The 127,108-nt window shown below is 39.9% G+C and overlaps 2 protein-coding genes across 3 annotated transcripts; one reads left to right on the forward strand and one right to left on the reverse strand.

Moving 5' to 3' along the window:
* The first annotated feature begins 18,773 nt into the window (after nucleotides 1-18,773).
* Nucleotides 18,774-90,751, forward strand: LOC127652718 (coronin-2B-like). 2 transcript variants are annotated; one of them, XM_052139048.1, is made up of 12 exons: nucleotides 18,774-18,898; nucleotides 70,647-70,847; nucleotides 78,548-78,664; nucleotides 80,548-80,697; nucleotides 80,980-81,144; nucleotides 83,393-83,509; nucleotides 83,709-83,813; nucleotides 84,100-84,196; nucleotides 84,396-84,508; nucleotides 85,922-86,012; nucleotides 86,298-86,437; nucleotides 86,567-90,751. In XM_052139048.1, exons 1-12 carry the CDS (start codon nucleotides 18,812-18,814, stop codon nucleotides 86,720-86,722), a joined length of 1,539 nt encoding a protein of 512 aa, XP_051995008.1. In that variant the 5' UTR covers nucleotides 18,774-18,811; the 3' UTR covers nucleotides 86,723-90,751. The 2 variants fall into 2 exon arrangements, with proteins under 2 accessions (XP_051995008.1, XP_051995017.1); XM_052139057.1 differs by lacking the exon at nucleotides 18,774-18,898 and adding an exon at nucleotides 60,345-60,547.
* Nucleotides 90,752-90,888: 137 nt separating this feature from the next.
* On the reverse strand, nucleotides 90,889-96,368 carry anp32a (acidic (leucine-rich) nuclear phosphoprotein 32 family, member A). Its single transcript, XM_052139094.1, has 7 exons — nucleotides 96,203-96,368; nucleotides 93,794-93,943; nucleotides 93,559-93,681; nucleotides 92,571-92,769; nucleotides 92,337-92,449; nucleotides 92,191-92,245; nucleotides 90,889-92,071 (listed from the first exon to the last, which is right to left on the reverse strand). The coding sequence occupies exons 1-7, from the start codon at nucleotides 96,254-96,256 to the stop codon at nucleotides 92,007-92,009; spliced, it is 759 nt and encodes a 252-aa protein (XP_051995054.1). The 5' UTR covers nucleotides 96,257-96,368; the 3' UTR covers nucleotides 90,889-92,006.
* Nucleotides 96,369-127,108: the final 30,740 nt, after the last annotated feature.

Genomic DNA, 127,108 nt, shown 5'->3' on the forward strand with positions numbered 1-127,108 from the left:
TAACTCTGTGGAAATGTGTAGAAAGGATTACAATGGATTTGGGGGTGAGGTCATACAGTTTCCTTCCACTTGTATTGTTTTAAAGGTTATATAATTGGCTATGAAAGTTTCCTGATTAAAATGAAGGTAAAGATCTCTTTATAACAGTCACTAATAACAGTATATATATGAGCTATTGTCAATTAACTAATGGCTTTTTACATCACATTTTAAAAAATGCTTAATCCATTTAATACTTAAAAGTCCAATGACCTATTTCCTCTGTTAGACACATTACTCTTTTAGTTCATCCATATAGCCTTTGCACATCAGCTCAGCTTCTCTCTCATTCCCGGAGGCCCTTACTTTTTCCCTTTTCCCCTGACTTCAGAGGAAGTGGTTTCTGTGCAGACAGCGTTTAGCTGGAACATTGTGTCATGTACATGGGAAGCTGTAACCAAAGAACTGCATATTAAAAGTTCCACTAGAGTAACACTTTCTGTGCAGAAAGATCTGGTGGACGGTCATGCAAGAATTGGGCGGTCTGCCTTGAATTTAGCTCTGTGTGTGTGTGTCTGTGTGTACATGCGTGCGTGCGTGTGTTCTGATTCTGGCAAAGTTGATAATACTGCCCCCAAGTGATAACTTTGTTGGATAGAGCATTGGTAATATCCCATCAAATGAAGAAATACACTTTCAAACCCTTACATGCACACACATGATAAAAACAAGGATGCTTTGAAATTCCAAAGTAAATGTTTTTATGTTAACATAAAACTACTATCATCACAGTCCATGAAACTCATCACCTCACATTGAGAAGTTCCAGTAGAACTGCCTAATGCCTGTTAAGAGGTATTTCAGGCATGGGCAGATAAAATACTCATTCCATGCAGTGTTCTTATCTCTGCTTCTGTAGGTATGTAAGTTACAGAAAATAGTTCCTTCTGAAGTTCAAATGCATGCCTTATCTTGCTCATTTCTCCTTATTACTTTCATGAGTCGAGGCAATACAAACTCAAAATGCTTTGCCAAATGTAAGCATAAGGGTCACAATGTAATATTTGAACACAGTTTCATTCTTAATGTCAGAAATAATGACTCATAACTGAGCTTTAAGAGATGGGATGGCCAAGTTCTGTAGTTATCATAAAACAAAGTAATGACAAAAAAATAAAAAATAAAAAAGCTTTAGCAGTAGCTATGAAGAACATTCAAAGTGTCTATCTATGAATGCAAAGGCTTTTTCAAGTCTACTTTGAAATTTAAAAATAAAAAAAGAATAACTTCTTGAATAAGCAAAATCATATTACGGTGTGGATTTATGTTTAAAGTTACAACAAATCCATTGTGCAACCATGATAATGTGGTAACATTAACAGTAAGTTTCCATTTGTTAACATTAGTTAACATGATCTAACAATGAACAATACTTTTACAGCATTAATTCATCTTTGTTAATGCCAAGTTCAATATGCAGATACTAATACACTAATGAACGATTAAATTTTAATTAACATTAACAATGATTAATAAATGCTATAAAAAATATATATATATTGTACACTGTTAGTTAATGGTACCTATGCATTAACTAATGATAACGAATGGAACCCTATTGTAAAGTGTTACCGATAATGTTATCGTTATCAGCCTTGTCACTTTGACACTTGCTCATTCATGATGTAATATCGCTGAAGCCCGCAAGAGGGCAGAAAAATATTAAAAACGCAACAGTTCATTCTGCGTCATGTTTTCAAAATAATCAGGCAGCTCTTACAGCGGCCAGACACTCTTAAAATGTTTGTTGTTGTTAGTGGAATCTCATTTATAAAATAATATTATATCTTTAATAATAACTTTAAAGCACTTGCATTTAAAGTAATTTTGTTGTTCCATTAGTACATCCCTTACAAAAATACCATAATACATTTACATTAATGCATTTGGCAAGCGCTTTAATACAAAGTGACTTGCAGTGCATTAAAGGTAGGCTATACATTGTATCGCGGTATTCATAGTTTCCACCAAAATGGGTTCTACTTCCAGAAAGTGTTTAAAGCCTTTCTTTCATTTTGTTTATTTTATATCATTTATAATTTTTTAAGGCGGTGGTGACCATAGCAATGAATTTTTTTGTAGTAGCATTAACTGGGGAGAAAGGGAGAGAGATAATGAGTTTGGTTATGTTTACAAATCATGAATACAGATAGATTAAGAGAAAGAGGATGACAGACTGAACAGAGTGACGCTGTTGTGAATCATGTAGACATCAATAATCTTCATTAGTGCATCCAGTAATCAGATTGACAGTGTGTGAGAGAAAGAGAGAGAGAGGCAGGTATGGAGTGAAAACAATCTCGAAATCTCCCAAAAATGCATGCAACAGATCCACATACTCACACAGCAATCTACAAATACACTTAACAGATCCACACACAGCAACCCATAAATGCACGCAACAGATCCACACACAGCGATCCATAAATGCACGCAACAGATCCACACATAGCGATCCACAAATGCACGCAACAGATCCACACACAGCAATCCACAAATGCATGCAACAGATCCACACACACAGCCATCCACTAATGCACATAACAGTTCCACACACACAGCGATCCACAAATGCATGCAACAGATCCACACACAACCAATGATCCACAAATGCACGTAACAGATCCACACACAACCAATGATCCACAAATGCACATAACAGATCCACACACAGCGATCCACAAATGCACATAACAGATCCACACACAGCGATCCACAGATGCACATAACAGATCCACACACAGCGATCCACAAATGCACATAACAGATCCACACACAGCGATCCACAAATGCACATAACAGATCCACACACAGCGATCCACAAATGCACATAACAGATCCACACACAGCGATCCACAAATGCACATAACAGATCCACACACAGCGATCCACAAATGCACATAACAGAAATATGATGTTCAAAGAACATCATGTGCAGAAGGGGCTCTTCGACGCTACCTAGAACAGGGGCATATAGATCTGATCAAGCCAGATAACTTTTGCGCTGATAGTTATGGATTGTTTGAAAAATGCATGCTGAGGAATTTGAAACACTTCTCCCAAGGATTGAATGGTACAGGTACCAAATGTAGACAACATCATGCCAAGACATTGACAATACTAAATTGAGAAAGGATATTTTATATATCGAACGGTTTTGCCATGGCGAAACAATAAAATAACGTCAAAAATGGAATAAGGACAATTCTCATATCTTCTGCATGCAGAAAATTAAAAACATAAAAATTGAGCCAAATGTTGGTCCTTGCAGGCTGATCACATTGATGTGACTATTGTGGGTCAAGGTCATAGCGCCACCAACTGGCGGAAGGAAGTGTGTCACTTTTAACAGATGTTGAAAAATCCCTATTATGTTAGCCTGAATTGCTTAAAAAAAAATACAGATTAATGTCAAGGTATTGCACATTTTAAATTCTGAAGGGTTTCTTGATATCTTAAATACTGTTGGCATGGCAACACATTAAATGTTGAGGTATTTGGCATAAATCCATTTTAAAGTTTAATGGTAAAAAAAACATATTTATTAAATTTTATATAAATAAAATATAGTAAAAATATCAACTGAAATGTAAAAATACAAGAAAACCCATGTCTAATCCACTGTATGTTAATTATCTGACTGGCAGTTACAAGAAATGTCCAATAGAGGGTATCCAAGTCCATTGTTGAATGATTCCCAACAGTTCTGAGTCTGACTCCAGAAGGGGCGGGGACTGAGTTCATGAGTTGGTTGAGGTCTTTTGCAGTCGAATCCCATAAAAACAATGCAATCAAATGTGTCCCCACTCAAAATATACATCAACTGAGGTGCGGATGCAATCTTTGTTAAGAAACTTTAACCCTTTCCAGCCGGAGCGTTCAAATTTGGGAACAATTATTCCCATGGTTCCTGTCTCAGTGACTTCGCCGTCCAATCACCGATTTTATTTCTGAAAACTGCCAAATACTCATGACAATATAAGCTAAAGGCACATATGATTGGTTAAGGGGTTACTGGGCGTGAACATTAAATGTATCGTCATCATCGTCATCCTTCATTTGCCTAGGAGGAGACAGAGGAGATATCCAGGGAGATTTACTCCAGTGTTAGACTTACTGCTTCAAATTGAAAACTGAGGCGATTTTTGCAAGGTAAGAACGTTATTTAACATGTGTTGTCAATATTGTCTATTGAAAGTCAAAACGTTTTAGTTACGAAGCATTTATTTGTAGGAGTAACGCTTGTTATTTCTGTAAAAAATGACATGACCGTCTGCCTTCATCGGACAGGCAGCTATCCTCTATTTTTAAATAAACATTAACTAGCAATACTATGTACAGTTTTAGACATTTTGGCCAATTGTGTTGCTTGTGAAACATAGTCAAACCTTTTTAGTTACGTGAGCGTGACTGCCATCAGCTGAGCCTCTGCTTATATTTATATATATATATATATATATATATATATATATATATATATATATATATATATACTTATATGTCTATTATTATTTTCATCATATAAATATCAGCTGTGAAAAATGCGCCTCAAGTAATATGAGGCAGAGAGCAGACGCTGTTTAGACCTTTTTTCTGCACTCTCGCGAATGCTCTCATTAAAACACAAAGCTATCCAATCTGCATAATAAATCAATTATTTGAACTGATTTACAACGGGGGAAACGCAGAAGAAAATATAGAAGATGCAGCAGTTCGGGAGATGTTGGTGATGTTTTCATTTCTTACTTGTTTTCTTTTCTGCATCTATTCTGCAAATACATCATTGCCTTTGTCTTTCAAAATGTTACAGACAAGCGCTTAGAAAGCAGAAGCACTAACACAACGTATAATCCAAATAATGGGTAACTAGGCTTGTAAACGTGTAATGCATCTGCGTATGTATTCTATGAAAGGGGATCTCTATTTTTTAATCGATTACCTGACAATTCACAGAGTTTTTGGCTTACGTTCATGTCCACAAATTCTGTTGGATGGTGCTTCATCTTTGAAGTGTTTCCCGACTGAGCCGACATTTTTCTCCGACACATTTTGAAAATAGGGTGTCCGTCAACAATGATGTTGCCCCGTCTTTTACGAAATATTCCCACACAGCACACTGTAACTGCTTAGGTGAGCTCTGTATAGTTTCATTCTATACAGCGCTCATGTGTTACTGCCGTTGGTCTGACTGAGTGACATGACGTTTTAAATGCGAATTTCTCATCTTTCATTTAAAAAAAATGGTTTTGTTTTTTTATTATTAGCCTATTAAATAAACCATTAATACATGGAAATATTATTTATTTACTTGGGATTTTTTAAATGTATATGTACAGTATAATTCTTTTTTTTTCACACAATACCGTTTATTAAGGAAAAGTCAATGGTATGGAAAACATCTGTTTTTAATTCCACGGTATACTATCCAGGTCTGTAGCCAGCCTATTGAAAGGGGGGTTCTTTTTTTCAAAAAGTGGACCTTTTTGCAGTTTTTCTCCTCCTTTTGTATTTAATTATGAGGTTCAAATACTTCATTTTGGTGACCTTTTATGCACTAATTTGTGCTGGATTAGCTTGTCTGCTGGTTAACGAGCACGCTTTTTGATGCACCTAAAGTATTTACTGCATTGTTGTCAAATGCTTCCTCATGTAACACCTTTGTCAGTCCATACACAGTTCATAAGTTTAAAGACCACACTAACAACAGAATAGATTTAATGAACTTTACTGAAATATTAATAATAATTCTTCTCATCATCAATCTGTCAATGCCTCTTTGCTTGATGCTGTATTTGTCTTGACACTTATGGATTTAGTACACTGGTCAGTTCCAATCTTCTTGGGTGCAATTTGGAGAATATGTTCACAGCTTCATCCAGGTTGACTGCCATGTCATAGTGTGTATGGATGAGGGCCAGGGATGACAAGCGGTCCTCTCCCATGCTGCTACGCATGAATGTGTTCAGTCTCCGGAGAGTGCTGGCCGACCGTTCACATTCACATGAGGTGACTGGCAGAGTACAAGCTATTTTGAGAAGCTTGAAGATGTTTGGGTAGATCAGCGCATCACATTGTTTGATTGCCTCAGCACATGAAGTTGGCCTTTGTTCTGATGGCTTGTTTTGCCACTTCAGTGTCCAGCGTTTCAGTTCCTGGTCAATCAGCTCTGGTGAAGGTAAGTCATCTTGGTAAAGTTGGACTACTTCAGAAATGTCCACTGTCACACCTGAGTTGCACTGTATAGATGGAATTAGACCCAGGAGCCTTGATGCGGTTACAGATAGAGGACTGAATCTGGATTCAAACTCCAAGATGACATGGTCTAGGAAAGGTATAGCCATGTTGCGATGATAGTGGTCCTTCACAGTTTCAGCAGGTACGTTTTCTCTGTGTGTCTGCCTTCCAGCAACACGTGGTTGACTGGTAGGCTGAACATCGACCTGAGCAGCCATCCTGATGGCTTGCTTGTAGATCTGGTTGAAGTCATCCTCAATTGTCTCACGTAGCTCCTTGTAGATATTCTTGACCTCATCTACCATGCTAAATGCCTCCACGATGTCAACTGAGGTTTTTTGCAGCTTTACTGTGATGCCTGTAAGGTGGGACAAGACTTGATAGACGGTGAGGAAGGTCAGGATGAAACTGAAGTTTTGGAGCCCAGACAAGAGACTATAGGCCTCTGCTTTGTACTTGCCCTGCCATCCAGTGGTGACATCTTGGCTGTAATCTTCTGTATGGAGACCAAGTGCGATGACTTCTAGAGCCTTAACAATAAAGACGAAGGCACTATAAAAGTGGCTGTATGCGTCATGTCTTTCTGCCCATCTTGTGCGACATATGTCAATCAGTGGTTTCCTCTGTCCCATAGAGTGTGCATCCTTATGTACAACCTCCATGAGTAGTTGTTCCCTCTTTGGGCTCTAGGTGAAGAATATGATGGTAGACTTCATCTTGTCAATCATGTTGCACACAACTGGAAGAGCACAGGAGCGTGCAATGACAAGGTTCAGGCAATGCCCATTACAGTGCATGTACACTGCTTTAGGTGCGTCCTTCTTGATCAGAGCCTGGACACCAACATTTTCACTGCTCATGTTGCTGGCACCATCATACCCCTGGCCTCTGCAATCACCAATCTCTATGTTGAGGTGACTCAGCACATCCTTAATTGCGGTTGCAATGTGGCTGCCTGTGATTCGTGGCAGAGAGCAAATCTCCAGTAATTCCTCCCTAATATTTAGGTCTTTGTCCACAAACCTTACACACAATGGCATCAGCTCTACATTATGGGATGTCACCTCATCAGCCATGACTGTATAGATCTGTGCATTTTTGATCTCGTCCACAATCTGGGCCTGAATTATTCGCTTTCCTATCACGTCAATCATCTGATTTTGAGTTTGGGGTGAGAGGTAGGTGGCATTTCTGAGCTTTGGCCGTTCCATGTGCTGCTTCAGCGTCTCATCATGGTTTGCAAGTAGTTTCATCAGGGCCAAAAAGTTTCCAGGATTGCCAGCAGAATTCTGCTTCTCAGATGTACCTCTAAGTGCAATGCACTGGCGACCACAGTATAGTACACTCTCTGCTACAGACTTGAGTATGTGCCTGTTTTCTTTGATATTGGCTTTCTTCTTACTGTCCATAAGGACAGAGATTTGGATCTGAGGTTTTTCAACTGACTCGAGAAACAACTGAGCATTTTCAACTGCAACCAAGTGATATGTTTTTGTTGAATGGCTGCCTATTACCATGCGTTTCTTGTGCCAATTTGTGAATGGGGCATTTACTAACACTCCCATTTGTTTTCTCTCTTTGGCATTGACAAACAGGGCACAGCACACACAGAAGAGACCATCAAGGTTGGAACTATACACCAACCACCAGCCATATTCCTCCAACCACCCGAGTTTGAATGCCCTATTGCAGCCAGCAAGGAATTGTGTTGGAAAAATGAAGTTTTTAGAAGGCTTGTTGTGGTTCCTGAGTAAATGGTATTTCTGGCCATCAGACATCTTACGCACACTCTCTAAGATTTCTTCAACCGATTTTGTGGCCTGAATGAAAAATCCTATATCATTAAATATCTCCTGACCTTCCATGACAGGGTGTGGGTCCTCTTGACCTTCTCTGAGCTGTTGCATTTCACTTTGACCTTCCCTGAGCTGTCGCATTTCACCTTGACCTTCCCTGAGCTGTCGCATTTCGCCTTGACCTTCTCTGAGCTGTCGCATTTCACCTTGACCTTCCCTGAGCTGTCGCATTTCAACTTGACCTTCCCTGAGCTGTCGCATTTCGTCTTGACCTTCTCTGAGCTGTCGCATTTCACCTTGACCTTCTCTGAGCTGTCGCATTTCAACTTGACCTTCCCTGAGCTGTCGCATTTCGTCTTGACCTTCCCTGAGCTGTCGCATTTCAACTTGACCTTCCCTGAGCTGTCGCATTTCGCCTTGACCTTCCCTGAGCTGTCGCATTTCGCCTTGACCTTCCCTGAGCTGTCGCATTTCACCTTGACCTTCTCTGAGCTGTTGTGAATCATCTGTAAATATACAGTATACGCATTGGTCACGTAGTGTAAAGTGAATCCATCTGTTTCATTATCTGAAATACACTTGTATATTATTTGGCATGGATAACCATAACTTCCCTACAAAAAAAATCACCACAAAGTTATATGTTCCTGTTATCCAGTAACAGTTGGCTTCATACTTTTTGGAAGACAAACAAGGTACATTTAAAAAAAAAAATTATATATTTTAATATATATAATAAATAATAGTTAATTATATTAATTATATAAATAATATTAGTTTCACATGATTTATATGTATGATTAGAAGCAGTTTAGCTTAGCCTATAACATAAATTAAAAATACTTTGGTGTTTTTATCATTTTGTGGTTTATAGATCTTATATAGAAAATTCACTGTATAACAGGAACAACCTCAGCTACCTTCTGCTCCAGTGGGGTTGACGACTGTTAGCTATCAAATGTTATAGGTTATGTACAGGGTTGGAGAGTAATGGAATACATGTAACGGCGTTATGTAATCAGGATACAAAAATTCAGTAACTGTAATTCGTTACAATTACGTCAAAAAAACGTAGTAATCTGATAATAGTTACTTTTTAAAAAAAGGGGGGATACTTTCAGGATTACAGTGGTTTCATTTAAAACTAAATAAATCTGTATTTTGGCATAATAACACTATATTAAGCATTGCTTGATTAATAACTTACGACACGAGTCACGTGTGCCACCCGCTGGTGCATGCGCAAAATAACAGCTCTCTACAACAATCTCCTAAGACACAGATTGAATCACTGCTGCTAAAGACGATGCTGCTCACGGGTAAAAATGCTTTCATTTCTTGGAAATTCCGCTGCTATTTTGTTTTTAAAGAAGAAAATTCCAACAACATGGTTGTACAGTGCAAACTGTGCCTTCCAGCAACGAAAACACTTTCTTTATCGAAGGACTCGACATCCAACCTAAATAAGCATTTGCATTCTCTATTTTCCTGTTGAAGAAACATTTCCATTGTCTAAAAAATTCTTAATTATATTTGCTTGAAAAATTTTTATTTGTACTCTCTATTTTCCTGTTGAAGAAACATTTCCATTTAATTTTTTCCTTGTACATGTCAAGTTAAAAATAAAACAAAATAATCTGTAATACCATACTGTAGCCACTAGATGTCTGTATAGTCCTTTACATAAATATTTATTCAGGGCTGTGAAATTCTTAATAAATAAAAGTTTTTGTTTTTTAAAATAATATCTGTCCTTGAAGTAATCCAAAAGTAATCAGTTACATTACTTTCATATTGTGGTACTTGGATTACGTTACTGAATACCTTTTTTATTAAGTAATTTGTAACTAACGGAATACATTTTTAAAGTAACCCTCCCAAGCTTATGTATAACAACCTTACCCTGTTTGCCAGTTTTTTTGAACATATGTTCAATATTCTGTGACAATGACGCTGCTGCCTGCTTTCTCTTCCGTCTCTCCTGCTCTTTTCGCCCCATACTCACTATTTGGTTGTACAGCCTGATATAAAAACAGTCAAAACACCTTTTTTGAAGCTTTGTCAATGACTAAACACTCATTCATTAGATGTATCCAACTTCACTCAACTAGTACATACTCGTGACCTCATACATCCCCACACTATCAGTGAATCGGTGCAAAATAAACTCATAACAGTTAATAAATAAAGGATAACATGACACGCATAAAAAACACTCAGACTAACTCACATTAAGACATAACACTCTCACATACTAGGCATCGTAAATCAATTAAATCATTCCAGATAATTTACCTCAAGCGGTCTGCTTTGAAGTTCTCAGAGGAATAAGATGCGCGCCGAAGGAGAAGCATTTCCATTGGCTCCAGTCTGCCGGTATTGGCCAATCACAAAAGTCGATATTGCACAGCCAATATCACTGAATATCCAACTATGTTTTATTATTAATTACGCTACGTTTATATGGCTATTATATTGTAGACTATTGAGTGTATAAAATATAGAAATCCTTTTAATAAATAAAAAAAAATATATATATATATAAAACCCCTCCCCCCCCATCATTCAGAGGCGATGCTTCTTCACGGTTGCTTTGAAAAGTGTATTGTGAGAACTCTCTCTGAACTGCATGTGCGGCGTGCGCGCGCGCACGCACACGCACACACACACACACACACACACACGTCCAGCTACAATATTAAATCATATTAATTTGAAACAGCAATCCAGAATATTTGTCACAAGCATTGATTAAAACAATGATGACAATAATCACATAAAAAAATAAAAAAAACGACTTAAATTCTGGACCTTTGGCAGTGAGGGGGGGGTTCGTTCGAACCACCCGAACCCCCCCTGCCTACGGGCTTGCTATCATACCGTCAAACCGTTACATCCCCAATGCTTTCAAGCAAAGTGTTTCACAAATTGCATGTCTGAAGCCATGCTAGTTAGCTGAAGCAGCGGGTGAGTTTGAGCTCCACCCCGTCAAACATTCAGAATTCCACAGAACAGTGCACATGAATAGGCATCTTAAGTCAGATTGTCAGATTCATCAGAGTAACTTGGTCAGTTTAAATCGGCTGTTAATAAGTTTGAATATTGAATATGTAATATTATTTACTGTACATCAACTAATAATTTAAGCAATAATTTAGCAATAATTTAATTTATTCCATACCATAGATATCCATTTAAAATATTTGTTATTTGTCTTACTATAACAAACATTATTACAATATAAAATACAATACAATATAATGCTTAAAAGAAACTGGAGCACAGCTCATATCCACCATTGAAATCTGCTACTCTGAAGAACCACACGGTTGCTTACTTTGTGACGTCACATTAATTTAATATTTTAATCAACATTGCGATTAATCGCGATTACAATATCAAAGGCAATAATCGACAATTATGATTTTTGATAAAATCGTGCAGCCTTAAACTGGGTATATATGAAGGTGTATGTATTTTTTTGTTTCTATTTCTCATATGACTGATACACACAGTAACACTGTTACTCTTATTATTTTGGGTATGGCTGGCCATTCTTGCACTGGTCCCAAGTCAGCTAGAAAGTGTAAACGCTTCCCTGACTCTGTTTCTTATCCCTTGCACTCTGACATTGATTCACATGCACCAAAACCTCTCCCATTTAAGCCTAGCCGTCCATTCGGTATTGACCAAGGTAGCTTGCGTCAGGCTGTGCCGTCAACCTCCAATATGATGTTGCTGTTTTTACTCAGGCTGTAGTTGCTGAGATATGCAGCTTTACAAACCATCAGGGGTGGGAGCTCGTCCTAAACTGTAGCGTCACCAACTGGTGGAAGAATGTGTGTCACTTTAATAGTGTTGTCATGACAGTGAATTAAATTACAAGTTGTAGTCAAACTGTAATGGTGGTATATATCTATTACACATTGTATGTTTAGGGTCCAAGTTTACATTAATTCTGAGTTGTCGCTGTGTCCAGCTTTGTTTTCCAAAAGCCACCGAGTGGAAATGGACCCATCATGCTTGGGCTCGTCATCGCTGCTTGCAGCTATATTTATATTTAAATTATTATTATTTCCCCTTTGTTAAGTCCAGCATAGAGTAAAATTGAGCCGCGCCCAACCGATCGAGTAACTCATTAATTCGCGGCATTGGATAAGCTTAAAATTTGGACACCGCCTTCACTTTCCGGTAGTCAACACAGAAACGGACCAAGCCGTTGCTCTTCGGTACCAAAACTACCGGGCTGGCCCAATCACTATGCGACTCTTGTATTACACCCATTCCGAGCACTGCCTCTAATTCTTCCTTAACAACCTTTTTCTTGTGCTCAGGAAGACAATAGGGTGGCTACGAACCACCACACCCGGGGTGGTCTCGATATGGTGTTCTATGAGGTTAGTGCAACCGGGCAGGGGAGAAAATACGTCTGCGAACTCCGCTTGCAGTCTCGCAACATCTGTCAGCTGCGACAGTGAGAGGTGGTCTCCGCAAGGGACCGGGGTGAATGAATTTGCTTTGGGAGATACCTCCAAAAGCTCCGCCCTCTCCGGGAACCACTGTTGCCAAGGCTACAGGTAGCGCCTCCCTCCGTGGTTTGAGGAGGTTGAGGTGGTAGGTTTGACGTGACCCTCTTCTATCCGTTCGCTTAACCTCATAATCGAGATCTCCAACTCGTCGTGTGACCTCAAAGGGTCCTTGCCACTTGGCGAGTAATTTGGAGCTCGAGGTGGGCAGCAACACAAGCACTTTATCTCCCTGTGAAAATTCCCGTAGTCGAGTGCCCCTGTTGTACAGTCGGCGTTCATTTTATGTCTCCCTCCGCATCACTTTAACAAGACACATGTGTTAGGGTTAATTATAAACCAGGTGACAAGCCTTACCGCTCTCTCTCTCTCCCACAGACCGACACACGACCGCGTCCCCACGCCACATCATTGTTTACATAGAACAGCGCTCCATGATCGCTCTTATTACTACTACATTACTAAAGCTAGGAAATAGCTTTAAATGGCTTTAAACGAACAACTTCAGCTTTACGGCTCATCACAGATGAGAGCCAAAACAGACTGATTGTTTACAGAACTCAAGGTGCTTACTTCTTACCAGAGTTTCCACATTGGAAACATACTGTTTAAAATGGCGGAGGACATCGCTGTTTCTATAGTGAATGTCTCTTGTGCACCGGCTACCGCAAAATAGAGAGGAATACCCCGCTTGGATGACTATTTTACCACTGAGAAAGCTGACCTTCAGAAAGCTGACAGGATCTCTGCTTGGGTGTGGCTCTGGTGATCGCACATGCTCCGTCTCTCTCTCTCTACACACAGGCACACACACACACACACTCACACATCCATCCATCATTGTTTTTCCAATAACTTGTTTGAAACGGCACAAGCCGTGATACTATTTCTGAATTGACATTTTTTAGTTACTAACGAAGGCTTGGATGCATCATTTGTTTTGAACCAGAAACGGCAGATTATGATCATTTGCGTAATAAAGTAGTTCCATGCACAAATGCGTTATTATGACCGTACTCAGTTTTTCTGAATTTATTTACATTTACTTGTTCATTGAACTGTTGTATGTAAGCAATTTCACACTTGCAGTCATGCTATATGGGCCTAAATCAGCAGTGATATTGCTTAAATATGTATATTTATATACATATTTATATACATTGTGTCAAACACAATGTAGTTTGACAAATATGTGGGGTTATCTTGTTTACTTGCTACTAAATTTCTAAATCAAACTTTTTTAATACCTTAGAAAGATACAATGCCAATATTGTTGGAAATTAACAGGGACTTGGGGCAAAAAATCCACCAATTTGACAAAAATATCTCCAAAATTCATTATATAGGGACAAAAAATGCCCATGCAATGGATTCCTATGTTTTATTAATAATATCAGATAAAGTTACAATTACATACATTGTGATCTTCTTTTGACTTTTCATTGAACATTATTTTTTCCCTGCCGCCCTGTTCCTCGCACCATCGTGCACACAGACTGGCTCTCCTCTTCTATCAATCCACATCAGTTCGGTATTGTACTCCCACATTAATTCCCGTATCTGTTCGCCCCTCTTGTTCAAAATAAACTCTCGCTCACTGTGCTGTACTGTTCTTCCCTGCCCTGTGCTGCTGTTTATCTGTCTGAAAAGCCTCAACCATTAGGCAAAAATTGTGCATGGGATGGATGTTACATAAAGGTATTAGAAATAAAAAAATAATGTACACAAATGCTACTATTTACTTAAAAATAATATCTCAATATGTTAATTAACTATAATGTTAATCAAGACATTATGGCCGTCCTGTTCCCTCTCTATCCTGGTTAGAGATTCTTTTTTCAAAACAGTCATGTGGAATAGTCTTCATCTCTCTAAAACAAAAGACTTTAGGAGAAAATAGAATTCCAGGAGAAATGTGTTTCTTTTTGCCTATTTTTAAAACCAAAATTTGACTTGCAACAAGGCCAAAAAAATAAGGCAGAGAGGGCACTTTAATTTTTAAAACAAGAAGGTGGTTTTATCATCATCTCTCATGTCATAGAGCCCCGGCAGTTTGTGCACTTAAAACACAGCAAGAATTATAAGATCTAATTAATATAATTGCAGTAGTTAGAAAATAATCCTCTAATTAGATGCATATTAGTATATTATTTGGCTGTACATCCTGTGGTTGTGTGATTGACAATAACCCCACATCACTATTTTCTGCGTTATTCTCCTAATAATTATTTATTACCATGAGCCAATTTCACTGGAACTTTCACAGGCGACCGCGAAATATGACCGCTTGTTGCAAAATGAGGTGGATAGACCTTTATCACAGGTCATCACTTTGCTTCAAATAAATGTAGAGGACGATCCTCCTACAGTATATTGGAGATCGGCTTGCTCAGTGTTGAATCCAGGCTTGCACATTTGTGAATCAATTCAATGAAACAACAGTCTCGAAAGGATCCATAAAGGCAAAAGCACATTCACGGACACACATTCACATTCTCGAGGCACAACACCAATAGAAAAAGGCTTGGCATTTACTGTATTTTGTGGATTGTGTTGTGACCATAGAAAACATTCTGTTACAAGTATTTGTTAGCACGTGTGGATTTTTGTGTGCAGTGGTGTAGAAAAAAATGTATTACAAAAAATTATAAAACATGCACCCAGTCTCTAAAATTCAGCTACATATGTAAAATGTGTAAGAAAAAAAAATGGTATTTAAAAAATTTATACATTACTGATATAATTATAGTCCCACATGAACTTACAAAATGTATAGCAGGGTAAGTTCAGTGTTGGGGAAGCTACTTTGAATCAGTAGTTTGACAAGCTACTCATAATTTAAAGTAGTTAAGCTACAGTCAAGCTACTCTTTTGGAAAAATGTTAGCTACAATACAAGGTATTAATTAAAAGTAGCTAGCTACATTGAGGCAATGTTTTTTTTTTTATGTTAATATCAAACTAATAATATTAATAACAAAATTTACACTAATGACATTTATTAATTAATATATTAATTAAAAATGTAATGTGTTTAATTAAATATATTAAATGTATTAAATACATTTTATGAATAGTAACATTAATACATTTAATAATGTTCATAAAATTAAATACAACAGTAAAATATAAAAACAAAAAACAAACATTTTTATAATATACTTCTCACTTTTCAGTCCTGCTGTGATCAGGTGTAGCCTACTTCCCTAAAGATAACATTTTTATGACAAACCTTGCGTTGGCATTTTTTGTTCTTGTCACATAATATTTAGTGTGGATAATATGTGAATAATGACTCAGGGCTTGTTTCTCCCCTCACCTGGGCTCATTGTATTTTCTGACTTTTTTGCCATTGACATGCAAGTGCCAGCTTTACAGGTCACATACAGAGGTTGCTCTACAAATATTTTTTCACTTTGTTCAGGTCCAAAATAAGACATATGGTCATCCTAAATTGTTGCATAATAATATATGCCATAAATTATTTCTTTTACCAATCATTTTATTTATTTTACATGATAGTTAATTAAATGCTAAGAAATGGAGAAATCAAATAGTTATGATAGTAATTATTATAATAATATATACTGTATATTTATAAATATTATAATAATAATTCACTCTCTGCTCCCAATAATGCACAGATGATGAGAAGAGAAATAAACATATTTACAACAGAAACAAAATCCCTCAAAGGGCAATAAAAACTTTTTTAATTATTGAATTTATAGTAAAGGTAAATATGCTGTTGTGTGATCTATTAAGAACAAAGTGTCTGAAACATTCTTTGTTTCAATGAAGAATAAAATGTTGTTCTTTTATTAACCATCAGACAATCTCTTCTGATCCAAGTCAGCTGTAATAAACTCTCAGTAGATGGTGGTAATTCACAATTTTTTTTGTGATCTGCCATTATAAAAGATGAAGACGACACTGCCTGATTCTGATCAGCAGACAGAAATATGCTGCCTGATCGTCGGACATTTTGCCGGTTAAATTTTGGCTTCTACACAATAAGGAAGGCTTTTAGTTGTAATCTGACCAACATGATGTAGCGTTTGGACATGCTACACCGTGACTTGCTGGAAAAAGTACTTTGCTACTGGAAAAGCTACTCTGTTTTAAAAGCAGCTGAGCTACTGTCAAGCTACTGAAAAATGTAGTTAAGTTAGTAGTGTCAAACATGTAGTTAGCTACGTCCCAACACAATGTAAGTTTCTTGCTGGCATGGTGTACAGTACGTGTACAATATGTATTTAAATTAATAGGTGTCATTAATGTTCCATTCATTAGGCTACTATGAAAATTGTTAATACTTTAAGAACTCTTAATTAATAAACTAATACATACATAATATGCAATAAACTGTTAAGCATTGTATATAAGTGTAGTAATGTTCACGTTAACTTAACACGTTGTCTTTTATTACCATATATAGCTGTTACGTATACCCTGTCTTGTTTCACTGTTGCCCTTTTGTTTGCCATTTGTCACTTTTGCATTCCTTAGTTTTCACTTTTGTCCCTTATGTAACTCCATAGTCTCTTTGTTAGCGTTCGTGTTTTCTGTCATTGTTTTCACCTGTCCTCATTAGTTTGCCTTTTGCTTCTGTTAATCACCTTGTTATCTTGTTTGAGTTCTGTTTGTTCATTGGCCCCTTTGTCCCATGTTTATGTATTTATACCCTGTTTCTTTGTTCAGTCCTTGTCTATCGTTGTTTGGTGTTATCCCGGTATGTGTTCCCTGCCAGAGTTCTCTGTTTGTTTTCATCGTGTTTTGGTTTTCAATTTTATGTTTTATTTCCCCATTGAGGGTTGTTCCTTTGTGTTTTCTTGTTTGTTTATTTAATAAAAGTCCTAACTGCAATTGGATCCGCATCTCCTCACTGCTCAAGCATAACAATAGCCTACATAAGAATTAATGGTTGTTTTATTTGTGTACTATAATGTGGTTTTCTGTGTATAGTGAAATTGTTTTCCTACTTAGAAATATAAGTTGAAATTTGATATCACAAGAAAAAGGCACCTCTGACCACCTTCAAATTTTTTTTAAATATTATTAATAATTATTAAATTTTAATATATACATGTTACTGTATAGGGACGAAGGTATCCAGCATCTGAAAAGAGCATCAAAAACTAGCACGGGTGCAAAAACATGCTGTGCAAGTTTAATTGCATAAGTAAAATTTAAATGCACATATATATATTTACATTTAACAGGGAAATACATTTACAGCGCAAATTATGGTTACTCCAGGGATGCTTGTGCATCAGCATTAGACACTGGAAATGTCACGTCCCTTACTGAAACTGGATATTTGCTTATATCACATAAGAAATTAACTTTCTGATTGGTGGATCAGCTTAGTTTGACTGTCTGTCTTGCCCATGCCTTCAGTTGCGCTCCTGCCTCTCGTTGCTCCGTGTGCATTTAGAGAGAATCTCTGTACACTTCGCTCGACAGTGCAGTGGCATCGTGTTAGTAGATTGCAAAAGTTCCGGGTTGAAAGCTTAGCCGTTTTCTGGCGGCCATATGTATCAGAACTTATTTTAGGTGGGCATATGCAAAATCCTAAGAAAGATAGGTGGGCATACGCCGCATGCCTGCACATGCCCTTGACTACACTACTGGTTGTGTGGATTTGTGGATTATTATGTGTGGATGTGTCGAGTGCATTTGTGGATCACTGTGTGTGTGTGTGTGTGTGTGTGTGTGTGTGTGTGTGTGGATCTTTTGTGTGCATTTGTGGATTACTGTATGTGGATCTGTTGCGTGAATTTGTGGATCACTGTGTGTGTGTGTGTGTGTATCTGTTACATGCATTTGTGGATCGGTGTGTGTGTGTGTGGATCAGTTGCAAGTATTTGTTGATTGTTGTGTGCATCTGCTGATCTGTTGCGTGCATTTGTGGATTGCTTTGTGCATCTATGGATCTGTTGCGTGCATTTGTGGGAGGTTTCAAGACTGTTTTCACTCCATAGGCAGGGAGGAGTGGTAGTAATATGCTGAGCTCACTGTACTGCAGTGTCTTGACTATGGGATAAGGGCAGCTGCTGCACTGATAGGCTTGGTTACTTAGCAAGAGACAGCGACCAGACCCTCCCCCCCCCCCTCTCTCTCTCTCTTTCGCTCTCTCTCAAACACCCATCTCTCTTTCTCTTTCACAATCTCCTGTATCTCTCACTCTAGTTTTGGGGAGGCTGCACATACACACATGCTCAGTGAGTCTCTCTGTGTCCTGCTGTCTTACTCAGCGTTTCAGGAACACAAGCTGACTCTTCTCTGCATGACTGTCACAAAGGTAAGCATGTGTAAGAGCGTGCGTTAGAGCGCCTGATGCTGGGAGGGGCTGCTGGGTTTGAGATTCACTGCAGTGGGATGTTCCTACACACTCTCACGGTGAAATTGTAAGTAGTCATATGACTTTTCTAAATTTGGATAATTCGTATGATATCGTACAACTGCACACTATAGCCACTACACCCAATTACGTGGCTGGACATCGTTTCCATCTAATACATGACAATTACTTGCTTCTATCACACACAACAGCATCCTAACATGTTTGCACACTCTACTGATCCGCTAGGTTTAGATAAGAGTTTTGGGTAAAGGCATAATATTAATAAGCATGTCCTTAATGCCTCGTGCGCGAAACTCGCGCTTCCGCATTAGACATTAGGCATTTGTGCGTGATAAAAACATACGAAATCATACGAAATAGCCAACTCGTAAAATATGTAGGACTTTTCATTACCAAAACTGTGACCCTAAAACCGTGATACAAATCGAACCGTGAGAAATTTTAACCATTTCACCGCTAGTTGCTATGCAGGTGTACTGCATCCTGTATATGTATGATGTGCTGTGCATTGCAAACTTGTGTGTATGTGTGTGGGTTTCTGGCAGTCTCTGTGAGTAACTGTCCAGGTAGGGCAGTGGGTCTTGGCTGAATGATGCATGTTTACACGTGTGCGTGCGTGCGCGCGTGTGTGTGTGTGTTAGGCTTTAGCAGACTGATTACTAACTGAAGCTCTTAATCCAATTCTGTCCTGCATACAGCCTGAGCCGTTCTCTTTTACTTTGGAAATACTTTTGTGCTGAGCAGCAATTTGTTCATTTATGTTGTGGAAGCATGTTATCAACAATGGAGAGAGAGAGATAGATATGAGAGAGGAGAGGCAAAAGGAATAAGCAGTATTAATGTGGAACCGGTGTTGGTAATTTTGCTTCCACATTGTTTTTCCTTGGTCAGAAATGGTCTTTGGTGGTGGCTGACGTACACAATCATCCATACGTCCGAAGTTTGTTTAATACATAATTGCAATTAATATTTTTCATAATTAGTTGCATTTCATGTTAACATAGGAGTTGTTTTTGATCATCTGAGCATTTAGAACATTTTGAATTCAACAGTTTTATGTTAACCATAGTTCTTCCATGGTGCTTCTGAATTTAGTGGGGGTGCTCCAGTAGTTAAAGTTAAGAATGAATAAAGCACCAACATTATTCAATTAAGGGTGCTTTAACATCCATTTTAGGGTGCTTAACATGTAGAACTGGGTCTGAAATCAACTTTTAAAATAAAATTTTCTTTATAATTATAAGGAGTATTGAAGGAAGGCTGGTGCTATTTAAACCTTGTGCAAATAGTCACTCCGTAATAAAAATAAAGTCTAATAGATTCCCCCTGAAAAATTATTTAATAAAAAAACAAAAGAGGTGTTGCCTCCTTTTCGTCGTCAGAGCTGTTTAAAATGCCGTTTGAAACGCTTTCATTCCTTCATAGTACTTTAAACTAGAATATTCTCTATAGATATTACATGGGTCGCATTACTTTTGTGGTCTGCGGCGTTAAGCCTGATGACTTGCGCAAGTGATCCACTCTGCCATATATCTCTAGAGCATGGATATTGAGAAAAGCCCAAGGATAGGATAGCGCAGAACGGATCCCATGTGCAAGTGGTTCTGCGATAGATCACGCGACACTCGCATAAAGCACAACTTCAATCATGCTTGTTTTGCACTTATGATGCACAAAACGTGACATGAAAATAATTTATTTTGCTGTGGCAATTACGTTTTTTTTGGCATCCACCAAAAAAATGTAAATGCCGAAAAACACCTGATTTGTTTAGCTTGTTTGTTTGTTTGTTTGTTTAAGTTTGACTTGTACATGTTGGCATATTGTTACAGCTGATAGCCTGGAGAGTGCTACTGGCTAAATTAATTTAATTGATTAAAATAGGGGAAACCAAGCTCTCTAACATTAGCAATTCTGTAATCCTCCTCAGTTTCACCCATTCTCACTCTCTCCATCAGAATAACAAACATTCACACACATTCACACACACACAAAACTATTTTTTTAGACTGAGGAACCTGTGAAACTCTTCCTCAGTCAGTAAATTTGGAAACATAGTTCTAGAGAGGGTTAAAGAGATGAACACAATGTGATTCTTTATATGACAACATGTCTGTACGTACTGTATGTGTTCAGGGTACCATGATTGATGCTCATAAATGATATATTCAGGGTCTTAGTGTATGTGTTTGCATAAATTAGAATTATATATTGAGATTTATTTTCATCTAATCATGTCAGTCACAATGCAATGGTATGTAAAAAAACAGCTTATAGTACTGCTCTGACAACCACCCTAACCTAACCTCTGGTTCTATTAAATTATATTATTAATGAAAAATTGAGACTTATGCTCCAGCCCTCCATCATGGACAGCAAGCCAAATATGTTTACCCTTATCTCATTCATTTTACTTGAAAATGTTAACTTGTGAAAGATTATAATTAAAAGTTGGAAGCTCTTTAATGATATCAGACATATGTATCATATTTGAATCTGACACTAACACAAAATACATTTAAAAATGAATTGCCATGATGCAGTCATTTGCCACATTTGCAGTTATTACCAGCTGAATTACTGGTGCTTACTGCAGAGATCTGATGTGGGTGTGCATGCGGGCACGCATGCGTGCGTCCGTGTGTGTGTGTTTTCCTCTTGTGGAGAGGGTTGAGGAAGAAAGACTGTGGTTGGGAACTCAAGTGATGGATACTGTACAGAGCAAAGTGACCTTGGAGTGTTTGTGTGCATGTGCTGACATGGCTAAACAGTGAGAGACAGAGCAATTCCAATCAACTGTGATGACTAGAGCATGTCTGTATCCAGTATGTGAGGGTGAGTGTTCATACATTCATGTCGGACCACACAGCTGTGTGGCAGCAGGAAATCCTCTCTGACCTCAGAGTCTAGACATTTATGAACAGGGCAGGATGCATCCTTCACTGCAGGACTATAAAACAGCTGTCCACATCACACTTCCTGTCACACATTAGCACATTACAATTGCTAATAAGACACTGTGTGTTTTAAATATTTCAATGTCATTCATAGATTTTCAAGCTTGAAAATACAATAAACCTGCTTAATACAAAAGGAAGCTGGCCTGTCTCATTTTATAAATTGAAAAGAAAACAAAAAACAAAACATGTATTTTAACCCAGTGGAGAAAAAAGGAATAGGAAAAAGTGTGAAAATATACAGAAATTAGACCTCTTTCAGACAATCTAGGAAAGCTCCCCATTTGGATACAAATATTTTTGTGGGATAATTGTATTTTCGAAACATTATTATTAACACTACACTGTAAAAACTGGTGACCTGCTATTTTTACAACTTACAAGTTTCTATTTTCACCTGATATAACTCTTAAAATTAGCTATAATTTTAATTCAGGTTGATTCGGTGATGTTAAATAATATTTGTGACTTTAAAACCAGCTAATTTGGATGTTCTTTTTCCTCATATTTAAGGTATTTTTTATCATTAAAAAACTCAAATGCATACATATAAGCTGCATACACTCACCTAAAGGATTATTAGGAACACCATACTAATACTGTGTTTGACCCCCTTTCACCTTCAGAACTGCCTTAATTCTACGTGGCATTGATTCAACAAGGTGCTGAAAGCATTCTTTAGAAATGTTGGCCCATATTGATAGGATAGCATCTTGCAGTTGATGGAGATTTGTGGGATGCACATCCAGGGCACGAAGCTCCCGTTCCACCACATCCCAAAGATGCTCTATTGGGTTGAGATCTGGTGACTGTGTGGGCCATTTTAGTACAGTGAACTCATTGTCATGTTCAAGAAACCAATTTGAAATGATTCAAGCTTTGTGACATGCTGCATTATCCTGCTGAAAGTAGCCATCAGAGGATGGGTACATGGTGGCCATAAAGGGATGGACATGGTCAGAAACAATGCTCAGGTAGGCCGTGGCATTTAAACGATGCCCAATTGGCACTAAGGGGCCTAAAGTGTGCCAAGAAAACATCCCCCACACCATTACACCACCACCACCAGCCTGCACAGTGGTAACAAGGCATGATGGATCCATGTTCTCATTCTGTTTACGCCAAATTCTGACTCTACCATCTGAATGTCTCAACAGAAATCGAGACTCATCAGACCAGGCAACATTTTTCCAGTCTTCAACTGTCCAATTTTGGTGAGCTCTTGCAAATTGTAGCCTCTTTTTCCTATTTGTAGTGGAGATGAGTGGTACCCGGTGGGGTCTTCTGCTGTTGTAGCCCATCCGCCTCAAGGTTGTGCGTGTTGTGGCTTCACAAATGCTTTGCTGCATACCTCGGTTGTAACGAGTGGTTATTTCAGGCAAAGTTGCTCTTCTATCAGCTTGAATCAGTCGGCCCATTCACCTCTGACCTCTAGCATCAACAAGGCATTTTCAGCCCACAGGACTGCCGCATACTGGATGTTTTTCCTTTTCACACCATTCTTTGTAAACCCTAGAAATGGTTGCGTGTGAAAATCCCAGTAACTGAGCAGATTGTGAAATACTCAGACCGGCCCGTCTGGCACCAACAACCATGCCATGCTCAAAATTGCTTAAATCACCTTTCTTTCCCATTCTGACATTCAGTTTGGAGTTCAGGAGATTGTCTTGACCAGGACCACACCCCTAAATGCATTGAAGCAACTGCCATGTGATTGGTTGATTAGATAATCGCATTAATGAGAAATTGAACAGGTGTTCCTAATAATCCTTTAGGTGAGTGTATATCTTTACAGAGAGGAGAAAAGTTAATGGAGGCATAAAAAAACAGCAGAAACAGTATGCACAGTAGTCTCTTTCATATGCATGGGAAAGAAAGAGGGACAAATGGATGGAAAACTGGAAGAAGGGTTTGGGATTATTGTGTCTCTTAGGGTTTAAGGTCAACACATGTGCCCTCATGCTTTTGTTTATAGTTTAGCATATATTTTGCCTTGGGACAGACTTTAGTCAGAAAAAATATGCCAGCAGGCATCATATTCAACAATAATTGTGGACTCGTGAGTTAAATTCCCTCCAAAAAATCAATATACAGGCTGGCAGATATCAGTGTGCTTTATGACCATTGGAGAGCTACTCTTGATTCTCTAGGGCAGTGCATGTTAAAAGAGGATGTGTGCTGCTATATGTTGGATAATTATTGTTACCAGTACAGCACATCATTAACTGAGCACCATTCTGGTACATCAATGTATGTGCAGTGAGTTTTTTTGGGGATATTGTGAGAAGGCTTTCTATGTAGTGTGTGTGTGTGTGTGTGTGCGTGCCTGCGTGCGTGCATGTTTGTGCATTATGAGTTTGCACATCACTGGTTATGTGCTTGTGCTTGTCAAAAGGGAGGTATAAAGCTTATTTGTAAGTGCACCCATTAAGCCCACTTTAAATCTTGTCACTTGAGTGTTATTTTTATTGCAAGCCAATCAGATGAGCCTAAATTTAGTTTAGGACTGCCTTTGTGCAAGCATTCCCTAGCAACCGCACAAGAAAAACTTTGCTGTGAATCAGTAGATCAGTAGATTGGCCTCATAATGTGGTTTTCTGCCAAAGCATCAGGTATGTTTCCATGGTCACTTTAAATTTTTTGGTGCATTTCTTTAGATATAACTCATAAATACACCATACTTTTTTTTTTTTTCATTTTAGAGTTGTTTTGAAAATGAGCATTTCTTTCAGGTGTGCTTAAATAGTACAAAAGCCAAGTGTTACGTTCCCGTGTTGTCTGCCCCGTGTTTTCTGTTTCACTCGTCACTGATCACATTCCGTTTCACGTTTTCCTTGTTGTCTGCCCCGTGTTTCACTTGTCTGTCTAAAAACTACACTTCCCACAATTCCCTGATCTCATCACTGCCATCATTGTTCTCACCTGTGTCTCGTTTAGTCTTCATTGTGTCTGTGTATTTAAACCCTGTTGTTTTCCTTTTCCTTTCTTGTCGTGCCTTTGCCCTTGTTTCCTGCCCTTCATGTTTGTTCTTCCAGCTGTGTGTTCTTTTGTGTTAAAGTTAGTTTTAAACCGCTTTTGGATCCAAACCACCCGTCTGCCTTCTCCTGTTTCCCACATCCATAACAGAACGAACGACCAAACAATGGATCCAGCGGTTCAGCGAGCTAACTACCACCTGCTCTGCCTAAGGCAAGAAGACCGCCCTATAGAAGACCACATCCGCGACTTCCTGAACCTGGCGAGTATCTCAGACTTCCCGGACTCAGCCTTGGTGGTCTTCTTCAGGGGCAATTTAAACGCTTCACTGAAGGAGCGGTTGCCACAGGCGACGCGCGGCTGGACTCTCCACGACTTCCTGGAGGCGAAGTTGCTGGTCTGTGGCTCACCGTTCACCGTGGGCATCGTTGAGGAGGACCCTACCTCTCCACCCACGGTGGTGACTCTACAGTCATTCCTAGTGCTTTCTGTCACGCCAGCCCCTCCGGTCAGTGAGCAAACCCCCACGCCTGTCGCTGTCAACGAGCCAGCACGGCCAACTTCGTCCGCTCGGAGGAGGAAGAGAAGGAGGGCTTCCGCCTCCCAGCCCACGCCTGCCCCGGTCAGCGAGCCTGAGTCCACGTCAGCCATGGTCAGCGAGCCTGACGCCACGCCAACCACGCACAGCGTTCCAGCGGCGCCAGTGTCATCCGTCCGGAGGAAGAGAAGGGGAAAGTCCTCTGCTCTCCAGCCTCCGCCTCCCGCAGCTCCGTCCCCAGAACCCCCCGTGGCTCTGCCCTCAGTGTCCAGCAGTCCCAAGCTCACGCATACCACGGTTAACCAGCCAGAGCCTGAAGCCTCAAACGTCAGTGAGCCAGCGCCTGTAGCCTCGACCGTCCCTGAGCCAGCGCCTGTAGCCTCGACCGTCCCTGAGCCAGCGCCTGTAGCCTCGACCGTCCCTGAGCCAGCGCCTGTAGCCTCGACCGTCCCTGAGCCAGCGCCAGTAGCCATGACCGTCCAAGAGCCAGCGCCCCTCGAGCCTTCCAGGGCTCCTCCTCCCGAGCCTCCCAGGGCTCCGCCTCTCGAGCCTCCCATGCATCCGCCTCTAAAGACTCCTACGGCGCCACCTCCCTCGGCTCCGCCTAGAGAGCCTTCCAGGGCTTCTCCTCTAGAGCCTCCTACGGCGCCACCTTCCTCGGCCTCCGCCTCCTGAGCCTTCCTCGGCTCCTCCCCCTGAGCCTCCATAGTTTTCCATGGTTCCGCCACCCTCTGCTCCGCCCCCTGAGTCTCCCTCGACTCCGCCCCCTGAGTCTCCCTCGGCTCCGCCTCCAGAGCCTTCCAGGCCTCCGCCTCCAGAGCCTCCTACGGCGCCACCTCCATCGGCTCCGCCTCCAGAGCCTTCCAGGGCTTCGCCTCTAGACCCTCCTACGGTGCCACCTTCCTCGGCTCCGCCTCCGGAGTCTCCTGAGCCTCTCCCGGCTCCGACTCCTGAACCTCTCTCGGATCTGCCTCCAATGGCTCCCTCAGCTCCACCTTCCGTGCCTTCACCGCCTACGCCTTCCACGGCGCCGCCACCCAAGTCTTCGACTGCTCCGCCTCAGAAGTCCTCCTTGGCTCCCCCAGTGGCCACTCCTCCTCCCAGGCCCCCTGAACTGGGCCTTGCCTTGAGGCCACCTCCCTGGCCTCCTAAACCTGTCCCTACCCAGTGGACACCCCCCAGGCCACCTGACCCTGGCCCCGTCTCACATCCCCATAGACTGCCTGCCTGCCCCCTCGGCCTCCCTGGTCTAACTGTCTGACCCTTGCGCCTCCGTGGACTGCCTGTCTGCCCTCTCGGCCTCCCTGGTCTGCCTGTCCACCCCTTGTGCCTCCGTGGACCGCCAAATTTTCCCTTGTGCCCCCTTGGACTGTCTCAGTGTCCCTTGTGCCTCCATGGACTGCCTGATTGCCCCTTGTGCCTCCTTGTTTTGTCTCTGTGTCCCTTGTGCCCCCTTTGGTCTGTCTGTTTTCCCCCTTTTCTAGCCCCTCTCTCCTTGAACATTTGCTTATTTTTGCTATTTTTTTTTGTTTGTTAGGACCGTCTGGAATACGGTCCTTTTGAGGGGGGATTATGTTACGTTCCCGTGTTGTCTGCCCCGTGTTTCACTTGTCTGTCTAAAAACTACACTTCCCACAATTCCCTGATCTCATCACTGCCATCATTGTTCTCACCTGTGTCTCGTTTAGTCTTTGTGTCTGTGTATTTAAACCCTGTTGTTTTCCTTTTCCCTTGTCGTTCGTTGTATGGTTTCTTGTCGTGCCTTTGCCCTTGTTTCCTGCCCTTCGTGTTTGTTCTTCCAGCTGTGTGTTCTCTTGTGTTAAAGTTAGTTTTAAACCGCTTTTGGATCCAAACCACCCGTCTGCCTTCTCCTGCTTCCCACATCCATAACACCAAGCTTCACATGAGTTTGAAAGAGAATAGCAAATAATTTTTGTAAATGAGCATATTTTTTTGTCATGTGATGTTTTACATCAGTGAATATATTTTATATTTAAATATATGTTTTTTCTAACTGTCTTGCATGTAGTAAGTAATATTACAGTATCTCGTTTTAGCCACAACTGACTGCTGTACCACTATGTTCCCTTTAAGCCAGTGGTTCTAAATTCTTTCAGGTCAGGCCCCCTTTGAATCAAGAAACACTTCCGGGCCTTCGATTTCAATTCTACTGAAGCCATATGATAGTGAGGAACATTTAAATGTTAATTCACCTTGTTACTCATTTGCAACTGGGATGCATGCAAGAATGACCTTGTTTACATGAGTGCACCTGATGTCAACGCTTTGGGCTATCAAGAGCTGCACATGCAGGATGCGTTGCGGTGTCAGGCAAAAGTTTAAACAAGTCTGGAGAAAAGGTAGAGGAATATAAATTGTGCACATTGGTTCTTATGAGTTTTTTCACTATTTTTGTTGAATGTAAGTGAATGAGATTTGAGGATGGGTCAGTCTTCCGCAACCCCCCTTGTGATACCGCCACGCCCCCACTACGGGGCGCCCCCCACATGTTGAGAACCACTGCTTTAAGCCCACATCAGTGTTTATGAATGGGGCATAATTCATCAACAATTATTTATTTTTTTTTTTTGCATTCTGTATTCTTTTTTTTCTCTAGTCTGCTGTTATATTGAGGTCTATTCAATATGCATTAATGTTTATAATTTTTTTTCAAAGCCATTGTAAAATGACTCTAAATGCACACCTGATATACGGAACCTTGTCTCATAGAATGAACGTTACTATAACGAAATTTTTGCAAACTAACTTATACGTGCCAAATGCTAAGTATCGTCCCAGTTTCCTGATAAAATTAACAATAGAGGTGCTAAACATCTGTGCATTTTTCTGCAATGGCTGATTATGACTTTGTTAATACTTGCTGTATTTTTCTCACTATTGCGCAGACATGTTGTATGTTATGAAATCGAAACTCTTTTAATATAACGCATCATTTACACACTTATGCCAGTGTGATTACTTCTGCTGTAGCTCACCTGACTGAGTGTTAGATTTTATACTTGGAAGAATACGGCTCAAGACCAGTCAAGCACTCAAGCGTGAGACACATGAGACAAGTGTCATAGAAGCGACACAAGTTTATGTGCTTGCTTCAGAAAATGTGCTTTTCAGTTTTTATTTTGTTTTTGGACACTGTCGGTTAGGTTTTGGCATTGTTTAAGGGTAAGGATGTCTGTTTTGTGTCTACATCTCATTTGATTTTAGATCACTATTGGTTAGTTTTAGGTTGATGTTTTAGATTCAAGAGTTATGTTTTACTCATTAAAACCTCAATCTAATATTCATCTTAAAAACGTTGTCTGATTATGAAACCATTTCACTCACTCTTGGTGCCCCCACTGGACAATTCACTGGGAAATTGCAGCCAAATATGTAAGAAGGCACATCATATTGTTTTGCAAAAACGGTCATGTAATGTTAATGAGATCAGGCTGGAATCAATTGTTGTGATGTCTGCTGGTTTGTTTTCCTGTTCTTGTTGTTCCTCCCCCTTTCCTTCAGTAGATGCTGTTGTTAATGCCAGGTGTCATTATTAACAACCAATCATAGCTTGGAGAGTGTACCTACTTTATTTAATTATCTGTTTGGTCAATTCAACATTCAGCACTACAAATTGTAGTTTCAACACTGCTTTTTAACAGCAGTGGGTGAGACCCAATGAACAACAGGAGTGTTAATTTAACACTGGGGATTTTGCTCTAACTAATTCTTGTGTTGCTGTAAATGTTGAATTATGTTTACCAGTCATGATGGATATGTTTTATGAATTGTTAACAAAAGAATATTGATATTTCTTTCTTTACGATCATCACTTGTATATGAGAACAAATTTTGCACTATGCAACTAAAAATGTCTATGATTAGCCACTGGCTGGTAAATGTTCAGATTTCACTCACCAGTGATTGAGTTGTATATTGGCAGACATTCAGCAGTTCAAAAGTTCATAGATCCTTTCACCGTGTGTTGAGAGCCTATAGGGTCTGAGGGTGTTTTGGGCCCTGGAGAAGTTTTGACATGACTTGACATTACTTTTTACAATTTAAAAGAACTGTTTTATATTTTAATATATTGTAAAATGTAATTTGTGATCAAAGCTGAATTTTCAGCATCATTACTCTAGTCTTCAGTGTCACACGATCCTTCAGAAATCATTATAATATGCTGATTTTCTAATATGGGCATATTTACATCACATTTTACACATTTACACCAGAACACATATTTGCAAGCACAAGCTTCGTTGATGATGAGGCAGCATAAACACTAGTTAAAATATAACCTAAAGATTAATATTATTTTTATATCATAATACATATCATATTTAGCTATTTCCTAACCTGTGTATCATGCAATATTCCAAATGCGCAGAAAAGTGAATGAATTAGATGTTTTAACCCTCTGGGGGTATTTTGGGCCCTGGGGAAGTTTTGACATGCCTTGACATTTGTGCTTTTTTCAGTTGCTTTTTAATATATTAATGGCTAATGTCTGATAACACTGTATTCAGCACAAACTGGGCTACAATAATATGAGAGCAACATGTGTGTACAGGTTTCTATTTTTTAGAAAATAATGTTTATGCATGGTTTTTGAAAAAAACTAAAATTTTAAGTCACTGAAATAAGGTCATATAACACATACTAAACATATGTCCACTATAATTTTGAGAATCTTGTATGGATCTTGTAGCCTAGAGTTTTTGTTACAAAATGATGTGAAAACCATCCTGATCACTCATTCATACAAAACAATGTAGTAATTTATCTTTTGTAAGACAATTTTAGTGTTGAAAGGTAATATGCGAGGAGGCGTGAATGATCATGAATATTCATTGTAATTCACACATGAGAGACAAAAGACCCTCCCCTGGGCCTATCAATGAGGGATAGAGAATGAATGTGAGGAGACTTAATGATCCAAATCAAGTTTTAAGTTAAAAGAAGTAATCTGACTATATATTTTCTGTACATAAAGACTTTACTTAATTTTAGACCTACACTACCGTTAAAAGAAGTCTCTTCTGCTCACCAAGACTGGATTTATTTGATCCAAAATACAGAAACAACATTGATATTCTGAACTCTTTTTACAATTTAAAAGATCAGTTTTCTATTTAAATTAGGGCTGTCGAGTTAACGCGTTAATAACGCACAATTAATTATACAAAAAATAACATGTTAAAAAAATGAACGCATTTAATCACATGCTTGTAGTACCACCTGTATACTCCAGAGGGCAGTAAGTGAAATTTCAGCTTTGTGAGCAACACACAGTTTATAGAGTGAAGAAACAACGCAGATATGCGTTACTAAGGGTTCAAATGTGAACTAAGGGATCTCAATATGTGTTTAAAGATTGAGTATTAAACTATATTTAACTTGACACTGTGACCTAAACATTTTATTTTTATGACACAACACACCCGAGACGCGACACAAGCATGTCTGATGCATTTTGCGGGACAGTCCCGAAATTGGAAGCTTTGTCCCGCGTCCCGCAAGTCATAAGCAGTGTCCCGCATTTCAATTTTGTCTGTATAATTTTTTATCTTTTTTCAGAAATCGTTATAATATGCTGAATTTCTAATATGGGCATATTTAAAGTGCATTTTACTCATTTAACCTGAACACATATTTGCAAGCACAAGCTTCGTTGATGATAATGAGGCATTATAAACACTAGATAAAATATAATCTAAACATTCATATTATTTTTGTATCATATTACATATCATATTTATATTATACAGCATACAATTGAAATACCTGCTTTAGCCTAAACAACATTTACAAATAAACTTGCTTATTAGGATATATTTCAAATTTTCTGGAAACAGTCACACTAGTAAAATATGTACATGTTTATATAAAATAGCATGTCAGCTAATGAAAACTAAATGACTTACTCGTCCGAAATGTTATCCTCGGCTGGATCAAGTTAAAAATACAAATGTTCATCAGAGTCCCGCTCTTCTTCTGAGGAAAATGTTAACTCTTCCTTACTATCCAGGAGATTCCTCGCCTGTGTTTCATCACAAATGCTCAGAAAAATGAATGAAATATGTTTTAATCAAACCTCACAGTGGGGGCGTGTACATTTGCGTTGATCATGACAGCACATTAGCGTATGAATGGCATGCTCTGCTGGTGGGTGTGATCACATTACAGATAATTAGATGGACCGGTTTCAAACAGATTGCATTGCAGGAGAATATTTGTTTTAAATTTTAATTGTTTTATTTAAAAAGGAGACATTTTATGCTTTCTTTAGACATATGTTTCATGTTTGTGTGATTAGTATTTGCGGAATTTCAGTTCATTTTAGTGATGTGTTTCTGAAATATGCTCGTGGAGACAGAGACTGCTTACAGCTCACCCTTTTTATTTTCTTTATTTTACAAAAGCACAAGATTTTGTTGTTATTGTGAGTGTACACAAATAAAAGTAGACCCTTTATAGTCTCTAATGATGCCTTACACTTATCTTTTACCCAAAAATGACGGAGTATTTTAATTGCTTCAGCTGTAATGACGAAAATATCCAGCAGGACGTGCCGGCGCGTCCGTCGACCCCAGAGGGTTAAGGCACAGTCGTAGGCGTTTACCATTTGCATTGATTACCTCAGCACATTACTGTATGAATAGCGCCCTCTGCCTGTGGGTGTGATCACATTAGGGATAATTAGCTGAGCCAGGAGAAACTCTACATCACTTTGTTTCATACAGATTTGTGAGTATTACACAAATATATTGTGAGTGTACACAAATAAAAGTAGACCCTTTATAGAATCTAATGATGTCTTAGACTTCTCTGTATGGCCAAAAATGACAGAGAATTTTATGTTGTTTCCACTGTAATGATGAAAAAAATCCAGCAGGACGCGCCGGCCATCTGTCGACCCCAGAGGGTTAAATATTGGTTTGAATCGTTCTGTGTAATGTGTGTCCAAAGATGGGATCAACACAGTCCATGTGTAATTTAATAATTTCTCTTTTATTATCCATTTTGTTCTTTACAGTCAGTTTTTGATCAAAAATAAAAGAAACATTCTAATCCCAAATGGCACAGATGAGGTAAAGAAGCCACTCGAGTCCTATAATATAATATACACTGAGTCAAAACATTATGACCACTCACAGGTGAAGCGAATAACGTTGATCATCTCCTAACAAGGCCACATGTCAAGGTCTGGGTAGATTAATTGGTAAGCGAACAATCAGTTCTTGTAGTAAACGTGATGAATGCTGGGGAGATGTGCAGAAGTAAAGACCTGAGCGACTTTGAAAAGGGCCAAATTGTTATGGCCAGATGACTGGGTCAGAGCATCTCTGAAACAGTAAGTCTTGTGGGGTGCTCCCGGTCAGCAGTGGTGAGTACCTACCAACATTGGTCCGAGGAGGGACAAACCACAAATGTGTTACAATTAGGGTTGCAGCGGTATACCGGTTTCACGGTATAGGCCTACCACGGTTTGAAAATTTATGGTTTTCATACCATATACATTTGCTTATCTACTGTATTGAGAAAAAAATGCAAACGGACGGAGAATTTCACATGCGCATCTCCTTTATTGCTTGTCTGCCTGTCAGACTCGTCAACTTACTAATTTTGTAGGTAAACCTTTTCAGTGATTAAATTAAATATAAAAGAAGATCTCGGCATCATTGACACGGAGGGGTAATCACTGACATGCAAGCAAAAGCAAGCCTGAGACAAATATGTAAATGTATTTTTTATTTGTGCAAAGTAACACAAATTAACATTAAAAGTTCTATAAATTTCTTTTTTTTATTATTATTATTATTATTAAAACTGAATAATAAATTAACAGGGAAGTAGAGATGGCAAAATAAATGTATAATCTCCGCCTTTATTCAGTTTTTAATGCCTAATAAAAAAGTATCTATCTTTGTAGAGCAATACAATACTTTAGGCAATTGCAGAATAGTCCCATTAGTCACAGATGCACTTTAGAAAATTGAGTACACAACTATTTCTGGGCTTAAAAGATACAAAAACCAAATCAATGCAGAACCCTGTGCACTACTTAAAGCCCAATGTGGGCTCCTTTACCAAAATAGTTAAAAATATTAATAATTACACACATCACCTTTACAAATTAGTTTCAGGATTTTACATGAGTAAAAGTAACTGTTATATTTTGACAAAATGTTAGTTTCATATGAAATAATCTAAAGGTAGAATCTATTAGACCTCATTTTATATCAACAGTGGCAGTTTTAGTTAAACTTCAAGATGTGTATTTATAAGCTAGTATTTATTTTTCATACATACATTAATTTATTATTATTATTACTATTATTTAAGACAAGCACACTGAGCTAACCATGGTAATGAGGAGCCTTTCCTTCTGTGTAATATGTGTATAAATATGTAATATTAGGTAACAAACGGGATAATAATGGGCTCATATATGTAAATATATTTTTCCATTTTTAAAAGGGGGAGAGACAACTTCATGTATATTTTGTTGTTGACATCAACAACAAAAATAATGTCACTTGATGCAAGTCCTTGTACTGGAAAACCATGAACAAAACTATGCAACATAAAAGGAAATGCGACCCAGGATACATTAAATACAGGTTATGTTTAATCTATGGCAGGTCGACACTTGATTTCCAATGTAAAATCTGTCCTGAAGCAAAACCAGTTGAGAACCACTGAGTTAAAGGTACAGACAGGAGCAGTCTGGCCTCACTGTCGTGCATCTACAGTATATGTTAACTGTTAATAATCATAAAACATTACTTTAAAAGCTCACACAGCTGATGTTATTTTTCATTTAGTAGTTCATTTAACATATTAACTACTATGCTTTAGTTATATAACATGTTATAGTTACATGCAATTTTTTTATCATGTTTATAATTCTGTTTGCTTATTTTTTCTATTTATTTTTCAAAAGGGAGACATATTTTTACATCTACTTCAATAAAATAAATGGTTTCAAGTTTCTATTTTAATAAAGTGTTTGCTCAAAAATAAATACATAAAATAACCCTTCTGTTTTCACTGTTAATAGAAATACTGTATACCGTGAAACCGTGATATTTTCTGAGACGGTTATCATACCGTGAAAATCTCATACCGTTTCAACCCTAGTTACAATACACAGTGCATCGCACCCTGCTGCGTATGGGGCTGCGTAGTCACAGACCGGTCAGAGTGCCTATGGTGACCCCTGTCCACTGTCAAAACCACCGACAATGGGCACGTGAGAATGGGAACTAGACCTTGGAGCAGTGGAAGAAGGTTGCCTAGTCCGATGAGTCCCGTTTTCTTTTCAAGTGGACAGCCGTGTATGTCTGTGCTGTTTACCTGGGGAAGTGATGGCACCAGGATGCACTGTGGGAAGACGACAAGCCGGTGGAGGGAGTGTGATGCTCTAAGCAATGTTCTGCTGGGAAACCCTGGGTCTGGCCATTCATATGCTCATACACTTCACAACTTACAGGACATGAAGTATCTGCTGCTAATGTCTTGGTGCCAAAATAAAGAGCTTGTGATTTGGAATCAAATCTAATCAAGAAATCTGTATCAGTACCCAGCCCTACAGGAAAGCAATATTGTTTCACATATAGAATCTGCATGAGCACACTTAGTGGTGATTTTTGAGTGAATGAGAGAACATTGCGTGGGTAGGATGACAGTTAGACTCACAGGTGTAAGACACATTAGCATAACTGTACTCCATATTCAGAGGTGACTTCATGCTCAGAGTGGGTGGGAGTTTTTCTCTTTCTTTTTTCTCAACAGAGATGTGAGTATATGGATGTGTTTACACCAAGCATTAAAATCAGTTTCAGACGATCAGGTGTAAACAGAATCCAAAATGGTTTGTAATTAGAAAGGAGGAGACCCTACCTTTTGAAATTTGAACACATTTGTGACAAATATTACTACCAGTTTTAAACAATGGGTTTTATGTTCATGGTAATTTTGTGTCATGGTATGATATTATATACTGTATAAATTGGGGTTATTCCATATCTAATCAACCAAATTTCAAAAACCTCAGCAGCTTTTTTATTTTGTTGATATATGAATCATGATAAAAGCCAAAATATTAAATGCTGTATATTTCTGCACTGACACCTGTATATTTTAATAGTAGGTTTTGAGTGTATGTGTATAGGTGGTGCAGCAGAGGTGATTATGGTCTGTATTGCTCCACCCATGTACATATTGTAGTGTTCCTAGGGGGGTCCTGTAAAATCTCATTATACATCTTAACAATGATTGACTTCTCTTATGAATTCCTAACAAAGGTTTGGCTGGAGCATGTTCCAAATGTTTGGTTTTATATGGTTTAATAAAGTAATATTTTATTATTGCTGAGAAATGCAATATCATTACAGAATATATAATAGAACAGAAATATTTAAAAGTCAAAGGTAGTCAAGATGTGTGGTTGATTTGGACACTTGTTTTTGTTCTGTTCTCTGCAGAAATCTTCACTGAAGTTGCTGGCTGTTATGGCCCATGCAGGTGGCGTGTACACATGCTGAGAAGAGTTACATTAGATCCTCTTGTGTTTTTCATCAATGTTTTCATGAAGACTTGGGTAAAATAAAGTGCAGGAGAGTGTTCGTTTGTGCATTTAAGGATGCAATTATGAGAAAGTCCCTGTTCGTATTATGTGGTGAGAACTCCTCTAACTCCACAGAGAGTATGAGTTCCAGTGGGACATTTTGTAGAAAAGGAAAAGAGATCATGTCATTTATTAATATCCTCCTCAGATGCAAAAAGAGGTAGAATATGTCTCTGTGCAAAGCTTTTAGTCATGCAGCAATAAAGAGTGAATGTGAGGTAGAGACATTGTATGGATGATGTGCTTCCATTTATTAAAATTTTTGCAGTATATTTTTCTCTCTCACTCCTACTCAGTGAAAAGACAGTGAAACCGAGAAATTATATTAAGATTATTGCCTTGAGATATCTGTCTCCATTGCCACCAAACTTTTCACCCACAGACATACACAAACACACAGACTGTCAAAAAGGATGAGTCTACTCACAGTGTTTTAAGTTTCATGTAAAATAAAATTATATTCTACATCCTTTAAGCTACAGATTAAATTTATAATTTGCAACTCTCTAAATGGTACACATTCATGTTCCAAGACCTGCAAATTTCTGAATCCAATTATATTTCTTGACTAGTTCCAGGAGTTCAGTCATATCTTATACAAAAAGTCCTTCATTGGATAAAAAGTGTCCATAAATGGGATGTAACAACTAAATGGCAACGTTATTGTTGTGTGCATTGTGGTAGAGGTTCACAGTATAGAGCATGGGAGCAGAGAAGGAAATGTTACAGCCTACACAAATCAAAAAGAGTGGGAGAAAGAACTACAGCCTGAGAGCATGAAAAAGAGGGGTCATATGCTTCATCTCTCTGGATATCAACACACTAGCATAGTCTCCTGAAAATGGAGCTCATTATCTGTGATGTAGTTAAGCACCACAATCCATGTATGTTTCGTTCATTATATATTTGTTTTGAAAAAAAAAAAAAACGGATAAAAAAACAGGTTTCCTTTTCAAGTAAAAAACATACACAAACTGATTCATTTAAAAAAAAAAAAAAAGGAGCGTTTTAGCCTTTTTCTATTTTTTGTTTCCCATTCTCCCTTCTCAAAACTAAATTTGAAGAGAAGAAAAATGAAAATCTAAAAAACTTTCATTTAAAACTTAATTTACAACACTTTTCTCATCAACACTTACAAAATTTACCAGCAGGGGAGAAAAGATAAGAGACCTAATATATATCTTACGTGGGATAAGAATATGTGACTATTAAGATGATAAATAATACTATAGCAAATATGGCATTTTGTGAAAAAAGACAATTGTTATCATGGTGATTTTACAGTAAAGAGTATTAAGGGGTAAGGAAAGCACTATTCGGACGGTATAATTTTACCGTACATATATTTGTATGTTATTACTGAAGATGTCTGTAAATTTACCGTCGACTTGCATGATGGGACTTAAGCGATGTCTGCAGAAATCATAGAGATAGGTGCATTCTTCTGAATTTACACACTGTCGCCACGCAACTGACCTATCAGATTAAATTGATTGGAAAATCTGGCAAAATATAACAGAACTGGTGATGTTAGTGAGCCTGAAATCCTATATTACACTCTTGATATCTTGATATGGACAATCCGTTCACATTATATTTGTCCCTCTGCAAAATATGTTTTGAAACCACTGATCTATATATATATAAAAAGATAAGTTGTTTTTTTATTTCAAAACTGCTATGGAATAAACGGAAGATTCACCGCATTCCATTCACTGATTCCACTGACCAATGACTCTTTTAAAATGTGCATGAATGGATGTGAAGTTATGAACAGCAATGCTCTGTGTAACATTGCAGGTAAATTGTCTAAATGTTTTTCTTTCGTTGAAGTTATATGATGCTATTTGCATTGGATAAATGGCCAGTATAGCTCTAATTAGTTATTATGTGTGATTGTTTTGTGAATTGATTTCGATTGGCTTCAATATGACAAATGGTGCAAAGTGTGTAATTTATTTATTTTAGTTGTTTTATAATTCCAAGTTTCTATTCAAGTACATATTTCTCTTCAGCTTTGTATAAGTTAAATATAAATACTTAAGGAGCTCAGGTCTCCTTTTAACACAAGGTATGTGACTTTTATAATTTCATCTCTTTACCTCTATGAAGACATCAAAGCATACATTATACTGATCAACACTATCTCACCATTATTGGCTAAATGGATGTTGCACATGTCCAAATCAATACCTAATCAAAACAGTAGCAACGTATTAAATGCAGTTAGTGGTACATATATTACAAAGTTGATTTCACGTGCTGCCATTTTAAGGGGTTTTCACATTTGGGTCCTCTTTAACAGAACCAAACTCAGACCCCTTTAAGTGGACCAAACAGTGAACCTAGTGAAGAAAGGCCCAGTTCTCTTTGCATTCACACTATTTGTGACCTTAAAAGTGGGCTCAGATCTCTTTTTGGTCCACTTGACCCATTACAGGGGCTCAGTCTATTTTGCATTCACAGAGTGTTGTTTTTGTGGAACCCAGGCCACTTTATAAAATACAAAATTTATAATAATTATTATAATTATGGCTATATTAAAAGTTACGAGTACAATTAGCTCATCATATTAATTTATGAGATTATTAAAAAAATGTAATACCCTTAAAATGAATATTCAGCATTAGTACTTGTGTCTTTTTCAATAAAACATTTTATTGATCTTCTGAATAAAAAACTGTAATACATGTTATATAATTTGTTGTTTTTTATAAATTAAGAGGAAAAAGCAATGCGTTAAACCGAATGTATTATATTTTTATATTGACTACTGTATTTAGAGGCAAAATTCAAGAAATTCAATCATGGATCATGATATATTATATTCATATTACCAACCAAAAATACGTTTGTTCATGGTTTTCTCTATTGACAGACTTGGGCAACATCCATTCATTGAAAACAATAGTAATATATTCCTATCGTAATCTCTTTACTATATCGCGCCATTCCAGTGTGGTCCAGTTAAACCCCCGAGTCTTCATTTGTACAGAAAACTGAAGAAAGATAAATAGTTTAAATAGTTTTCATCGGCAACTTACTCTGTCATCTCCATAGAAACAGAATAAGTGGCTTGTTGCGTCTCTGTGCTTCATCATTCACAGTAACCTGTCAGGGTGAAAAATGTTTGGCATTATGCGAAAGGGAAAATCAAGTGTTCACAATGCACGTTATGTCGTACATATATATATATATATATATATATATATATATATATATATATATATATATATATTGTGGCGCTGAGGCCAGTTGTTCCTCAATATAATGTGTGATATTTTCTCCTTCAGTCATTACTCAGTTACCTGTTGATTGGGGAGGTGTCAGGGCAGGAGTAATTAAGGATTATTATAGGACAGCATTTAGAAAGGGGCAGGGGACAGTTGGGTATGAGGAGACAAAAAGCAGGGTTCAGTTGTACACATTATAGGCAATAAATATTGCCCGTTGGGTGCTTTTGAGCTGGACCATTTCCTCCTGTCTTCTGGAGGGAGTCGCAACGTTACAATATATAAAAGAGTCGCTTACATGTTTGAGTCTATTTTAAAGATGTCGTTCCGTAAGTTTTCCTTGTATCAGAGGCACACCCCGCAGTCAGATCAGCTTGAGAGCTGCAGTCTCTGTCTGGGCAGCGCCCACGCAGAGTCAGCTCTCATGGAGTCAGACAATGCATAAGTCTCGAGATGCTTCGCTCGCGAATCTCCCTTGTTCTGAGGGACGATTCAGCCTCCCTCACCCTCCCACCCGCCACTTCTGTGATACCCAAGGGATCGTGAGGTCAAGCAGGATGAATTTTAGGTGGACCTCGTGCCAGCACATGCCCCATGAGCCCCTCGTTCTCCAATGTTTTTGATGCTGGGGATGATGAAGATATCATGTCTCTCTCTGTATCAGGCAAGTGGTCAGGGGATGACGCTACCGCCTCTTCCCCCAACTAGTGTGAGGACCGTGTACGCGCCACTGACAAGGAGATGCTTCGCATCCTTTCAAGGGCGGTTGAAGAGCTCAATATCGAGTGGTCTCCTCCAGAGGAACCTACACAATCTCGCCTTGATGAATGGTTCCTGCAGTTCCTGCATCTCATAGATTTGCCCCGTTCTTCCCTGAAATTCATAACGAACTGTCAAAATCCTAGCGTATGACCTATTCAGTTCGCCCGCCCAGCGATTACATCCTCTCTAATGTGGATCATGGGGAAGGTAATGGTAATACTCAACTACCCCCTGTAGAGGAGGCATTAGTGGCATACCTCCGCCCAGCGAGTAGCAGGGCGTGGAAGTCACCCCCCATTCATCCTTCCAAGCCCTGGACTCAAATCCGCACTGGCGGGATGAGCATACTCAGCAGGGAGCCAAGCTGGTTCAGCACCACACGATGGCAGTGCTCCAGGTCTGTAAAGCCAAGCTCCTCCAGCAAATGGATGAGCAAGGCTATGATCCAGAGATATTGAAAGAGTTCAGCACCGCTACAGACTTAACGCTGCTTTCCACAAAAGTCACTGCACAGGCCATTGGCAAGTCAATGGACAACCTGGTATTTCTGGATTGTCACATCTGGCTGACCCTCACGGAAATATGTGACAAGGAAAAAGCCACTCTGTTGGATGCTCCAGTGTCTCCAGCCGGCATCTTCGGTGGCTCTGTGGATAAGTTTGCTGAGCGTTACGTTGCGACTCAGCAACACTCTCAGGCTATGAAGCCCCTGCGCAGCAAAAGCTCTCCAGATGGGCACAGCCCTTTGAAGCAGAATGCAGTCAATCTTTTTGTTTTGTGACTTACTGTATACCCCTGTCTTGTTCTAATGCTCTTCAATGTGTAAAGGTACTCTTGTTTGTATACATTCTTGCATTCATCTAATAAAAAAACTTTGTGAAGTGTTCCTTGCTCACATACATCCTTTTTAAAATAACACAACACCATTTTTCTTTACTTCATCATCCCTGAATAATGATTGTATGTTGAGGTAGGTCTGTTTAGATTAAATAGTTAAGATGAATTTTACATAGAATAGTCCATAACAATTCCGCGCTGTGGGCACTGTCGTTGGAGCAGCCTGCAGCAGAAGTCATTTTACGCTACTAAGCGAAGGTTCCGCTCTGCGAAAGCGGAACTCCGATAAAGGCCTATTAGCGAACCGAACAGCAGGCTGCAAGCGAACTGTATTCAGACCACCTCCCGAGATGGTCTTGGTTTGGTTCACTTTAAAGGGGTCTGAGAAGTGGCGCCTGCAGGTGTACTGCTTTACGCACTGTGCGTACCGTGAGCACTCTGACTGGCTTGAGAAATATTTACTCTCAGAATATTTCACCAATCTTGAAATGTGTCCCGTATTCTGTGTGGCTGTTTAAAAGAACTAGCAATGCCCAATTTGCGAATGAATAATTATTTGTAGTCGGTTCTTTCCAGTGAATTGGTCAAACGGGCTTAAAAATGGTCTGAATTGATTCGTGATTCAGTACAGTTCGTTTGAGTGTTCTCTCGCTGAATTATATGGAGCAGTTTCTCACACAATAAAACAGTATTGGGATATTTACAAATATAGCGCTGGATGCAGTCTAAATTTACCTACAGTCAATTGAAACAAAAGGCTGTCTTTTTGAGAGGTAACTTCGAGAAACTTCAGCTAGTGCTGCGTCATGTGAACAAGGGGCTGTTGAACGTGTTTTTGCGTCCGCTCGCGCTGTTTTTCAACCATGTAAACATTCGCTAGATGGAGGTCTTTTGATAACTGCGTCACGTTTCACTCTGTTTTTAGCATCTCTTTCAGGAGAGCTGAAATTTTAGATGCTGTGTCAAGTTAAAAAGAACTTCTTCAACAGATAAAATCGAATCTCAAGACACCTGCGTTCTGCTCTATACGTTGTGGTGCATTTTGCTTTTTAGCATGAAAACACATCTGTATGAATGGTTACTGGAAGAAATTCTTTACCAATAGATTCATGAATGCTACTCATACTCGAGAAAATATATACATTAAAATCTCAAATTCAACAGAATTGAACGCTTTGGTGTTTTATTTTTTTTTTGGCAGCAAAAAAAAAAATCTCACGGGGGAGCCTGCCCCCAGAACCCCGTAGATATAAGGTGTATTAGGCACATTTAGAGGTCTGCAGCCCTCTAAAGTTCAGGTTTGTAATTAATGAAAAAATAAACAGGCATACCGATTTTGTTTCGCGCATGTGCTCTCACTCACAGTTTGGGGCCGTTCACGCCGAATGTGTTTTTGCGCATGTCTGTTCTGTTTTCCCATTGTTTAAACACATGCTGGATGAATGTCTTTGACAACCTGACGTTATCGTTGGGGCTGGATGTGGTTGGGCCACACGGTCTGGGTTTCGAGGTCGGGTTCAGGTTTCATATTAAGGCCCGTGCGGACCTCTAGGCAGATTTCTGAGCGCACCCTCAGATTAAATCCTGCAGGCGTCCATGGGTCTGAGATCATTTGGACCGCAAATCATGCTCAGACCCCTGAAAAGTACCAACGCCATATTTGATATGCACAAATTTTGGCTATAGAATTTCAATAAATGTACGTAGCTAACAAACAGAATACAATATATAAACATTTTATAAATATTTTTGGGAATGAAAACAGAAATGATAACTTTTTTGTTGTAAATTTTACAACCGTGATTTGCACATCTCTCGAAGCATAACAGCATGTTATTCATACACATCTTAATTTTGTTATGACCTAGGTGTCTTACACAAATCCTCAGAAATCCTCAGTACATCGCTGTGCACTGTCTTTCAAAGGGAATATAGATGATGTTTATTTAGCACTTTTCTCAAGGCTCTAATTAGGATTTTATTACATTCACCACATCTAAATAGTGTCCATGGTCTTAAGAGAGAGAATGCACAATGGAAACATTATGAATCTGTTTTTTGATACATCAGGCTGAAGTAAACAATACCTAAATGTTGTGTACATTTTTGGGTGAGGTTATTGCTGTGAAAAATTGAAAAAGACAGCAGTTTGCTTTGTGAGCAGAGAGAGAGAGAGGTCAGTTGAGTACTCTGAAGGTTCTCATATCTTCTCAGCATTCTCTGGCCCTCAGTAATATTTTTTGAAGTGATATGCCAAAAACTCAAGCCTTTTATTTTCTTAGAAAACGCATCAGTGAGAAAGTGCAAAGGAGCACAAAAAGAGAGAGATTTGTGTGTGTGTGTGTTTGTGTGTAGGTATTCCCTACTTTGTGGGGACCAAATGGTCCAAATTTACCCACAAAGAAAAACCTGACATTTTTGATGTTGTGGGGACAATCAGTCAGTCCCCATGAGGAAAAAAGCTTATAAAGTTTACGAAATTATGTTTTTTTGAAAAATGTAAAATAAAATCCGAAAGTTTTCTGTGAGGGTTAGGTTTAGGGGTAGGGTTAGGGTATAGAATATAAAGTATAAAAAACATTTATACTTGTACAGTATAAAAACCATTATGTCTATGGAGAGTCCTCATAAAACATGAAAACCCAACGTGTGTGTGTGTGTGTGTGTGTGTGTGTGTGCGTGCGCGCGTGTGTGTGTGTGTGTGTGTGTGAGAGAGAGAAACTATTATATTGAAGACTGCATTTTTTCAACAGCATGGGTTTGCGCCAGTGAAAGTGATCAGTATTACAATAAACACCAAACAGAACGTAATCCCATACAATCAATTAATCAATACTAATTCAATAAATCTATAAGCTCTCTGTGGCAATGACGACAACTAAAACTGTCTTAGATGGAGCTCAATAAATGTGAAAACTATAAAAGTTAAAAAGGACTGTATAGAAAGCAAACTTGGCATTACAAATGTACCTGTATTGTGGGCCTCAGGTAAAAAGCTGGTGTTGTGGAAAGAGATTTAAAGAGATCTAACCCCATCTGAGCCTGGATGTACAGCAGACTTCCTTGCGGCTACTTTCAGAGCACTCAAGAAAAGGGTTTTGTAGCTCTGCTTGACAGGTCCTGAGGCCTGAACAGACAGATCACAAGGTGGAGGCCACTGACACAGATATCAGTTCTTCCAATCCAACTGTGTCTTGCATCTATTATGCTGTTATAAAATATATCCAGAACACACATCCTATCATCAAAGTATACAATTATTTAAACACAAAATCACCAGCTTCCACACTAACTTACAGTCTGAAGAGCTTAAATCCTCATTTTAAAACAGATTGTTCTGACCTTCAAATTGTTTTGGACGAGCCAAGTTCAAACCGTTGTAATCACTATAAACACACACCTGTAACTAGAGGTAGACAGATATATCAGTTTTATCGATTAATTGCTGCCGATAGTTGCTTTTTGGATCTTCATTTTTCTGGTTATATTAGGATTTTGGTTGAAAAAAAAAAACTGCATCTGAGATTGTATTAATTTGGGACTCTTTGTCTTTGCCCACCATAGTTTAGATAGAATAAGACATGTTTTACTTTCTATAAATAGATTATAATAACTATCTGCAGATTAATCTATTATCTGCCTTTCCCACCACCTTAGTTTACGTATCTGCAAAAACCATCATCGGTCGATCTCTACCTGTGACCACACATTCCATAGCAATGTGTCAAGTTTCTATGCTTCTTGGTATCGCAGAGTCCTACAGTTAGGATAATGAACTCTATTACATAGCAGAATCTGATTAATAATATTGATTATTTATTCCTTTTTTTTTATTAATAAAACATTTACTTATTAATTTACAAGATGTGTTTTACATATTGCTGTTGCCACCGTTTTATAAAAGCAAAACAAAACAGTGATTTTGACATGGGTACAGGAGTTTTAGGCAATCCGCTTTACGTTTGTGCCTTAGAAGGTGCGGTGAAGGTGCCCACTACCCTTGGTAAAATGCATGGCCTCTCATGCAGTGGTGTAGCCAGAAAATAGAAAGTTACTTTTGGTGTGGGCCTCGTTTAAAATGGCTGGGCAAATGTTTCGCAGCTCATAAATAGCAGCATATGTTTGCTCGAAAGCACATAACTACTCAACATAAAACATGAAAAAAGGCAAGAATAATATCAATTAAAAAAACACAATGCATTATATGCATCTTAATTTTTACCAACAGTGAACTGGTTGAAAGATTACCATAAGAAAGAAACTTAGAGATTGGAGAGTCAACGCCATGCGAAGATCGGATGTGTGAACAGCGAGCTCTGTGCACTTTGCTAGTTTTAATACTTTTTATGACATAAACCAGTGAGATTCGATAACTGTTCTAGGAGGACATTATGTCAAAGAATTCAAACTCCTTGGGCTCTGGAGACATTAAAAGACACTTATGTGCTCAAGCTGACCACAAGCCTGGGACCCTCAACAGGCCCGGTCTGAACTCTCAACAACAGTCACTGACCAAAATGGCCTGAAGGTCCCTGACACGTCTGACTAATTCCAAAGGGAGAAGCAGCATAGTCTTCAAAGTGAGAATGTGTAAGCTTACTGCCTCTAGTGGCTCAAACAAGGAATCTGTAAGTGCATTTAACACTAGTGGTAAGTCCCAGACCAAGACAGTAGCGGGGCGAGAGGGTCATAGCTGTCTCTCACTACACAAAATGTTGCTGACCTGAGTGCGTCTGCCTACAGACAAGCCCTCAAAGAAATCATGAGTGGCCACTATGGCAGCAATGTAAACTTTGAGAATGCTTTCGGAGAAAGCAGAGTATAATCTGTACAAAGCAATGTGTTGGGTCCTCAGTCTGGTAGGAACACCAGTTAGAAAAAAGTGACAATTTTAAGGCATACAGCCGCCTCGTTTGAGGGGCCCTGGTCTGTAGTATGGTGTCTTGCACTGGTGGCGACAACCTTATGATGTCAGATGAGCCCCATTCATGGGCCAGACATGCAGTCTCCATAGCTCTGGCTGAGGATGCCAGATCATGCCTTGAGCTTGCAAAAGCAGCTCTGCCCCTTCTGGGAACCAGTGGCTGTTGGGCCATTTTGGACCATCACTTTATTTTTTACTTCCCGTATCTTGCACAATACTTGAGGTTGCAAGCGAATTGGGTACAATGCATTTTTTTGTTCGCTGGCCATCTGTGAGCAAAGGCATCCAAGCCTAGGGCAGCATGTGTTATTCAGAACCAGAGGCAATAATGCGTGGTCTCCAGATCCACCTCGGCTTCCCCGAATATCTCCCAAATAATTTTGGACTGACTGAGAATATATTCCCCCCTCCTGGCATGTTGACGCAGGAATAAATCTTCTCTGCAGTTCAGCTGGCTGGGGACATACATCGCACATATTGATAGGAGATAGGATATATATATGCAGTATGTTTGAATTCACATATATTTGGTAAATAATCAGTGAAAACCAACAAAGGCAGAATACCAAATGTCATTTGGGGGCGGCTGTGGCTCAGTTGGTGGACACTCCACATGCCAAAGTGTCCTTGGGCAAGACACTGAACCCCAAGTTGCTCCCAATGGCAGGCTAGCACCTTGCATGGCAGCTCTGCCGCCATTGGTGTATGAATGGGTGAATGTGTCATAGTGTAAAGCGCTTTGAATACCGTTAAGATTAAAAAGGCGCTATATAAGTGCAGACCATTTACCATTTACATTTAAACGTTTCACAGTTTGTCATTCGTTGTGAATTATTATTTAGCATTTCACACTCGTCACTGCTTTTGCTCAGCCTCTCGTCCAGCTGTTTTATTTTTGACACTAGTCTAAGCCCATTTCACAGTACACCTTGCAGAAGCCAATTTTTGCACAAATTGCTGTGCTAGCAATTATGCTGAAACAGAATACTGCCAACACTGAGAAACAGTCAGAAGAAATTAGCAAAGCAGGAAGACAACAGGCCAATACAACATTGTCATGTCACTGTGGACGGTCACTTTGCTCATCAGTAGCTGGGAACACTATCATGGGATGTCAGGCAACAATCTCTGGCTGTTGTTTTTCTCTGAAATGGCAGTGCTTAGCTTTAGTGCTAAAATCATATACACTGAAAGGAAGTGGGTTTGTAAGGCCTAAGGAACTATAAGAAAATTGTTAAGGTAGAAAACATTCATGTAGAAATCTGAGCACAATAAACATTCATTGAATGTTTATTTGTGAACCTTTTTGTAATCAAAACTACTGTTAAAGCAGAAGTGTATAATGTATGTGCCACTAAACAAAATTGCAAAAATATTATTGTTTTCAATAAGCTTTCCCAAAGACTCATATTGTTTGAACATTAAGATAGTACCACCTCACTCTTCAGTCAATGGCTGTGTCTCGTTTTGTAGGCTGCGTGCTCCAGATGTTGCATTAGTCAGCCACATACATCATCGAGGCTATCTAATTTCAGTAAAGCAAGTAGGACACTCCAAATGCAGCCTTCAAATGCAAATATATTTCACAGGAATTTGGAGGATGTAAGAGACATATAATTTTTTGGCACTCACAATCCTCAATTCTTTACATCAACAGAAACAAACATATTTTGTCTGGAAATAAAATGGTGCCAATTTGCCTGAAAATATGATGCTTAAAACCAAGTAATGTTATTTCCCAAGTTGAAGGAGCTCAGTCGATGGGTGTAATTTACACTCACCGACTACTTTATTAGGTACATCTGTACACCAACATATTCATGCGATTATCTAATCAGTCAATCGTGTGGCAGCAGTGAATACACAAAATCATGCAGATACGGTTATGTTCACATCAATCATTAGATTGCGAGGAGAATGTAATCTCAGTGATTTTGACTGTGGCATGACTTTTGGTGCCAGACATCTGGTTTGAGTATTTCTGTAGTTGCTGATCTCCTGGGATTTTCACACACAACAGTCTCTAGAGTTTACTCAGAATGGTGCCGAAACAAAAAAACATCCATTGAGCGGCAGTTCTGTGGAGGGAAATGCCTTGATGAGAGAGGTCAACAAAGAATGGCCAGACTGGTTCAAGCTGATGGAACGCTATGGTTACTCAGATAACCACTCTGTACAATTGTAGTGAGCAGAATATAATCTCATTATGCACAACACATCAAATCTTGAAGGGAATGGGCTACAACAACAAAAGACCATGTCGGGTTCCACTTCTGTCAGCCAAGAACAGAAAGCTGAGGCTGCAGTGGTCTTCTGTTGTTGTAGCCCATCCAACTCAAGGTACAGTATGCTTACCCCTCTGTCAAGCTCCTGAAGTTTGCAGACAACACCACGGTCATCAGCCTCATCCGCGATGGTGACGAGTCTGCATACAGATGGGAGGATGAACAGCTGGCTGTCTGGTGCGTTCACAACATTCTTGAGCTGAACACGCTCAAAACAGTGGAGATCGACCCCCTCACCATCCTGAACAACACTGTGGCAGTAGTCTTTCAGGTTCCTGGGCTCTACCATCTCTAAGGCCCTGAAGTGGGACACCCACATAGACTCCATTGTGAAGAAGGCTCAGTATAGGTTTGTAACAGTTTTCCCAAGGAGGACACGTGAAGCAGAGCACTTAACTTCCAAGGTAAGGCTTTTAATGGCCACAGCAATATTTACAAGTCGTACTTTGCACCACAAATGTACATTTGCAATTGATATGAGGCTTTTCTCAGTCTTCTATGCCCGCCAACACTGGACTGACGTGTGTCACTCTCTCTCCCGAGGCTCTGTGGCTGCTGCCTTTTTATGCCACTCCCCCATGCTTACTGAAATTAGACATAGGTGTTAGACATAATTTAGCTCAGGTGTAAGCGCCCTTACCGCTTTTCTCTCCCGGACGGGCGCTTGACCACGCCCCCGCTGCCACAAGGTTGTACTTCCTTTGCCAGCTAAGGAAGTTCAACCTGCCACATGAGCTGCTGACACAGTTCTACTCGGCCGTAATTTAGAGTATGTCCTGTGTAAATCTATATCTGTCTGATTTGGTTCAGCCAACAAATCAGACAGAAAGAAATTACAACAGACAGTCAGGGCTGGTGAGAGCATTATTGGTGCCCCCCTGCCCACCCTCTAAAACAGACCTCTTATTCAACACAGATTAGACACATCGTGGTATTACCTGATGTGCATTGGATATTTGCCTGGATTAATCCGGCCAATAGACCTCTAGTAATGGTTTGACTGGCAGGTCATGTAGGCAATAGTGTGAGGTTTCCATGGTTACATGGGCTGGTCTTTCTCAGTTTAGAAAGCGGCATCAACCACATGATCATTTGGAACGATCCAAAGGAGGGGCTCTGACATCCAAGCTGCCTGGAGGCATATCATCTCCACTGCTGCTGTGTGTGCATGATCGATTGGACCTGAAATAAAATGTTTCACTCCTTTTTTCCATGGATCTATGCAAACATATGATGCTTTGGATAAACTAATGTATTTGGTAGAAGTTCCACGCAGTTTTGATGAGAAATACTCGATGTACAGTATGTGTGGAAGCGGATGATTTGCCTGGGTACACAGAGCAGCTAACGGGCTAAAGGCTATTACACACCGGCACTCATCTAAGAGTTTTATTACTTTATTGCATCATCTAGTGACGTAAACCAACTATTGTATAATTTATATAATGTTGTGCAATAAAATTTTGTCTCTTCACATGTGGTTTGTGAGGTGTTTCTAACATTAGTGTTGTTAAGATCCCAAACTTTATATTAGGGGTGGGCAAAATGACCAAAATCTTATATCACAATACAAGTAATTTTAAAAATCAATACATTTGTATAAGTTATTAAGCCGTATTGGATATTATGTCATAATTTGTAATTTTAAGTATTTCAGTCAGTGAATTATATGATAAATATAATTTTATATATATATATATATATATATATATATATATATATATATATATATATATAATGAAACTCTTATATAATTTTCTCTTTATTTGCAAGTTCACAAACAAAGTAAAAAAACACTACATTTCAGACTGATGATGTGCTCTAATCTTTTTTATAATTATTATTATTCATATTATTATTATTATTAATTTTCCTCAAGAAACTTAAGATCTCAAAGAAATGCAACAAGGAAAATAACATGTAAATTTAAAAAAATATCCATAATTAAACACTTAGTTAGGCTCTTTGTATATTTAGTCATATAAAGAAATTATAAAATATCTGAAGGAAAATACAGGATGGATGGTTTGTTTCCTGATATCAAACATCATTCAGTCACATGACATTGAGAGAAACCAGAATGAGTAGCAGGTTTGATCTGCACTTATTCTGTCACAGGAGCACAAACGAAGGGACTGAGATGACGTCGATACTCACGCGCACTTGTGTGTTTCATATTGTGCATCTGTGCAACATGCACAAAATGCAGGTGTGTATGTTTGGATGGGAGGCATGTTTGAAGAGCAGGATGAATTTATCATGTCTACCGGTATTTATCACCCACCCATACTTTATATCGTACTGTCCCACCTTTATAGCTTTTTATGAAAAAAATCAGGAAATGGATAAGCGGCCTTGGTTATTTCGTGTTTTTATGCCAAATCCTGCCGAGTTTACTCAGTGCTGATGTGCTCGTTTGGGAAACATTCACAAATGGAGCATGGCTTATTTGACATACCTCTATTGGATATTTCTGATACTGTCAAATACTGAACAAATTGCCCCCAAAAGTCATTTTTTTTATATATCGACCTAAAATTTGGAACAGAACTGGGGTAGACATATGGCTTTGATTTTCTTCTGATTTTACATTTCAGTTATGTTTTGTATATTATATTTATATAAAATTAAAAGTTTGTGCAGTACATTTTCATTACAATAAACTTATTTATTTTGAAAACTGCTTTCACTTGCACAATAAACTGCCAAGTGTCTTCTTTAAAAAGAGACCAGGCTTAGGTCTGTACTCCCTAGCATTCATGAGTTGCAAATATTTAAGTTTGGAAAGGTAATTTTTTATTTACTGAACAGGTTGGCGGCACTACAGACCCTAATATTAATAATTCTTAGAAGAACAATTGGGCCTCTGCCCTTTCAGAGCTTGGACACTAATAATAATAATCCTTAGAAGAACAAAATGGCCTAAGAAATGCTTTCACATATCTTGTTTGTTTAGAATTTTCATTTGATATATGTTAGGATCAATTATTGGAATGCATTTATGCTTCTAAAAAGTGTGCAAACATGTCTTTTACAAGAATTGTATTAAATATATTTCTGATGTTATATCTGCTCTGTAGAAATCTGAATTAATCTCCTCATTTTGCAACAGGCTGCTGAGGGCAGTAAAATCAATAAGAAATTCTTATTTCCAAATACCTCTTCATTGAAAGTACTGAAAGAATCGTTAAGATCAGTCGTACTAGAATCGTTAATCAGAATCGTTATAAATTCCTTACAATTTGCGTCCCTAGATGGCTGGCTCAGACAAGTTGTGAGTTTTGAGTTATGTTTCGAAAGTGCCTCAGAATCACATTTAGTACTTTCAGACTAACACATTAAATTGTCTTTTCAAAAAAATGCTAGTCCGACTGAAATCATACTAAAAGACCTATTTAATGTGATTGTAGCTTGGCTTCGTCCATCATGTATACATGTTAAAACCAAACACAATTGGGCTCATAATAGTGTGTATGCTCTGAAGATCGAGGTGATGCGTTACATAAATAAATGGATGAATGAAAAACGAGGGATGCTGAACTTTTTAAAAAGAGAAGGTAAAAAGCTAGAAGTGACCTTTATTCAAAGCCCCAAACACAAATTAAGCAACCCAATAAGAGCTATCACAGGACACTTGCAGGAACTTCACTTCCTTAGCTGACATCCTTCCTTCAAATATTCCATTACATATTGGGTCATGTATGCTTGGACAGTCAGATGAAGACTGTAGCTCGATTGTAACTTTGCATGTAAACATTCTTACTGTTTACACTTGGGGAAATCTTTTTACAAATTGTTTACATACAGTCTCTCTGCATATTAAACTGGGATAGAAGAAAATATTTTAACTGGAAAAAATTACATCAGCTTTAACTAGTTTGGATTTGACAGTCTATACCTATACTTTTTAACACAATGCATGTGTAAAGAGAAATTGTGACACAACAAAGGTGTGAGTTTTAGTTTTGGGTGTGGCATGTCTGGCTTCCTTATGCAGGACAGATGGCATGTCTGAGCCTTGATGCTCCTCTTCTCTGCAGCATACAGGAGCAGACTGTTAACTTACACAGGGAGCCAGAGACTGCAAATGAGAAAGTCTGTCCATTCAACAAATGATCGCCAAATCTCAAGCCTTAATCCAATTTGTAAAAGGACTTTATCCTTAATGGAGAAAACGTATACGGCACTTATACCTATGTGCAGCTTTCATAGGATTAGAAATCACAGCATACACATAATAAAGAGTATATTCCACCAAAGAGAAGATTTCATCAATAACTTAAAATAGGAATGTAGTTACTGTAATAAACAGTATCACACGTTTTTGAGACTGCAATACAAAAAGTGAGCCATAGTTTCACAGCAATGAGCAAGAAGAGTTTGCATTTTAATGTGTTATTAATTCTTGGAATCAATAGTGTCATGCCAATTCAGACTGAGGGGGCAAGTAACCCCTTAGATTTTTGAGCCAAGAGGATTTTGAATGGATTATTTGAACTTCCAAAAACATATTTGTACCTTCTATAATTAAATTAAATGATTATTGCATATAAAAATGAATGGCTGTGTCAAAAATATGTATTCACATGTCTAAATTCTGTCAGTCCAAGTTCAGTGGAGTCATACAGTATGTTCCGCTATACATGGTGTCCAGTTGCTGCTTCGGAGATCACGTGACGGGGAAGGTTGAACACCAAGGGAAAGTGCACTGTTATGGTAATAAAACAAATTCATTGCATCAACTTTAGTGCAGTTAACATTTGCCAACTATTTTTGATCTCTGTGGAGGAGTCAATTTTTTTATAGTCTAATATATATTATATTTATGTTTTTGTTTGATCGGTTGCAGTCAATTTTCTTTGCTGAAATGCATTTTACAGAATGTTATACTCTTTTCTTCATGTTTAAAGAAAGCAATGGCTTATTAACTTTTTTCAGTGTGAATCCTGTCCTTTCCAGTCATTATTAAAACTTTATTAAAGTATCATTAAAGTAATGAAAGGCGGTATTACATGGTTCCTCTGTAGCCAGCAGTTCCGTATTTTCAATTGGAGAAAGGCAGCAGGCAGCAGAATGGATCGCAGCAGCAGCGCTTGTGTTCAGGAGACATCATCCACTTTGTTTTACAGCACACAATGTGCAAGATTTTTACAAAAATATCATCAATGCTGCTGTGTTTCACTGACCATCTCAAATAGATAACTTTAATCAGCTGGCAATTAGCATTAATTTATTCATTTCCCTCAAGCACAGTCTGATCCGATCGATCGCTCCATATTTCCTGTAGAGTACAATGTATGCAATCACTAAAAAGAATAGTGAACATGTGAGCAATTTCACATTTTGAGTTCTATTCGTGATTAAACTTTCTTATGGAGAAGTAACTCACTCTTGGAGAAATACATATCATGATGCCCCTGATTGGAATAATGGCTTCATAAAAGCTACAGTTCTGTCACACATTTTTACCTAAATTAAATTAATGGACAGTAGTGATGGACTATACTTTCAGATGAGGTTTTGTATGAAAATATATGAGTATGTACTGCCATATTGTGTATAATTCATCTGAAAAACACATTTGATTTCTTTATTAGGTTTACTATTGATCACAAAATAGCAAGTTGCTATTAAAACTGCTTGTGCAGCTTCAATGTCTTATCACTGGCAGGTGAAGTTGATATACGGAATCAGAAATGACAGGCTGTTAGTCTTTATGGAATTTTGCGGGACTCTTGGCATTGCTAAACTAAGAAATATGCAGGTTGGGATGGAAGTAATTTTGCAAAGTGCATTTACATCTGTGCTGAAGCTCTCTTAATAATGAAAATTATTCTGCCAGCAGAGAGCTGCTCTTTCAGTAGAAAAAACTTTGCATGCTAGAATCAGAGAGAATGGATTCACCAATTAACCTACTCTCAAAAAACACCAGAGGAGCACAGATATGGTGCACCTATCTTAAAATACAGCAGTGGTTAATTTTGTTGGGGTGTGTGTTTCATTTGTGTACACACGTGTTTGTCTCTTGCAGGCAAGCTGCCACTATTGAGCATTGTTCTTGAGCACTTGCCAGATGGCAGTAATTCTAACTGGATCTCATGTTTATATTGCATGTGTTGTAGAGTTGGCATAAGGACACCTCAAGCTGCTTCAGAAAGCTCACCCAATTAAGCATACAGCAATCACTCTGTATTCTCATGCATGCTAAAAACACTTTAAAAATCACATTCCATGTTTAATTTCACTTAGAAGCGTTCCCATTTTCTTGTTGAATGTGTCAAACATGTCTTAATTTCACAAAGTGCATTGTTTACCCTGTGTCATTTAATTGACACATAAACAAAGCGCTGAGTCACCATCTAGTGCAGTCTGTCTCAGTGGTGACCATAATAATCACCCCACCCAAATCGTCCTCATGCAGCCTACCCCCTGCATCTCTTAATGTGTGTCATCATTCGTTCTTCCTCTCTCCGCATCCCCACCTTAATCCCCATCTCACCATCTGTTGGTTCTGCTTATCATCACACTCTGATCTTTAACAACACAGAGAGGTTAGAGGAAGCAAAACAATGTCGCTCCCTAGGGGGATGCTGTTTCAGTCAATGCAGTAACCATGTTATACCAAATCATGAGTACTTTTTAAGAGTAGGATAACATGTGGTGTCTTGATAGATAGATAGATAGATAGATAGATAGATAGATAGATAGATAGATAGATAGATAGATAGATAGATAGATAGATAGATAGATAGATAGATAGATAGATAGATAGATAGATAGATAGAGCTAAATCAATAGCAAAGACTTTAGTAAAAGTGTGTATTTTTAATATTTAGCACAAACAAATAATTCTGCAGATTATTGGTATTACTCAGTCAATTGTTTAAAAAAAAAAAGGTGGATTGCTTAAAGTGATGATTTGCACCAGGAAGAATACCTGTGATCAAAATTATAATCATAACTGCTAACAAGAAAGTCATACTTGTCTTTGTTTTACTAATACAGAGAATGTAGAAAAATTGTCTGTTTAAATAAAGAGTTAGAAATATTTGACATTGTAGGTTGGTTTTGGGTGAACAGTATGTCCCAATGACTTATCAAAGGGACACACTCACAAGCAATATATAAGGATGAAGAGTTTATTTTATTAAGAGTGCAGAAGGACGGGATAGGGAGGATCCTTTATGCACGACTGGGCTGAGCGAGGCTGCACTTGACTGTGTTTCTCTCAACACAGGATCAGATAACTTCCTCCTTTATTATTTTCTACCTCTTTATTGGCTAATACTGATATTCCTCTCAAGGACATCTCTAAGTGCAAGGAAAATCTGCCACAGTTCACATCCTTGTGTGACACCCTTTACACTCTCTGCACACAAATGAAGAATTAAAATCTTTAAATGGAACCAAATAGTTAAATTAGACTTAACCAAAGTGTCTTGGCAGAGCATTAATGCTAGCTGTGCTGTTGTTCTCAAGTCCTAAATTTAAAGGCACATCTGACCGGCTCGCTAATTACTCTGCGTGCTGGAGTATTCATATTGACTGAACTTTACTGACTAAACAATGCAAACAAATTAGCTGTTCGCCTCAAGATAGGTGGAGTTCCAGGTGACACCTACTGATGTCATGGACCAATAGCATTAAGAAGGTGTTTAGCAGCTGGCCGGTAAGAATTTTTCCTGAACGTTCGCCTAGGTGAGCCCAAATAATGAAAATCTTTTAGATTTTTACTGTAGATTTATAAATGGTATCACTTTTATATGCTTCTCCGCAGTTCTGTGTAAAGAAGTAGTTTCAGTCAATACATTTCACCCATGTTATTGAATCTTCAACAAATACCACACCAAAATGTATTTTACGCAAGTAAACGAATGCAGACGTGAGCGCTTGGTCAAAGCGTTGCCACCGCGCGTTTGGTTGAACATCCACTCTTCAAGCGCAGTGCTCACTATACGAGTTTGTCCCATAAAACCGGATGTGTTATTATTTAGGAAAGTTGCTATAAATATAATGACTTTAATTTGCTCAGCAATATTTCTTCAAACTAATGTTCCACAATGACATTAACTTGAAAGAGAAAACACCATAGATAGAGCATCCTGAAGACAATTTACACTAATGTCTGCTATAGCACCTTTTAAGGCAATGCTGAGAATGCATCGTGGACTTGCGTTGTGTTATGAATTGCTGCCTGACACGTTTGAATATGCAGCAGCACACAAAATTGAGCTTGTGTAGCTAGAAGCGGCTTGAGACATCTTAAAGGGATAGTTCACCCAAAAATGAAAATTCTCTCAATTTTTCACACTCATGCCATCCCAGATGTGGATGTCTTTCTTTCTTTCTTGTGGAACACAAGCAAAAAAATTTAGAAGAATATCTCTGCTCAGAAGGTCCAGTGAATGGTGACCAAATCTTTAAAGCTCCAAAAATCACATAAAAATAATCATTTTGTCAAACTGAGCCGTTGGATTAGCCACTGTTTAGAGTTGTCACTGAGACCGGTGAGATATCTCAGGACAGTTATTTCATTAATATCTTTCAGGGAAATAGTAAAATAATTTCCATACCTTTCCGTTGAAAAAATTGCTTACAGCACCTATAAATCTCTGTCTTTAGTAGCGATATGATAAGTGTGGGTGAGAAACAGATAAATATTTAGGTCCTTTTTTACTATCAAATATTTATCCTTTTCACACCCAAAGCAACTACTTTGCTTCAGAAGACATATTTCACCTCTGGATTACTTTTATGATGCCTTTATGTGGTTTTTAGAGCTTCAAAGGTGTGATAACCATTACTTGCTTTGAATGGACCTACAGAGCTGAGATATTCTTCTAAAAATCTGCTTTTGTCTTCAGCAGAAGAAAGAAAGTCATACTCAACTGGGATGGCATGATGGTCAGTAAATTATGAGAATACATTTCATTTTGGGGTGAACTATACACATACAAACACACCTTGGTTCTATGAGCAAGACTTGCATCTGCAGTTTAAAATAATGCTAAATCATTTTTCCCTTTTTCACAGTTAGGCCATTTACAATAAGATACAAATGTTATGTCACAGATACCATAAAGTAGATGTAATGCAGTTCATGGTCTTTAAAAAGAATGTGTGTAAAATGTCAAAAAAATGTGTGTCTGTTAATCACAGCTGCATCTGCACTGTCTGGGTGAGGGAAAATACAGCCAAAAAAGACAGACAATAGCACACAGAGGGCACCCCTGTAGACACCCTCCAGTACAGTAGTAATGAGTCTTTTCTCCCTCCCCTGAGTTCTGTCCCCCTAGCATCTAACAATTGGCATTTGGTAGAATAGAATGTTATCATTTGAAGCTTGGCCGCAATATCGGGTACATTTTATTTTGCTCTCATTATATCTCTTTTGGCATTGGGTAAATGTTGTCATTTCTATAGCAGATAACTACATTTATGGATATGCTTTTTACACTGAAACTCATCTCCAAAGTCACCAGCATTCATTCTTACTGCTCGATCTCCGAAAGGACAGCATGCTAAACCAACATGGCTCTCTCCCTGCTGCATTTCACTCGCAGCTGAAGCCAGAGCTGCAAAAACCGCCAGCTGGTCTCCAGGCTCTGAGTTATTTAACTCTCACTAAGACAGAATGGCATCGGAACTGACTCCCTCTACTCAACTGGGAGCAGGAGGTTAGCCTTGAACACTCTAATGCCCAACAAAGACTAACTGCTTGGCATGATGAGAGCCCAACAGCAGTGTAATTGATGGCAAACTGTGGCCCTCTTGTCCCATTCTGAGGACAGAAGAGGCTTGCTTTCCATCTTTAAAGCTGCTGGAGTTTTAGTAGCTTTGTATGTAATGATTTGTTAAATAAATAATGTTCAAAAGCAGAGTTAGGTTGGGGAGATCTAGTGTTTGGATGCTGTAATGGAGTGATCAATTGCGCAGAGTGTACTATGAATGATAAATGAATGATAACTACATATGGTTAGCCTTGTATTATGGAATTCTATTTCATCCCAGCACAGTTATAAGATAAAAGCTGTGCACTAAGTAATCCAAAAAAGGAATCCAAAATATATATAGCAGCAGAACAAACTGCAGGCAAAAAAAGTCAATAAGCAGTGTATTCTCTTGAGTCACTTTACTCTGCAGCAAAAAGAACACACACACACACATGCAGAACAGTAAACACACTTACACACTCAATACAAAAATGTATTTGTCTCAAACAGTCTGCTAAATTTGCACCGACACCAGCCTAGACAATATTATACATGCTTCAGTGAACACACACACACACGTCCCCCTGCAGGTCCACCTCTAGAACTTTTACCTATATATAGACATCTTAATAGAGATCTAGATCATACTAATTCTGCTTCAGGCTTAACACATATACCAGTGCACCTACACAAATATGTTACTTTTAATTGTCTAGTTCAACACTGGCTTAAGCCTTTGTTCGTGTTTACAAGTACAATGCCTGTAGGTATACACTCAAACACATATTACTCTATGATGTGTGGTGTAATTCCAAAAAAAGATTCTGTCGACAGTATTTGCTTCAATGTCTGCAACAACCACATAACCCAGGCTACACAATATTTGAGAAACACATGGTGAACAGAGCAAATCTGAATGGAAGGCCAAGGAGGGATGTCTTGCTAAAGTAAAATAAACCTCATCTGTCTGCATTGAGGTTGTCAAGAGCCAGCCAAATATCTCATTTAATCATTCAAGATAATTAGAAGGAGAGATTGAGAACAGACGTTTGTTTTATTATAGGCCTAAGAATGCTCCAGATGACCATGGTCTTTTTAACGTTCTCCTGTTTCTTTCTAAAAATATAAATTATAATTATATGAGAGTGTAAATGATTGCCAGACACTCACTCCGGTTTAATGTAGGGTTAATTTAGGATGGCATTCCAAAAAGATGCTTAATAAATCAGCAGTAAGAGTGTTGGACGTTTTCTTCACTCCGTTTAACATGTAAACAAGATCAAACATCAGCATGATGAACATGATTACATGGCCCACATTTAGAGCCATTCTGCCTAAAGATTTCATAAAACATTAATACCGAAACACTGATATTTAAGCATAGACATGGGAAGATGCTTTATGCAGACTGATCTCACAGTGAAATTGGAAATAGTAGGTTGACTTTTATTTAGCTAAATTCAGCCTGTGCTTACCTAAATTTGAAATATTGCCCCCTGTGCCCAAAGCATTATGTGTTGTTGGGTGTATGGGCACATGTGAGCTCCATTTTCTGGGTGTAATGTCCACAGAGGGGTGCCTAAAGCAAGTTGTGAAGCAGCAGGCTGTAATACAGCGAAAAGGAATGAAACATAAACCTAACAATCAGTGGAGAAAGCATTTAATGTAAGTGGGAAAAATGCAACCTCTGAATTGTGGTCATCACTGATTATGCAAACAAGTTTACTTATTGGTTTCAACATGGGATCAGAACCCAGGTCACCCATGCTGTTGACACAATGAGCTTCCTGTCACACCATAAGGGAAATTAATCATGTTGGAGCCAATGCAAAAATGTCTGATAGGAGATGCAAGTTGGCATAATTAATGTTGCCGATAGGGTATTGGAACTCTCGGAAACATCATGCCAACTTCCTGTGTGATCATGTTTCTTTATGAGGGGGTACTGAAAGGTGACTGTTAGGTGTGTGGGGCAAATTATTCTGTCTGTATATTTCTATTTCTATAAAATAGAAAAATCTGGATTAGCAGGGAGAAAATGAAGGAAAACAGAAATGTACTGTAAATAGGGAAAGAGCTCAGGAACAAGAGAGTAATCATGTTATTATGTTTTCACGACCATTGCTTGACCATTCAATTATCATTCTGCTGTGGAAAAGAGGACATTTCCCCAGACATTCGTAGACCAGAGTGCTATTGCATCATACTTATGTAACTACCAGCTCTCTTTTAGTAAGATCAATATATTTTGATCTTACTGAGATAGTCAGGAGTCTGATTGAGTTCAGTCAGTGCCAGAACATAACAGAAAGACGCTGCAAAGCAAACACTGAAATAAGGATGATGTGCTAAAGAGTCACTCTGTGTGTGTGTGCGTGTGTGTGTGTGTGTGTGTGTGTGTGTGTGTGTGTGTGTGTGTGTGTGTGTGTGTGTGTGTGTGTGTGTGTGTTTAGGGGGAAAGAGAGATTCAACCTCTAACTGTTACAGCAGCAGCAGAGCTGATCTAGGGCTGGGCCTGTCTGCCTTGGTGAGAGGGAGGGAATGAAGGAGGTTGTGGGAGGAGAAGGCTTGGGGGAAAAGGGAAAGAAAGAAACAGATGCAAGTAACTCAGGCCGGTTAACTACATGTATGCAGGAAGCCAGGGTGGATACGGGCTGTTTTTGTAGTACAGAGGCAAGACTTATCAGAATTATCAGAGGCTGGTCAGTGCAAAACCAGAGTGAAGGTAAGGAATTAGGGTTAATAATTTTAGTTGTAGAAAATTATCATAAATAATTGTGTATTATTATTATCATCATATTTTGAATTAAGCAAACATGTTTTGTGTGTGTGTGTGTGTGTGTGTGTGTGTGTGTGTGTGTGTGTGTGTGTGTGTGTGTGTGTGTGTGTGTGTGTGTGTGTGTGTGTGTACTAAAGATACAAACTACTTGTAATTTGTGAATATTTCACAGATGGAGCATGTTCAATTTATGTCACTTTGAAGAACTGAGTGTGAGTGAGTGTGTGTACATCTATGAGCAGCAACAAATTCATTAATGTTCTTGTTAGCAAATCTCTAAGATAGCTTTTTACATCTCAAGGCCTCTCTCTCCACTGTTGATTCATGTATGGTTAAACAGGCAGGACAACACACTTACAAAATCGCTCACAAAAAGCTTTAGGACAGCTGTAAAGACACAAAAAACACTATGGGAGAGCTTAACATTATAGAGAAGGGAGTAAAAACAGATTAGATAGAATATAAGAAGGAGAGACAAAGAACAATACAGTTTTATGCCCCACTGCTAACAGAACGCAATTAGTCACATTATATTTAGCTTGCAAAAACCACCCCTAAACTAGTAACAAGAGGTTGTATGTGTTTATATGTAAATGCAAATATCCACACGCATATCGCACAAATACACATTCACAAGACAATGCACTCTTCAGTAATGTGTGATGTCAGTCTCACAAAAAGACTCAGATAAAAAACATGGGTGATAAATGTCTCTCACTAGTGATTGAATACTTCCTCTCATCTGTCTGGCAATTATCTGTTCAAATCTCAGCTGATCTTAGTTTTGAGGCTATGAATGGCATGATCTCACATTCATTACTGCCTAACTTACTCATTACTCAAGGCTAAACTACAAACAGTGTAGTGGTTTGAGCTCTGAGAGAAATTTTACAAGCATCCACCAACCACTTCCTTTTTGAGTTGAGTGTGCTGACAGTGACAGGACAGGGCATTTCTAATTCCAGAAAATAGAGCCAAATCAGCACTAATGAGTCAAATCCCCCAAAGGGCCATGTGATGTTGGGTTGGATTTTGTTTAAAAACTAGTTGTATTTTGGGGTGTTGTATTGTGTACAATTGATTTGTGGCCTTGTTTCATCATTTCACTATGCCTCTTTATTGTGAAAGCACAAATTCAAATGTACCACTAATCATGAACAATGCTGATAAAACACTAAATTATAATGTAATTTAATGGATCAGATTTCTTATATATAAAATATATATATACTCTGATCAGCCACAACATTAAAACCACCTGCCTAATATTGTGCAGGTCCCCCTCATGCTGCCAAAAAAGCACCAACCCACATCTCAGAATAACATTTAGAGATGATATTCTTCTCACCACAATACAGAGTGGTTATCTGAGTTACCATGGACTTTGTCAGTTCAAACCAGTCTGGCCATTCTCTGTTGAACTCTCTCATCAACAAGGCATTTCTGTCCACAGAACTATCCCTCACTGGATGTTTTTTGTTGTTTTTGGCACCATTCTGAGTAAACTCTAGAGATTGATGTGTGTGAAAATCCCAGGAGATCAGCAGTTACAGAAATACTCAAACCAGCCCGTCTGGCAAAATCATCCATGTGATTATCTAATCAGTCAATCGTGCGTCAGCAGTGCAGTGTATAAAATCATGCAGATACATGTCAGGAGCTTCAGTTAATGTTCACATCAACCATCAGAATGGGGAAAAATGTGATCTCGGTGATTTTGACTGTGGCATGATTGTTAGTGCCAGATGGGCTGGTTTGAGTATTTCTGTAACTGCTGATCTCCTGGGATTTTCACGCATCATTGTTGTGGCTGATCGGTGTGTATGTATATATACAGTGGATATAAAAAGTCTACACACCCCTGTTAAAATGCCAGGTTTTTGTTATGTAAAAGAATGAGACAAAGATAAATCATGTCAGAACTTTTTCCACTTTTAATGTGACCTATAATGTGAACAATTCAATTGAAAAACAAACTGAAATCTTTGTGGGGGAAAAATGAAAATGAAAAACCTTACAATAACCTGGTTGCATAAGTGTGCACACCCTCTTATAACTGGGGATGTGCCTGTGTTCAGAATAAACCAATCACATTCAAACTCATGTTAAATAGAAGTCATTACACACCTGCCAACATTTAAAGTGACTCTGATTAATCACAAATAAAGTTCAGCTGTTCTAGTAGGATTTTCCTGACATTATCTTTGTTGCATCTCAGAGCAAAAGCCATGGTCCGCAGAGAGCTTCCAAAGCATAAGAGGCATCTCATTGTTGAAAGATATTAGTCAGGAGAAGGGTACAAAATAATTTCCAAAGCATTATATGTACCATGAAACACAGTGAAGACAGTCATCATCGAGTGGAGACAATATGGCACAACAGAGACATTACCAAGAACTGGATGTCCCTCCAAAATTGATGAAAAGACGAGAAGAAAACTGGTCAAGGAGGCTTCCAAGAGGCCAACAGCAACATTAAAGGAACTGCAGGAATTTCTGGCAGGTACTGGCTGTGTTGCTACATGTGACAACAATCTCCCTTATTCTTCATATGAATTGGCTATGGGGTAGGGTGGCAAGACGGAAGCCTTTTCTTACAAAGAAAAACATCCAAGCCCGGCTGAAGTTTGCAAAAACAAACATCAAGTCTCCCAAAAGCAAGTGGGAAAATGTGTTATGGTCTGATGAAACCAAGGTTGAACTTTTTGGCCATAATTCTAAAAAGTATGTTTGGCGCAAAAACAACACTGCACATCACCCAAAGAACACCATGCCCACAGTGAAGCATGGTGGTGGCAGTATCATGCTTTGGGGCGTTTTTTCTTCAGCTGGAACCGGGGCCTTAGTCAGGGTGGAGGGAATTATGAACAGTTCCAAATACCAGGCAATTTTGGCACAAAACCTTCAGGCGTCCGTTAGAAAGCTGAAGATGAAGAGGAAGTTCACCTTTCAGCATGACAACGACCCAAAGCACACATCCAAATCCACAAAAGCATGGCTTCACCAGAAGAAGATTAACATTTTGAATGTCCCAGCCAGAGCCCAGACCTGAATCCAATTGAACATCTTTAGGGTGATCTGAAGAGGGCTGTGCACAGGAGATGTCCTCCCAATCTGACAGATTTGGAGTGCTTTTGCAAAGAAGAGTGGGCAAATATTGCCACGTCAAGATGTGCCATGCTAATAGACTCCTACCCAAAAAGACTGCGTGCTGTAATAAAATCAAAAGGTGCTTCAACAAAGTATTAGTTTAAGGGTTTGCACACTTATGCAACCAGGTTATTGTGAGTTCTGTCCACGTTGTGTCAGAGAAGCGACACTAGGGGTCTCTCTTGAGCGCCGATATTCACCTCTGAACTATGAAAAAAGGCCAATGAGAGTTGGCAACCAGTATTTGCATGTCCCGCCCCCGGACATACGGGTATTTAAGCGGCGCAAATACAGGAGTTCATTCAGAAAATTTGTTCGGAGCCGATGGTCGTGTCTGCAACTGCTGCGTGTACACACCGAGTTCCTGCTATCCCTCTGCTGCATGCTGTTGGATTCTACGGCGCACAACAGCGGCTTTCTCCTGTTGCACAGCTGTGCACTTCCTGCCCCTGGGGCGCTTCGACAGCGCAGATTAAAGAACTCTCACAAGTTATTTTCATAAAAGAGTGATTCTATTTAAAAGAGTAATTTCCTCTAAAAGAGCAAAACACAACGGCGTTGAACGTCCTTTTAAGGACGCGTCTTTATAAAGATGCCTTTCCGCCCCTGTGTTGTTTCTGGATGCGGTAGAGTGCTCTCCGCTTCAGACGGCCACAGGTGTTGTCTCGTGAGTCTGGGTAGCGATCACACCGAGGCTGCGTTTGTGGATGGTTCATGTTCTCACTGCGAGAACATGACCATGACAACGTTGTGGTAGCGGCTTGCTTACAACCGTGAGCAAGCCACTCCAGCCGCCCCCCCCCCCCGTGTTGCTCCTTCTTCCCACGGGATTGAGGACGATGCGGCTGGCGATGGAGGCGATTTGGGGATGGCAGCAGGTGCAGCTCCGCCGGGTACGCCCCCTCGGACCACCCGCACCCCAGCACGCTCTTTGATTCCCGTCCGTGCTCGAGGCGGTGGCGACTCACCTCACAGCCAGTCTGCCGACCCTCTTGCGATGGAAGCAGATGAGCTCGCCGCGGCATCGGAGGGCGTGGTATCTGATGCTGAGGACTCCCCTGGGCTGCCGCTTTCGGGCCTGCACGCCCAGGCTGAGGTCGACGCACAGATGACCGACATGCTGCTCACAGCCTCGCCCCCCCCTGGTTCCGTTTTTCCCGGAAGTGCATGACGAGCTGACGTCTTTGTGGAGAGCACCCCTCTCCACTCGTCACACCGCCACAGGCTCGTCCGCCCTCGCCACTCTCGACGGCGGAGCGGGCCACGGGTACGAGGCAATTCCCCAGGTGGATAGGGCGGTTGCGATCCATCTATGCCCCGGAACCCCTACCACCTGGCGAGGTTGCCCCGTACTCCCTTCCCGGACCTGTAGAGTAACCTCCTCGCTGACAGCGAAGGCCTACAGCGCCACCGGACGCGCCGCTTCCGCCCTGCATGCCATGGCTCTCCTGCAGGTCCACCAAGCCAAGGCACTACGCAACATGCACGGGGGTGGCCCTGATCCCGACACGCAGCAGGAACTGCGCTCAGCAACCGACCTCGCCCTGAGAGCGACGAAGGTCACAGCGCAAGCGCTCGGGCAGGCGATGGCCACGCTAGTGGTCCAGGAACATCAACTGTGGCTGAACATGGTCGAGATGCGTGAAGCCGACAAGACTCGCTTCCTCAACGCCCCTGTCTCCCAGTTTGGCCTCTTCAGCGACACCGTTGAGGACTTTGCCCAGCAGTTCTCCAAGGTAAAGAAGCAGACAGAGGCCATCTCTCACATCATGCCTCACCGCAAGCCTGCCGCCACGGCCCATGCCCCGTCTGCTCGCCGAGGGCGTCGTCCCGCGGCCAGAAGACAAGCTCCTGCTCCGCCTCAACCTGGGCCCAGCTCTCAGCCCCAGCGTCGAGCAAACCACGGGAAGCGCACGCCCCCTGTCTCAGGGACCCCCTCGAGGACCCGGAAGGCTCCCAGGCGCTCCTGAGACAATGCACCCAGAGCCCAAGACGTTAGCTCCGGGGGTGGTAAGACCGCTCCGTCCCCCGGTGGAGGGCCGGGAGGAGAATCCTTTGTTTTTTCATTTGCCAACCCAAATTCTCAATAAAAGAGCTATTTCCTTTGTCTCTGGGGCACATGGCCCGCAAATGCCGTTCTCACGGCACTCTGCTTTCAGGCCTCAACAGTCCCGGCTCCATGGACGCGGTGTCCCCGCCTTCAGCCCCACGACTGTTCCCCAGCCGGCCGGTTCAGACGAGTCCAGAGGATGCCAGCATCAGACCTCCTCCTCAGTCATGAACCCGCCCCCTGCCGGATGCGCGGAGCAAGGTAAGTGCTTTGAGTTTATTCTCAGCACCAGAGCCTCGGGACGCCACGTTGCCTCCCGACGCCGCGTTACCTGTTCCGCACCGCTGCAAAGCACCGCCGGGTACGTCCAAAAAACTCGTCCCCTTGGTGCCCCTAGCACGGAGTTTAGAGGCGTGGCTTTCACTGCCCAACCCGTCACGCTGGCTGCACCGGACCATTCGACTCGGTTACGCAATTCAGTTTGCCAGGTCTCCGCCCCCCTTCGTGGGCGTACATTTTTCCGCAGTACACGGCCAACATGCCCATTCCCTGCGCGAAGGAATCGCCTCCCTTCTATTAAAGGACGCGATAGAGCCTGTCCCTCCAACCAAAACGAAGAAACAGCCCTTACTTCGCTGTACCCAAGAAAGGCGGCGGCTTACGACCGATCTTGGACCTGCGAGTTTTCAATCGGACCTTGTCCAAACTCCCGTTCAAAATGCTCACCCAGGAACAAATTCTATCTGGCATCCGGCATCTAGATTGGTTCGCAGCGGTAGACCTGAAGGACTTCCACGTCTCAATTCGCCCTCGACATCGACCCTTCCTATGGTTCGCGTTCGACGGCCAGGCGTATCAGTACAAAGTCCTCCCCTTCGGCCTGTTTCTGTCCCCTCGCGTCTTCACGAAAGTCGCAGAGGCAGCTCTTGCCCCGCTCCGAGAAGCCGGCATACGCATACTCAATTACCTCGATGACTGGCTCATACTGGCCCACTCCTGAGAGTTACACAGAGACCAGGTGCTCAGCCACCTCAGCCGTTTGGGGCTTCAGGTCAACTGGGAAAAGAGCAAGCTCTCCCCGGTCCAGAGTATCTCTTTTATCGGTCTGGAGTTAGACTCAGTCTCAATGACAGCACGTCTCTCCAACGAGCGTGCTCAGTCAGTGCTGAAATGCCTCGCTTCCTTCAAGCCAGGCGCCGTGGTCCCGCTAAAACATTTCCAACAGCTCCTGGGGCATATGGCATCCTCCGCGGCGGCCGCGCCGCTGGGGTTGATGCATATGAGACCACTTCAGCACTGGCTCTGGACTCGAGTCCCGAGACGAGCATTGCGCCGCGGCACAGACAACGTAAAAGTTACTTCTGCCTGCCACCAAACCTTCAAACCCTGGACAGACCTCTGCTTTCTAAGGGCAGGAGTACCCTTGCAGCAGGTGTCCCGACGCATTCTGGTTACAACCGACGCCTCCAAATTGGGTTGGGGCGCCGTGTGCAAAGGGCGCGCAGCCGCAGGCCGGTGGAATCGAGGCCCGCTGCGCTGGCACATCAACTGCCTAGAGCTGCTGGCTGTTTTTCTGGCCCTGCAGAAGTTTCTCCCGTTAATTCGGAACAAACACGTCCTAGTCAGGACAGACAGCACCACAGTCGTAGCCTACATAAACCGACAAGGCGGAGTACTCTCCCTACACGTCACAGCTCGCCCGTCGTCTCCTCCTTTGGAGTCAGCAGTGACTCAAGTCACTGCGCGCCACTCACATCCCCGGCCACCTCAATGTGATAGCGGACGCGCGGTCAAGACAAAGCTTGCCTGGCGGAGCGTGGAGGCTCCACCCCCAGTCGGTCCAGCTGATTTGGGACCGGTTAGGCAAGGCTCAGGTAGACCTGTTTGCCTCCCAAGAAACCTCCCACTGCCCGCTCTGGTATGCCCGGACAGAGGCTCCCCTCGGGGCAGACGCGTTGGCACACAGCTGGCCTGCGGGGCTGCGCAAGTACGCATTTCCCCCAGTGAGCCTTCTTGCACAGGTGCTATGCAAGGTCAGGGAGGATGAGGAGCAAGTCATTCTGGTAGCCCCTTAGTGGCCCACCCGGACTTGGTTTTCGGACCTCACGCTCCTCACGACAGCCCCTCCCTGGCGAATTCCCCTGAGGAAGGACCTTCTTTCTCAGGGACGGGGCATGCTCTGGCACCCGCACCCAGACCTCTGGAACCTCCACGTCTGGCCCTTGGACGGGATGCGGAAGATCTAGCCGGCCTACCATCGACCGTCATAGATACAATCAATCAAGCCAGAGCCCCCTCTACCAGGCATCTTTACGCTCTAAAGTGGCGTCTGTTCGTGGACTGGTGTTCTTCCCGAGCCGAAGACCCGCAGAAGTGCGCAGTTAGGTCAGTGCTCGTGTTTCTTCAGGAGAGGCTGGAGAGGAGGCTGTCCCCCTCCACCCTCAAGGTGTATGTCGCTGCTATCGCGGCCCACCACGACACGGTAGATGGCAAGTCTCTTGGTAAGCACGACTTAATCGTCAGGTTCCTAAAAGGTGCCCGGAGGATAACTCCCTCCCGGCCTAACCTGTTCCCCTCCTGGGATCTCTCGGTCGTCCTTACGGGACTCCAGAGACCCCCCTTCGAGCCGCTTGACTCAGTTGGACTCAGGGCCCTCTCTCTCAAGACCGCCCTGCTGATCGCGATCGCTTCCATCAAGAGGGTCGGGGACCTGCATGCGTTCTCTGTTAGCGACGCTTGCCTGGAGTTCGGTCCGTCAGACACTTTCGTGATCCTAAGACCGCGACCGGGCTACGTGCCCAAGGTTCCTACCACACCCTTCAGGGATCAGGTGGTGAACTTGCAAGCGCTGCCCCGGGAGGAGGCAGACCCAGCCCTTTCACTGCTGTGTCCAGTACATATTTATGTGGACCGCACACAGAGCACCAGACGCTCTGAGCAGCTCTTCGTCTGCTTTGGGGGACAGCAGAAAGGGAACGCTGTCTCCAAGCAGAGACTCGCCCACTGGATTGTCGACGCCATTTCCCTGGCTTATCACACCCAGGCCGTGTCCCCCCCCTTGCGGGTCCGAGCCCACTCCACCAGGAGTGTTGCGTCCTCATGGGCACTGGCTAGGGGCACTGCCCTAGCAGACATTTGTAGAGCAGCGGGCTGGACAACACCTAACACTTTTGCAAGATTCTACAATCTCTGAGTTGAGTCAGTATCGTCCCATGTTTTCTCAGGTACCGAGCCCGTAGAACTCGGTAGCACGCCCACGATCTGACCGGGTGAATCGCTTGCACCTAGCGCCCTTCCCCCTAACCAGGGGAAACAGTGCGCCTTCATTCCCAGGAGATCCCAGGTTTGGGACACTGGTTGATTCCTCCCTAGCCCTCGTGGGTCGCAGTTCAGCGGAGGAACTCGCCGACTCGCTTGTACCGCAAGCTACCCTGTACTGGTATAGGTGCTCCACAGGTAAGGCCTCCTTCGGACTCCCCCTGTGTGTAACACCACGGTTCTGTCCCCTCTGCTGAGCGGACTCCCGTGTTTCCCTTAGGCAGTCATGGCTGCCTCGGTTGCCGTGCTGTATGTTCCCCCCTCTATGAGGCTGGATCCACCACCACACCAACTTTTCCACATAGGCCCTAAGTCAGGCCTCTAATGGTTTTGACACTTAAACTGGCCTCCCCTCTCTGGTAGGCGTGGCCTCCGCAGGGTCTTCTCCGCCCTGAATAAGGGCTAAGACCCCCTTCCCTCAATGCGTTTAAGGACCATTTCCGGCTCCTCAGAAAAATGCTGAATGAACTCCCGTATTTGTGCCGCTTAAATACCCGTATATCCGGGGGCGGGACATGCAAATACTGGTTGCCAACTCTCATTGGCCTTTTTTCATAGTTCAGAGGTGAATATTGGCGCTCAAGAGAGACCCCTAGTGTCGCTTCTCTGACACAACGTCTCGTTCCCTCCATTGGGGAACGGAGGTTACATACGTAACCTAGACGTTTTCCCCCTCAAAGATTTCAGTTTGTTTTTCAATTGAATTGTTCACTTTATAGGTCACATTAAAGGTGGAAAAAGTTCTGACATGATTTATCTTTGTCTCATTCTTTTACATCACAAGAACCTGGCATTTTAACAGGGGTGTGTAGACTTTTTATATCCACTGTATATATTATATTATATTTATATATCATTTTTGTATTGTTTTTTATGTTTAACTGCTGTTTGTAGCACTTGTAGTGCTATTAATTACATAACATCCTATTGCAAATAAAGTTCTCCTTGATAAAGACCAGCATCTTACATAATTCACTTATAACTTAAATAATTAGCTTATTTGATAAAAGATAAAACTGTTCTTAAAGGGATAGTTCACCCAAAAATGTTAATTCTCCCAACATTTACTCACCCTCATGCCATCCAAGATGTGTATGACTTTCATTATCCTGCTGAACACAAACAAAGATTTTTAGAAGAATGTCTCCCCTATGTAGGTCCTTTCAATGCAAGTGAATGGTGACCAGACCTTTCGACCTCCTAAAATAGCATAAAAGTATTCCACATGACTCCAATGTTTAACTATATGGCTTTAGCAGGGATATGATAGGTGTGGGTCAGAAACAGATCAATATTTAAGTCCCTTTTTACAATAAATCTCTACTTTCTCTAATATTTCTACTGAAATATTCTTCAAAAAACCTTTGTTTGTGTTTAGCAGAAGAAAGAAAGTAATACGCATCCAGGATGGCATTATTTTCATTTTTGGGTGAACTATCCCTTTAATGGAGATAATTAAATATACCAGTTCCGATGATAGTTACCCTGTTTCCCTCACAACGATTTCCTCTTTGTATGTGTTTTGCAGATGTCATGGCGGCCGACCTACCGAAGCTCAAAGTTTCGAAATGTATATGGCAAAGTGGCCAACCGAGAGCACTGCTTCGAAGGCATCCCGATCACAAAGAACGTCCATGACAACCACTTTTGCACAGTCAACGGCAAGTTCCTCGCCATAGTAACCGAGAGCTCGGGAGGAGGATCCTTCGTTGTTATCCCAGTCACTCAGGTAACCATGCCAACAGTCCTCCAGCCCAGCCATACTCCTCTCACTTTTTAGCATTTCCCCTGGACCGTTTATCTTTCGGCTTACACTATTAAATTAAAGTCCAACACAATGAGGGCAGTAAGTCTTGAACAAGCTGGCGCATGGCAGGAATGATGCTAACCTTTAAAAAAACTTTACTTTGGCTACATTCTACATGCAGGCAATAAGTTTAAACTTGCGTATTTATAGCTGTTGGTTCAACATAAATAATCTTATTTTCTAGGTATGGTATGTTATCTACACAGCCAAAATACCTGTGAAACTGAACAATGCGCAATGTATTTAGTGCAGTTTCACTCAATAGTTGTTCCAATCCTGAGTAAATTACAGAGCAAACATACCATCATAATACATGTATATATAGCCTAGCTGCCACCAAGATTAAATGTTGAAATGATAAGGTTAAAAAAAAAAAAACTTAAGCTGGTTGTCTGGTCTTACACTGGTCATTTGGCTGGTTATAGAGGGTTTTTTGGCTCTTTTAAGATGGTCATTCTGGGAGAACCAGCTGAGCACTAGGTTGGGTAATCAGCTTAAACCAGGTTTTAGCTTTTTTTTTCTTCTTCTTCTTCATTTTTCAGCAGGGATTTAATCGATAAGGGTCAAAAAATTGCACACATGCCAAACTTGTTGATGTTTCTGTGTTGCTTGATTGCAAGACTAAATGCATTTCTAAACCTTTTTACTGCAAATATGCATAAAATTACACTCTGTCTATGTAATTTTACACTAAAAATTCTAGACAGGAGTAGGCTACTACTAAATGATAAAATGCACAATTTCACATGTTAATTAACTGGTGAAAGGAATATAGGCTGTGATATTTCGTCTAAACTAATCCCTCACCAGTGACCACAAATTAATTAGTAATATTAATGAGCAGAACTTGCTAACTTTTTTGCTGTTGCTATTGCCCTATTGCCCATAAGGTTTACTGTTTAGTGTCATCATTTGAAAACCACAAATATTTGTTAAAGTTGTCTTTGCTGGAAGCTTGAAGAACAGTATGATATCTCCATCACACTCTGAATTATGACTCATGTCACTAACCTTGTGGTTTGACCTGCTTTAGGTCTTCAATCTCTCCTTTACCTTGTTTACAGAAGAGTTAAAGTCAGAGTGCTTTATCTATGGCTTTAATGCTGCAGATTGGACAAGCACTGCATGCTGTAACCTCCTGGCCTCTGAAATTGATATTAATATTGTGTGGGAAAATTCATGTTTCAGAGTAGCTTCATATGTCTGCTTCATTAGAAAAGATAAATGGCTGGGTAGCGATGATATCATACAAGATTTAGATTTTTATATAGTTGTTTTCTTTGTATATTAAAGGCAATCTACTGCAGGTTAAAGATAATGTAAAAATGTAAAAATGGAATACAAATTTAAATACTCCTTCCCGGCATGTATTTACATTTCATGAGCAGCACAGTATGAAAGACTGATATAACAAATGACACACACACACACACACACACAGACACACACACAAAGCCATTTATCATTGACATGACAATGAGAATTTAGCATGTCCAGTTCTTCCTTCCAGTCATCTCCTCTCTATTCTGTCTTTTCTTCTGTCCCTTCTCTTGGGTGCATCCGGCCACGCTATACTGCTCAGTGTGCCTACAGACCCTCAGTCACGGTCTCAGCCAACTTGGACAAACTATCAATAGCACTTTTGTGATGAACATTCAGAGTCATCCAGTTAATGTGTAATGAAGAAGGCCAGCTTTGTTGCTCTATTATGGACTTAATGTGCTCATTTTGCAGAGTCTGTGACTCCAGCTGGGCTCCCAGGCCTTGAAAGAGCGTTTGACAGTGTTCAGTCCCTCTGACTTCCGCACATGTGCTCTATGTGCCACGTGGGGCTCAGTTTTCTCTCATTTCCGTCATACACCATCTCAGTCTCTCCAACTCTCTCTCTCTCTCTGCCTGTCTGTCCTCTATCTCTCTCTCTCTCTCTCTCTCTCTCTCTCCCTCTCTGTGTATAATTCTGGCATCCCGGCAAAGTTTGCTTGCTTTACTGCATGGGACTTTCTTTTCAGCCATCACTGAAATCTATCATTCTGTGTGAGACTATAATGGATAATAGCCAACGTCATGCCCACTGTTTAATAACAACGCATTATACCTATATTAAGACCATGGCCATAAGTTTGAGCCTGAATGGTCAAATAATTTATTTCTGTCTTAACTTTGGATCAGCAAGAGTCAATTTTCACAGTGAAACCCAGACACACGGGAGTAATATAGTGGTTGAACGTTGGCCTTTCAAATATAATTCCTCATATGACAAAGGAGCTTCAATTGTGGAATTGAAACAGCATACATAAGCCATGATGAGATGGCCCAGAAAAAGAGGGAAAAATAGCATAAATAGAAGGCTGTGGTATTCGCAATGATGTCATCATTAACTGTTTAACCATTTGGAAAAACTGTTCCTTTCCTTGACCTGCCAGGCAGCTGTTTTCATAAATGTTTCATAATGGTAATGTGTATGGTGGATCTGTAATGATTTTGGATGATATCAGAATTCTTAAAATAATGTAGAACTCACATTTAAGGCAAAACACCAATTATGAAATCAAACACACACACACATGCATGAGAGGGAGTCTGGACCATCTGGCAACACTGATAAGAAACTGCCAACTAGTTCAGACTACCTTGCCCAAAAGCCCTTTTTACTAGACCCACACCCATTTTTATGATGTCTTGGTTGGCATACAGTAAACTCAGAAACCTGAAATGCCCCTTATTCATAACTGTGTGCAAGAACCATGGAAAGTTGTAGACATAGACGTATGCTGAATTATATTGTACAGCCTAGACTTTAAAGAAGAGGTTGTGCTGGCCAGTCATGGCTGAATCAAAAGCAGCGATTTTCTGATGACGGGGTAGTCATGTCTTCCTCATCCTCCTGCTGTCTCTGAATGTCAAAGAATGATCATGTGTTATTAGTCTTGCACTAATAGCAATGCTACTATTATGCATATATGTGCATGCAAGCTATCTTACTATCCTCTGCGTTAAAACACTTTATATACTGTATGTTGTAATGTAGGTATTCTTATTTATGTGGATATATACCGTCTGCACTTGACAATATTTGTTGCATTTAGGGAAGTATTATCTTGCTTTCTAGGCTGTTGACCAATCCCTTTGTTTACAAAACTTTCATTGCATGTACAGTAAGTGGTGGCAGAAAGCCAGCAAAATGATATGTTAGATTTGACAGATTAAACGAAAGTATGACACGAAACTATCATAGATATACACATATTCTTAGATATACAATTATTATAACGATATGGGTTGATACGATAACTGTATTAATATTCTCTATAAATGTTTGCTGCACAGCCATGAGTTGAAATGATCTACTCAGTCCAGTCAGTTCTGTTAATGGCTTGAAGTCACCGGCGTCTACGAGAGCCCTCAAAATCATTTTTCAACAACGGAATCCGATTTTTGCCATAACATTCATGTGTGATGTAAGTGGTGACGTTGCCAAATGATTGGTCTATAGGTCTTCCCAAAGTCTTTCTAGCAAGTAACTCCACTGTCAGCCATCTTTGGAATTATCTCGTTCGAGGCTATTTCCAGTCATACCAGTGCAGCTCCTATCTACTCGTTTTCGAGTCGATTGACAGGCGATGTCTGTATCTAAAAGGTGATTGACTCTTTTACCTGTAAGGCATGACTTCCTTTTCTACATATGTTGTTCTCCCATTCATTTTAATATAAGTGGCTTGTCTCTGCTAAATAGTCTCTGGTCTTGCCAGCCAGACTAGTGAGATAGTGGCTCATGGCTCTAAGTGGGTTATTTGCTGCTAACGGTGGTCTGGACATCAATAGATGATTAACTGGCCATCTATGTCGGTTTAGAAAGTGAAATGACAAACATTCCAAAAGTTCATTTGTTCAGTGTGTGACAAAGGCTTTCCATAATAATAAAGGCAATACCACCATCTTTAACATTTTATTTAAAGATAATATAAATGAATAGATAAAGAACTACTTTGCCATTGAAGGAACAGAAACAAGTGTACTGCTTATTTGATGGGCTGGCCTATAATAATGTTAAAATTATGATTAAATGCTTATATATTTAGAAGTAGAAAATGTGACAATAATTGAAGTGTGGCTTACCAAAGCCTCATACATTTTTCTGCTAAGGAGCTTAAATGGATATTCCGGGTTGGTGGAATAATATTGATTAACACAACGACTTATTTTGACTTATGGAAATCTGGGTTACAGTGAGGCACTTAATAATAGAAGTGAATGGGGACCAAATTTTGAACATTAAAATACTCACTGTTTCAAATGTATAGCCACAAGACATAAAGAATATGCATGTACAAATTATTTTAGTGGGATAAAATGTTTGTGTCTAGAAGGGATCCCTCATCCACTTCTCGCACATGTGCTGTCAGTTAAGATGTTTTTGTCTGTACTTTTTTGCTCGCATCTCAGCGTATTGAAATGAAAAGCTTAGAGAATTCAATAATATAACATTATTATTATTATCATAGAGCACTAGGTGTAAATACCTGCCACATAGTGTGGCTATTTGTACTGAAATAGTGGAAGCAAAGAAATGAAAGACAAACTGCTGCTTGAATGTCTTTGCAAGGCCTTAGTGATAAGATGTGTGAAGTTGCTTTTTCTATGCAGATGACCTGGGTTTTAATCCTCCTTTTGACCCAGTTTTCCCCATCCTGTGTCCTGTATCTTAATATTCTTCTTTAATACTATTTATAATAATAAATAAAATTAATATAAAGGTTGATTTGATTTCCTCACAGTGATAGGTTGGTGTAGGGTGTCTGTGGGATGCTAAACACACTGCAGTGATGCCCTTTTAGTATTTAATTAGGGGTGCAAATAGCCTCTGCCTTATCATTATTATTATTATTATTATTAATAATAATAAGAAATCCTGTTGTCTTCTTGAAATCTCATATAGCATCCCATGTTTCTTGGATACAGTAATATTTTTGACATAAGTTCATGTCAAGGTGCATATTACTTTTAATCTTAGATTCTGTTATTGTGACTTAATTGACATTAATAGTAATTAATTAATTAAAAAGTGTTTGTGTTGAAAATAAAAGCTGCTGTTTAAAGACATTTATCTCTTTTAAAACTGGAAAATGTTAAACAACTCTTTTGGAGATTTTGTTTGTGTTCCGCAGCTCTCGCTCTTTTCTAGTCAAAGAATAATGCAAACAAATGTGTCCCCACTCAAGATACTGTATATGTCCACTGAAGCTTCTTATTCAAGGGGCGAATATATTACCACTTGACCACCGAGTCAGACTCTCAATAACCGAGCTGATTGATGTACTCTCCTCCAGTGACCAACAATATCACATGACTGAAAGCAGCAGATGTAGAGCTAAAGTTATATAATGTATTATGTGAAATATTTATTTTAAAGCTTGAATTGATCATCAAAACGGACTGTTCATCAAAACAGACAAGAGCGCTCCTCGTTGCTAAGTGACTTCAAATTAACGCTGTGTAAGAATCTCGCGAGATTGATGAGAGAGGAATTCCCAATTTTACAACTGCATTACCATGACAATATCATTGTCAACAAACCCTAAAACCATAAAATAACTGTTTATATGGCAATTTAAACAACTTTACAGCTCAAATAGTACGAGTTTTTGCAGGTGAATTAATGTAAGTGCTTTTATAAAATTATAAGCATCACATTTCTGTGTCCAAAAATTGGCCCCATTCACTTCTATTGTACTGAATTTTGTATTTTTTATTTTATTAAGAAAAAGACGGACGAATCGAAACTACTTTTTGTGGTAATCAACATTATGCCACAAATGCTATAGATTGAGGTTAACTTGTACTGATCCCGGAACATTCCTTTAAATTTGTCACCAAGGATGCACCGTGTTTTGGCATTATCTGTGCCTCTTTTACATTATTTTATCACTTTTAAGGAACCAATTGTATTTCAAAGATTTGAGGTAAAGATAATGTAGAACAACAAGCCATATTTATTGGAAGTCTAGACGTTGACACATCCACTGACATAGGATATCCCCTGTGTCATTGTTCAGCTCACAATAGAGGGTGTGGCTAAATATATTACTATCCTTATCTCCTTTTATCTCGGACTGTAAGATCTCAGACAGTGGCTACTGAGCTTGATCTTAGGCCAACACATCTGTGCCAACAACCTCCCTAAACTCCCACAAATACAAATATACATACAATAAGTAGGCTAACTATTTCACAGAATCAATAACGATAGACAGGGAGTGTGAGAATTAAGAAAAAAAATTAGACAGAGGAGATAAAGAAACAAAATTGTATTGCATGAATACAGAATGCAGTGAGGAAGAAGATTATGCATACAAGTATGAAAGCTAAGAGTATTAAGGCATCAGTCTTTTCTTTGTATTGCATTTATGAAAATGTCTCTCAGAGAAAATCAGGCATCCCAATGTGCATCCAGACACACAGCCTTTCTCAAGTTACAAACTGTGTTGCTGAGTGCTTTGTCCACTGTGGTAAAACCTTTGGCATTTTATATAATCTGTCACGTTTTTTTTTTTAGTTTTGACCCCCTGTGGGAAATCAAAAAGACATTTTAACATCCCAAGAAAATTCTATTAATTTAAACCCGCCCACCTTCCCCCAAGCTATTGTTGTACTAATTGAATGAAGTGATTTAACACAAAACCAATCATAGACAGGATTTGCATCATATGAATCTTGGCGAATAGCACAGAGACTTCAATAAGATCATACAAAATATCTTCAACAATGAGTATCTTCTCTAATATTATAGATCTAACATAATGTACAATCCCAGTGCATGGTATTGAACCCTGACCTACAGATGAAGAATTTCTGAACCAGCCCACTCAGGGTGCATTCATGCATGACCTGAGCAACAAATCCCAAAGGACCTCAGAAGGAGGTCAATGGACTGAAGTGGCATCAAACATTCATGACATCATGTCTGACGTTCTGAGTGCTACTAACTGTAGGCTGCAATGATGTAGCTCCCCACAGTGGACATTTGTGTTTATTACAAAGGAACTGGTTTATTGGCTTGGAAGATTTCACTTATGATCCATGCCATGACCTTAAACATCTCCATAATTTGTTATTTTATTAACATTAGCATTAACATGTTTGTTTTGCTTGTTATATTACTATATGTGTATTGTTGTCCATGCACTCTTGTGTGTGTGTGTGTGTGTGTGTGTGTGTGTGTGTGTGTGTGTGCGTGTATTTATCACTTTGTGGGGACCAAATGTCCCCATAAGGATAGTAAAACCCGAAATTTTTGACCTTGTGGGGACATTTTGTCGGTCCCCATGAGGAAAACAGCTTATAAATCATACTAAATTATGTTTTTTGAAAATGTAAAAATGCAGAAAGTTTTCTGTGAGGTTTAGGTTTAGGGGTAGGGTTAGGTTTAGGGGATAGAATATAAAGTTTGTACAGTATAAAAACCATTATGTCTATGGAAAGTCCCCATAAAACATGGAAACACAACATGTGTGTGTGTGTGTGTGTGTGTGTGTGTGTGTGTGTGTGTGTGTGTGTGTGTGTGTGTGTGTGTACATATTCCTTGTCATATTGAGAAGATCAGTATCTGTGGTTCCCTCCTGCAGTTTGGTCGTATCGACCCTCACTATCCAAAGGTCTGCGGTCACCAAGGCAACGTGCTGGACATCAAATGGAACCCTTTCCATGACAACATTATCGCTTCTTGTTCAGAAGACTCTTCTGTGAGTAAGCTGGAAGTGTAACAATCACCACAGTAGTCAAATTATTCAGCAATCATAATCACAAAATTTACAAAACCCTTCTCTGTGCATATGTCTGTTATAGTTATTTCCATTTTATTTTCATAAATGGAACACCTGCATTACTTTTTTGTAACATTTAACAGTCATTCAACTAGGAGCAAAAATAAAAATGAAAGGCTATTTTTCCTGTATGTTTCGCCAGAATGAACCAGGGTCAGTGAAATATGTTTCCACAACTTTCAAATTATGTCGCCATAGCACACCACAAACTTATTACAGGGACAATCTTTATGGAGCAACCTGAGTTGCTGGAACACAATGGTGACATTCCTCAACGTTTTCTGAGATTAAACCAGCAACCTTCCCTATAATGCCAGATTGTAACTGCCCTGAGCCTTAAAGGGATAGTTCACCCAAAAATGGAAATTCTCTCATCATTTACTCACCCTCAAGCCACCCCAGATGTGTATGATTCTCTTTCTTTCTTTTCTATCTATTTAGTAGAATATTTCAGCTCTGTAGGTCCATACAATTTAAGTTAATAGTGACCAGAACTTTGAAGGTCAAAAAAGAAAATAAAGGCTGCAAAAAAGTTATCCAAAAGACTCCAGTGTTTAAATCTGTATCTTCAGAAGTGATATGATAAGTGTGGGTGAGAAACAGAACAAATATTAAGTACTTTAAGTACTTTTTCAAAATGTTATGGACCTAAAGAGCTGAAATATTCTTCTAAAAAGAAAGAAAAGAAAGAAAGAGGATCATACACATCTGGGGTGGCATGAGGGTGAGTAAATTATGAGAGAATTTCCATTTTTGGGTGAACTATCCCTTTAACCAGCAAACCAAGGATAAGTATACTGTAAATAATGAAAAGATAAACATGGAAATGTCTCCTTCACTTTTCTTATGAACGTGTACCTATACCTACATGTATCTTTCTTTCTTTTTACATAAATAAAGTGACCCTGTGAAATAATAAAAAAATAAATAATAAAATAATTTTACCCAAAAGCACAAGTATACCAAAAGTGTCTTGCTCAAAAGCACAGCGGTGAGAGAGCAGGATAACACATTATTAACATACGGCTCTCTGGAATACTTGATTCGAATTGGTCTATCATTGGATTCTGCAGTCAAATATTTTAGTATAATGACAAAACTATATAATTTACCATTGTCCCATGCAGGCAACCGATTTATATATAGATGTGTTTATTTTGTAACTCTTTTATCACACTTTCTTTCTTTTCATGTATTAAAATAATTTAAACTCAAATTAGTATTTTGTTTGGTAAGATGCTTTTTAATAATTATTTTTGTCATTATAACCCCTGCTTTGCATTAGGCTGATCACCCTTCCGGGGTTCATTTTGCGATAATGAACTGATGACTGTACATTATCCCATACTTAATACACATTGACTACACACTGTCATTTCTCTTCTATAATTTGTAGTTTTATGCAACTTGGCTGCTTGTTTAGTATTTTATACATTATATCTATCGGTCAAATTAGTTAATTAATTAATTCTATGATAAAAGTAATTCTCTGCTTGTAAACCAACAAAACAACTGTTATCCTTTCAAATTCCAGTATTTCATAGTTTATATTTAATTTTTGTTCCTAAATTGCCACACTCAATCAAGACGTGCTGTTATAGTATCTGATTTGTCGTTAGATCTTACCTGACTATGAATATAATATGAAAATTATTCAACAATTTATGAAGTTATAAATATGCTTAAATTGATGTGAGAGTTTAAAGCAGCTATCTTGATATTACCCTGGTGCTTTTGTTTCAAAAGTGATATTTGTGTGTGTTTTGTGTCTTTGTGTTTGCATGTACATGTGAATGTGTCAGGTGCGAATATGGGAGATCCCTGATGGTGGACTTAGAAGAAATTTGACGGAGGCTGTGTTAGAACTGTATGGCCACAGCAGGCGTGTAGGACTCATAGAGTGGCACCCAACCACTAGTGGCATTCTCTTCAGTGCTGGCTATGACTACAAGGTAATGAAATCTTTCACAGCACAATTTTTACATTTTTAAATTCAATATTATGAGACATAAAATAATATGAGATATAAAATGAGAACACAATGATCTAAGCACCGGCAAATAATGGCTAGTCTAGAAGATCCACTAATTAACTGACTAAATATAAGTGTAATTGTCTGCATTGTGAACACAGCCTAGCAAAAGTATATGAGTGAGAATGTATCGTATAAATGAAAGTGTCAAAGCATGAGTTGTGGCTGACGTGTGACTAATGTGCTCGCTCTCTCCCTACAGATCCTGATTTGGAATCTTGAGATTGGCGAGCCGGTGAAAATGATCGACTGCCACACAGATGTGATCCTTTGTATGTCGTTTAACACTGAGGGAAGCCTACTGGCCACCAGCTGCAAGGATAAGAAACTCCGTGTCATCGAGCCCCGTTCTGGCATAGTGCTACAGGTGTGAACTGTCTGGTTAATCATAGTTACAAGTTATCAAGAACATGCCTTGGTTGTGTTTCACACCAAAATCAGGGGAGGAGTTTCCCCTTCAGCCGTTCCGCAGCCGGCTGGTCTTTCACGCCTCTTGGGAACCTGAGAAGGATGAGGGGAGGGAGAGGGGAAAGAGAAATAGCGGGAGAGCCTGAGAGATAGAGAGAGAAAAAAGAAAAAACTCTGGTTCCCGTCATTCTGTCCTCAACCAGCTGTGCAGCGGTTCTCCACGACGCCGGGGGATGGCACTGGACTTCGCCTCTTGGCTGAAGGCAGCGGGCTCCTCCGCCTCCTTGCGAACCACTCCAGTACCACCGGATCGTGTATCCTCGGCATCGCAATCCTCCCTCAGCGGTGAGGGCTCTCTGATGGCACATCTTCCTCCAATCCTGGGTTTCGTCACCACTGTGACAGACCTCTGCCTTCCCTTCTAATGAGGAAGCAGGAACCAGAGTGAACAATCAAAAAGACTTTAATAACACAAACATAAAACTGCAGCATAACAAAACATGTGCGTGCACACAAACACAGCTCCATGTGTGTCTCTCTCTCTCTCTCAAACTGGCGTCCCCGGCTCCTCCTTATCTCTCACCCGTTGATTGGGGCAACTCAGCGCCAGCTGTCCATTGTCACGGCACGACCACATCCTCCTCCTTGTCACACTGTTTTAGGAATATTAAGAGTTTTCATAACAGTGTTCATTACACAATTCCTGTAGTTCTCATTACTTTAGTGGCAAAAAGAAAAACAATTATATATTATTTAAACTGTAACGTAGATCTCGTTAGTATTTAATAATAAAATAATTCTAAAGGACTTCTAAAGAATAAATCAAAAAAATAACTGTATTACAGTATTTTTTCATTATATTACAGTATTTTTATTCAAATACAATTAAAAAGTACTGTATTACACAAATGGAAATCTAATTAAATTAATTTTGTATTTAAATTAATAAATATTAACATTAATAAGAATTCTGGGGGAAAATGTTCTTAATTATCATGAAAATAATGTGAATATTAACTTCATTTTCTTATGCAAAAAAATTATTTTATTTTTACTTTTGAAATGTGACTGGGACTGTGACCTAGATATTTTTGTGTGATTCACCTGTAAGCTCAAACCAGGGACTAAAAACAAAATGTTTTTCTTCAGCTTCCTTTCCAAATGATTACTGGTTAGAACAAAATATAAGAACAGTTAATAACGTTCTTTTTAAAATGACAGTACTCTGCACTAAGGGGTGCATGAAATACCAATTGCAGCAATGCCAGATCTCGCAAGAGAAGCAAGCAATCTCGTCTGGAAAAACAAGCTCAAAATAAGCCACTTGCCTCAAAATAAACAAAGAAATTTGCAATTTATCACAATAGAAATTATAACAAGCATACAGTTAATTAACATTTAAGTATAATTTAAATTACAGATCTGCTTTTCAGTCAAAACCCAGCAGCATCAAATCTGTATTAATGCATCATATCTAACAATAATTCAGTGAAGACTTGGAAACAACTGAGAAATGTAATTTTTACCTCTAATAATGTTTCCTCATATCTGGTTTAACCATACATGTACAGTATATTTAGTACTTATACATAGTTCTTCATATCTTCATTCAGAGAATGCAACATCCACAAGGGACAATTATGCAAAGAAATGTGTGATGCAGCAGTTTCCTTCAGGATCAAAGCACATGTTTCCTTTATTTTGGGCAGCAAGAAGTGGCGTATTTTAATACAATTACTTTGATAAACCCCTTTGGTCTTTTAGATTCATGAAAAAATTATCGGAACATAATTAACTGGTTATAACCAGTACCAGCATTTAAAAATAATGTTTTCACCCTGGAACAATTTAAAATCACTTTGTTCTGGTTTTCATTTACGTTCTGCTAAAAATATTGTTTATAGCTGCGGCAGTCTCTACTCATTTTCTATAAACAGGTCGTACCACATTGGTATTGATCTACAAAGGGAGAGACACATTAGCCAGTTAACTAAAACACTATTCTCTGAGAAGGAGTCTAAATTAATATTTTGTTGTTTGCTGACTCCTATGACAGAGAAGGAATGTATCCTTCATCACCATTCATTTTTAGAGGAACCAAAGATCTTAATGAATCCTGATTTTACAGATGCCCTATTGAGAAAATAGTGTGCACAAGTACAAACATGAGTTTTTCAGTTATGTTTTTGTTTTATTTTGTCATGCAGGAGGCAAACTTCAAGAACCACAAAGTGAACCGTGTAGTGTTCCTAGGCAACATGAAGCGACTTCTGACGACAGGTGTGTCCCGCTGGAACACACGCCAGATTGCTCTCTGGGACCAGGTGAGAACAACCTGTGTGTGTGCATGTGTGTGCGTGTGTGTGCGTGTGTTTTCTATCTGATTAATTCCCAAAACTCAACCAGAAATACACCTTTTCCCAGATGTCCTGAACACTTCTCTCTTTCAGGGAAAAAAGGCTCTTTGTGTTGTTAAATTATTATTTGCTCTTATACTGAGTGCACTGTATCTCTCAATGACAGGAGGATCTGTCCATGCCAATCATTGAAGAGGAGATTGATGGCTTGTCAGGCCTGCTTTTCCCTTTCTATGATGCAGACACACATATGCTCTACCTAGCAGGCAAGGTACACATTACCCTATAGTGATTAGTATTCCAAAATGCACTTGTACTGCCTGTAAATGTATATTGCATGCATAAATTGTAATATAATTGTTTTTACGTTAACCCATAATAAGGGATTGTGATTGAATTAAACATAAAAAAAAAACATATTGAAGGAACAGCAGGGTATTACATTATTATATTGCTGTTGATATTGAGTTATTTGACCAGATAGCTATCATAGATGTTCATTTTAGAAAGATAAAAATTGCAATTTTTTTGAACTGACTAAGACAGTGTAATTGAAGGGTGATGGGAACATCAGGTACTATGAGTTCACCCTGGAGAAGCCCTACCTGCAGTATCTCATGGAGTTTAGGTCCCCTGCACCGCAGAAAGGGCTTGGTGAGACTACATCTACATCTATAAATGATCAGACACCAACAACCTCTGTAAAATTGTGTTGGGACTTTCCATGTATAACCTTGTGTGATAATAGCACTTCCATTTATTTTCTCAGTTTTAATTCCTCCTCAATTAAGCAACTACTCTATATATTGTGCTTTGATGATCCAAAAAACAAAACCAATTTGTGTTCTGATAGGAGTGATGCCGAAGCATGGACTGGATGTAGGAGTGTGTGAAGTCTTCAGGTTTTATAAGTTGGTGACTCTGAAGGGCCTGATTGAGCCGATCTCTATGATCGTGCCTAGAAGGGTGAGCATAAGCACACTGAACCCACTCCAATATTTGTTGACTTTGTCACTTATATCTAATTAACATGTTTCCACATTTTGCGTAGCGGTTTTAATAAATTAATAATTGAGAGCTTGATACAATTCCACAGAAGGGTGAGCAATTTGTGCGAGACAGTACTGTGCAAAATTCTTAGGCACATAAGATGTTTCACACAAACATTTATCTTAAGATGTTTTTTTTTATATCTTCAGCTTTAGTGTGTCAATAGGAAATATACATTTTAGACTCCGAAACATTCCTTTTGCAAATAGAAAAGATTAGAATAGAAGAACATGGAGCCCTGCAGATGGTATGACCCCCACGGAACCATCATACTGAACATCGAGTCAGTCTGTGATTACATGAAGAGACTGAAGCAATTAAGACTAAATAGATAGAAGGACTTTGGTGAAATCTCCAAGAAGCTTGGAACATCCTACCTGCCACAACCAAAACAAACTGTGCCCGGGTGTACCTAGGAGAATTGGTGCTGTTTTAAAGGCAAATGTGGTCACACTGAATATTGATTTAGCTTTTTTTATGTTTACTGAACTTTGTATGATATTAATTGATATATGAAAACTATTTATGGCATTATATTTGAAGACATCCTTGCTATGCAACATGTTTCACAAGTGCCTAAAACTTTTGAACAATACTGTATGTATCTTGCCAAAAATTTATTTTTAAGCAACCAGTCTGACAGGATGCAGGAATCCATCACCTCTGGGTTGTTAGTGTAACTGTAACATCAGGGAAATGAGAGTAGTGAGCCGTGTTATAACATGTATGTGAGACACAGCATGCTCCATATACACTGGGCATTGGGAGGCTGGCCCCTTATCTGAGCGCTTCAAAAACAGAGGAATTGACAGCATCCTCTCAACCCTACAATTTCAAAAGAAGCCAAAGAAATTTTGCACCAGGTGATGTTTTAATGTATCCAGCTCTGATCTCTGTCTAACTATCCACATCTAGCTTTAATGAAAAAGAGTAAATTGGATGCCCACAGTTAATCCCAAACTCAAAGCATTAACAGAGTACATGCACTATATGGCCAAAGGTTTTTAATCTTATAACAAGTTATACCTTTGATTTAGATGACTAATTATACATCCCGAAGCAACTTTAAATGCCTCCCTGAATCATGGGCACAATGATAAATGGATTCTCTATGTAACTCTCATGACTTCTCATGTTTGTCTCACATTGGATTGAACCTGACAAATTTGAATAACCTACCCAGAGCCATAACAATTTGACCAACACCTCATGCAATAATTTACTTAAAAAGTACACATAGATTCCAAATAATTACATTTTACTATACAAATATTGTAAAACTATTTGTAAAGTATTTGTATTTGTATAAAAAGCCCTATTTCCTTGCAGTCAGAGACATATCAGGAAGACATATACCCCATGACTCCTGGGACAGAACCTGCACTTTCTGCTGATGAGTGGCTCAGTGGAATCAATCGAGGTGAAGACTCACATTTGCACATTTTGCTAATTGTTTGACTTTTAAACAGATAGAATAAGTATGAGATCTTGATGTCATGTGGTGTTAAGGTCATATGATGCTAAGACCATAAATGACCAGCCAAACATTGCACATATTATCTCGATAATCCCGTTTTTTGCGTGATGCTGAATCTAAGACGCTAGGCGTCAGCGCAACGTAAACACGAATATAACTGAGTGGACTTTTAAAGTTCAAAAATGAAATGCTTGCTTGGTAAAACTGTGCTTACATGTGCACATCTAGGCCCTGTGCTCATGTCCTTGAAAGAGGGCTACAACAGACCCAACAATCTGGTGTTCAAGGCTCCTGTGAAGGAGAAGAAGAGTGTGGCTGTCAATGGGATTGACCTGCTGGAAAACGTGCCTCCCCGTACAGAGAATGAGGTGATTATTTTATTACTGAAGTTCTGTGAAGATTTATTATAGATTTTGTATTGAAGCAACAATTTAACAGAGATGTGGGCATAATTTCTTGTGGATGATTGTGTTTATTTATGTGCGTATGCTCTGTAGCTCTTGCAGATGTTCTTCAGGCAGCAGGATGAGTTGCGGCGACTAAAGGATGAACTTGCTCAGAAGGACATTAAGATAAGACAGCTTGAGCTGGAGCTCAATAACATAACAAACAGCCCAAACAACAATAACAACAGCAATGGTAGCAGCATTTGACATGGAATCTTTACTGTTTCTGATTATTTCCTCACCTAAAGTGACACCTACAGCACTGCTGAAACTCCACATTGGGCCTTCTTCTTCCTTACAGTCCAATGCCCTCCCGCCAAGATCCCTCAAGACCAAGCGCTTGTCTTCACTGAGCAGCTTTTCACTCTGACCCCTAGTGTTGACCCTACAGTGACCGTGTGCTAAGTAGACTTTATTGGAGTGTTGATTCACTAACTGTGAGAAAACTCTCCCTTCAAATGACCATCCTTTGACTTTCACAATATCAATCTACTTGCTGGATTGGTTCTTGCTATATAAAGTGAAGAGCTATACAAGACTCACATATGCAACCACAGATAGTTGTGGAAGTCTTGTTTAGAGGGAGGTGCAGTTGGTTATGGACAGAAAGGGCTCCTTTTTCATTTTCTTTATCTTTCTTAAAGGAAAGGTTCCCCCAAAAATGAAAATTCTGGTTTTATTTACTCACCTCAACATACCTGTATAACTTCATTTTTTTTGTGGAACACAAAATGAGATTTTAGGCAGAATGACAGCCTCAAAAAAAAAATGCTATGAGAGTGAATGGTGACTGAGGCTAACATTCTGCCCAACATCTCCTTTTGTGTTCCACAGAGGAAAGAAAGTCTTATGGGTTTAGAACAACATGAGGGTGAGTATATGATGAAAGAACCATCTCTTTAACCATTCTCTTTCATGTAATTGTAATCCCTTCCTCTCTTTTGTCACATATGAATGTTTACTGCAAGAATTGTAGTCTTGCATTGGATTGGTTTTGATTTGACTTGGTTCAAGCTAATAATTGCATTAACATCTCATAAGTTTAGTCTGACCTAAATTTAATTATTACAATTATTTATGTAATACTTATTTCCTTTCCTAATAAGGAATTGATTTAAATAGCTTAGTAAACTCCAGATAGGGTCATGGATATTAAGACAGAGATGAAAAATATTGTGAGGCTTAAGGTCAAATATTTGAATGACTTTAAGATCAAATAGAAATGTTTCACCCATCAAGTAGTTTTCTCATCAGAACATTAGCACTATTGTATAGGTTTGTTATGATAGTACTTACTAGTGATAGTGATAGTGCTGATTTAATGTAGAATACTCAAAAACCACAGTTAACCAATACACAATAGATTATATTTATCCAATTGTCATACCCTGAATTATTGAGATACTAATTTGAGTTGGGAACTGTGATGACTCTTGCGTTGCTCTTCTTCACATTGTGCAAAACATAGTCAAATTTGTTCAGGTAAGTTTATAGAATCAATTCAAATGGGTCGATAAAGCATTTAAGTTAAGTGAGAGGATTTTACAGTGTGGATAAAGTTTTTTTTGTTTTGTTATATTTTAAAAGTCACACTTTGCACCTGATATACACATTAAATCTTGAAAGGAATCCACTAATTGTAAAATCCAATAATTAAATGAATTAGTAATGGATGTAGTATTAGCCGTGGACACGGTAATGTTATACAGATCTGGGTAAGTAAAGTTTGAAGGGAAGGTGAGACTGACAACTCAAAGAAAGTAAGAGATAGCGAGAGAGGTCTGGCTGGTAGAGTTTTTGATTGAACAGTAAGTCCAACAGTAAGACGATACTTTATTTTTAAGATTGACTGTGATTTATAAAGCATAATGAAACATTATGAACAAACGTTTTGTTCTTTTTTTTATTAGTAACATTTCATTTAAATCAAACCTATTTATTAATTCCATTTTTAAATTGTGTTTAGTACCTCTTTTCTGACAGTTTATATTTTTGAGTTGTTCGGTTGGCATTCTGAAGTAATTTGTCAGGATTGTATATTCTAGCCATGACTCCCTTGTAGGATTCAAATTATTGACCTCTTATACAAATAGCTTCTTATATTAGATCTAGATTCTCATGAAGCCCTTTCAAATGTTTGCTTGTACAGTGGACAAATTCCTTGTGGGCAAATGTTTTATGCCACAAAATACAGGTGCAGACTTGCTCTTTAAATCATGCTCCCCTGTAAAGGTTACCCTATTAATTATAATCAGAACACCTTTATTGTGCCCTTATAAGACAAACTGAAAGCCAAGAACAAATTTGCAGCTAATCTTTCAACATCTAATGGACAAGCTGTGACCAGGAGTTCAGCTTTTAAAATGAAGTTATCCCTGCTCAAATATGGCGATCACTTCATTGTTTAATCAGCCAGTAACTAAATGCCCTCAGACCTTAAATTGATAGTTCACACAAAAATGGAAATTCTCTCATCATTTACTCACCCTCATGACACCCCAGATGTGTATGACTTTCTTTTGTTCTTTCTTTTTAGAAGAATATTTCAGCTCTGTAGGCCCATACAATGCAAGTGAATGGGTACCAAGATTTTGAAGCTCCAAAATGAACATTTAGGCAGCATAAAAGTAATCCATGTGACTCCAGTGTCCATGAGAATACTATATGATACAATAGGTTTGGGTGAGGAACAGATCAATATTTAAGTATTTTTCCCCCATAAATTCACTTCCCTGCCCAGTAGGTGATGATATGCACGAAGAATGTGATTTGGCAAAACCAAAACAAGAAGAATGTGAAGTTGAGATTGATAGTAAAAAATTACTTAAATGTTGATCTGTTTCACACACACCACTGGAAACCACATGGATTAATTTTATGCTGCTTTTATGTGCTTTCTAGCCACAATTCACTTGCATTGTATGGACCTAATGAACTGAAATATTTTTCTAAAAATCTTAGTTTGTGTTCTGCTGAAGAAAGTCATTCACATCTGGGTTGGCATGAAGGTGAGTAAATGATGAGAGAATTCTCATTTTTGGGTAAACTATCCCTTTAAATTGGGTGTTTCGTTGCACTGGCAAGATTTCAGACTTTTGAGATGGCACAACATGGAAAGCAAGTCTGTTTACCTTTGAAAACAGCCAGTGAGTTTGAGACTTTTCTTGCAGTAACTATTAATTTAAAAAAACACTATGAACCTCAAGCTTTGTAAATATTTTGCCTCATAAAACAATGACGCAAAATCCTGTGAGCTCCAGTTTTCTTTTTGCCTTTTTTTTTTTTTTTTTTGTGTGTGTGTGTGTTTTTTTTTGTTGTTGTTTGTTTGTTTTTTTAGGGAGAAAGTGCACTTTGAGAAATCTGACACTAGAGGGCAGTAAAGCCACAGTCTTTGACAGAGCATAGGCGTACACTTGTCATGGATCAGCCACTGCACATAATCCAACATAGCAACAACATACAAACAGACAGTGCAGGGGAGACAGCGGGTAATACCAATATCCCAGCGGCTGGAAAAGTAGAAGACTTCAAACCCTGTACATAAATGGGCCAATGAGGACAGTTCACTCACTGCACAGCTAATTGTTTATGGCCCTTAAACATGATTCTGAGCTGTAGAATCCAAATTATCTTGGGCCTTATAATACATATTGTTTTTGGTGCAGAGGTAAGGGGGAATATTAATTTAGACTTTCACAGTGTGAGAGGGTCTGAAGATCAGCAATACTCGGGTCCATTATTTGATGTCAGAGAAGACACACTGCTAACACAAGCGCAATTATTGATAAAATACATTGTACTGACAGTATTGACCTGAAGAATTATGAAGCAAGACATTAGGCTTTGATTAAAATGAAGTACATTAAAAAGTAATCATTACTTTGTTCCATTATTTATTATGAATAATAGTCTGACTACAGTATGCGTCACATTTAACATGAGGTAATAGCATGCAAAGTAATAATAATAAATACCTTCCCGAGGAGAAACACTATAATGTGGGGAGTTCAATGTACTCAAATAGTACATAGAAACCCTTTGTCTTGACTCACTGTAGGAGACATGCTTAATTTAACTGTCCATCATCCACAGGAAATTATGGCAAGGCAATAGGCTGAGGCTTTCTGTCCACATAGAATATAAGAGACACTTCAGTTTTAAACACTGTATGCAATGCTTTCATATTCAAGTTAATAAAGCACATGCTTATACAGTAAATATTCATTTAAACACAAATGCTGACTTTTATTCATGTGAAGTCATGTTATTCTTCCTTTTAATTAAATGTTCAATCGGATTGAGCTGACTAGATACAGCGCTTTATGTATTAACCACCTTGTCCACATAGAATTATGTATGCTTTCTATTTAAATAATCAGCATGTTGTTTGTGAACATTTACATAATATCCAGTTATGTACCACCAAAAAAATATGCAAGCTATTTTCCCCTGAGCTTCACAATGCATTTTCACTTCATAATCTTAAATTAACCCAAAATTTCAGTGGTGAGATTATATACACTTGCCATCTCTTAACAGGACTCATAAAACATAATCTATTGACTAATTGTGTAATCATGTGTTATTACAAGCTCATTACAATATGTGGATTTTCTGTGGCCATAAATATAAAAGTTCTAACAGACATTTAAAATTACAATACAGCTGCTTGTGTTTTCATTCATTTTATTACAGTTAATGGTTACAACTGAGATTATTTGTGAAAATGTCTGCCATTATCAAAGGAAATCAGAAAAAAAAATATATTTGGTCATTATTTACAAAGAACATGAAACCTCTTAACTACCCACATAAAAGGGAGAAGGGGTTTAGGACTCATTTGACAAGGGCAGACATTCAGCTCTGAACATTAAAAAATAAAATAAAAGTCACATTGAGAGGTCGAACTGTGCAAGTCCAAGCAGACATCATGATCTTCATGCCTAAACAGCACATTGGTGGTGCATGGTGGTGATAATGATTATGATAAAAACACTAAAGAAACGCAATACACAAATCAAATATGCGATAAAAAAGTGGGTTAGAAAATGTTCTTCCTTGAAATCCAGTAGTCAACTTTAAAACAGAGTCAGAGTCAGCCATGCACTTCTAAAAGGTTTTTGGTTGGGGGTTTTTTTTGTTTGTTTTTTTTGTTTAATACATAAGTCATCACCAGCATTTAGGCATCAACAGTAAAGAGAGGGGAAATTACAGAGTATACTGGTCTTTTTGTTTCCAACAATAAATTTCCACACGGTGTTGTCAGCCACTTGAAAAACTTTGAGAATATTAAGGGAATCAAACTGAAAGTACAAACCAAACGGAAACAACAACAACAACAAAAAGAAGCTAAAAACAAATATTTAAATGTGTCCTTGTTTATACTAACCCCACCCCCTACCATTTGAATACCTCCCCAAACCAATCGCAGAGTGACAATAGGACAGATATACAGGGGTTAAACGGTCAGATCACAATGGGGAGTGCATGTTCAATCATCATCTTCCTCTCCCTCCTCATCCGGCTCTCTTTTCCTCTTTTGACCCCGCTCCTCCTCTGTAAACACAACATACCCAATTTATTATTTAGCTTCCCAATCACACTGCAATAGCCACTCACAGGTTGGTAAAACTTTATAATTATATTCATGAACAATTATGAGACCATTCACTTACCAAAGTCTTCCTCATCATCTACCTCTCCGTCATTTAACTCTTCTTCCTCCTCTTCCTAAAAATAAGAGAATAGGGGTATGAGTCTACACCATGCAAGGTATGAGTGTTCAAATCCCCCCAAAAAATAAATGTCATCTTGCATTTACCTCTCCACTGAGGTCTTCCTCTTCCTCCTCTTCTCCCTCTTCCTCATCATCCTCCTCTCCTTCCTCTTCATCTTCTGGAGCTGCATCTTCATCAAATTCCTCTTCTTCTCCCTCTATAGACAAAATTGGGTCAATGACAACTGAATTCAAATCATTCTTTGCACGATATCGTTTATGAATTTGCATTTAGAGGAGTCCAGACTGAGGTGCCAATGAGACCCTTGAGAAACATACCATCTTCATCATCGTCATCGTCATCTAGCCCTTCAACATAAGCTTCAGCATCAGAGTCTGGTGCTTCTTTATCTTCTTTGTCATATCCGTCTAGATATATCAACTGAGGGAGCAGCTTGAAAACATTTTCCCTGTAGTCATTCAGGTTCGTCACCTCACAGTTGAACAGGTCTAAACTTTTGAGGCTTTCCAATTTTTTCTGGAAAAAGACAGGAAGTCAAACAAATTAAACGCGCATATATATAACGGCTTGATTACTAAAATGTATAGGGTCTTTAAAGACCCTTTTCTTTGCGCTTCCATATATTATATTTTTATGATGATTTAATATCTATATACAAGTCTATACCATCACAGGTTATATATCTCTTTGATCATTACAAGACAAAAGATAAAATAATATATTCACACAAATGACTACTATATCACCTTGATTCTCTGTGTGATAATGGTGAATTATAAGTATCCCTTATGCAAGAATACATACATATTATAAATAACATTTTACATTTAAGAAAAAAAAAACAGCAATGTGGAAGTAAACTATAGCAAGCATAGCACATGAAAAGTATGATTTGACCATTTGGGTTTACTGCAGAAATTATGCACATTTTACATGCATTTAGATTCAAAAAGTCCCTGAGAAAATACATAGCTTGTGTGTATATCAGCCAGTTGCGTCTCATGAAATATCAGTCTGAAAGTAAAGAATCCTGTTCTATATTTGCTGCATCATCTCTTTGATGTATATAAAAATATATCATAATATATTCTATTATCTTCTCAATATCTTGAAAAATAAAATAAAATATTTGATCTGGGCATTTTGTAGATACTATGTAATAATGTTTGGCGAAACACACATGCATTTAAGGGTTAAATAGACATAGTGTAAAGGTGTCATTCAAGAATATTATTACTCATGTTAAACATCTTAATTACCAGTATGTAACTAGAAATATAAAAGAAGTTCAAACTCATGGCTTACCAGGGGTTCGATGGTGCTGAGGTCTTTAATTTTGTTGCCACTGAGGTTGAGATGGGTGAGGCTGGGACACTTCTCTGCCAGTACCTCAAGACCCCCTGAGATTCTGTTATCGCTAAGCTCGAGCTGTGGATAACACGATTCAGCACAGTATCAATAAGATGGAGCAAACTACCTAGGGTACCAAAACTATTTGTAAAAATACATTTCAGCTAGAGAAAATAAAACAAGGTATTACCTTTTTAAGTTTGTTAAGCTTCGACAAATTGGCAACTGATGTTAAGCCTACGTTGATTGTGCTTAAAAATTCAAGTTCCTCAAACTCATCAGTGAGGCCCTCAATTTTACCCTCATTTGACCGACAGTTGTCAAGCACAAGCTCTTTAACCTGGTAAAAAAGGCACATGAAATGAAATTACAGAATACATTTATTACAGTCTGTACACAACTTGCACCCACATGGAGTTCATTAGGTGGACAAGGTGGTTAATATGGCTTAATTTCAGTCACATAACATCCCTGCCATTAGCACGGTATACACTTGTTGTATGTTGCTCCACCAGAACATTATCAAAAATATGGTTATTGTTGGGGAAACAAAACTGGTAAGCATTCTTCTAGATAGCACAGGTTAATCTCGAAGATGTCTGATTTTGACATTTTCATCTGAAAAGCATCACATTCTTATAAACATCTTAAAAAGATGCATTCTAAATCAGAAACATCTCAAAAGACGTCAGATGAAGGTCTTCTAGAAATCCAAGACATACGTATTATAGACATTGCAGATGAGCAAACAATGTAAAAAAAGAATAAAATACGTCTTCCAGATGTAAACACACATCAAATTGACGTCTGGATGATGTGCTTGTGCTATCAGGGCTGATATGCTATAACAAAACAAATGGAACAAATAGTAAGATGAATACGTTAATAAGCGTTTAGATTATAAAAGACAAAGACCACGAATACGTGTGGCCAGGATCAAATCCGTTTTTTTAGGTTTAATTCACCTTGCGATAAAGGAGCAGGTTTCAGTGCTTTTCCCCTCTTAAATGACCAAATATCACACTTGACTCCCACCCAGTTTAGCCCATACAACAAAATGGCTGACTCCGCAACAAGCGGCGTACATTGCTTTCCTGTGGCTAGTGTTTTACTATAGTGTTTGCATGCTCAAACGGCAAACAAAAGACGCGTAAATGATAGGCTGGGTGTTACACTAAATGCATTACATTGTCTTGGAAGCGCAAAGACACGAGGACGGACCAAGGAACTCACGAGTAGGAGGGGCAGAAAGGCGCATGATAATGCAACGGAGTGTCTCGATCAGCGAATAATGTCGACTTTTGTGCCATAAAACTGACATTTTCGGCTTCATACGCGCTCGACTCTCGATAACCAACGGTTCTGGGCCAAACAAAAGGACTGAGGCGGCAGCAGTGCTTTTCCACTCGATTAAATGCCGTGCGTCTTTGTTGCTGGTTAAAATGGCGGCGTGTCCTAGATCTTAAACTAGAGCAGCGCAGCTTCAAGTTGCGTCGCGCTCAGTGCATGTCAATACCAAGCAGAGCCACACGACTGAAAAGCTCTTTATACCGCCAGTGGAAACACGCCGAGAGGACATAGCAGCTCGGTCATGACTCTTTATTTACAAGTTAAATCATACTTTATTTAGGTATGCGTAAAGGGGCAATTACAGGGACCCTGATAATGTTGCACTGAATTCGTCAGAGATCGTAGTTGGATAAACATGCTCACAAAAACTGAGGTTATGGCACCGGGTGCTGATTTGTATTTGCATTTTGTCGATGTCGTCGACATCGAATGTCGTTTACAATAGGAATGGGCACCTTTATGCACCTAGATATGCCTTGGCACGATTCCTTAAGGCACGATAGAACATCAAATGCGTGTTTCCAAGCGTTTTCGTCTCTTGATAAATGCGGTGAATATCAATAACGTTACCAAACAGCACGGTTAGACACCGACGTAGTATTTATGCAACTTTTAAGAACTACGAATGCTTTCGATGGAAAAAAAATCCGTTAAAAAAAATAAATAAAAAACCTGGAGCAGCAGAATTATTGTTGGCTGGTCCGGTTATCATAAGCTATCTGTCAAATTGTCTGCAAAGCAATTCGCAAATTTTGTCCCACAACAAGTTACAGAAGTGGTCAACGACCCCTGTGACTGGCTAGTATTAATGTTGGTTTGAAAATGGATATAAGAAAGTGTGTGAGATGCATGAACTGACTGGAGGCTACTTTTGCAGCACTGAGGATGCAAAGGAAAAGGGCGCGTTCAGGGGCTACAAAGTTACAAATATGGCTTCTCACGCCGCTTCCCTTGTTTATACACTAAATACATTGGGGCTCACATAGTTTTCGAGCAAAATATTAAATCAAAATGTCTATCGAAAGTGAAACATATTAAGTAAAACACTTAAACTGACGGTACATATTTTGCTATACTGCGATAACAAAATTCAAAGGTCTAAGCTTGTAAGAAAGTCGCCGCAAACTTTTCATTCAAAGACATCAACTTGACGCGTGCACATCTACCGTTGTCCATCCACGCAGCACAACTACTCTAACCAACTGTTTTAATATAGCGCTATCACTCGGGAGATAATAAAGATGCTTACGTCTGATGGCGTTCGGTTCCGCAACTCCAGGTGAATTCTCTTTTTCATATCCATTTTGCTGGCCTCTAAATGAGTGATTTAAACCAAAGAGCGCAGTTACACTTGAGAGTCTTTGCTGCACATTCAGCTATAGCCTCTTAAACTAGCTGTTGCGAGTCTCACAAACTTGATGCCTCAGTGGGTGGGAGTTGGGTGTAGGATTGTCGTCACCGGCGACCAATTAGAGAGGCGGAATGAAACGTGAAAACACATACAACCAGCGCGGCGACCAATCAGAGCTCGACTAGAAACTGGGTGGGGCTACAGAAACCGTTAGGTTGATCCAGCGAATCTGTTTTAGGGTGACATCTATGCGATAAAATCAACTGAACTGTCGAAGGTGCCAGAGACAAAAAATGGTATTTTCTTATTGTTTTCAGTGGTTCGTCTACACTTAGATTTGTAGTAATGCAAATAAAATAAAAAATAACGTCTTTCATAACAGTTTAAAATTAACAGATGTGCTGGTCAGAATAATATGCAACAGTCATATGACGACGGCTGTAAACACCAAAGCTTTAGTGCAAACTATTGCCTTCTGTCTTTACAAGTAAATAGTTTCTTGGCGGGTAATAGTCACTTTGGACTGATGGAAGAACATGAGGAAAACACGACCCCTCCCCCTTTCGAGAGTCGCCTCAGGAGGGAATGCACGGTGGCAACCACCGAACAAAATCTATTACTTTTTATCTAGTTTACACTGTGAATGAACACATGTTCTTGGTATGAATAGCACGCCTCATGTAACAACAAGGGGACTTTTCAGCCGTTGAATGTTTTTACTGACCGGCGCTATTGGTTGGTGTGTTAGATCCTTATTATTTAAATGCTCCTATGTAAATACTATTTTTGTAGATTTGAATGGCCGATTACGACATAAAACAGCGAAATATCTATAACATGAGTAGTTGTGCAATGATTACATCGATATAGTACATTATTTAATCACAATAACTTATTGTTAGTGAGCACGAGCCCCCCAAGTTACCAGTATCCACTGGTCTTATTAAAAACAAGTTTGTCACTGCATTTGACTGCCACATCGCTCACTCCAACCACGGGCCCACGCTTTTTCCTACAGTTCAAACCAGCCAATCACATTTCAGGGGGAGCATTCACTTCCGCTTCTCGCTTTGACTATTGTTGGTGTCGAGGGGGTAAAAAAAACAAGGTCACCTGACTGCGCTCGGCGCCATCTTGATTCGCAAAATACAACACATTCAAATTATTATTATGCCATTTATTGACTCGTAAAACGAACAAAAAAATGATAGACTTTACCTATATTTGATGTCATGCCTGTGTGTCGCTCCGCTAGCCCTTAGAAAAAGCAACTGCTTGGCGCATGATTGTTTTCACAAGTGCACCGGCTGGCTTGTTTGTTGAGAGAGCGCATTTCACTGGCGACTCTGTCGTTTTATAACGTTATTTCGAAATCACTTCACACCAGGACATTTTGCCCTTGAAGAAAACAGGAAAAAAATCTTCTTCTCTCGATCTGGCCATTGACTCCAACCCGCGCAAGCAGGCTATTCTCAAGCCCTTTTGATTGTACTTGCGCATTAGTTGAGACCATTTTTCCTCTGGGTGTGTCTCACTCGTTGTCTGAACGCCCTTGCTAGCAGTACTGCATCAACTGTGTGTGGATTGCATTGCAGAGTGCGTGCACGGTGTGCGCAGAGCCTAATCGTAGTCGCACGGTTTGTGGCACACACACGCACACAGACTGCTAACTTTTATGCGCGTGAGTGGCAAGGAACGTCATCAAGACAAAAACGTACAAATTAGTGAATTTACACGAACATGTTTGGTTATGCAAGTCAAAAACAGCATTCATTGTGCGGAAGACTATCCTTTTGAGAGTGGCAATGAAGATCCCACTTATTATGTGACTTTCGTTGAGATTGTTTGATATTTGGACGAAACCGTTTTATTTTAAAAGGGCAGATGGACCGAGGAACATCTGCTAAAACGCTGAAAAAGCTGCAAGTGATCAGCTTATGACATGTCACCATCATCCTTTACAATTACTCAATTGGCTACAAAATCAAATAAGTACAAGGACATAACAGGCTACAGCACTGAAAATAAAAGTTTATGTATCCAGTAATTATTTTTGAATGGTTGTTTTGAATGTTTTAATCTGTCAAATGTGTTTTGGGGTATTCATCTACGTCTTCTATTTTTTCCCTTTACCTATCACACAATATTGGTCAACCATTATTGTCAGATAGAAAATAATGTGTCTCATTTTTATTATAAATATTGACAAAATCTAGCATTCACTTTAACAAATTAATGAGTTGAGCATCCTCTCAAACTGTGAGCTCCATCTATTGAAGTCACCGAAAACCTTACAGTGTTGACAAAATAACATTATTTTAGCTTATTTTAACCAAATCACACATCTTAAATGCTAAAGTAATTTTGTTTTGTGTGTGTTCTTGGCTATTAATAGGACCGATTTAAGTAAGTGACATAAAGATAAAAAATCCCCAAATTGAATTGCAATTTGTGTGATGCAGCTGACATAATAGTGTTGTGTGTATCTAATTACAAAGTAAGTAGTTACTGTAATTTAATTACTTTTTAAGTCAAGTAATTTTTATTTGTATAGCGCTTTTCACAACAGATTTCACAACAATTCAAAGCAGCGTTACAGAAAATTATGCTTTAACAGACAAAAAAGCTGTAATATAGTAATGTCTTAGAGTCATAACAATGCGGTTGAATGGAAAACATGATTGTAAATTGTGCCTTAAAATAAAATCAGAGACCCACAGTGAGTAGGCTAAAGGCGACTGTGGCAAGAAACACAAAACTCCATAAGATGTTGGTTAATGGACAAAAATAACCTTGGGGGAAACCAGGCTCACTGTGGGGGCCAGTTCCCTTCTGGCTAACATCATGAATAAAATGCCAATAATATAGCCGCAAGCAGCAAACATTGGGGTCCAATCACGTATGTCCAGGACATGGCGAAAATAATTAAATTGGACATACTTGCCAAAATATCTCATATTAGGACATAATAGATCCCGTGGTCTAGTCAAGGAGGATTATCAAGGATTTTTATTCTTGGCGCTCTATCTAGTGGACAAAATTGGCTATATATCTTTGATTTACCATGCATAAATGAGATTTTGGATGGTTTGACAATTAAATCAGGAAAAACTAAACTTGAGGAAAAACTTTAACAGATTTCATGGGGGCTCTTCATTTGTTGGATAGCTGTTGCTATTTTTACTGCACAGATATTACATTACAAGATCAATAACTCAAACTCAGAGGATTTAATTGAATTTAATAATTGCTGCTCCATCTCTTGGTCAAAATCAGTAGTACATCCTTTATCTGTCAATTACAATTGAAATAATGTATATCTGTATTGCGGTTGACAAGAGGAAATTGTGACGTGTTGCCTATATGTTTTAGGTTTTGTCAGGTTTGGATATTGTGCAAGTAATTAAAGGCATAGTAGTATTTACAGTTCAAACTGAACTGTAAAACTAAAATTGGCTTATATCTTCAAAACTATTTCATAAATCAAAGATCAGATTTTTTTTTTTTTTTATTATAATATTTTTTTAAGGATGGTCCCTAGATGATACATGCAAAAGTTTGAGCAAAGCGGACAAATGGCTTAGGAGTAGTTTGCAAAAGTAGGTTTTTCAGAAAATCCAAAATGATGGAACATTTTTAGGGACGGAAATAAAATCTGAGATATAAATTTTGTTCATCTTGACTTAAAGAATCAGGGGAAATATCATCATTATACATATTTTGATTCTTGCTCTTATATATAATAAGTTGAGCAAAAATGAACATTTTCTCCTTAATTTGGTATACAGCCTAATTCTGGCGACCTGTAAGTGCACCGTAAATTTGGTAACAATCGGCCATTGACAACGGAAGTTATTAGCTGCTGAAATTTGATTGGCTACTAGCGGCCACGTGATCCAAAGAATACGCATGCTAATTTAAAAAAACATTTCACTCAATCAGCTGCTGAGTTATAAGGAATTTTTAGCTTTAGCGCACCCTATTGACGAAATTGGACAAACTTCTGATATCAAAGTATTCCAAGTTTCATAAAGTTTGGACTTTGTGGTCAGAAGATATAGGCCATGGAGTAAATAGTGCCACGCCCAAAGCATTAATTAGCTAATATCTTCTAAACGATTTGACAAATAAAAAATAATTTATTCTTATTATTTGTAAAAAAAAAAAAAAAAAAAAGAAAAATGTCAGGACCATCCCCAGATGCAAAATTTCTAGCAAATCAGAGAAAAGGCATATGAGGAGTTCGCAAAAGTACGTTTTTCAGAAAATTCAAAATGGTAGAAATATTTTAGAAGACAATCAGTACGGATACGATAGGGTTTGGACCCCTGATTAGTTATTTTTTTTGTAGTACAAGTACAAAAATGGTAGCACGTTATTTTAAAGTACTGTTCCACATTTACATATTACAGTATGTAATTACAACAACTATAGTAATTTCTAGGTACTAACCCTAAAACTAACCTTAGCTCATATTAAGTACATGTACACTGTAAGTATACTGAAAGTACACATACTGTAAAATAAAGTGCAACCAAAACAATTTTGTCAAAAAAGCTGTCACACATTTCATTTTAAATTCTAGTAATCAGATTACAGTTACTGACTTTCAAAGAAAGTAATTTTAATTACATTACTTGTGCTAAAGTAGTATGAACCGTATAATACATTCAAAATTAATTTTTACGTCTGTTAGATTTTCTGTGATGGCTGAAGGGAGTGCGACAATGCTTTTCTAGGACTAGTGATTAGGAAAGTAACTAAAAAGTAAAATGATTAGTAATGTGATTACTTTTTAGATTAAGAAATCAGTAAAGTAACATGATTACTTTTTAGATAAGTTATTTGCAGTGGATCACTTATTTTGAGTAATTTACCCAACACTGGTTGACCAGAGCTTGTGTGATCTTGTTAAACTCATAGCAGTTGAAATATGGAAAGAGGATCATCTGGAGGAGGGCTGACTTTGGTAATGACTGATTTTATAAATGTTTTCTAAAATATCTTAAAATGTTGACAGCTGTGAGACCTTATAAAATAAATAAGTGTGTCAGTGTCCAGAGATTATAGGTAATAATGTTTCTTTTAATGATGCAAATGTATATTTCTTGTGTATTTGAATCTACACTGAAAACTGAGTTTTGATCTCAGGACAGGTTGCACTAGCTCATTCATGTACTGCTCTACAACTTTCTGCTTAGAAGCATACCTTTATCTGCTACACATAGCTCCATACTCCATAATCTCTCCTCACAAAGGATTCCTGCCGGTTCAACCCAGTGGTGGAACAAATGCCAAATGCAGAACAGATGACTCCACGCATCTCCCACTAACTAAACTCAGCAAAATAAAGAAACATCCTCCCATTTTCAACTGCTTTTATTTTCAGCAAACTTAAATATTTGTATGAACATAAAAAGATTAAATAACTAAGACATAAACTGAACAAGTTTCACAGACATTCTCAAAAGTAACAGTCAGTATCTGTTGTGGGCATCAGCTGCATTAAGTACTGCAGTGCATCTCCTCATGGACTGCACCAGATTTGCCAGTTCTTGCTGTGAGATGTTACCCCACTCATCTACCAAAGCAGTTGCAAGTTCCCAGACATTTCTGGGGGGAATGGCCCTCACCCTCCGATCCAATAGGACCCAGACGTGCTCAATGGGATTGAGATCTTGGCTCATCGCTGGCCATGGCAGAACACTGACATTCCTGTCTTGCAGGAAATCAAGCACAGAACGAGCAGTATGGCTGGTGGCATTGTCATGCTGGAGGGTCATGTCAGGATGAGCCTGCAGGAAGGGTACAACATGAGGGAGGAGGATGTTCCCAGTAACGCTCAGCATTGCGATTGCCTGCAATGACAACAAGCTTAGTCCGATGATGCTGTGACACACCGCCCCAGACCATGATAGACCCTCCACTCCAAATCGATCCCGCTCCAGAGTTCAGGCCTCGGTGTAATGCTCATTCCTTCAAAGATAAACACGAGTCTGACCATCACCCCTGGTGAGACAAAACCCATGACTCGTTAGTGAAGAGCACTTTTTGCCAGTCCTGTCTGGTCCAGTGAAGGTGGGTTTGTGCCCATAGGCAACATTGTTGCCGGTGATATCTGGTAAGGACCTGCCTTACAACAGGCCTACAAGCCCTCAATCCAGCCTCTCTCAGCCTATTGTGAACATTCTGAGCACTGATGGAGGGACTGTGCATTCCTGGTGTAACTCGGGCATTTATTGTTGCCATCCTGTACCTGACCTGCAGGTGTGATATTCGGATATACTGATCCTGTGCAGATGATGTTACACGTGGTCTGCCACTGCAAGGACAATCAGCTGTCCTTACTGTCTCCCTGTAGTGCTGTCTTAGGCGTCTCACAGTACGGACATTGCAATTTATTGCGCTGGCCACATCTGCATTCCTCATGCCTCCATGCAGCATGCCTAAGGCATGTTCACGCAGATGAGCAGGGACACTGGGCATCTTTCTTTTAGTGTTTTCAGAGTCAGTAGAAAGGTCTTTTTAGTGTCCACATTTTTATAACTGTGACCTTAATTGTCTACCGTCTGTAAGCTGCTAGTGTCTTAACGACCGTTCCACAGGTGCATGATCATTAATTGTTTATGGTTCATTGAACAAACATGGAAAACATTATTTAAACACTTTACAATAAAGATCTGTAAAGTTATTTGGGTTTTTACAAAATTATCTTTAAAATACAGTGTCCTGAAAAAAGTTTCTTTTTTTTGCTGAGTTTAGTACTTCAGTTGAAAATGCACCATGCGTGTTGATCTTGCTGATTTCAGAGCTTGTCTGTAGGACCTGATCAATCATTTTGATTGTGTTAGTACTTTATTGACTGTATTGCTTAAGGCAGATGGAGATACAGGTCTTCAGTAACTTGAATGGCTCAACAATGTTTCTCAGTATCAAGTTGTGCTAAAGGTAGAAATTCTTTAAAACAAAATCTTTAGCACAGCTGTTCTCTGACTGTTGAGTTTTAGGTAGTTGATACAACACAAAGCCACTAGTCTGGCTTATTCACAATAGATGTAGTGTGCTTTTGAAGGCTCTTTCTGATTTTGTATTGAGCGTCCACCTAACAGTTATTCAGAGTGACATTGCATTCTGCCTGAACACCACTAGATGACAGTATTTAATAGGCTAAAAGCAACTTATTAGAAAGGTCTTGGACCTTTTTAATTGCTTATTGAGATACACAGACACAGAGTGCATCAGCCTTTAATAGGATTTTCACGTTGGGATTCGCTTGAGCAATATATTGTTTATAGTATGTTTTAATTTCCACTTATTTTGGATAGGCTAAATATCACTCCACCATCTTATTTTATTAATGAATCAGCCATCACAAATGCATGGTTATTAAATAATTACACACAGTAAACTTTTATTCTGTGTCTTATAAGAAATATATAATAACTTACCAACGTACCATAAACAGACCTATTATGAGGATTATTTTAAAAAGTGTTATATAGTGGGAGCAAATGGAGCATATCTTTTCAGGAACATATGACTGGATTTAATATAACCTTTAATAATGTATTAACTTTATGGTTGACCTTTTCCCATAAATAAAAAATAATAATAATTATACATAGTAGGCCTATATAATGTCTTACAGCAAGCGCATGTGATAAATCCATGGTACAATGCTACCATCTAGTGGTTTGTTCTTCAAACATGCAGGTAATCAGGCAAGCACAACTGATCAATAATTAACAGTTGCAACAACTATTGATTTCTGCCATTGACACTTTCTTTCATTTAAAAAATATATATGAACTTAAAATCTGCTTTAGAAGATTACCTTTCAAGAACAGGGTAACTTTCATGCCTAACAACTTTTAATAACAGAAAACACTAGAGTCATCAACACATGGCAACATGTATTTGTTAAATCATACAGCAGAGTGACATTTAACCTTAAAAATAACATATACAACTAAAATACAAAATATTGTTCATTTTACATTTTTCATTTCAAGTTTACTGTGAATGTCTTGGGTTCATGAAAAAATGATCAGAATAAAATTAATCGATTATTAACTGGTTACCAGCCTTTCGGTTAAGTTCTGCAAAACTTTTTGCTTTTTCTTCCTTGAACCGTTTTTAGTCCCTTATCCTATATAATATACACTCAATGGTACTAATGAATTGCCCAGCATGGTCTTCTGCTGTTGTTGCCCATCCGCCTCAAGGTTTGACATGTTGTGCATTCTAAGATGATATTCTGCTCACTTCAATTGTACAGAGTGATTATCTGAGTTACTGCAGACTTTCTGTCAGCTGGAACCAGTCTGGCCAATCTCTGTTGACCTCTCTAATCAACTAGGCGTCTCTGTCCACTGAACTGCTGCTCACTGTATGTTTTTTGCTTTAGGCACCATTATGAATAAACTTTAGAGACTGTAGTGTGTGAAAATCCCAGAAGATCAGCAGTTACAGAAATACTCAAACCAGCCCATCTGGCACCAACAATCATGCCACAGTAAAAATCTAAATTTTCCCCATTCTAATGGTTGATGTGAACATTACCTGAAGCTCCTGACCTATAGCTGCCGCATGATTGACTGATTAGATAATTGCATGAATAATTAGATGTACACGTGTTCCTAATAAAGTGCTCAGTGAGTGTATAGGACTTCTTCAGGGTTGGGAGGGTTACTTTTGAAATGTATTCCACAGATTACAGAATACATGCTGTAAAATGTCATTTCTAATGTATTCTAAATATGTTGGATTACTTCTTCAGCACTGGTAGATTTTTTTCACAGTTCAGTAAGACAAAATACACATGTTAAAAATACATTCTCTGAAAAACCTAAATATCTTATGCTGTGTTGTTAAGATAAATCAAATTGATGTTATTGTAAGGATTTTGTTTTATATATTTTTACAGGAAAACAATACACAAATGATCATCAAGGATAAGATTTTTGCCCTAATATCAAAGGTCTTTCTAGAAAAAAAAGAAATGATGATCCAACATGAATTTTCTTGATAAAAAAATATGATTGTGTCTGGTAACATGTGCATGTAAAATATCTAGAAATAGCATTTTAGCTTAGCGTAAAGCTCAAAACACAAGGTTTATTTCTATTTCTTCTGCTCCAAACTTATTTCAATCTTACTTCTCTGTCTGCTCGTATGAATGTAACACATCATAAGAAAGTGTTTCACTGCCGTTCAAATGCACTTTGGATCGCATCATTTATATGTATAAATGTTTTCCATCTGAAAGGACTAAATATTAAATGAAACAAATGACAATAAAATACAAAGTAATCTCTTCAGTAATAACAATTAATTTTGAATGTAACTGTATTCTAATTACCAATTTAATTTAAATATGTAATCCTGTTACATGTATTCCACTACTCCCCAACCCTGGCCTTCTTACTCCTTGTATGCTTGCGGGACGCATTGCAATAAATGACCACGTGATGGCCCTCTCGGACACCAAATGAATGTAGGCCTACACTATGTAGGAAAAGCGTCTAAAATTATTGGTGAGATTTTTAGGGCCAGATAGTCAGAGATTGTGATGCAGTAGTATTATTTAGTTAGAATTATTCCCTCTGATCTGAGCTATAAATATTTGGAATTAATATCTTGCTAAATATTTCCTGAAGCATATAACAGTATAGATTCAGCTCATTAGAATCATTACAAGTTCGTCCACAAGGGTCCTTGCCTTCAAGCCAGCCTTTTAATCTCTTAATCACTTATATCAGTGGATAATAGTACTTTATATTAAATCCTTTAGTAATAATCAGTGTCAATTTTGTAAAGGTTTTTTTTTTTTTATACCTAATAATACTTTTTAGTTTTATATTGTAATAAATACACTACATATATTACAATAAAAATGTCTTGGCTACCAGGCTTTATCAATATAGTTTGACAGAGTTCTCATTTAAAATTTTTACAATCTTGGAATTTTTAATAGAAAGAATTGCATTAAAATATAAAAATGGAAAATATAAATATCCTCACTAGTGGTCTTTGACTTTTGGACTCCACTGTATGTGACAGCTGAGGGGTGGCATAAGCAATATCATTGCTTATCACCCCCATTTTTGTGGATTTCATAGAATAAAGGCTCTCCTACAACATCAAGAAAGAATAATGGCCAAAAATGGGTGCCTTAGGGGGACATTTTTGTTTGTTGGTGAAATAAATCCCTGCATTTATTATTAATGTTAATTGGTTCTTAGGATCAGATCTAAGGATGAAGATTGTAATTTGATAGCCACTAAGAGGGTATACAGATCCGGGTTTATGAAAGCATTATAGCTGTGTGACTTAAGCAAATTATGGTGACTAATATTAATATTAAACATGCCTATGACAATTTCATGCCTTAAAACCCATGATTCTGACTTCAGGAATCATTATGATATTTGATCTTTATGTTAAGACTTTTAAATGTAAAGATTAAGGTTAGATCTGTGTGTTGCTGTTGCTTATAGTTTTGTGTAAATTAATCACAAAAGTACTCCACTACAGATTATTAATTACTCCTCTAAAATTGTAACTCCACAGATTACTCATTAATTAATGGGAAAAACATAATCACATACTTAAAAATTACTTTCTAAAACCTTTATGAACACTTTTAACTAACTTTTTTTTTGTTCAACAAATCTTCTTCTTCTTCGAGTCCATTGCAATCTCAGATGTCGTTCTGCCAATATCTGGCGCAGATCACAGCTGATGTAGTCAGTTCAGCCAGGTCCTGGGCGCTGCACTGAGGGGCGTTTTCACACTCCAGTAGATGGGGCATTGTCTGTACTGCTCCGCAGCTACATGTGTTGTCTGTCTGGTGGTTCCATGTTTTCATAAGTGCTTTGCACCTGCCCTGTTCCACTCGTAATCTGTTGAGGGTCTTCCAGGTTAACCATGGGAGGTCGTGCCTGCTGGCGAGACATTCAGTCGGGGTGATTCCTCTCTCCATCCAGTCCAGCAAATAAAAATAATTGTCTGTATTTCTTACTCTTCTATTGTTGCACACATCATGCGTTTCACCCCTACAATAATTTGTTATGTGGGATGCGCCCTTCAACTCTCACAGAAACACAAACAGACATACATATGAACATACGTATAACACTTAAATAATATTATTTTAGAATCAAAAGTAATGTATTTTACAAAGTAAAGTAATTTTTATGTAAATAAAACTCAGTAGTTTTAATCTGATTACAATTATTTAATCATGTACAAAAATTGTATTTGTGACTTATTAATTACTATGCAATTAGACTACACCCAAAACTAGTTGAGATGGGATGGGTTGGTTCTGGTGTGTTAAAATCCATCACAAATGTCTTGTTTACTTCTAAGCAATGCTCTGCAGATGGTTTGCTCCACATCACTGGATTTTGACCAGTTCTTATTCTTTGCCTGTGTGAAGAGCCCCATTAAAAAATTTACACCCAGAAGCATCAATTTCTCAGGAAACCTGCCGTGATTCACTCACATGGATGACATGAACATGCCCACTTCTCAATTTTTGTGTGTGATTGCAGTCTTGAGCACACATAACAAGAAAAGTGTTTTAATCATGCATATAGAAAGTCAAATGGGTTTGGAAATGCATGATGATGAATTTTTTTTGTGAACTATCCCTTTAACAAGCATGGTAATTTAGCTGGTGCCATGCAGACTGGAGGAGAGAGCTGTGACCACTCTCAGTTCCTGCTCTCGCTGTCTAATAACCTTAGTAAGATTTAAACAACAGCTCTTTCACTCAGATCTCTTGCACATCACTTTCCAGGATTCCCCTGAGTCTATGTCTGCTTACACCGTTTTGGCGTTTTATATTATATCTACTTCCTTTCTGTGTATACTCATATAAGCTGGAACAAATTTTTGGCAAGAGGTGCTGCAGTTTGGAGGACAGTTTACACATCATGCACACGCAACTAGGGCATCAGAGAACCATGTGTCTCCCCATTAAATATACGCCCATTGTAAAAAGTTCACTAGTATCCATTACATCACAAGGGCTCTCTTCAGTTAGGCAGAGCCCTGCCCACAAACATGACAAACCTCTCTGAAACGGGACGCCATTTTATTAACATAAATCATACACTGAAAGCAAAAATTGCATTAAACTGTATTTATGAAATTTCATCGATACGGTTTCAGCACCCCCCTTTCTGCGCCTTTTTGTATACTGATCCCCAAATATGCTGTTTTATATTCAGTTAGCATCAAGCACTGCTGTCTCATTCTGCATAATCTCTTAGATATATTTTTATTTTTGTATCTTTATCAGAGCTCAGTACTGTTCTCTCTATCAAACCAGATCAGATCCCCTGGATCTTTTCATTTGTGTCAGTCTTCATTATATCCTAAGTCCTGTTTTGACCATGTCTAAGTACTGGTTTCCAATGATAGAGAAAAAACAACGAAATCAGCAAATCTAGCTCCAAATCTCTGTCTCTCTCCCTCTATTTATCCATATATCTATGCTTATTACTCTCTCTCAGCCTGTAGCTAATCACATTGTTGCACAGTATTAGATTCATAATTACTGTCTACAGTACACCACACTGGTGCCAAGAGGAGATGAACCAAACATACAGTACAGAGTTTCACAAAAGCATTTGACTTAAGATGGTCATTTATATCTTCAGTTTTAGTGTCAATAGGAAATATAAATGTTAGATTCACAAACATTACTTTTGTAATTAGAAAAGTTTAGAATAGAAGAACAGGGAGCCCTGCAACAGATGTCATTACCCCTACAGAGCCCCCCCACTGAACATCGTGTCAATCAATATTTATCACACTAAATATTGATTGAGCTTTTTAAAGTTTACTGGACTTCGTGTGACATTAAGTGATAAATGAAACTATATATTTAATTATTTTTGAAGACATTCTCACTATGCAACATTTTTCACAAGTGCCTAAAACATTTGCACAGTACTGTACTGTAACATTGGGCTCTATAAAATGGAGGTCTGCTGGTCTGTATTGAATATAAGGATATTTCAAGGTCCAGCTCTTGCTAATCAGCTATAAAATCATAAAGTGGACTTTGTTATTGAAGGAGCACCTTTAAGCAATTCCAATTTAAACTAAGATCAGTGAAGCTCCTTTGAGCCACTGCGTCAAGTGTCATCCCATGGAGGAGATCTTTACACTGGTGCCGAAACCCGGGATTTGTTCATCCAAGTATGGAGATGGGTCGCCCCGTAGAGTCCTCCCAGCTGACGAAGGTCCTCCAGTCCCTCGCGACACTACACCAGAGCCACCAACAATCCCTGCTTTAGCTCCGGCAGGACCAGGATCGCCGGTTTTTTGAGATCATGCGGGCTCAGGCAGAGGACCGGCACGCCATCCGGAGCCTCCTCAGCCAGGAGGCCGCGCCGGCCACAACCGCGACCCCGGACACCCGCTCCACGCTGCCCCCGCCCACGTTACAGAAGATGGGGGTAGCAGACGATCCTGAGGCCTTTCTTGATTTGTTTGAGCGAATGGCAGAAATCTGGGGCTGGCCGTATGAACAATGGGCAGCCCGTCTAGTTCCTCTCCTGTCCGGGGAAGCTCAACTCGCGGCTCAACAACTGCCGGCAACTAACCTCCTGGCCTATACAGACCTAAAAAGAGCCATTTTGCAATGGGTCGGTCAGAGCCCGGAAGAGAATCGTCAGCTCTTCCGGGGCATGAAGTTGGAAAAGTCCGATCGCCCGTTCGCATTTGCCCAACGGCTCCGGGACGCCTGTCGGAGGTGGCTGCTCGTGGGGGACCGCGACGTCGAGGGTGTTGTCGATCAGGTGGTACTGGAGCAATTTAGTCAACGGCTGCCCCGGAAAACGGTGGAGTGGGTCCAGTGCCACCGCCCGGCGTCGCTGGAGGAAGCCGTTTGTCTTGCAGAGGACCATCTGGCGGCGATCCAGCTCCGGCCGGGCATCGCCATTGCATACCCATATTTTGCCATGATTAGAGATTGTTTATATAGAGTGACACAGGACACTCAAACAAAGGAGGAAGTAACACAATTATTGGTTCCACGGAGCCGCCGGGAAATGGTTTTCCCGGCGGCTCACTATAATCCTATGGCCGGTCACCTAGGGGAACGGAAAACACTTCTCCGTCTAATAGCCCGTTTCTATTGGCCGGGCATTGGTGGTGACGTCCGCAGGTGGTGTGCGGCGTGCCGTGAATGTCAGCTGGTAAACCCACCGGCCACCCCAAAAGCGCCATTGCGCCCTCTACCATTAATTGAGGTCCCCTTCGAAAGAATTGGGATGGACCTCGTCGGGCCATTAGAACGGTCAGCACGCGGACATCGCTTCATGTTAGTCCTAGTGGATTACGCGACGCGATATCCGGAAGCAGTGCCTCTGAGCAACATCTTCGCACGTAGTGTTGCAGGGGCACTCTTCAAGATAATCTCCGGGTGGGGATTCGAAAGAAATCCTCACCGATCAAGGCACCGACTTTTATGTCACGAACACTTCGCGAACTTTACGAGCTCTTGGGCATTAAATCGATTCAGCACTAGCGTTTACCATCCGCAGACTGATGGCCTAGTGGAACGATTTAATAAAACGCTCAAGAACATAATTCGTAAATTGCATTACCGATGACGCTTAGAAATTGGGATAAGTGGCTAGACCCCCTGTTGTTTGCAGTACGAGAGGTCCCACAAGCCTCCACAGGGTTCTCCCCGTTTGAGCTGCTGTACGGGCGACGCCCCCACGGTGTCCTTGACGTCATCCACGAAGCGTGGGAGGAGGGACCTTCTAATAACAAAAATGATCACAAGTAACAAAACAACGTGCACGAAGCACTCTTTCAACAGCCGGCTTAATGACACCGCCTCGTAACTCTCATGTCACTCCTCTTTTCATGGTGGCCCTCTGGCTGATTTTTATGCCGCTCTCCCCGTGCTCACTGAAATTAGAGACAGGTGTTAGACATAATTTAGCTCAGGTGCAAGCGCCCTTACCGCTTTTCTCTCCCGGACGGGCGCTTGACCACGCCCCCGCTGCCACAGTGAGTAGTATGAATAGATTCTGGACAAACTTCATCCAGAGATGTTGGTTTTGACCCCTGACCCAAATATATGACGTAATAACAACAACCACAAAAATAGGAGGCCTGAGTAGCTCAGCGAGTATTGATGCTAACTACCACCCCTGGAGTCACGAGTTTGAATCCAGGGTGTGCTGAGTGACTCCAGCCAGGTCTCCTAAGCAACCAAATTGGCCTGGTTGCTAGGGAGGGTAGAGTCACATGGGGTAACCTCCTTGTGGTTGCAATTATTGTTTCTCGCTCTCAATGGGGTGTGTCTCAATTTCAGTAATATTATTTAGTGTCCACAGTGTTAAATGGATTATTCTGAGGATTTGAGACACACAGATATATTTATGCGACCTTGGAGGTTCTGATACTTTTGAGACAAACTAGAGTGCATTTGCATGATGTTTATGAGCAGAGGGTGTTTGTCAGTCATTTCACTGTACTAGGAATACATTTAAAAAAAGAGACTTTGGGAAAAAGAAGCAGAGCTGGTAGGCTGAGCAGTATAATTGATGGATTTGTAAAAGGGGTTGGTGGAGGAGCTTGTGATGAGAGAGAGAAAGTAGAATAGACAGCAAGGCTGTCAGACATACAGACATTGAGGAGAGGATTTAATGAGTTGTGCAACTAGCGGCTGGGATAAGAGAAAGATGGGAGTATGATGAGCAGTGATCCCATTGCTGCAGCCACTGTCTTCACTGTCTCAGTCCCCCACCCCCAAAAACTTTCTTTCTCTCTGTCTCTCTCTCTCTCTTTCTCACTCTCTCTCTCTCTCTCGCAGCCCTTCTGTGTGTCACCCAGGAGAGGAATGTACATCTGCTTAACATGCAGCAGATATATACAACTACAAACACACATACACATTAGGAAAGAGACAGAGATTCTAAGAAAAACTGTGAGGAGCAGAAAAGGATCTACAAAGACTTGGATGGATTTCTCAAAATAAAATGGCAATTGGCTGGTACATTATGCTATAAGAAAGAATGTATATAAACATGCACTAAATGATTTGCTTCAATAACACCATTTAAATGGATTTTATGACAAAGAGAACAGTTCAATAATTGCTTGCTCTATTGCCACTGCTCACTGGTGTCATTGTGATGTCAGTCTTATATAAGTAGATGTGACAGGTTGCCAGAGTACATCAAGCATGTCTTGTGCAATGGCCCACAGCTGTTTTACCTGCTCACTTTCCTTTGGGAACTAACACTGGATAAGAGACTGCAAAAGCAAATGAGCCATTACTGATAAATATTTGTAGTTTGGTTTACTCTTATGTTTTCTTTTACATGCAAACCGTGTGGAGAGTGTGTGTTTACATGTGTTTGTCCATGTTTATTTAGTTATTTATTAAAAATAAGCATGCTGGATGTAATGAAGCATGTATCTGAAATGGTTTCCTACATCTGACCTACTTATTTTTAGAAATGGTTGGGTTTTTCTCATAATAAGGTGATGTTCTTTTCTATTCTGTCATCATTACATCCTTTCAGATTGCCAGGTTGTCAACTAGTGTCACTTTGGCCTTCACATGATGGAAAGATCTCAAAAACAGTGTGAGAGCAATAAGCAATGAAGAGGAAAGTAAAATAAAGAAAACGATAGGCAAAGTAAATATTTATAAAGGCAGTGCAGAAGCTCTCTGGCAGGGTGATGTGGCACATTGAAGTACATTATCAAACACAGTAAGCAGTCCACATGAATCTTTTATATGCTTGGAGGTCAATAACAATAAAAGACAACTAAGGATTGCAGCAAGCACACACATCAACCCTGAAATCAATCAGCCGTCAGCCCGTCACTCTCTCTACAGACCAGAAGACTGTAACGGACAAACTGAAACCAAGCTGAAGCCATTCTGCAGATTGTAATCTGCAAAGATAGATCTTGTATACAGATCCAGAAATGCACTGTGAAAGAGAACAAAATGTGTATTTGAGTTTGTGTGGATTAAATTTGTGCAAACAGACACAAGATGAGACAGTCACAATGTAAGTCAAAAACTGCTTTTATTGACAACAATAAAAGCAGGCAAAAGTACAAACAGGCAAATCCAGTGAAGAGTTGTCGAGGGAAGCGTAGGGTCAAAAGCCGGGGAATCAAAGAGAGTAAAGGGGGCAAATCTGGGAGAGTAGTCGAGGGGAGCGAGGGTCAAAGCCGGGGTAAACAGGATCGAGAGGCGGGTAAACTAACAAAGGGAGTAGACAGGGGTACTAGGGAAACGAGGAGCTGGCAAGCTAAGGGGTAATCAAGAGGAGTTCAAGAGGAGATCAAAACTAGACGAGACTAGCGGGGGCAAAGACACGGAAACTAAATACAATAACCAACACCCGTGAAACGGATGTGCTGTGGTATTTATAGGGAAGGTGCAGGTGTAAACAATGAAAGGTGATGAGACGAGTGCAGGTGAAACGAATAAAGGGGTGATTGAGACGAGTGCAGGTGGTCATAATGTTCTGGCCATAGGAGCGTGCATGTGAGCCCGAGGAGAGAGACCTGCTAACGAGCATGAGATCTCGAGGGAGCAAAAGCGAGCGTGGAGAGCTCGAGGGCGAGCTCGAGAGCGAACGAGCGTGCGAGCTTGAGGAGTGAGTGTGTGTGCGACGAAGCCGGGATGGGGCAGAGGAGCGGGGTTCGTGACAGTACTCCCCCTCTAAAACGGACAGCTCCTGACGGCCGGCTCGGGTTGCGAGGAAGTGGTGCTGGACGATCCCAACAAACAAAAAACCCTGAACAGACAACCCACAAAACACACAAACAAAATTGAGGGCAGCCCAAGGGGCACAGAGGGAAATGAGACAGTCCATGGGGTCAATGGGCAGTTTCAAGGCAAGGTCAGGGGGAACATAGCGGACAGGCGGGTGGTCGGGAGATCTAGGGGACAGCCGTAGGGCAGAGACAGGGTCAGGGGGTCTGGAAGGCGACTGGAGGACAGGGACTGGGTCCGGGGGTCTGGAAGGTGACCACCGGACAGGAATAGGGTCCGGAGGCCAGGGAAGAGGCCACAGGACAGGGAGAGTGTCAGGGGGCCACAGGACAGGGAGAGTGTCAGGGGGCCACCGGACAGGGTCAGGGGGCCAGGGAAGAGCCGTGAAAGGCGGTGCCGTCTGAGGCGGCACTGTAGGCGGCTCTGGAGGTGGGGTTCTGGAAGGCTCTGGAGGTGGAGCCGAAGGAGGCTTTAGGGGCGAAGGCCTGAAAGGCTCTGGAGGTGGAGCCAATGACGGTGGCGCCGTGGGAGGCTCTAGAGGCGGAGGCCTGGAAGGCTCTGGAGGTGGAGCCGAAGGAGGCTTTAGGGGGGAAGGCCTGGAAGGCTCAGGAGGTGGAGCCAATGGAGGTGGCGCCATGGGAGGTCCCCGAGGCGACGACCTGGCAGGCTCTGTAGTCTCGGGGGGTAGAGCCGTAGGAGGCCCGAGAGGCGGAGTCATAGAAAGCTCTGGAGTCTTTGGGAGCAGAACCGTGAGGGGCTCGGGAGGTGGAGCCATGGGAGGCTCTGGAGGGGGAGCCGTAGGAGGCTCGGGAGGCGGAGCCGTAGGAGGCTCGGGAGGTGGAGCCATAGGGCCGTGTCAGGCTTCAGGGCTGGGGCTGTGTCAGGCCTCGGGACTGGGGCCGTGACAGGCCTCGGGACTGGGGCCGTGACAGGCTTCAGGACTGGGGCCGTGACAGGCCTCGGGACTGGGGCCGTGACAGGCTTCGGGGCTAGGGCCGTGTCAGGCTTCGGGGCTAGGGCCGTGTCAGGCTTCAAGACGGGGGCCGTGGTAGGCTTCAAGACGGGGGCCATGGTATGGAACGCTGGTTCAGTTTCTGCCTCCCCCACAGTAAACGAGGAACCAGCGTACAGTAGGGCGAGGTCAATAAACTGAGCCAGGTTGAGAGAGCAGTGACCACCTGGCATGAATGATGAGGTTGGCTCATTCAGTCCACATTGAAAAATGTCTTTCAGAGCCACCTCATCAAAATTCACCTGGTACGCCAGGGCACAAAAATCCATAACAAAAACCTCCAAGGGTTGACTCCCTGACGCTTAACCCCAAGAGTCGGGCCGCTGGCTCCTTAATGTCGAGGCGGGGTTATGAGTTACACAACCGCTGCCTCGCATAAAAACCCCTTGGTCAGCGTCCGAAGAGCCAAAAAAACCTCTCCGGGGGTGGAGAGTTCACGGCGCTCAAATATGCATGGGAAGCATAAACGGGCTCAGGGGCAGACACAGGTGAAGCAGGTGACAAAAATCAAAAATCGCACGTACCTGCTGGCCCTGGGCTGTGAGCGCGCGATCATGACTCCCACCGGTAGATCCTGGGGCAGAGTGCGCTGAAAACATCCGCTCTAGTGAGCTGCGCGAATTCTCTGCGTGATGCATTGTGACTGTCTTCGGTGAGGTTGGTTATTCTGTAACCCGGACACACACACACAAGATGAGACAGTCACAATGTAAGTCAAAAACTGCTTTTATTGACAACAATAAAAGCAGGCAAAAGTACAAATGGGCAAATCCAGTGAAGAGTTGTCGAGGGAAGCGTAGGGTCAAAAGCCGGGGAATCAAAGAGAGTAAAGGGGGCAAATCTGGGAGAGTAGTCGAGGGGAGCGAGGGTCAAAGCCGGGGTAAACAGGATCGAGAGGCGGGTAAACTAACAAAGGGAGTAGACAGGGGTACTAGGGAAACGAGGAGCTGGCAAGCTAAGGGGGTAATCAAGAGGAGTTCAAGAGGAGTTCAAGAGGAGATCAAAACTAGACGAGAATAGCGGGGGCAAAGACACGGGAAACTAAATACAATAACCAACACCCGTGAAACGGATGTGCTGTGGTATTTATAGGGGAAGGTGCAGGTGTAAACAATGAAAGGTGATGAGACGAGTGCAGGTGAAACGAATAAAGGGGTGATTGAGACGAGTGCAGGTGGTCATAATGTTCTGGCCATAGGAGCGTGCATGTCAGCCTGAGGAGAGAGACCTGCTAACGAGCATGAGATCTCGAGGGAGCAAAACGAGCGTGAGAGCTCGAGGGAGCAAAACGAGCGTGAGCTCGAGGGGGGCGGAACGAGCGTGCGAGCTCGAGGGGGCGGAACGAGCGTGCGAGCTTGAGGAGTGAGTGTGTGTGCGACGAAGCAGGGATGGGGCAGAGGAGCAGGGTTCGTGACATACAGTATATAAACACATATCTCTTCCATGAGCACATGACCAAATTGCCTTCTAATGATGAATCACTCTAGCTATATTCCTTATTTGTAAGTCGCTTTAGATAAAAGTGTCTGCTAAATGAATAAATGTACATGTCTTCTGCAGCTGATGGAGGAGAAAGGAAACTGCAGTCCCAATGGATTACTCTCATGACTCACTGAATAGACCATTTTCTTGACTCAAGTCTGCACTTTAATGTCTAACCCTTTAGGACTGCGTTTTGGCAATCCACAAAATAATAGAGGAAAAGACTTAGCATACATTTGATGGCATACACATTCTTTTGGTGGTGTAGTGGTCTAAAGCACATAACTGGTAAACTGGTAATCAGAAGGTCACTGGTTCGATCCCCACAGCCACCACCATTGTTTCCTTGAGCAAGGCACTTAATTCCAGGTTGCTCTGGGGGGATTGTCCCTGTAATAAGGGCTCTGTAAGTCGTTTTGGATAAAAGCATCTGCCAAATGCATAAATGTAAATGCATAAACGTAAATAGAGTATTCTACATACAATGTTAGTTTGTAGATGTATGGCTGGAGTCTGAAAGGTATAGAAGCCATGAACCACACTTCATAAACAATTAAAAACAAATGAATAAATCACAATTTAATTAAGAGATAGAGAGCATTTATTTGCAGTAGTTAAGATGGCATGTCATTTCTAATAAAACTGAACCTAGATATAAAAAGTCTCCCACACTTCCCTAAGAGAGCTGTCAAGATAAATGTTAGGTCTTAGATTAGTCTTTCTAAAGGCTTTTGTTTCTTAGCCTCAGCAGCTTTTTAATCAAGGAAGTTCATTCAGAATCACTTGTCTTGGTGCTGAAACAATGTTTGTGTGCATAGTCACAATAATTTTGTGACTGTTAGAGCAGCTTGACATCCATTTGCTGTGCAACTCATGAGGGTCATTGGGCTGGTCATTAGGAATTTTTGCAGATGGATCATGGGTTGTAATGCAGTTCGGTGACAGTGTACATGATCATTTTCATGCTCCTTAACTCTGCAACATGCACATGCATTAATAAGAGAGAAGTCAGTGTCATTAATAATGGGTCAAACTCGTGGGTCATAGAGAGGTACTTTTGATTTTAGGATCGAGATCATGGCACACCTGGTTTTTCTGTTTATGACTATTTGGCATAAGTTTGCAATAAGGTTTGATTTGTTTGTATGGGTAAAACAATTACGTATCATGAACTAACAATCGACACTAATTATCTACAGCATTTATTAATACTGGTCAATAATAGGTAATTAAAAGCCATTTTTAATTCATATGTTCTAATGTTAATGTATACAAAGTTTAATAATAATAAAATGTAATTAAAATGAACCAGGATTTATAAGTGGAATAAAAGTATTGTTTATTGTTAGGGGGCCTGGGTAGCTCAGCGAGTAAAGATGCTGACTACCACCCCTGGAGTTTGCGAGTTCGAATCCCTGAGTGACTCCAGCCAGGTCTCCTAAGCAACCAAATTGGGCCGGTTGCTAGGGAGGGTAAATTCACATGGGGTAACCTCCTCATGGTCGCTATAATGTGGTTTGCTCTCCGTGGGGCATGGGGTGAGTTGTGCGTGGATGCACTGTGGATGGCGTGAAGCCTCGACACACACTATGTCTCTGTGGTAATGCGCTCAACAGGCCACGTGATAAGATCTGTGGGTTGATGTTCTCAGACGTGGATACAACAGAGTTTTATCCTTCGCCACCCAGATTGAGGAGAGTCACTATGCCACCACGAGGACTTAAGAGTGCATTGGGAATTGGGCATTCCAAATAATGGAGAAAAAAAAATATTGCTTATTGTTAGTGTTAGGGGTATAACAGTTTGAACCCGGACCAGATATGGAGAAAGAAAACCAGGAGTCGAGAAATTCAATTAAAGAATCAAAATTTACTGAAGAATAGTTTGCAGTGAAATTGGTAGAGCCAGCGACAAAGTCTCACGAGGAGATCGAAAGCTAACTCGTACCTTACACAAAATCTTACATCAATTATACCATTTGCAAGGACGTACATTCCATCATTTTACTCCTGATTGGCTAAAAGAACATAAAGTCACAACATATAGATAGTTAAATGGCCTATCAACATTAATCAGCACACTTGTCGTCCGCGCCCGAGATTTACGTCTGAAGTGACCTCGCAGATGGTCGTGAGCGTCTTCGAGTCGGCCTGGTGTGCACCCCTGGTTCAAAACCTAGGTAGAAGGTCAAACGCACACACAAAACACTGACGAACGACAGTCCTTCTCTGGGAACAAGACAGCTAGAGCACACATTATCAGGCCATTTGAACCAAAACAGAGAGATAAAATATTCACTCCTCGGGCAGAGGAGAGGGTTGAAATAACATACATTTCTTCCCTAAAGCAATAATAAAAGAAAATCAGACTTCTACTATTCAGGTATTATTACATAGGACTTTAAACCATATAATTAGTCATGGAAAGGTAACAATCAAACACAGAATACATCTGGAACACATGTTTAACGCATTCCCCCTGACCCCCTCCCCTGAGAGGCTGGAGAGCGTCACAAATAAGCTTATCCCCCAAAAGACCTTCAGCCGACGGCAGCACAGAGAGACTCTGGAATGTTCCTAAAAGAGACTAATTAACATTCAACACACATATGATTCAAAGTATATCTCAGTTATGCATAAGAAAATAGAATTGATTATGTGATCATGCATATAGTTAATTCATCACTTTATTAAAGAAGTTAAGCAACAGAATACAGATAGATATCGATATAAAAGGATATATATATATATATGTATTGATATATCTGAAGAGCCAAGGGATTTTGACCCTCACCCTTCAGTCCCCCGTTTTAGACCAATGTGGGGTCCAATACCGCCACGTCTGGTCTACCAAGTGAGGTCACTACGGAAGGTGGAGTGGTAACGCATGCTTCCCTGACGGGTCACACTTGTCTCTTCGCCTCATTGCGGACATGCTGGATACTAAAAATTCCCAGTCCCCACGCGAAGGCTCTCCCACCTTCCACTCACAATAGGGCATGGATGTTATCCTTCTTAAGTTTCTCTTCCAAGCGTGTCGTCAGTTTTCTCAGTCGGTTCTCCTCCTCGGAAGGGTTCAAGTTACTGCAAGCGGACCTGCATACATAAGAAAAACAGAAACGAACACACATCCACACACACAGACAGAGGACACCCACTCCCCATCCACCGAGCTTTTTGCATAATGAGGGTAGTATCGGGATAATTTGGGGAGTGACCAAGCCAATAGGTCACTGTCTCATTTCCGTCCAGACGATAACAACGATCATTTACCTTTTGGTACATGGTCGGAATTAAATTTAGACCCTCAGTTGAATTTAGACATGGGTATTGTACCCATGATGGACGGTTATCGATCTCCTCACAATCCCAATGAGTTGAAAACGCATGGAATCTCCCTGTCCAAATTGAAATTTGAATCCACATCAAAAATGATAAAGCGATCAGAATTAAAAATACCAACGAGAGCGGAAGTACCAATCGGATGAAAGCTCGTTTCACTTTCAGTCGTCTCTCACTACACACTTCTCCTTGAAGAATTAGCAGCTTCAGTATGTCGTTGGATTCAGCCATCTGTAATGATAAAACATTTGTTCTAGAATTCTAGAATTTTAACATACACGATAGACATTTAATGATCCCGAGGTAGTAAGTTGTTACACTTTTCAAGTGGTTTCACCTGTGACCAATGTCTCCATACTGTAACCAAAACCCCCCTGTCCAGTAGAACAGAGGTGTTAGTGGTCAATACCACCTGATAAGGCCCATCAAATTTCGGACCTAAGGGGGAAACTATCTCCCGCCGTAACATTACATTGTCACCTATTTCAGGAAAGCAGGCATGTCTTTTTGCTCAACATTATCTCGATCTGCTTGTCGTGTGCTAACACTAACCCGTGTGTCTTGCAGACTGTCATCCGAAGCTTTCAGATAATTTTGTAAAGCGTCTTTCAAAGGCCCGGATGGTCCCTCATGTTGCAAGGGGGCATGTGAAAGTGTTGCCTCACCCCATCAACTTCATGACATTTTTCATCACCTTCCCAGTAAAATGTGTACCCTGATCTGAATCAATTTGTAAGGGCAAACCCCATCTTGGGAAAACTTCATTCAACATAATCTTGGCGGTTGCATCTGCGGTGCAGTTTCTCAGTGGAAATGCCTCAACCCATCTGGAAAACAGATCAACAATCATTAGAATGTATGTAAAACCTCCACTAGGGGGCAGTGGACCTATGAAATCAATTTGGAGGTGTGTCCACGGCCCTTGAGGTCGAGGGGCATGTCCTAAGGGAATTTTCAGCTTAGAAGAAGAATTAACCTTAAGGCATACTAGACATCTCTTACAAAAATCATTGCAAGAAGCCCTCAGTCGGGGCCACCACCAGGTTTTGGAAATCATTGCATGTAGTTTTTCAGGACCTGCATGTGCCAAACCATGATACAAAGACATTAGTTCAGTTCTAGCAGAAACAGGACAAACATAACGCTCATTAAATTTCCACAGTCCTTCTGCATTTTTCTGAGCTCCTAATTTTGTCCATTGTTCTATCTCTTTAGGGTCATCCTCATCATAGAGTTTAAAAATGTCTCTGGGGGTCTCACTCGCCTGAGGAGCAAGAGCCATAACACTCACGCAAGTCTCAGTCCGTGTTGCAGCCTCTCTGGCAGCTGTGTCAGCAGCTCGGTTTCCTGCGGCCTCAGGAGAATTGTCCGTTGCATGTCCAGTGACTTTGATAACTGCTACTGTTGCAGGAAGATCACAGGCATTCATAAGTTCTTTTACCTGCTGTTGATGAGAGATCGGCAGACCGGCAGTGGTTAGAAATCCTCTGCGTCTCCACACAGGGCCGAAGTCATGAACAGCACCATATGCATAACGGCTGTCAGTGTAAACATTGACTCGTTTCCCCTGGCCATACTGCAATGCTCGTGTCAATGCGACCAGCTCGGCCACTTGAGCCCCTCCTCCTGAAAGAGAACCACAGTCAACAGTTTCACCATGTTCATTTACAACAGCCCAGCCAGTGAAGCGTTTTCCCTGTTCATGAAAGCTGGAACCATCCACGAACAACTTCATGGCATCAGAAAGTGGTTCAGATTGAAGAGGGCTCTGGCTGTCCGTCTCGATCAGTCGGGCACAGTTGTGTGCAGTTCCTTCTTCTGGAAGCAAGGAGGCAGGGTTGATAGCAGTTTCAATGTCAATATTTATATCCACATTTTTACTCAAGAGAGTGGCCTCCCATTTAGCTCGTCTTTGATTAGAGATAGAGCCTAAACGAGTGTTTGTTAACAATTTCAGAAACATACTGGCGTCTAGTGTGCAGTATCACCTTCTGATGAGTCACAATGTCCTCTGTAAACTTTACAGCCCATTCTGCACAGTCGCATATCAACAGGCACGGATGCTGTCCTGCCATTGAAACAGGAATAGGAGCAGAATAATATCCTACCATCCCATAGGAGTTTCTTCCTGGAACCCTTTGACCCAGGGCCGCTGAATAGGATCGAGTTTCCACCCATGTCCATAGATGGAACGGCCTGCTGGCATCGGCATGACGTAATGCTGGGGAGGAAGCAAGAGTTTCTTTGATACTCACAAACGCCTCCTCCATCTCCTCAGTCCAGTCGATCAGCTCCGATCCAGGTTTTCCTCCTTTCAGCGCCTCTGTGAATGGTTTAGAAAGTTCAGTGTATTCAGAAACATACTGGCGGCAATAATTCAAAAGACCCATTACTTGCCTTAGACCAGTGAACGTGTTTGGTTTTGGAAGTTCAATGATAGCTTTATCTCGTTCAGGAGTGATGCGTCTGCCGTGCACGCCCACAATTTGCCCCAAATAAGTCACTTCAGGCAGTGCTAGCTGTGCTTTCTTCAAGTTCACTTTGAATCCCCCGTTTTGGAGGGCATTCAAAACAGTCTGTACAGCAGTCAAATGTTTGAACTTGGTTGGACTAGCAATTAAAATGTCATCCACATATTGTAGGACAATAGATCCGTCATATTCAAGTTGTTTTCTTACCGGATCGATGAAGGATGCTAGTACCTGATGAAACAGTGTGGGTGAGTTGCAGAAACCTTGTGGCAAACAAATCCATGTCCATTGGCGACCCCTGCTGGTGAAAGCAAATCTGCCTTGGTCCTCCTTGGCTAGGGGACAAGTCCAAAAACCATTAGAAATGTCTAAAGCAGTAAAAAGACAATGTTCAGATCCTATCTCATGTAGGATAGTTGCGGGGTTGGCCACCAGAGGGTGCATTTTCTCAGACACTGAATTCAGAGAAGTGTAATCAGTGGTCAACGCCAGCTCCCATCTGGCTTTTGACAGGCCACATGGGAGAGTTAGTGGGAGAGGCACAAGGAATCACAATCCCCCGTTTGCATAATTCATCTACAACAGTGTCAGCCCCCTGTCGAGCTTCATTTCTCAAAGGATATTGTCTTTTGGCTTCATGCAAAGGACCTGGGATGCTCAGTGGCTGAATCTGTGCTAAACCACAATCATATTTATCTTTTGCCCATACATCAGGAAATTTGGAAATTATAAACTTCCACTCAGAGCGAGTTTCGGTTAACCTAGCAGGTTCAGCCACTGCACAGCTGCTCATGGTGGGGGCCACTCTGAGATAAGCGAATTGTTTCATTGCAGCCAAGCACTAGCTTATCTTGAGAAAGCAAAACATCAGCTTCGAGTTCTTTCAGAATGTCAACACAGATTAGAGTCCCTACAGAATTTTCCCCCTACCCAAAATTCAGTCCACTATACTTTTTCAGAGTTAGAAATGGTTAGAGGGACAGGAACAGATTTATGATATACATTTGTGCCATTTAGACCTTCTATGTACAAAGTTTCAGAAGTGATCTCAAGATCGAGATCTGTAATTGATACAGTCGCGCCCGTGTCAATCAAAATAAGGCATCCTTCACACTCATCATCGGCTAGCTGGAATACAAAATGAAATGTTAAGAAGATTGCTAGAGACTGATCACCTCAGACCACATTCACCTTCATTGTGTTTTTTTTTTTTTTTTCCAATGAAAGTGAATGGTGACTGAGACTGAACGCTCTTTGGCCTTGATCACTGATAAAGTGTCTCAGTGTTCCCTGCTATCAAAATAGAACTGCATTTGTTTTTCTGTCAGGCAAGCTGAGAGCACACACACACACTTTTTCCCAGAAAATCTTATCACGTTTCAGTCTCATTTTTCACAGTATTTTCTGCTTTTTCACAAACAGCCTCGAAACCCTTAAACTACACAGATCACAGCCGACTTCCTGCCCAATAATTTTTGCCACTCTATCACCCTGGGCAATCAAACTAGACCATCCGTCCATCATGTTTGGAATTGCCTTTTCATGGCTTAAACGGTATACCACCCAGTTTACAAATCCATGAATAGGCAAACACGGATAGATATTTGGCCCTATCAGCGTCTTTTTTGTTCTGCAGCCAGTCAATCTGCTGCATGACGTTCCAATCAGAATCAAACCCCTGACTGACCATTTTCTTAATGAGTTGTGCACATTTCTTTGATTTGAGCTCGTCAGAGCAGAGCTGTTTACAGCGTGTGCCCTGCTCGTTTTGGTCAGAACTACTCAGAAAATTCCCTTTATCAGACATTTTTCTTGGTCACAGTTGAAAAGCACTACCGAAAAGATTTTAGCAGCAAATATTTTACATGGATAAATTAACTATAGCAGCAACAATACTGGATTTCTACCAATTTCACCACAAAGTATTCTTCACAAACATCCTGGTCACATATACTGATCCATACCAATTCGGGTCACAATTTATTTATTTACTTGGGACCGCTCCTGATGCATCCCTGGCAAAACAATCCCTATTGTATTTTATTTTATTTTATACCTAATATCTGAATCCCTAACTGCCTGATTCACTAAGCTCGGGTACCCCTATCTGAGGTGGAAGAGGTTGAGCAGGTTTACGGTGCCACTGGACCTCCCGTCCAGGGACGCACTCTGCCGGGGTGGTGCTACACCAATGCCCACCTGGGCACCCCACAGAGCACGTTTCACTTGCGCTGTTTGCTGTTTTAACCCTTAAACAGCTCTCTCAGCGACTTCTTATACTTTCAATAGTATAATTAAATTACTCTTCACACGCCTTGTCGGAGTGAAGCTCTCCCGCTCCCCTTCAAAATCTCTTCCAGTCAGACAGCCCTCACAATTAATAAAAGCTTCCTACCTTGTTAGCTGATTTGCCAGAGATGTCACCACGGAGTGATTGCCCGCCGAATCCTCCACCAAACTGTTAGGGGTATAACAGTTTGAACCCGGACCAGATATGGAGAAAGAAAACCAGGAGTCGAGAAATTCAATTAAAGAATCAAAATTTACTGAAGAATAGTTTGCAGTGAAATTGGTAGAGCCAGCGACAAAGTCTCACGAGGAGATCGAAAGCTAACTCGTACCTTACACAAAATCTTACATCAATTATACCATTTGCAAGGACGTACATTCCATCATTTTACTCCTGATTGGCTAAAAGAACATAAAGTCACAACATATAGATAGTTAAATGGCTTATCAACATTAATCAGCGCACTTGTCGTCCGCGCCCGAGATTTACGTCTGAAGTGACCTCGCAGATGGTCGCGGGGCGTCTTCGAGTCGGCCTGGTGTGCACCCCTGGTTCAAAACCTAGGTAGAAGATCAAACACACACACAAAACACTGACGAACGACAGTCCTTCTCTGGGCACAAGACAGCTAGAGCACACATTATCAGGCCATTTGAACCAAAACAGAGAGATAAAATATTCACTCCTCGGGCAGAGGAGAGGGTTGAAATAACATACATTTCTTCCCTAAAGAAATAATAAAAGAAAATCACACTTCTACTATTCAGGTATTATTACATAGGACTTTAAACCATATAATTAGTCATGGAAAGGTAACAATCAAACACAGAATACATCTGGTACACATGTTTAACGCATTCCCCCTGACCCCCTCCCCTGAGAGGCTGGAGAGCGTCACAAATAAGCTTATCCCCCAAAAGACCTTCAGCCGACGGCAGCACAGAGAGACTCTGGAATGTTCCTAAAAGAGACTAATTAACATTCAACACACATATGATTCAAAGTATATCTCAGTTATGCATAAGAAAATAGAATTGATTATGTGATCATGCATATAGTTAATTCATCACTTTATTAAAGAAGTTAAGCAACAGAATACAGATAGATATTGATATAAAAGGATATATATATATATATATATATATATATATATATATATATATATATATATATATATATATATATATGTATTGATATATCTGAAGAGCCAAGGATTTTGACCCTCACCCTTCATTAGTTCATGTTAACAAATGTAGTTTATCAATGTTTACAAACACAAATCTAAATATAAATTCACTTAATGAACAAATTTACCCACCTGGCTCTCTTTCTTATGTGAAACAAAAAAGCCAAAAGTTTGGAATAATGTACAAATGTTGCTGTTTTGGAAGGAAATTGGTACTTTAATTCACCAAAGTGGCATTCAACTGATCACAAAGTATAGTCAGGTCATTACTGATGTAAAAAACTGCACTGTCACTATTTGAAAATAGTAATTTTTTATCAAATCTAGACAGACCCCATTTCCAGCAGCCATCACTTTCATCAATCAATCATTGTTTTGATGAATGAAGGCTATTCAATGCTTGAAATGGCCCAAAAAAAAACTGAAGATTTCATACAAAGTTGTACACTACAGTCTTCAAAAACAAAGGACAACTGGCGGAAGACCAGATGTACAACTAAACAACAGGATAAGTACATCAGAGCCTGTAGTTTGAGAAATAGACGTCTCACATGTCTTCAGCTGACAGCTTCATTGAATTCTACTCGCTCAACACCAGTTTCATGTACTACAGTAAAGAGAAGAATCAGGGTTGCAGGCCTTATGGGAAGAATTGCAAAGAAAAGCCACTTTTGAAACAGAATATCAAAAAGAAAAGTTTAGAGTGGGCAAAGAAACACAGACATGGGACAACAGATAATTGGAAAAGAGTGTTATGGATCTTAACCCTGTTGAGCTTTTGTGGGATCAGCTTGACTGTAAGGTGTGTGAGAAGTGCCCGACAAGCTTGCTATGGCAAGTGCTACAGGATGTGTGGGGTGAAATGTCACCCGAGTATCTGGACAAACTGACAGCTAGAATGCCAAGAATCTGCAAAACTGTCATTGTTGCATGTGGAGGATTTTTGGATGAGAACTCTTTGAAGTAGTTTAAGAAGTTCTGAATATTTTTTTGAAAGAGGAATTTTTCTATATATTATGATCAGTTGAATGCCACTTTGGTGAATAAAAGTACCAATTTCTTTTCATAAGAGCAAAATCTGTACATTATTCCAAACTGTGTATATGGACTGGAGATGATTTCAAGCTTCAAAAAGGAAGCAAAAGCACCATACAAGTATAATAAATATAGTCCAAATGGTATATTTCAAGTCTTTTGAAGCCTTAAGATGGCTAGCTTTGAGTGATGAACATAAATGGTTTTT

The sequence above is a fragment of the Xyrauchen texanus genome, chromosome 2, assembly GCF_025860055.1.
Source record: "Xyrauchen texanus isolate HMW12.3.18 chromosome 2, RBS_HiC_50CHRs, whole genome shotgun sequence".
NCBI lineage: Eukaryota > Metazoa > Chordata > Actinopteri > Cypriniformes > Catostomidae > Xyrauchen > Xyrauchen texanus.

Excerpts from the sequence above, each read along its gene's own strand:
- anp32a (XM_052139094.1), bottom strand. The coding sequence starts at position 96,256 with ATGGATATGAAAAAGAGAATTCACCTGGAGTTGCGGAACCGAACGCCA. Across the intron at positions 93,682-93,793 it reads AGCTTAACAAACTTAAAAAG|CTCGAGCTTAGCGATAACAG; the intron begins GTAATACCTTGT and ends TGTTATCCACAG. Across the intron at positions 92,450-92,570 it reads CGATGACGATGATGAAGATG|AGGGAGAAGAAGAGGAATTT; the intron begins GTATGTTTCTCA and ends TTTTGTCTATAG.
- LOC127652718 (XM_052139048.1), top strand. The coding sequence starts at position 18,812 with ATGCTCAGTGAGTCTCTCTGTGTCCTGCTGTCTTACTCAGCGTTTCAG. Across the intron at positions 18,899-70,646 it reads TCTGCATGACTGTCACAAAG|ATGTCATGGCGGCCGACCTA; the intron begins GTAAGCATGTGT and ends TGTGTTTTGCAG. Across the intron at positions 84,509-85,921 it reads CTATGATCGTGCCTAGAAGG|TCAGAGACATATCAGGAAGA; the intron begins GTGAGCATAAGC and ends ATTTCCTTGCAG.